General features: G+C 48.9%; 3 protein-coding genes and 1 pseudogene across 4 annotated transcripts; 1 reads left to right on the top strand and 3 right to left on the bottom strand.

Annotated features, from left to right (window-relative positions):
• Window positions 1–21,542: 21,542 nt before the first annotated feature.
• Window positions 21,543–23,048, bottom strand: BLOC1S4 (biogenesis of lysosomal organelles complex 1 subunit 4). The gene has a single exon (XM_055402271.2). The coding sequence runs from the start codon at window positions 22,994–22,996 to the stop codon at window positions 22,343–22,345; it is 654 nt and encodes a 217-aa protein (XP_055258246.2). The 5' UTR covers window positions 22,997–23,048; the 3' UTR covers window positions 21,543–22,342.
• A 40,630-nt stretch (window positions 23,049–63,678) lies between these two features.
• LOC148777946 (MORF4 family-associated protein 1) lies at window positions 63,679–65,881 on the bottom strand. Of its 2 annotated transcripts, XM_088836549.1 has the most exons (3): window positions 65,748–65,881; window positions 65,195–65,628; window positions 63,679–64,707 (listed from the first exon to the last, which is right to left on the bottom strand). In XM_088836549.1, the coding sequence occupies exon 2, from the start codon at window positions 65,589–65,591 to the stop codon at window positions 65,208–65,210; it is 384 nt and encodes a 127-aa protein (XP_088692675.1). In that variant the 5' UTR covers window positions 65,592–65,628; window positions 65,748–65,881; the 3' UTR covers window positions 63,679–64,707; window positions 65,195–65,207. The 2 variants fall into 2 exon arrangements, with proteins under 2 accessions (XP_088692675.1, XP_088692674.1); XM_088836548.1 differs by lacking the exon at window positions 65,748–65,881 and having other exon boundaries at window positions 65,195–65,741.
• On the top strand, window positions 65,770–137,012 carry LOC148777944 (epididymis-specific alpha-mannosidase-like). Its single transcript, XM_088836135.1, has 21 exons — window positions 65,770–65,972; window positions 66,064–66,221; window positions 85,106–85,323; window positions 86,738–86,884; window positions 89,343–89,448; window positions 93,998–94,170; window positions 94,562–94,650; window positions 95,433–95,610; window positions 104,134–104,332; window positions 108,133–108,323; window positions 120,841–120,979; window positions 121,846–121,979; window positions 123,631–123,914; window positions 129,354–129,545; window positions 130,039–130,291; window positions 131,375–131,485; window positions 131,561–131,753; window positions 132,472–132,615; window positions 134,267–134,379; window positions 134,705–134,825; window positions 136,270–137,012. Exons 1-21 carry the CDS (start codon window positions 65,770–65,772, stop codon window positions 136,365–136,367), a joined length of 3,444 nt encoding a protein of 1,147 aa, XP_088692261.1. The 3' UTR covers window positions 136,368–137,012.
• Window positions 112,763–112,833, bottom strand: LOC148777945 (small nucleolar RNA U3; annotated as a pseudogene).
• Window positions 137,013–142,786: the final 5,774 nt, after the last annotated feature.

Genomic DNA, 142,786 nt, shown 5'->3' with positions numbered 1-142,786 from the left:
GACATTCTTTGCGCTCCTCCTCCCCACCCTGCGGGCAGCTCCGCACAGGGCAGGGGCTGGGAGGAGGCATGGTGATCACAGCCGCTGAGTCACCAAAATGTGGGGTGGGGGTGTGTGTCAAGCCTCCCAGTTCCACCTGTGTGCCCTGTTCCCTGCCTTGACTCAGAATAACAGGAAAAGACAGCTGTCAATTGCAAGCTGTGGTCCCCAGATAAGTGTAGGTCCCAGGCATCAGGCCTTGGGGTGGATGGTGGGACGGTGATAAGGAAAGGGGCTTCATTGGATGCTAGCAATTACGTGCACATGGAGTTTATTGTAACAGTAATGCAGTGAAGCACATCAACGCTTTTAAAATAGGAAAAAAGTCACCTCTAATCTCATCCCCAACAGGGGCACACTGACTTGCATTTTGATGAACTTTCAATTTGCCCAAGAGAAAAACAAGATTTAAGAAAACACCGTGGGGAGTCCCCTGGCAGTCCGGTGGTTAAGAACCTGCCTTGCAATTCAGAGGACATAGGTTCGATCCCTGGTCTGAGAAGATTCCACGTGCCACAGGGCAACTAAGCCCATGCACCACAGCTCCCGAGCCTGCGCTCTAGCGCCAGTGAGCCAAATCAAGAGGAGCCACTGCGACAAGAAGCCCTGGCACTGAAACTGGAGTGTAGGCCGTGCTGGCCTCAATGGGAGAAAGCCCAGGGGCAGCAATGAAGACCCAGCACAGCCAAAAAGAATACATTAATCAATTAATAAAAAAAAAAGTTGGGGGCTTCCCTGGTGGCTCAGCGCTAAAGACTCCCCCTACCTATGCAGGGTTCGTGGGTTCGATCCTTGATCTGGGAAGATCTTGGCGGAGCAGCGAAGTCCAAGCACCACAACTGCTGAGTCTGTGCTCTAGAGACTGGGAGCCACAACTACTGAAGGCCACACGCCTAGAGCCTGTGCTCTGCCACAAGGGAGGCCACTGCGACGAGAAGCCGCTGCACAGCCGCAAGCATCACCCCGTTCTCCACAACTAAAGAAAAGCCCCGGAAGCAACGACAATCCAGCACAGCCAAAAACAAATACAATTGTTATTTTTTTAAAGTTAAAAAATTAACACAGGCTGTACAGGCTGTACAGGCTGATGCTGTGTCGCCATCACCGTTATTTATTTCTGAAGCTTTTTTCATCGTCCCAAACACAAACTCTGACCCGTTGAATAACAATCCCCCACTCCTCTCTGCCCCCCACCCCACGTAACCTCTATTCTACTTTCCATCTCTGTGGTTTTCTCTATTACAGGTACCGTGTATAAGTAGGACCATGCAGTATTTATTCTTTTGTATCTGGTTTATTTCACACGGCATGATGTTTTCAAGATGTGTCCATGTTGCAGCACATGTCAGCAGCTCATTCCTTTTTATGGATAGATAATATTCCATCATACACCTTTCCCAATTTGGAACCAGTCCTGAATATTCATTGGAAGAACTGATGCTGAAGCTGAAACTCCAATACTTTGGCCACCTGATGCGAAGAACTGACTCTTTTGAAAAGACCCTGATGCTGGGAAAGATTGAAGGCGGGAGGAGAATGGGATGACAGGTTGAGATGGCTGGATGGCATCACTGACTCAATGGACATGGGTTTGAGCAACCTCTGGGAGTTGGTGATGGACAGGGAGGCCTGGTGTGCTGCAGTCCATGGGGTCGCAAAGAGTTGGACACGACTGAGCGACTGAACTGGATATTCCACCATATGGGTAGATCTTGTTTCATTTACCTACTCATCTGTGGATGCAGAGTTGGGCTGCTTCCATCTTTTTGACTGTTGTGATTAATGCTGAACACTGATATACAAGTATCTGAGTCCTACTTTCAGTTTTCTGGGTACGTACCTAGGAGGGGAATTGCTGGGTCACCTGGCAATTCTATGTTTCACCTTCTGAGGAACTGCCAAACTGTTTTCCACAGCAGATGCATGATTAAAGACTATTTAAAAATTTTTATCTTTAATATTGTTAAGATGTCAATACTGAAAAAAAAAAAAGATAATGTTGGACTTGCCTGATGGTCCAGTGGTTGAGAATCCTCCTGCTGATGCAGGGGACGTGGGTTCAATCCCCTGTTCTGGGATGACTCCACATGCTGTGGAGTGAGGGCTGTGTGCCTAGAGCCTGTAACAAGAGAAGCCCGTGTGTGGCAACCAGAGAGGAGCCCCCACTTGCCACAGCAGGAGAAAGCCTACATGCAGCAATGGAGACCCAGTGCAGGCAAAAGTAACTAGCCAACTAAATAAACATTTTCAGAAGTCAGTACTACCTAAAGTGATTTACAGGTTCAGTGGGATCCCCATAAAAATCCCAATGACGTTTATTGTAGAAATAGAAAAAAATCCTCAAATTCATATAGAATCTCAAGGGACCCTGAATAGTGAAAACAATCTTGAAAGAGAACAAAGGAGTCTCACACTTCCTGATTTCAAGACTTTCATAAGGCTACAGTTATCAAAACAGTGGGGCAATGGCTTGGAGACTGGCATGTAGGCCAGTGGAAGAGAATAGAGAGCCTAGAAATAAAACCTCTCACACACGGGCAAATATTTTCAATAAGTGTCAGGATCACTTAAAGGGGAAAGGACAGTCATTTTAACAAATGGTGTTGGGGAAACTGACTATCCACACACAAATGAATTAAGTTGGACCCTTACTAACACCATATACAAAATCTGACTAAAAATGGATCTCAACACACAGCCTAAATGTGTAAAACGCTTAGAAGAAAGCTTGGGAAAAGCTCTATGACATTGGATTTGGCAATCACTTCTTAGATATGACACCAAAAGCACAGGAGACATAAAGAAAAAAACAGATACACTGGACTTTATGAAGATTAAGAACTTTTATGCATCAAAGAACACCGTCAACAGAGGGAAAAAGCAGCCCATGGAATGGCAGAAAATGCTTGGAGAGCACACATCCAGTAAGAGGTTGAGGTCCAGACCATGTAAACAGCTCCTACAACTCAACAACCGAATGTCCCCAAACAACAAGATCTAAAAATAGACAGAGGGCTTGAATTGACATTGGTAGGTCTGGTCTTCTGGTCCCACCTGGCTCTGCACACTCTGGATTTTCCAGTGATGGAGGTTTCCTCCAAGGAGGGAGAAGCTGGCAAGAAGCAGGCCTGAGCACATCTTGCCCCCTTGGTGATGGGCTGGAAGCTTTGAACGAAAAGCAAGAACCTGGAGAGAGCTAGTGGGCTCCTCTGCCTGCCTCTCCTTGATGGGCTTGGCACCAGATGCCCCTGGAGAACTCTGCCCAGCCCCAGCTGCGAGAATGGCTCATCCGCTGGGGGCACACCCCAGTAGCAGTCACCCTGCTGGGGGAACCAGCCCTGGGATCTGAGCAGGGTGCAGGAGACCCCGCTGGGTGGCCACCCCAGCCTCACTCCACATGGGGTGTCGGCTCCCTGGGAAGCCACTTCCTCAAGAGCAGGGACACCAAGTCAGGGCGAACGAGGAGCTTATGAAGGTGAGAGAGATGCGGGGTCCTTCCTGAGGTCCCTTCTGGTCACCAGCACTTCAGGTTTAAGCCAACAGCAGAGCTTGTCTGTTGGATTTGAGGTCAAGAAAGTGGCAGGCGGCTTTGGAGAGGAGCCTTGGGATGGTGGTCCTCGGGGTGGTCGGAGAGAAGCTGCAGTAGGAGCTGGAGTGATGATGAGAAATAATAGCGCTGATGCTCACTGGCCTGCAAGCACTGCGCCTTCGACACCATCTGTTGCTAGTCTCCTTCCCAGACTTCTGCAGGGTACTGTTGCCAAAATCTTGGCTACCTGACCACTGGTGCCAAATTAAATTGGGAGACAGCTTGGAGGAAATATCTTTATTTCCTTTGCTTTATCTTTGCTTGGCAAAGGGGAATACACAGCAGACTAGTGCCTTAAGAACTGTGCCCCCTCCCCAGGGGAACGGTGGTGGTGGTTTAGTCAGTCAGTCATGTCTGGCTTTATGACCCCATGAACTTCAGCATGCCAGGCTTCCCTGTCCTTCACCATCTCCTGGAGTCTGCTCAAACTCATGACCATTGAGTCATGATGCCATCCAACCATCTCATCCTCTGTCATCCGCTTCTCCTCCTGCCTTCAGTTTTTCCCAGCATCAGGGTCTTTTCCAATGAGTTGGCTCTTCACATCAGGTAACCAAAGTATTGGAGCTTCAGCATCAGTCTTTCCAATGAATATTCAGGGTTGATTCCCTTTAGCATTGACTGGTTTGATCTCCTTGCAGTCCAAGGGACTCTCAATATGGATTTTGGGGAACACTATTCAGCCCTTGGCACTGCCCCTAACCTGACCCTCGAATTCCCCATATAATGCCCCCAACAAGGGGTTTCCCTGTCTTGGCTTCACGCATACAGTGTCAAGGAGTTGTGTACCTTCCTGGTGATAAATGGTGGTGATGATTTCTAGTGGGTGGCCACTGTTCTTCTGAGCAGCCCTGCGTGGAGGCTGATTCCCTTTGGTCATGGAGAAATGGAGAGGACCATCGCACAGTCTTGAGCAATTCAAAAACAAGCTTGTTTCTCCCCAGCAGTGAGAGAGCTTGCTTGTTCTGGAAGACAAATTCAAAGGCAGATTCCTGTCAGTGGAGTTAGTTATCTGTGTTTTGTTATCTTCCTTGAGCAGAAGTGCTTGGGAACACCCAAAGAGCCTGGACGCCTTGTTTGCACAGATAAATGTCAAGTATGCACCCAAAGGAGGTTATGGAAAAGCCACCCCGAGAGGAGGGGATGGCTTTAGGGCTGGCCACCGCAAAACTGAAATTTATTTCTTTTCCCACCCTGCAGAGTTGGACTGTTCCTGTGGCATCCTAGCCAGATGGCAAAAGGCTGCCACTGGGGACTTTCTGATAGTCTTACATGATTCAGTTTGGCTTTAAAAATCCATTCTCAGAGTTCAGCAAATCAAGCTCCCTCCCTCCCTCTCTTTCTTTTTTAACCTGATGTCATTCTATTTTTTCTTAAAAAATTTTCACATTCTAAGAATAATACATTTTTTAAATGGATAGTACAACAAAGAAGAAAATAAACCTTACCTTTAATTCCATCTCCCAGAAACAGTCACTGTTAACATTGATTTATCTCTTGCATTTCTCTAGACTCTCCCCATTCTTGTTATTTAAAAAAAAATGTGCCCTGTATCTGGTTTACCCACTAGATCTGACTGATCGAGCAGTGAAGCGGATAGACAAGGGCCTACCCTCTTGGAGCTCAACTTACAGGGAGCCAGAAGATAAACATGTAAATGAACTTCCAGGCCATCTCCAATTTTTCTCTGTTACAAATAACACTGCATTGAGCATTCTTACAGCTGAGGGAGAGATATCAACAATCGCAGACAGGCAGATTACTGCTGTTCTTCTGTCGCTATATGTCCAACTCTTTGCAACCCCATGAACTACGGCACGCCAGGCCTCCCTGTCCGTCACTGTCTCCCAGAGTTTGCTTGAACTCATGTCCATTGAGTCGGTGATGCCATCCAACCATCTCATCCTTTGTCGCCCCCTATCCTCCTGCCTTTCATCTTTCCCAGCATCAGGGTCTTTTCCAATGAGTCAGCTCTTCGCTTCACGTGGCCAAAGTAGTGGAGCTTCAGCTTCAGCATCCGTCCTTCCAATGAATATTCAGGGTGGATTTCCTTTAAGATTGACTGGTTTGATCTCCTTGTAGTCTAAGGGACACTCGAGAGCTTCCTCCTGCACCACATTTCAGTTCAGTTCAGTTCAGTCGCTCAGTCGTGTCTGACTCTTCGCGAACCCATGAATCACAGCACGCCAGGCCTCCCTGTCCATCACCAACTCCCGGAGTTCACTCAAACTCATGTCCATAGAGTTGGTGATGCCATCCATCCATCTCATTCTCTGTCGTCCCCTTCTCCTCCTGCCCCCAATCCCTCCCAGCATCAGACTCTTTTCCAGTGAGTCAACTCGTCGCATGAGGTGGCCAAAGTATTGGAGTTTCAGCTTCAACACCAGTCCTTCCAATGAACACCCAGGATTGATCTCCTCTAGAATGGACTGGTTGGATCTCCTTGCAGTTAGAAAGCATCAATTCTTTGGCCCTTAGCCTTCTTTATGGAGGGAATCCCTGATAGCTCAGTTGCTAAAGAATCCACCTGCCAATGCAGGAGATATGGATTCATTCCATCCCTGGGCCGGAAAATCCACTGGAGAAGGAAATGGCAACCTGCTCCAGTACTCTTGCCTGGGAAATTCCATGGACAGAGGAGCCTGGCGGGCTACAGTCCATGGGGTCACAAAGAGTCAGACATGACCTAGCGACTAAACAACACCAATGATGCTTTTCATTATTAAAAAAACAAAACAAAACACTGTGATGATCATCTGTATGCATATTTATATTAGTAGTGTATGGATATTACCTGATAAATACTTTCTCTGCCTGTATAGACAATTTTCTCTAATAGAGCTGTAGGTTCTCTGGATTGAAGAGATTTTGCTGCTTTCAAGTCTCATTAACCCCTCGTTCCTCTCCTTATGTAACTTACACACCTTCATGGACAGGGAGCTCATTTCTTCCTCGGGTGGTTCATTCTGATGCCAAGCAGGGCCCTGTGGGGCTCAGGGCACAGAGGCCTTTCGGTTCCCCATTCCTTGTAGGCAAGACTCCAGCCTCCTTGTCCTTCTGTGAGTTCCAAAGAGCAGAGCAGTTGCTAATCAGAGGAGAAAGTGCGTGTTAGTCGCTCAGTCGTGTCCGGCTCTTTGTGAGCCCCTGGGCAGTAGCCCGCCAGGCTCCTCTGTCCATGGGGATTCTCCTGGCAAGAATACTGGAGGGGGTTGCCAGTCCCTTCTCCAGGGGATCTTCCCAACCCAGAGATCAAACCCCGGTCTCCTGAATTGCAGCCATTCTTTACCAACTGAGCCACCAGGGAAGCCCAATCAGAGGAGAAGCAGTCATGAAACCACCAGGGCAGGGGCTCTTCAGGAGCAGGAGACAAACCGCCTAGGACCCTGCACACACCCTCATCTCATCAGCAACCCTGCCCTTTTCAAACTGCAGAGGAAGGAATGCAAGACTGTTTACTGCCTTGATCTTTATCACATACCCCTGCCTGACTATATGCGACTGCTTAGTCGCTCAGTGGTGTCTGACTCTTTGCAACCCCATGAACTGTAGCCCGCCAAGCTCCTCTGTCCATGGGATTCTCCAGGCAAGAATACTGGAGTGGGTTGCCATTCCCTTCTCCAGGGGATATTCCCGACCCAGGGATCGAACCCAGGTTTCCTACATTGCAGGTAGCTTCTTTATAGTCTGAGCCACCAGGGGAGCCCGCCTGACTTCTCCCTAATCACCAGGCAAGGGCTCACAGTTCCTGAAGCACTGCACAATAAGTCGCTTCAATTGTGTCCGACCTTTTGCCACCCCACAGACTGCAGCCCGCCAGGCCCCTCTGCCCACAGGATCAGGAATACTGGAGTGGGCTGCCATCTTGAGGCACTAGCCTACTGTGTCCCCCTTTGTGTGGCAAAGTAATAAAGCCTCTCCTTCCTTCTTCTCCATGACTCTGTCTCTGTATCTCTGTTTGGCATTGGTGCACAGAGAGCCATGACATTGCCAACAATCCCATCTTTGCATGGCTCTGCCCTGGCACACGTTCTCCTGAACTGAAATGAAATCGATCCTCCTGGTCTTCCACCCCGACCCTGCCTCTCGAGATTGTGCAGAGGAAACCCAGTTCTTATTCTTGCAGCAATCCTCGGAGCCCCAGGCTAGCCTCACGCCCCCTCAGAGGGCTGCTCACGCACCTTCCACTCCCTGTAGCCTGGCAGCTCCTTTTTGGGGACTCCACCCAGGTGTGGAGTCTCACCACCCCCAGGAAGCCTTCCCTGACCAGTTCTGCCCAGGAGACCCTGTCCCAGCCCCCTCCCCATGGGAGCACTGGCCTCTTTCCTGTCTGTCTCCTTCACTCTGGGCTTTAGCTCCATCTCTGCATCTCCTTGCCCCACCACTGCCCTGGAAGGGCTTAGAGGCGAGTGGGGGAAGATCAGATGATTAAAGATAGACATATTAGGTAAGGATTCCTGCCTGTGCACCCGCACTTATCTCATGAACCCAGTAATTGATCCATTGACTCATGGACTCCCTGACTCACAGGTAGATTTCTCAATAGGGCGGTTGGTTTATTCATTGGTTCATCTAGCAAATCTTGATTGTGGCCTTCTTTTTTAAAATTTTATTGAAGTATAGTTTGGAAAGACTGGTGAAGCTGAAGCTTCGATACTTTGGCCACCTGATGCAAAAAGCTGACTTATTGAAAAAGACTCTGATGCTGGGAAAGACCAAGGGCAGGAAGAGAATTGGGATGACAGAGGATGAGACGGTTGGATGGCATCACTGACTCAATGGATGTGAGTTTGACCAAGCTCCAGGAGATGATGAAGGACAGGGAAGTCTGGTGTGCTGCAGTCTGTGGGGTCGCAAAGAGTTGAACGTGATTAGTGGCTGAACAACAACAATAGTTGATGCCAGTGTTGTGTTAATTTCTGCTGCACTGCAGAGTGATTCAGTTACACGAATATATATATGCATTCGTTTCCATCATGGTTTATACAGGGTAGTGATCAAGTTCCCTACACTATACAGCAGGCCGTCTTGGTTATCCATTCTGTACGCGCCAGTCTGTGCCTGCTAACCGCAGCTCCCACTCCATTCCTCCCCACCCCCTCCCCCTTGGTGGCCACAAGTCTGCTCTACGTCTGTGAGTGTGCCTCTGCTTCACGAAAAGTGAAAGCATCAGTCGCTCAGTCGCGTCTGACTCTTTACAACCCCATGGACTGCAGCCTGCCAGGCTCCTCTGTCGACAGAATCCTCCAGGCAAGAATACTGGAGTGGGTTGCCATTCCCTTCTCCAGGGGATCTTCCTGACCCTGGGATCGAACCTGGGTCTCCTGCATTGCAGGCAGATTCTTTACAGTCTGAGTCACCAGGGAAGCACTCTGTTTCGTAGATAAGTTCATTCGTGTCATATTTTCACTGTGCTGGGCTTTGGGGACCAGGCATGAAAAAGACAGCTCTTTGATCCATGAAGCTTACCCTCTCAAGGGACAAGATAGATGCTAAATACACATGGAAAATCAAACAGGGCTGAAAGATAGTGGTCAGTGACTGCAGATCCCAGCTCCAGGAGGAATAGCTTAAGCTCAGGCTTCCAGGTGAGGAGGAGGAGCCCCAAGAAGATCAGAGAGAAGCAGCCCACACAAGGGCCCAGCACCGGAGTGGACTCAGCACGCTCCAGGCTCAGAGGGGAAGCCTGCTCTCAAGCGAGCGGACAGCAGCTCTGCCTGATGAACACGGGCTTTGCCCTTAACAAATCACTCCTAATTCTAAGGACTGCCAGCGAGGAGGTGCCCCTGTCCCCTGCCACACACAACGCACATGTCTTCCTGGAAACCAGTGAAGGCAGCCTCCCCGCAGCTGGCACCGACTCCTCCCAGGGCGGCTGGCGGAGGGGAGAACAGGGCCGCATTGTGAGCATCCCACAGGAGGGCGTGGGGCAAACAGAAGGCCCGAGTGTGTCCAGGGCGGGCAGGCAGGAGCTCAGAATTGCCCACTGAGCCCTCAGTCTCCAGGCCAAGCGTGCGGCCAGGAAGAAACAGGTCTTTATTTCGGGAGGCCCGGCACGGCCTGAACCGGAGCATGCTCTGGGCCATCCATCTGCAGGCTTCCAGAGGCTTCCAGGGGCTGGGAACTGGACACAGAGTCATGGGCATGTGCAGACAAGGGGGGTCTAATCTGTGGTCCGTGGGGGGCTGACACACACACACACACACACACACACACACACGAGACTCTCTCTTTCTCTTTCCCATGGGTGCCCGGCCCCCTTTCCTTCTCCCCTCTCCCCTAGCACAGAGACATTTTAAACAATTCTTACATGATGGTGCTGGCTGGTGCCCCTTGAGGGCCTGTGTGCCCCGGTTTCAGGGATTCTCAACAGTCCAGTGGAGCAGGTGCCTTAGTGATCCCCATGCCACAGCTGAGGAAGCAGAGGGTCAGACGTTGTCGGGGACTCAGCCAGGTTGGACAGATGGACATGGATGGAGCCAAGGCTTGTCTGAGCAGGAGGGGGAGGGAAGGGGGAGGGGAGGGGGAGGAAGGGAGGAGGGGGACAGGAGGGGGGAAGCGGGAGAGGGGAGGATGGGGGAGGGGAGGAGGCGGAGGGAGGGAGTCTTCAGAACCTCCCACCCTAAGGCAGGCCCACCTGCTTGGGAAGGGGGATTCGATGCTTTGGGGGATGCAACCTCCTCGTGGTACACTGGCCTCTGAACCTCCCCCATTCGCACCTCACCCCTCCCAAACCCTGTCCTCAGAGTCCTCAGAGAGTCAGTCAAATCCACCTGCCCTTCCCCCAATGCAGGTTCAGAGCAGTCTGAGGACAGATTCCAAGGCCACTGGGCCTGCCCTTTTGCTCCCCCGCCTCCTGCCTCTCCTGACTTCGGACTCATTTACATTCAAGGCGCTCTCCACGAACACACGGGCCCAGCCTCCCTGCCCGTGCTCCTGGGGTGCTCTGCCAGCATCCTCACCCTGACAGCCCTCCCCAGCAGGGCAAGGCCTCTCCCCTCCTCCAAGGCTCCTGCAGACTCTGCCCTGGCTCCCAGGCCCTTGCACTTCCCCTGCCCAGCTCTGGTCACTGTGGAGATGAGTGACCACCCCCGAGCTGCTCCCCTCTCAAGGGTAGGGGTTGGGGGGGGCATTACTCTAGCAAGTTATAGCCACGTGTTGAGCTCACAGATTTCATGAGCTGGGAGTCTGGGCTCTTTTGGGGCCTCAGCCAGAGCCAGAGTCCCCTGAAAGTTTGATCAGGTTGAGAGGTCGGGGCTGGCTGTCTAGTGGGGGCTCCATTCCTGTCCAAGCAGGCATTTGGTGTGGTCAGCAGGGGGGCCAGCTTCCCAGGAATGAGCACCCCAAAGATGGAGGCAGGTGGAGGGGTGCTCCCACGGGAGGGGGCTCCCCACCGCTTGGTGGGAGCTGTGTAGGGAGGGTCCTTTGGGAAGACACAGGGCCATCCAGCCGGTTCTCTGCATGTGTTTGTCACTCTGTTGAGCCCACATACTGGGAATGACCCTGATGCTGGGAAGGATTGAGGGCAGGAGAAGGGGAGGGCGGAGGATGAGATGGTTGGATGGCATCACCAACTCAATGGACATGAGTTTGAACAAACTCCAGGAGATAGTGAGGACAGGGAAGCCTGGTGTGCTGCAGTCCAGGGGGTCGGAGTCGGACACGACTGAGTGACTGAATGACAAACCCACGTAGTTCCACTGCAGCTTCCAGAAAAGGGAACTGCGGCCCAGGGAACCTGCTGAAGGCCCTCGGCTCTGAGGACACTGGTTCAGCTGCAGGACACCGCCCTCTAGTGACGGTGGCGTGTCCCTTAGCCGAGGCCTGAGAACCTGTGTGGATGGCGGGGCGCTGGCCCTGCCCTTCCTGGACGAGTGGGCAGACTCTTGGATCTTGGCTGCTTCTGCACAGACTGGGGTCAGTGCACATTTATGTCATCAGGCTCGGGCCAATGAGTGACCCAAACTCCCACCAGTGACACCCTTAGAGGTCTCCACTAGAGGGCAGTGTGGCACAGACTGGATCTGCGGCCTGCTGAGTGGCCGCCAAAGAGCCACGGGCTTAAAGTCCACTCTTAACTTATCTGGTGAAAGTAAAAGTGTTAGTCACTCAGTCCTGGCCGACTCTTTGCAACTTCACGGACTGTAGCCCACGAGGTTCCTCCATCCGTGGGATTTCCCAGGCAAGAGTACCGGAGTGGGTTGCCATTTCCTTCTCCAGGGGATCTTCCTGACCCATGGAGGGAACCCAGGTCTCTTGCATTGCAGGCAGATTCTTTACCATCTGGGCCACTAGGGAGAAACCATCAGTGACTCCCATGGTCCCCAGGGTAAAGGTTACAGTCTTTGAAATGTCTTAGGAGGCCGCACCCAGTCCCTGCCCCGCCCCCCACCACAGACTCAAACTGTCAGCCCTCAGAGGTTCCCACAAAGTAAGTCCACTGTCAGCAGAGGCCCAAGCTCTGTAGGCCTGTGGAAGTCAGACCAACAGCCCAGCTGCGGGTTCCTTGCTCCCATCGCATGCTTAGCCAATTCTTTTTCTTTAAAAAAAATGTAAGAATTGTTTGCCAAGGTGAATTTTCCGTAAGTGATTTGCACAGTGATGACCCCACTTTATTTTATGCTCTCTGTCTGTGTGTTTGCACATACTGTTCCTTTTGCCGGGAGTGCCCTTCCCCTCAAATCTCTCTCTGGCAAACTTCAACTCATCCTGCAAGGTTCAGCTCAGTCATCACCTCCTCCAGGGAGTCATCCCTGACTGCCCACTCCAATCCTGGACCTCATGCAGAAGGTCAAGGTTTTTTCTCGTGACCACTAGATGACTCTTTAGCAGTCTCTGGCCCCTGCTGCTCCTTGAGGTCAGGAACTGGGTCTTATTCACCTTGTATCCTCCATGTCCAGACTGGTACCCAACATGTTATTATGAACTCAAAACAGTGTTGGGTGAATGAATCAGGAATTTCATGTATAAATGAGGCCATCTAGGGGTGTGGCCAGGGCTCAGATGCTGGAACCAGCCTGCCTGGGTCCAACTTCCATTTTCCACCACTTATAGGCTGTGTGACTTTAGGTTTCCTTAGCTTCTCTGGATCTCAGTCATCTCAAAGACTAGGAGAGTTGGAAAGGGGTTGGCCAGGTTCTATACAGGCATTTTCATCAAGCAGTGAATATATATATATATTTTTAATTCAAGCTGATTCTAAGACTGAATTTGGCAATAAGGAGTTCATGATCTGAACCATAGTCAGCTATCGGTCTTGTTTTTGCTGACTGTATAGAGATTCTCCATCTTTGGCTGCAAAGAATATAATCAATCTGATTTTGGTGTTGACCATTTGGTGATGTCCATGTGTAGAGTTTTCTCTTGTGTTGTTGGAAGAGGGTGTTTGCTATGACGAGTGCATTCTCTTTGCAAAACTCTATTAGCCTTTGCCCTGCTTCATTTCGTGCTCCAAGGCCAAATTTGCCTGTTACTCCAGGTGTTTCTTGACTTCCTACTTTTGCATTCCAGTCCCCTATAATGAAAAGGACATCTTTTTTGGGTGTTAGTTCTAGAAGGTCTTGTAGGTCTTCATAGAACTGTTCAACTTCAGATCTCTTCAAGATAATTAGAGATACCAAGGGAACATTTCATGCAAAGATGGGCTCGATAAAGGACAGAAATGGTATGGACCTAACAGAAGCAGAAGATATTAAGAAGAGGTGGCAAGAATACACAGGAGAACTGTACAAAAACGATCTTCACGACCCAGATAATCACAATGGTGTGATCACTCACCTAGAGCCAGACATCCTGGAATGTGAAGTCAAGTAGGCCTTAGGAAGCATCACTACAAACAAAACTAGTGGAGGTGATGGAATTCCAGTGGAGCTATTTCAAATCCTGAAAGTGATGCTGTGCTGCACTCAATATGTCAGCAAATTTGGAAAACTCAGCAGTGGCCACAGGACTGGAAAAGGTCAGTCTTCATTCCAATCCCAAAGAAAGGCAATGCCAAAGAATGCTCAAACTATCCCACAATTGCACTCATCTCACACGCTAGTAGAGTCATGCTCAAAATTCTCCAAGCCAGGCTTCAGCAATACGTGAACCGTGAACTTCCAGATGTTCAAGCTGGTTTTAGAAAAGGCAGAGGAACCAGAGATCAAATGGCCAACATCCACTGGATCATGGAAAAAGCAAGAGAGTTCCAGAAAAAACATCTATTTCTGCTTTATTGACTATGCCAAAGCCTTTGACTGTGTGGATCACAATAAACTGTGGAAAATTCTGAAAGAGATGGGAATACCAGACCACATGACCTGCCTCTTGAGAAACCTGTATGCAGGTCAGGAAGCAACAGTTAGAACTGGACATGGAACAACAGACTGGTTCCAAATTGGGAAAGAAGTACGTCAAGGTTGTATATTGTCACCGTGTTTATTTAACTTATATGCAGAGTACATCATGAGAAATGCTGGGCTGGAGGAAGTACAAGCTGGAATCAAGATTGCCGGGAGAAATATCAGTAACCTCAGACATGCAGATGACACCACCCTTATGGCAGAAAATGAAGAAGAACTAAAGAGCCTCTTGATGAAGGTGAAAGAGGAGAGTGAAAAAGTTGACTTAAAGCTCAACATTCAGAAAAGTAAGATCATGGCATCTGGTCCCATCATTTCATGGCAAATATATGGGGAAACAGTGGAAAGAGTGGCTGACTATATTTTTCTGGGCTCCAAAACCACTGCAGATGCTGATTGCAGCCATGAAATTAAAAGACGCTTACTCCTTGGAAGGAAAGTTATGACCAACCTAGACAGCATATTAAAAAGCAGAGACATTACTTTGTCAACAAAGGTCTGTCTAGTCAAGGCTATGGTTTTTCCGGTGGTCATGTATGGATGTGAGAGTTGGACTGTGAAGAAAGCTGATCGCCGAAGAATTGATGCTTTTGAACTGTGGTGCTGGAGAAGACTCTTGAGAGTCCCTTGGACTGCAAGGAGATCCAACCAGTCCATCCTAAAGGAGATCAGTCCTGGGTGTTCACTGGAAGGACTGATGTTGAAGCTGAAATGCCAATACTTTGGCCACTTCATGCGAAGAGCTGACTCATTTGAAAAGACCCTGATGTTGGGAAAGATTGAGGGCAGGAGGAGAAGGGGACGACAGAGGATGAGATGGTTGGATGGCATCACCGACTGGTGTCCTGGTGATGGACAGGGAGGCCTGGAATGCTGCAGGCCATGAGGTCACAAAGAGTTGTACATGACTGAGCGACTGAACTGTACTGAAGCATAGATGACCAATAGGCACGTAAAAAGACACTGAACATCGCCAATCACCAGGGAAACGCAAGTCAAACCTACAACGAGAACTTGTCTCACTCTGGTCAGAATGCCCGTAATTCAGTACCTCCACCCGACGGAGAAATGAACCAGAGGCACCCCAGTCTTGCACTCAGCACCAGATAAATGAGTCCTCCTGCTGGGTGGTGGTGGGAGAGTGGACTGGGCGAGAGGGGGTGGAGTGCCAGCTTCGGGTTTTGCTATTCCTGTTGGCGTTTCCCCATCATCACCATCATCATCAGCCCTGAAATACCTCTATCTCCTCACCACCTCACGCTGTCCGGGTTCAGTTCAGTCGCTCAGTCGTGTCTGACTCTTTGCGACCCCATGAACCTCAGCACGCCAGACTTCCCTGTCCATTACAAACTCCCGGAGTCCACCCAAACCCATGTCCATCCAACCATCTCCTCCTCTGTCGTCCCCTTCTCCTCCCACCTTCAATCTTTCCCAGCATCAGGGTCTTTTCAAATGAGTCAGCTCTTCACATCAGGTGGTCAAAGTATTGGAGTTTCAGCTTCAACATCAGTCCTTCCAATGAATATTCAGGACTGATTTCCTTTAGAATGGACTGGTTGGACCTCTTTGCAGTCCAAGGGACTCTCAAGAGCCTTCTCCAACACCACAGTTCAAAAGCATCAGTTCTTCAGTGCTCAGCTTTCTTTATGGTCTAACTCTCACATCCATACATGACCACTGGAAAAACCATAGCCTTGACTAGACAGACCTTTGTTGACAAAGTAATGTCTCTGCTTTTTAATATGCTGTCTAGGTTTGTCATAACTTTCCTTCCAAGGAGTAAGCATCTTTTAATTTCATGGCTTCAATCACCATCTGCAGTGATTTTGGAGTCCCCAAAAATAAAGTCAGCCACTGTTTCCCCATCTATTTGCCTTGAAATGATGGGACCGATGCCATGATCTTAGTCTTCTGAATGGTCACCATCACGGTGGCCATTGTCAAAAAAACTCTGAAAATAGAAGTGTTGGTGAGGATGTGAAGGAACTGGGACCCTCACTCACTGCTGGTGGGGATGACAATGGTGTGACTGCGTGGAAAACAGTGTGGCGTGTCCTCGAAAAAGACTGAAAATGTAGCCACCACATGATCTGGCAGTTCCACTTTGGAGAATAAGAAAGTGGAAAGTGAAAGTCTCTCAGTCGTGTCCAACTCTTTGCGACCCCATGGACTATATAGTCCATGGGATTCTCCAGGCCAGAATACTGGAGTGGGTAGCCTTTCCCTTCTCCAGGGGATCTTCCCAACCCAGGGATGGAACCCAGGTCTCCTGCATTGCAGGCGGATTCTTTACCAGCTGAGCCACCAGGGAAGCCCAAGAACTCTTCTGAGTATATCACCTCTGAACTGACAACTTGAGCCCTCACGTTCATAGCAGTGTTATTCATAAGCCAAAGCTGGGAGCAACCTAAGTGCCCATCAACAGATGGATGGACAATGGGAGTTCCCTGCCTGTCCAGTGGTTAGGACAGGGTGCTTTCACTATGTGGACCCAGGTTTGATCCCTGGTTGGGGAACTAAGATTGCAAAAGCCATGTGGCATTGCCAAAAAACAAACAAACAACCCCCCCAGGTGGATGGATAAACAAAGTGTGGCTTATCCATACAAGGGAATATGATTCCGCCTTTATTAAAAAGGAAGGGACCCTGTCACACTATGGCAGGGAGGAAACTTGAAGACTTTACGCTCAGTGACATAAGTGAAAGCGTTAGTCGCTCAGTCGTGTCTGACTCTTTGTGACCCCATGGAGCCCACAGGGCTCCTTTGTCCCTGGATTTCTCCTGCCAAAGATACTGGAGTGGGCTGCCATTCCCTTCTCCAGGGACATAAGCCAGTCACAAAAAGACAGATACTATGTGATTGCGCTCATATGGGGCTTCCCAGGTGGCTCAGTGGGAAAGAGTCTGCTTGCCAACGCAAGAGACATGGTTTCCATCTCTGAGTCTGGAAGAACCCCTGGAGAAGGAAATGGCAACCCACTCCAGAATTCTTGCCTGGAAAGTCTCATGGACAGAGGAGCCTGGCGGGCTACAGTTAATGGGGTCACAAAGAGTCGGACACAACTGAGCACAAGCATGCCTGCGTGTACTTGGATGAAGTGCTCAGAACTGTCAAACTCAAGGAGACGAAACGGCAATGGTGGCCACCAGGGTCTGGGAGGGAGTGAGTGGGGAGTTGTTTCATGTGGGCAGAGTTCCGGTTTTGGAAGAAGAGCTGTGGGCATGCGTGCTGCCGATGGCTGCACAGTAGTGTGAACCGACTTGATGCCCCTGAGCCGCACACTGAAAAACGGGTACCGTGGTCAGTTTGTGTTATGTGCGTTTTACCATTCTTTTTTTTTTTTTGGAAAAAAACAAAAACAATGATTGAACTAAAAATTTGGTTAAAAAATTTTAATCCTTACATTTACAACTTAGATGTGCTCAGCACTGTGCCAGGTGCCACGGATCTGGGGCTGCACAAAATGGACAGAGGCCACTCCCCGCGCCCTAGTAGGGGAGACAAAAACACACAAAGAAGATCCCCACATGCCGCAAGGCAGCTTGAAGATCCAGTGCCCCGCGACAAGACCCAGCGCAGCAAGAGGAACACATTTTCCTTTTTTTTTTTTTGAAAGTTAAAGAAAGAAAAGACAAGCATATAAATAAACACGCTTCCTTCCCACAGAGAGAAGGGCAGCGAGGACAGCAAACAGGGTGAGGGGCACTGCCGTTGGCTGCCATCCCGCCACACCCCCCGCTTGACTCCCCGGGCAAGAAGAGCAGCCAGCTCTGCGTTGGAGCACAGCTGTGGTCCTCACACCGTGAGCCCCCGGGTTGGACAGCAGCTGGTGGCTCTGCCTGCCAGGTGCGGCCGTGTTCATTTTCTGAAGGCTGGGCTTGCTCCCACAGCGCCGCCTGCTGGACAGAAACTGTTCCTGCTACTTAGGGCACTCCCACAGTTACCCCGGCAACAGGTGGACGATAGGGACTGTAGCCTGACAGCCTCCTCTGTCCATGGGCTACTCCAGGCAGGAATACTGGAGTAGGTTGACATTTCCCACTCCAGGGGGTCTTCCTGACCCAGGGATCGAACCTGCGTCTTTTTCATCTCCTGCATTGTTCAGTCCCTCAGTTGTGGCTGATTCTTTGTTACCCCATGGACTGCAGCACAAAAGGCCTCCCTGTCCTTCATCATCTCCCAGAGCTTGGTCAAACTCACATCCATTGAGTTGGTGATGCCATCCACCCATCCCATCCTCTGTCGTCCCCTTATCCTCCTGCCTTCAGTCTTTCCCAGCATCAGGGTCTTTTCCAATGAGTCAGCCTTCGCATCAGGTGGCTGAAGTATTGGAGCTTCCGCTTCAGCATCAGCCCTTCCAATTCAGGGTTGGTTTCTTTCAGGATTGACTGGATTGGTCTCCTTGCACTGGCAGGCAAATTCTTTACCACTGTGCTACTTGGGCAACAGTACCTGGTTACTCCCTTCCTCCCATCCCAGGGTCTCAGGTGACCACAGACTGATCCCTCCCCTTTGAGGGTGAAAATCATAAAAGAAAAGTCTCTCATTCTAAAAGAAATGCGTTTCCTTCTTTATTACTGGGATCTAGGTCACTTTGGAAAATGCTTTTTTTAAAAACAAATAATTTTTAATATTGTGATGTGTGAAGTGAAGTTGCTCAGTCGTGTCCGACTCTTTGCGACCCCATGGTCTGTAGCCTACCAGGCTCCTCTGTCCATGGGATTTTCCAGGCAAGAGTACTGAAGTGGATTGCCATTGCCTTCTCCAGGGGATCTTCCTGACCCAGGGATCGAACCCGGGTCTCCCGCATTGTAGACAGACGCTTTACCATCTGGGCCAGCAGGGAAGCCGTCTCCTTGGAAAGACAGACCTAAAGTTCTGTACCTGCATCTCTGGGGCACAGTTAAGCATTCCATCTTCTTGGACCCATAGGATTGCTCGCGCGGATACGACAAGCTCAGCCCATGAGACGGGCTGGCCTAGGTTGCCGTCTGACCTTCTCTCCCACTGGCCTGCTGAGCTCCTGGAAGTCTTGTTTTCGCTGGGGTCCTCAGTCCTCCTGTGGGGACTGACTTGACTTCCCAGCGAACATGTGGTTGAGTTACTGTATCGGCCTGCCTCCCATTCCTCAAGGAGGGGCTGGTCTCCATCTAGCTGTTCGCTCTTTCCGCCATCTGAGTCATTCGTTCAACAGGTATCTGAGTGCTGGGCACTGGGAGAGTACAGCTCAGGAGTGGGGCCGGCTCAGTGGTTGTGGGGCATGGGCTTAGCTGCTCCGAAGCATGTGGGATCTTCCCGGCTCTGGGATTGAACCTGTCTCCTGCAGTGCTAGGCCGATTCTTTACCACTGAGCCACCAGGCAAGCCCAAGAAATACCTGTCTTTATAAGTAGTTTTATTTACTTATGTATTTATTACACACAGCTTGTATGTTTGCTTCCATGTTGTCCATGACTGTTTTTGCACAAGGATGGAGTGAGTAGCTGTGAGACCACGTGGCTTGTAATTCTCTTCACTGGCCCTTTAAGGACTCTGTGGACCCCTGTTCTAGCTCAGTCAGCAGCTCCACACCAAGCTGACTCCAGGACCCACACTCTCATGATGGACCTCCCTCTCCTCCCACATGGGCCAAGGCTCATATTCCTGGAAGTTCTGGCTTGGAGGATTAGCGACAAGGTGCTTACTGCCTCATTTCTCACGTGAGAACTTGGTATGTGTGAATTATTGGCACCCGATTCTGTGAGTGCATCCAGGGTGACTCCTGGATGATGCCCGAGGCTGTCCTGGGGTGGATGAGATGACATCCCAGGCGCTCCGGACATGCCGAGTGGTTCCTGTGCTCTCGAGTGTGGGAATGAAGAACAAGTTAATTGACTCCAGGGTGACTGGTGGGGTGCTCCCTTCAACCTTTATTAGACCCCATCCCAAACCCTGATTATTCTTGTAGAAAGTAAGGGAGCTCTAGACCCCAGCAGCAGACATAGTCTGCAGGGGTCACACAGGAGTGACAGTGGGGCCTCTCTCCCAACGTGTTACTGACTTAGGAAGAGGGAGAAAGATCAGATTTACAAGATTCAGGAGGGCCCTGGTAACTCTCCAGATGGTCGGGGTGACGGGAGTGGGGAGAGGAGGGAACCAGGAGGTTTGAAGATGACAGTGCCCAACAGGGCAGGGCGTGTCCGGCTCCCCAACCTCCATTCTGAAGACGCAAAAGCTTGGTCTAATAGCTGTCTTGCTCTCTGCAAACCGGCTTCAAGTCCCCATTCCAAATGTATCCTCTACGCAGAAACCTCAGAACCACCACCAAATGACTAAGAGGATTTCAGAACCCTTTAGGGATAAGGTCCACAGATGATGATGTAAATTATCTCCCAAACCAGGACTTTTTGAGAATTCCTGGTGGTCCAGGGGTTAGGATACCACCCTTTCCACTGTGGAGGGCTTAACTTCAATCCCTGGTCAGGGAACTAGGAACCTGAAACCTGCGAGGTGTGGCCAAAGAGACACAAAATTATTATAAGTTGTCATAATTTGTCTTAATTACTAACTACTCTTAAAATATTAAGCACAAACCAAAAATATTTTAGTAATAGGTATGTAAGGAAGCTTATTCAGTGAATTTGCCACATGTGCAGTGCTAAGTCGCTTCAGGCACGTCCAACTCTGCATGACCTCCTGGACTGTAGCCCACCAGGCTCCTCTGTCCATGGGATTCTCCAGGGAAGAATACTGGAGTGGGTTGCCATTTTCCTCCGACCCAGGGATTCAACCCGTATCTCCTAACATCTCCTGCATGGGCAGGTGAGTTCTATACCACTAGCGCCACCTGGGAAGCCTACACTACTTAACTTAAGGAGGCACCCGAGTCACCAATCACTATATGTCGGTTACTTGTTCTTTTCCACTTCTAAATTCAGTTTGTAATTCGTGAACTACCTGAATAAAAAATGTAAATATGTGACAGAGAAGGTCCATGAAAGCCGCAGTTAAAGATTACACGGTCAATTTCTCATAATACACAGCCGAGAATATATCTACTTTACAAACCTTAAACATCTATGATAAACCACACAAAAGCAACCAAGGTGTATGCTTATTTGAGGACTATTGCCTAGGAGGACTGGGTCTCCCAGGTGGCTCAGTGGTAAAGAACCCGCCTGCCAATGCAGGAGACACAGGTTAGACCCCTGGGCAGGAAGATCCCTAGAGAAGGAAAAGGCAACCCACTCCAGTATTCCTGCCAGGGAAATCCCATGGACAGAGGAGCCTGGCAGCCTAGTCCATGGGGTCGCAAAAAGAGTCGCACACAAGTTAGAGACTGAACAAGCAGCTAGGAGGACCACCCTATAAAACAGATTAGCCTACTGTCCCTTCAAGGGATGTTTAAGATTCCAGGTCCTCAGGGCTAAAGAACAAAATCCTAGTACCAGTCGTACCATCACACAAATGATTTAAATATTCATTTTGAGGAGAAAGAAATATCTAAAGCTGTGAACTTTATCCCACTCCTAAAATTACATATATAACATGTCTACCTTCGAACACACAGCAAACATGTAAAGTCCTTTTCAGACAGAAAGCTTTTCCAACAAAATTTAAACTTTTTATTAATTTTAAAATTACAAACCAAACGTCGGTAATCATATATGGACATGTTAGCTATGGACAAATTAAGTCTGGAGTTACACTTTCAAACACAACTTCAGAATGAGTTGCAATAAAAACATTTTCTCAAAAATTGTATAATTTCCTTTGGTTTACAATCCATCATGTGGAAAGTTTGATATAATTTAAAATAATTTACCATCTACCCTAAAGTATGTTATAGAAATCTAAATCACTATCAGCACTTTATTGATTGGGAGATGTTTGCAGAAAGTAACAGCTGTGGCCGTTGATTTGTTCTATAAGAGAATATCGAAATGTCTCCAGGCAATAGTTTGGGTAAAAAAGACGTATGAATACGTCTCTGGTCAATAAGTTGTTAGGCTCCAATCAACAAGGCTTTAAGGGCTCAGTAGTTTGCCTAAGAGTATTGCAAGTATACAAATATTGACAAGGTAATACTGTTAGTTGAGCTGTAAAATGCCTAAAAATAACAGTTCTGCCACAGTGTGCAGGTAAGTTCATACATTTTGCTTCCGGGATTCCCCCACCAAGCAGCTTTCTTGTTTCAAGTCTGAACTGGAAGACATAGAAAACCATACATTCCACGTGAAATGATGAGGAGAGTGAGCAATCAAGTGTGCAAAAAACAAAGTTTACAATTCCATACTCCCAACATCAGAGGTGTCCGGTAACAGGAATTTCAACTGATCCGATTAACAGTCGAGATAATTTCAGACCTGTCCTCCTGCAGCGCTGTCCGGCAGTCTCAGACCTGAGGTCTTTCGCTGCAACAGGGAAAGTGGTCTTCCGTCCGAAAGACGACGGGGGGTTCGTAGCGGGTCAGCTGGGGCCTGCCGGAGGGCGCCTTGTGGAAAAAGGAGGGCACGTTAATCGTGTGCAGCAATTTCCTGAACGTACTGGGGAACGCCCCCAGTTCGGCCTCCGCCCTGGCGACCTGCTCCTCCAGCCTGGCTACACTGGCGCTGACCATGCCCACGAAGGCCTCCAGCCGGTCGATCTTGCTGTAGACCCGCCGCATCTCGGAGGCCTTGGCGTAGATGAGCGGCACGCCCTCGCCGACAACGTGCGAGGAGTCGCCGCGCAGCATGTCCAGCATGCCCACAAACTCGTCCACCCTGGTGAGCAGGTCCTCCAGGCTCGCGTCCAGCGCCTCGATCTCGGGCCGCGGCCGCGCGCCGGGCAGCAGGCAGGAGGCGTAGCCCGCGGCGGCGCGGCGCAGCAGCGGCGGGTCCCGGCTCGGCGCGCCCGCCTCCGCGCCCTCGTCCTCCCACGGCCCCGAGGCGCTGCTGTGGCTCTGCGACACATTGCCGCTGTCCCCGCTCCAGGCCGCCAGCTGGGCCTCGGCCTCCTCGGCCGGCTCCTCACCAACCGGCCCGCAACCCGGCGGCAAACCCTCCATAGCCCGCAGCTGCCGGGCTAGACAGTCCCACTTCCGGGCTTTGCGCGCGCTTGCACCTGCGCACGCGCGGCACTACTTCCGGCCTCGGCGCGAGCACGTACCCTCACGTACACCGGCCCTTTCTGGGGGACCCGCCACTGGCCCGCGCATGCGCACACAACTCGGCTTCCAGCGGTAGAAGGGGCGTGCACGCGCACTGCGGTCTCTGCTCGCAGGTGCTGACGCTCAGAAATCTTAAAAAAAAAAAAAGACTCTCCACCGAAGAGCCGTATGGGTAGAGCATCAGTTAGCTTCACTCCCCTTTGGCCTCCAATTAAAAAAGATTTTTTAAATCTCTAAAAATTTTTAAAAAAAATCTTAAAAATATTAAAAGAATCTTTAAAGATATACACATTTAAAAAGATGTGTAACAGGAGTACAATAAAGTTTGTACATCTTATTAAGTGTACACACTGACTAGTTTTTACATATCCGTATAGCCATGTAACCTCCATCCAGGTCAAGATACAGAACATGTCCAGGAACCATGACAGTCTTCCCCATTATTTACCTAGCTTCTTCTTGCAGTTTATAGTAAAATGAAAGAGAAGTCAGATAAGCAAAATGAAGGTCTGTTCAACCTTGCATTTTATTTTTTTGGCTGTGAGACTGGCGGGATTTTAGTCCCCTGACCAGGGATCGAACTGATGCCTCCTGCAATGGAATGGCAGAGACCTAACCACTGGACTGCCAGGAAAGTCCCAAACCTTGCTATTTTGGTGTCTTTGAAAATTTTCAGCATTTCCAAACGGCTAAAATAAAGAAAAGTGAAAGTCGCTGTCCGATGCTTTGCGACCCCATGGACTACACAGTCTATGGAATTCTCCAGGCCAGAATACTGGAGTGGGTAGCCTTTCCCTTCTCCAGGGGATCTGCCCAACCTGGGGATCAAACCCAGGTCTCCTGCATTGTAGGTGGATTCTTTACCAGCTGAGCTATCAGGGAAGCCAAAATAAAGAAGCAAAGTTTAAGAATGGCTTTATTAAAAAAGATCACATCCAGGGTGATCTTGGGTGGCCTCAGCGTGCAACGTCTTGAATCAGGACTTGGGTGAGAGCCCCAGATCCTAGCCACTAGACCAGTGTCAGTGATGAGGGCCCTGGCCCTTCGGCTTTGCAGACAAGAATTCATACAAAGATGAAAAGTAGTGCAACAAGTATTTATGAGGATGAGAGAGAATGTATGTGTGGATAGACAGGAGTGCACTCAGAGAGAGAGTTGCTGAGTCGAGCCCTCATGGAAGTTTGAATTAGTTTCATGGGGTATTTCCTCTGGGTTTCCTTTGGCCAGTCATTTTGATTTGCCTGGTTCACAGTCCATATTTGGTGTATCTCAGGATCCTCCCACGTGTGCACACGCATCTCTTAGCCAAGATGTATTCCACCGAAGAGCTGTATGGGTGGAGCCTCAGCTAGCATCACTCCCTTTTGGCCTCCAAGGAACCTTTCTGCTCGTGTGTGGCTGAAGAGGTCTCCTGACTTTGGGAATGAGAACTATGTGGTTTAGATAGGGCCCAGCCTTCTCCTGTCTCATCCCTTCTCATGCTATTCTTGTCTTGGAGTTTCGATCAACACGGACTGAATCTCCAGTCGCTTTACTCTGGGGGGACCATCTACTTCCTGCCTCAAGGGTAGTGCCAGGGGAAAAAAAAGGGAGTTGAGACTGTAAAATAGCTCTTAATCCATAGTTAACCAAAGAAAGAAATGGGAAATTTTATTCAAGCCAACCCAAGGATTATATTATAACCTGGGAGACAGTCTTTCAGAAAGCTCTGAGGACTGTTCCCCTCGTAAGAGATAGAAGCGCAATGACTTAGTTTTGAGACAAAGGATTACACACCAGAGTAACCTGCTTACAGTTTACATGGTCCAGATCTGCGCGTGCAAGGCAAGCTGTGGGTTATCCTGACCCCTCACAGTATTGAGAAAGAATGTCTTTTCCTAAAGAGTCACCTTGCTTGTGACAGGAAAAAAATACTTTTTTTTTTTTCTTGCAAGCAGCACTCCTGTGTCTTCTGAGGGAATCTGGTTAATACGCAATGCAGAGGCACGGTGCACACTAAAGAGGGTAGTGGCCCAAATAGACATAGTGGCCCAAATGATATTTAAATGTTTTTTTCTGTCCTGACCTGAAAGTAATTGTATTTGATCAAACACCCTCCCCTTTTGTTGCCCAATTTATTGTTAAATAAGAAAACATCATCTTTCTCTAAAAAAAATTTCCCCCATTTTCCAGTTGCTCAATCATCATGTGTTGAATGGAGAAAACTTAGAAAACAGAGAGGCAAATGATATAAAATCTTAAAAAAAAAATCTCAGAAAAATAAAAGATGGCCACTCAATGTACTGTTCAGCCAGAAAAACACTGTTTTAAAGAGGTTCATTGTGTGCCTCTCAGAGCCTCGATATCAGACAATAGGGTCTTTAGAAGGTTGTTGGGCCAGGGGGTGGCTTAGGTAGTTTGCCCACCCCCTTAGTGGTGCTGTGTGCCGGGGGCATGCCCTGCTTTTGCTCTTGACACCCTGTGTTTGCTACCAGTTCTTCAAAAGTGGAGTTGGGTTTTGAGTCTTTTTGTATCTTGTTGTGCATCATGTGCTCCAGCTGCTCATGTACACAGTTATTTTTAGTTCTTTATAGAAAGGGACAAATGGGTGGGAGAGGATGAGATGGAGATCACCAATTCAATGGACATGAATTTGAGCAAACTCTGGGAGGAGGTGAAGGACACGAAAGTCTGGCGTTCAGCAGTCTATGGGGTCACAAAGTGTTGGACATGACTTGGCAACTAAACAATAGCAACAAATGGTTTTTTCATATTTTGTTGCTGGAGGAGACCATTTGTCCAGGTGCAAACTCTGCAGCAAATGGTCTCGGGCCCCAGCTTGTCTCATTATCTCTTACTCTCAAATCACTTGCTCTTACTTCTTGTGGATATCTGTGAAGAAATCTACATAGCAAGAAACAGGTCTTTTACCAACAGTCAGCAAAAAACAGCCTCCTTCCAATAACAGCAGGAGTCAGCCATCTTGGAAGTGGATCCTCCAGTCCCATTCAAGCCCAGCGATGGCTTCAGACCTAACTGACACCTTGACTGCAGCCTAATTAAATGTCCTGAGCTGAAACTATGTGAGATAATAAATATCTGTTGTTTTCAGCTGCTAGCTTTGGGGGTAATCTGTTACAGCAATAGATGGTTAACCTACCATTGAAGGAGTATACTACAATTTGTTTTATTTATTTATTCTCTTACCTATGAACATTTATGTTGTTTTAGCTTTAGGGAAATTATCATAAAGCAGCTATGAATATTCTTCTATATATCCTTTTGTGGACGCATGCGCTCAAAATCTCTTGAATGTTAACCAAAGCGTCAAATCTGCTAGGTCACAGGCTTGGCATATGTTTCGACTTAGTTGTTGTTGCTTAGTTGCTAAGTCATCTGTGACTCTTTTGTGATCCCACGAACTGTAGCCCACCAGGCTTCTCTGTCCATGGGATTTCTCAGGCAAGAATACTTGAGTGGGTTGCCATTTCCTTCTCCAGGGGATCTTCCTGACCCAGGGATTGGACCCTCAGCTCCAGCATTGGCAGGCAGCTTCTTTAGCCGATCTGTTCAGTTCAGTTCAGTTCAGTCGCTCAGTAGTGTCCGACTCTCCGCGACCCCATGAATCACAGCATGCCGGGCCTCCCTGTCCATCACCAACTCCCGGAGTTCACTCAAACTCATGTCCATCGAGTCGGTGATGCCATCCAGCCATCTCATTCTCTGTTGTCCCCGTTTCCTCCCGCCCCCAATCCCTCCTAGCATCAGACTCTTTTCCAGTGAGTCAACTTGTCGCATGAGGTGGCCAAAGTATTGGAGTTTCAGCTTTAGCATCAGTCCTTCCAATGAACACCCAGGATTGATCTCCTTTAGAATGGACTAGTTGGATCTCCTTGCAGTCCAAGGGACTCTCAAGAGTCTTCTCCAGCACCACAGTTCAAAAGCATCAATTCTTCGGTGATTAGCTTTCTTCACAGTCCAACTCTTACATCCATACATGACCACGGAAAAAACCATAGCCTTGACTAGATGGACCTTTGTTGGCAAAGTAATGTCTCTGCTTTTCAATATGCTGTCTAGGTTGGTCATAACTTTCCTTCCAAGTAATAAGCGTCTTTTAATTTCCTGGCTGCAATCAGCATCTGCAGTGATTTTGGAGCCCAAAGAAATAAAGTCTGACACTGTTTCCGCCGATCTGTAGTCACTGCCAAATAATTTTCCAAAGTTGTAGCAATTTACATTCATATTTATGGACTGGACTGAATATGCATTTCCCCCAAATCATATGTCGAAGCCCTAGCACTCAGTGTGGCTGTATTTGGAGTAAGGAAGTGATTAAGGTTAAATGAGGTCGTAAGAATGGAGTGCTGATCTGATAGGATTAGTGGACAGGGACCAAGACCATCCCCATGGAAAAGAAATGCAAAAGAGCGAAATGGCTGTCTGAGGAGGCCTTACAAATAGCTGTAAAAAGAAGAGAGGCGAAAAGCAAAGGAGAAAAGGAAAGATATAAGCATCTGAATGCAGAGTTCCAAAGAATAGCAAGGAGAGATAAGAAAGCCTTCCTCAGTGATCAATGCAAAGAAATAGAGGAAAACAACAGAATAGGAAAAACAAGAGAGCTCTTCAAGAAAATTAGAGATTCCAAGGGAACTTTTCATGCAAAGATGGGCTCGATAAAGGACAGAAATGGTATGGACCTAACAGAAGCAGAAGATATTAAGAAGAGGTGGCAGGAATACACAGAAGAACTGTACAAAAAAGATCTTCACGACCAAGATAGTCACGATAATGTGATCACTGACCTAGAGCCAGACATCTTGGAATGTGAAGTCAAGTGGGGCTTAGAAAGCATCACAACGAACAAAGCTAGTGGAGGTGATGGAATTCCAGTTGAGCTATTTCAAGTCTTGAAAGATGATGCTGTGAAAGTGCTGCACTCAATATGCCAGCAGATTTGGAAAACTCAGCAGTGGCCACAGGACTGGAAGAGGTCAGTCTTCATTCCAATCCCAAAGAAAGGCAATGCCAAAGAATGCTCAAACTACCGCACAATTGCACTCATCTCACACGCTAGTAAAGTCATGCTCAAAATTCTCCAAGCCAGGCTTCAGCACTATGTAAACCGTGAACTCCCAGATGTTCAAGCAGGTTTTAGAAAAGGCAGAGGCACCAGAGATCAAATTGCCAACATCCGCTGGATCATGGAGAAAGCAAGAGAGTTTCAGAAAAACATCTATTTCTGCTTCATTGACTATGCCAAAGCCTTTGACTGTGTGGATCACAATAAACTGTGGAACATTCTGAAAGAGATGGGAATCCCAGACCACCTGACCTGCCTCTTGAGAAACCTGTATGCAGGTCAGGAAGCAACAGTTAGAACCGGTCATGGCACAACAGACTGGTTCCAAATAGGAAAAGGTGTACGTCAAGGTTGTATATTGTCACCTTGCTTATTTAACTTATATGCAGAGTACATCATGAGGAACGCTGGGCTGGAAGAAGCACAAGCTGGAATCAAGATTGCTGGGAGAAATATCAATAACCTCAGATATGCAGATGACACTACCCTTATGGCAGAAAGTGAAGAGGAACTCAAAAGCCTCTTGATGAAAGTGAAAGAGGAGAGTGAAAAGGTTGGCTTGAAGCTCAACATTCAGAAAACAAAGATCATGGCATCTGGTCCCATCACTTCATGGGAAATAGATGGAAAAACAGTGGAAACAGTATCAGACTTTGTTTTTTTGGGCTCCAAAATCACTGCAGATGCTGATTGCAGCCATGAAATTAAAAGACGCTTGCTCCTTGGAAAGAAAGTTATGACCAACCTAGATAGTATATTAAAAAGCAGAGACATTACTTTGCCGACCAAGGTCCGTCTAGTCAAGGCAATGGTTTTTCCCGTGGTCATGTATGGATGTGAGAGTTGGACTGTGAAGAAAGCTGATCGCCGAAGAATCGATGCTTTTGAACTGTGGTGTTGGAGAAGACTCTTGAGAGTCCCTTATACTGCAAGGAGATCCAACCAGTCCATTCTAAAGGAGATCAATCCTGGATGTTCATTGGAGGGACTGATGCTAAAGCTGAAACTCCAATACTTTGGCCACCTCATGAGACGAGTTGACTCACTGGAAAAGACTCTGATGCTGGGAAAGGTTGGGGGCGGGAGGAGAAGGGGACGACAGAGAATGAGATGGCTGGATGGCATCACCAACTCTGTGGACATGAGTTTGAGTGTACTCCGGGAGTTGGTGATGGACAGGGAGGCCTGGCGTGCTGTGATTCATGGGGTCGCGGAGAGTCGGACACGACTGAGCGACTGAACTGAACTGAAGAAGAGTCACCTGAGCTCACTGCTCTCTCTCTTCCCATCCCATCCCCGCCTGGGCATGCACAAAAGGTCATGTGAGCAAGAGTGTGGCCGTCTGCAAGCCAGGAAGAGAGAACTCGCCAGAAGCTGAATATGCTGGCACGTAGATCATGGACGTCTAGCTCCAGAACTGTGAAGGGGGAAAGCCTGTGATTTAGGCTGTGGTGTTTTGTAGTCTGAGCAGACTAAGACACCCATCAAGAGTGCATGAGCATTCCTGGGTACTTGCCTGGTGGTCCAGTGGTTAAAACTCCGTGCTTCCAAGGCAGGGGGCACGGGTTTAATCCCTGGTTGGGGAACTAGATCCCACATGCTGTGTGGCAAAGTGTGAGTGTCTCAGATGCTCCACATCTTCCCCAGTGTGGAATCCTCACCAAGACCACAGGTGCGAGGCCCAGAACCAAGGACTCCTCCAAAATGGACTGTAACCATTGCCAAAAGCACCCTGCCCACCCTCCACACCATGATCATCACCAACAGACCTCCTGACCCCAAACTAGGCAAAAATGCCCACCCTGGTACTTACCCTATAGTGCCCTAACCAATCACCTAATGCCAACTTTCCAGCAGGATTTTTTTTGTTTTGTTTTGTTTTCAGGCTAAAAATTGTCTCAGTTCAGTTCAGTTCTACTGATCTACAAAAAGCATTGACTCTTCCTGGCCTGTCAGGAGGTGTTCGCCCACAATGCCTGCAGTGCCCACGGTATCTCTGCTCTTTAGTCTTAATGAAATCATTCCTTTCTGCAATACTCTGTGTCTGGAAATTCTTATCCAACCCACGTCCACTTCCATGACTGACTTGGAATTGTCAACATTTTACATTTATCCATTCTAGTGGACACATTGCACTATCTCATTGTGATTTTAATTTGCATTTCCCTGTTGAATCATGACGTTGAGCACCTTTTTACATTCATGCCTGTGTGCTAAGTTGCTTCAGTCATGTCCAGCTCTTTGCTACCTTAGGGACTGTAGCCTGCCAGGCTCTTCTGTCCATGGAATTCTCTAGGCAAGAATACTTGAGTGGGTTGCCATGCCCTCCTCCAGGGGATCTTCGTGACCCTGGGATCAAACCTGCATCTTTTATGCCTCCTTCATTGGCACGTATGTTCTTTACTACTAGGGCTACCTGGGAAGCCCACCTTTTAAAACACTTATTGGCTATTTGGATATTCCCTTTCGTGAAGTGCCAGTTCAAGTCTTCCCACCTTTTAAAAATTGATTTTTCTTTTTCTCATTGATCTGTAGAAATTCTCAATACAGCTTGAATATATGGTTTTCCTGGTGGCTCAGTGGTAAAGAATCTTCCTGTCGATGCAGGAGACGTGGGTTTGATCCCTGGGTCGGGAAGGATCCCTGGGTCGGGAATATTCCCTGGAGAACGAAATGGCAACCCATTCCAATATCCTTACCTGGGAAATGCCATGGACAGAGGAGTCTGGCGGGCTACAGTCCGTGGGGTGGCAAAGAGTAAGACATGACCTAGCGACTAAACAACAGCAACGACATTTGCGGAAATAGATCTGTTGAAGATATCGTCTCCTGCTCTGCAACATGACTTTTCTCTCTCTTAGACTATTAACAATCACATCAAGACAGGTGGTGTAAAATCTTGAATAAATTATGCCATACGATTGTTACGAACCATGCGGATCATTCTATGATTACTAAGGATCATGTGCCTCATGCCCACCTTCGGGTAATAGGTGGACATTCAGATCCAGAGAGGTGTGTTCAGGTTAACCACTTGTCCAAGTAATTGGTCAACCGAGCAAGTAATTGGAGGAACTAGGAACCAGTTCTGGATTTGTCCAACTCCAAAACATTTGGCATCAAATATCTCCATGAACTGCCTTGTAACAATTATAATTAGCTGTTTCTGGGTGAGGAAGCTGTGAAGGAGAGCAATGCCTTAGACTTCCTCCAACTCAGTTGTTTTGCCAAAAGTTTTACTTTCATTTTAGATTTGAAACAACAGAGAGAAGTGATAGTGTATATACAGCCCTAAATTGGGCCAGTTCCTATATTCAGACTTGAATAGTGCTAGGAAGTCCCAAGTAACAGCAATTTGGAGTCCCAGTGGGGAGAAGGGTCCTGGGCTGTGCATCTACCCCACTGGTGAGATTACAAATTGCAGGTTTGGAGGCTTCCATTTATAATTCCAGGTTGTTATCATCATCTGTTTGTGCTCAGATAATTTCCCAGAAATGAATTCCATTTTTAACCTTAGACTACTGGGTCAAAGGAAAATTTTTTATTGTGATAAAAAAAAATTTACCATCTTAACCATTTCGAAGAGTACATGCAGTTCAGTATTGTTACATGTATTCATATCATCATGCAATCAATCTCCAAAACTTTTCATCTTGCAAAACGGATGCATCAAACCCATTAGACAACATCACTCCCGCCCCTGGCCCCTACCACCCTACTTTATGTCTCTGTGGATTTGATGACTCTAGGGACCTCATGTAAGTGGAATTACACAGAATTTGTCTTTTTCATGACTGGCTTGTTTCACTTAGAATAATGTCTTCAGGCTTCATTCAGTTTGCTGCATGTTTTAGGATTTCTTCCTTCTGAAGGCTGAGTAACAGTCCATCATGTGAGCAGACCATTTTGCTTATTTATTTATCTGTAGATGGACATTTGGGTTTCTAACAGATTAAAAAAATATTTAACCCAAATCAGATATTTCTCCACCATCGAGCTTAGGAAAACAAGCAGCCACCATTCATTTCCTAGATTAACCCACTGCTTGGGATGTGGGTTTGATTCCTTGCTGGGAAACTAAAATCACACATGCTTCAGGGCAACTAAGCCCACAGCGCAACTACTGAGTCTGCACACACCTCAACCAAAGATCCTGTATGCTGCAACTAAGACCTGATACAGCCAGGGTAAATAAATAGGTAACAACAACAGGGGCCATCCATTCCCGATCGAGGGATCAACCGAAGCCTCAGATTTAACCAGTTCACCACCAAGTCCAGGATCTCTTGGTGATGATCAGCTCTGCTATGGTGAATATGTCTTCAAACATTAAGAATAGACTTCAACTGCTGGGTATTTAAAAGAAAAAAAAAAAAGGAATCTCAAAACCAGGGTAAATTATTGACCCCAAAGCTCACTTGCATCATGGGTTACTTTCTAAAGACAGTTTCATAAAATTGTAAAGGCAACTATCTGGGCAGTTTTTCGCTGGTGATTCTGATCCTCATTTTTTATTCATTTCTTCATTTCTTTGTTACTGTGGAAGCTCCCCTGGAGGAGGAAATGGCAACCCACTCTGGTATTCTTGCCTGGGGAATTCCATAGACAGAGGAGCCTGGTGGGCTACAGTCTGTGGGGTCACAAAGATGCAGACACGACTGAGCACACACATACATATTGTGTTTTATGGTTTTGGTGGCAAAAAAAATATTGTACCAAGAATCAGGTCAGGTCAGGTCAGTCGCTCAGTAGTGTCCGACTCTCCGCGACCCCATGAATCACAGCACGCCAGGCCTTCCTGTCCATCACCAACTCCCGGAGTTCACTCAAACTCATGTCCACAGAGTCGGTGATGCCATCCAGCCATCTCATTCTCTGTCGTCCCCTTCTCCTCCTGCCCCCAACCTTTCCCAGCATCAGAGTCTTTTCCAGTGAGTCAACTCTTCGCATGAGGTGGCCAAAGTATTGCAGCTTCAGCTTTAGCATCAGTCCTTCCAATGAACATCCAGGATTGATCTCCTTTAGAATGGACTGGTTGGATCTCCTTACAGTCCAAGGGACTCTCAAGAGTCTTCTCCAACACCACAGTTCAAAAGCATCAATTCTTCGGCGATCAGCTTTCTTCACAGTCCAACTCTCACATCCATACATGACCACGGGAAAAACCATAGCCTTGACTAGACGGACCTTGGTTGGCAAAGTAATGTCTCTGCTTTTTAATATACTACCAAGGTTGGTCATAACTTTCCTTCCAAGGAGTAAGCGTCTTTTAATTTCATGGCTGCAATCACCATCTGCAGTGATTTTGGAGCCCCCAAAAATAAAGTCTGACACTGTTTCCACTGTTTTTCCATCTATTTTCCATGAAGTGATGGGACCAGATGCCATGATCTTTGTTTTCTGAATGTTGGGCTTCAAGCCAAACTTTTCACTCTCCTCTTTCACTTTCATCAAGAGGCTTTTGAGTTCCTCTTCACTTTCTGCCATAAGGGTAGTGTCATCTGCATAAGATCAAATTGCCAACATCCGCTGGATCATGGAGAAAGCAAGAGAGTTTCAGAAAAATATCTATTTTTGCTTCATTGACTATGCCAAAGCCTTTGACTGTGTGGATCACAAGAAACTGTGGAAAATTCTGAAAGAGATGGGAATACCAGACCACATGACCTGCCTCTTGAGAAACCTGTATGCAGGTCAGGAAGCAACAGTCAGAACTGTACATGGAACAACAGACTGGTTCCAAATAGGAAAAGGAGTACGTCAAGGTTGTATATTGTCACCCTGATTATTTAACTTATATGCAGAGTACATCATGAGGAACGCTGGGCTGGAAGAAGCACAAGCTGGAATCAAGATTGCCGGGAGAAATATCAATTGTACCAAGAATATGTTACTTGAAAAAAACGTGTTTGGAGAGATGCAGGGGTCAGGGTTTGATGACTGGCTACCTGACTGACTGACTACATGGATGCACTCAGGTTCCATGCGCTTCCCTTGGGTCCAGTACAGGGCGGTGGGCATTCTGTGCCGATGAATCAGCAAAAGCAGGGACTGTACCTACGTCATCAGGCTGGCACATGGTGGGCGCTCGGGAAATGACCTGTGAGTGGATTCTGTGTTGTTTGTATCTCTGTCTCTCTGCTGGGCAGGCAGGGAGCATTATGTGACAAATCAGAGGATTCTTTGCTGTGTGTATGTGTTGGGGGTGGTGCTGATGTTGCAGGAAGGGGGACCCCTTCCAGGGCCCGAATCTGGGCTTTTGTGTAACACTCGGAAATGAATTGTCTAAGGAGACACATGTGCTGACAAAGCAAGAGACTTTATTGGGAAGGGGCACCCGGGTGGAGAGCAGCAGGGTAAGGGAACCCAGGAGAACAGGTCTGCCACGTGGCTCGAGGTCTCAGGGTTTATAGTGATGGGATTAGGTTCCGGGTTGTCTTTAGCCAATCATTCTGACTCAGAGGACTTCCTGGTGGTGCACGACTTGTTCAGCCAAGATGGATGCCAGAGAGGAGGATTCTGGGAGGTGGCTGAACACGTGATGTCTCCTTTTGACCTTTCCCCGAACTCTCCTGGTTGATGGCGGCTTATTAGTTCCCTGTTCCTTACCAGGAGCTCCTGTTGTAAAACAACTCATGCAAATGGTTACTACGGTGCCTGGCCAGGGTGGGCGGTTTCAGTCAGTGTGCTTTCCGTAACACTGAGGTTTAAGGAAACCATCAGTTTCTCTGAGACCAGTGCCATTTCATGAGGATTTTATTAATCAGAGAGCCATCATAGGGCTCAGCCCAGGGAAATAATAATTAACAAGGGCTTTCCGGTAGCCGGGGCCCACTGCTTGATCCTGCCTGGTCACCCTTCAGGAATCTGGATCTGCAGGGCATCTTTTGAATTCTCCCTATTCAAAGTGCCTGGGACCAGCCGTCCGAAGCACAGCTGCCAACGCTGTGAACTGGTCAGAGTCCACCTCGCGGCCTCCATCCGCACGTCCGGGTCCTTGGGCCGGTTGTCCACAGCATCCCTATACCTTCCGGTCCAGAGGAGATGGGCCTGGCGTCAGCGATGAGCATGCCTAGGTTTGCGCTACCTTTGCCGTCACGTGGACTTGGAGCCAGGACCCTAAAAGAACACTGGGACTCCGAGAAACTGTGAGTGGCTCTGATGTCTGTGATATCACAGGAAGCAATCTATAGGGTTTTTTGTTTGTTTGCTTGTTTTTAGGCCAAACTTAAAATGTGTTTTGCAGTGCAGGATGCAATATTTACCTTAACTTTCATGTTTCGAGGGGGTTGCCTTTGGGTTGTACGACGTGCTTTAACATGAGTACTCCCTGGAAATGCGCCCCCTCAGTCCTCTGTCGTTGCTGTACCACTTGCTCTGAGATGTTACTTCATTCAAATTCTCTGCATTACGTTTATTGAGCACCCATCTCCTGCCGGCACCAAGCTAGCTCTATTCCTCACAACAACCCGGCAAGGAACAGGCATCGCCCCAGGTTACAGATGAAGTAAATAAGGCCCCGAGCTGCTCTCTCCCTGCTCAGGCGCCCAGCTCGTGGGCCTCCGGGTCTTTGGGAGGCCAGGTGGTGGTGGGGCCTCTGATAGCCTGCTCCTGCGACGTCAGTGGGCAACAAGGACCAAGCACCACCACGGTGCAGACCCGAAAAGCAGCAGCGGGGGCCGCTGCTGACTGAGTCCTGCAGCCACAGATTCCACGGTACGTTGAGCGGTGTCCCCACGTGGCAGGACGCCTGGGAAGGGGGGTTCTGGAGATTTGTAGCTTGGCAACCGGGAGCGCGCGCGAAGCTCTGACTGTGCCAGCTGCTGGGCTGCACACAAGACTCTGGGCACTGCTGAGCCAGGAGCTCCTCCGGCTGTCCTGGGCTTCCGCACGAGCTGCAGGCCGGGCATATTGAAGGGCTTCCCAGGTGACTCAGACAATCAAGACTCTGCCTGCAGCGCAGGAGACTGGGGTTTAATCTCTGGGTCGGGAAGATCCCCTGGAGAAGGGAATGGCTGCCCACTCCAGTATTCTTGCCTGGAGAATCCCATGGACAGAGGAGCCTGGTGGATCACAGTTCGTGGGGTCTTGAAGAGTCTGACACAACTCAGTGATTTTTCACTGAGCCCCTTACTTTTTTTTTTTTTTTATGAAGTTACCTGGTTATCCTTTTTTTTGGCCACACCCCCAGTGGCAGGCAGGAGCTTAGTTCCCCCACCAGGGATTAAGCCCAAGCCCCCTGCATCAGAAGCTCAGAGTCTTAGGACCGCCAGGGAAGTCCCCCTGGTGCTTCTGATGTTATCCGAGTTTGAGAATACTTAATCATCCACAGGTTTTCAAAATGTGTTCCTGGGATTGCTCCGTATGGCACGGGGTGTTCAGTGAGCACCAGAGCTTGAGAATGCAGGTGATAACACTGAGTTCAGAAAGAAATTAAATTGCATATAAATCAGAAGTTCAGTTGCATCAACTTTTGCAGGGGGCAAAGACGGAAGGGAGAGGGAGAGTCTGTCCTGGGGGCATTTCTTCCCTCCACGTGGCTGTATATTTGTTTATTTATTTTTGGCTGCACTGGGTCTTTGCTGCTGCACAGAGGCTTTTCTCTAGTTGCGGTGCGTGGGCTTCTCACTGCAGGGCTTCTTGCAGAGCGCAGGCTCTAGGGCACGTGGGCTCAGTATTTGTGGTGTTCGGGCTTAGTCACCCGCAGCACGTGCGCCTGGGATTGAACCGGTGTCCTCTGCATTGCAAGGCGGATTCTTACACTGGACTGCCAGGGAAGCCTGGTGCTCAGTCTCTGAAGTGACACTTTAGGCTGAAAATCTCAGGCTTCCATTTGCAAGATTCAGCTTAGCCCCCTTAGAGGGCGGGTAGGTGGAGTGTGGTGGGGCAGGAGGTGGGGTGAAGAAGGGGCCCGGAGCGGGAAGAGCGGAGAGGAGGAGGGAGGTGGGGAGAGGGCACGGGCGGGGAGGCGGAGGAGGGCGGCCCTCTGTTCCGAGGCCCCTGCGGCGGGCCTGTAGGCTCCAGGCTGGAGGGCTGTGGGCAGACAAGTGCCAGGACAGGGCCTCCTCCCATCACTGCTCCTTTCAGTCCCACCAGCACCAGGCAGCCTGGGAACCAGGGAGCGAGGCGGCAGGCAGATGGTGGGGCGGGGAGCCCCGGAGAGGGACGGTTCTGAGGGGGCCTTGGAGAGCTTCCTGGCTTTGGTCCCTGTGTCCCCAGGCCTCCTGCTCTGGGGTTCCCACCCCTCTCCCCGCCATGGGCCCCCTGCAGAGGAAGAATCCCGGTTACGGGTAAACTGGGTCTCCAACCCCATGTTACCAGGGTCAGCCTGGCCGCAGCCCCTCCCTGTTCGGAAGCCCCTGGTCCCCAGCCCCTGGCAGCAGGTCCAGTCCTGGGCTCGCTGGCCTTCCTTCCCAGGGCTGGCTCTCTCAGAGCAGCAGGGTCTTGACCCTTTCTGTCCCTTCTGCCTTCTAGACCCTCCTATTTTTCTTGCCCCTACCATCTTCCCTAACCCTCTCCATGTTCCCCCAACAAGCCTGTCCTGCCCGGGATGGAGCCCCCCAGCTTGTCCCCTGGGTGATGCTCCCTAAACCCACAGTACTTGCAGGGGTCAGACAAGCAAGCCTCCTCTGGGGCTGTGTGTGTGTCAGGAGTACTTCTTTTCTTTTTTTAATTTTAATTTTATTTTTTAACATCAAACCATTCTGTAATGCGGTATAGTCGATGAACAATGTTGTGGTAGCTTCAGGTGAACGTTGAAGGGACTCAGCCATACGTACACATGGATCCGTTCTCCCCCAAACCCCTCCCAGCCAGGCTGGCACGTAACCCTGAGCAGAGTTCCATGTGCTATACCGTAGGTCCTTGTTGGTTATCCATTTGAAATACGGCAGTTTATGACCTTCCCGAAGTCCCTCACTATCCCCTCCCCCCAGCAACCATAGGTTCCTTTTCTAAGTCTGTGAGTCTCCTTCAGTTTTGTAAGCTAATCTGTATCATTTCTTTTTAGACTCCACATACAAGAGATTCCACATATATTTCTCCTTCTCTGTCTGACTCACTTCCCTCCGTATGACACTCTCCAGGTCCATCCGTGTCACTGCAAATGGCATGATTTCACTCTTTTTAGCGGCTGAGTGATATTCCATTGTATACATGCACCGCGTCTTCTCTATCCATCCCTCTGTCAACGGACATCGAGGTTGCCTCCACGTCTTGGCTACTGTAAACAGTGCCGCCATGAACACTGAGGTGCATGGATCTATTCAGGCCATGTTTTCCTCTGGACACATGCCCAGGATTGGGATTGCAGGGTCACACAGTAGCTCCATTTTTAGTTTTTTGAGGAAACTTCATACTGTTCTCCATAGTGGCTGCACCAAATTACACTCCCACCTATAGTGCAGGAGCATTCCCAGGAATGCTCCTGATCACAGGGCCAGGTTTGCACGCTTCCTCCCCTCCCCAGTGGCGGAGGCGTTTGTTCCTGGGAAAGCCTGCAGGGCCCCAGCTGCCCAACGCTGGATGTGAAGGGAGAGCCTGGATGGGACCTGGAAGTCAGGGTGATGGGGAGATGAACTCAGGCGACCTACTCAGCACCTACTCAGCAGGGTGATGGGGAGATGAACTGAGGCGACCTACTCAGCACCAGCCTGGTGCTTCCCAGGGTTCTCCTTTGGATGAACTGCCTTTTTTCAGGTCTCCTGCAAGGGAGGCTTGGTATGGCCCTGCTGGTGATCATTTGGGGAGCAGGGAAAGGTCAGCCTCACTCACATGCTGGACGATTGATTCCCTCATAGGATGAGATCTGGGGAGGACAAACCTTTGGAAGGAACACGTTAACTGGGGACCTGATCAGCAACACAAAAGGAAGGCGCTCGCTCCACAGCCAAGCCCCACCATTGACGCTCCATCACTCACTTTAAGCTCCCTGACTGTGGGAGGAGGGCCAGGACATCAGGTGGGAGCCGTCCTCCCCACCTCTGAAGTGTCAGCAGCCACTAGGGTGGCCCCTGCTGGAGTAACTCACCAGCAAGCCCGAAAAGAATGGGTGCCGGCCCCCCAGGGCCCCTCCACAGAGGACGGGCCTGCACTCCCAAGAAAGGGTTACAGACGACCCTTCTTGTCAGAAGGCCCATTGAAGAGAAGCTTCTGATGCTTGTTAAAATGGAAGGAAGACTATTCAGGTCTGTTGCAACTGGGGAGAGAGACCGGCTCAACTCTGAAAATCAAAACAGAGTTGGTATACATATATCCCCTTCCTTTTGTATACCTATGGCTGATTCATGTTGAGGTCTGACGGAAAACAACAAAATTCTGTAAAGCAATTATCCTTCAGTTAAAAAATGAATAATTTTTTAAAAAACTTGGTGTTCCTCTGAGACTCTAATACAGAGCAGGGAGGCCGCTGACGAAGTGTGACATATGCATCTCAGCCTGGGTGAATCTGACCTTCTGAGCACTTATTTTCCTAAGGAAGCCATCCAGAACACCTGTCAGGAACTCAAGATACTTATCTGAAACTTACACTAAAATAACTCGTAAAATAGCTCCTGACAGTCTATCTACTTATTGGACCTTATCCAAAAACAACTTGTGATTCCTTTAAGGACAAATGTTCCATGACTTCTATCAGAATCCATCAACATCCTCACCAAGCAACTTTAGCCACCTGTGGCCTTGCCTGTATAAGCCCCTGGAACACTCTTGGTTTTATTAATACCTGAATATATCTCCTGAATTGTAATTCTTAAGACTCCCAATACATTTTTTTCTCGTTTGCAGCCTTTCTAAGTTTTTTGGTTGCTACTTGCTACAGTTGGGTTAGGCAGGTCGAAGGATGGAACCTGAGGCCATAGCTTTAAAGAGGGCTCAGAGAACACTGGGGCTTCCCTAGTGGTGTAGTGGTAAAGAATCCACCTGCCAATGCAGGAGACACGGGTTTGATCCCTGGGTCATGAAGATCCACTGGAGAAGGAAATAGCAACCCACTCCAGTATTCTTGCCTGGAAAATTCCATGGACAGAAGGAGCCTGGTGGGCTGCAGTCCATTGTTATTGTTCAGTTGCTAAGTCTTGTCTGACTCTTCGCGACCTCATGGACTGAAGCACTTTCCTATCCTTCATCATCTCCCAGAGTTTACTCAAACACAATTCCATTGAGTCGACGATGCCATCCAGCCATCTCATCTTCTGTTGCCCGCTTCTCCTGTCCTGAATCTTTACCAGCATCAGTGTCCTTTCCAAAGAGTCGGTGCTTCGTGTCAGGTGGCCAAAGTATTAGAGTTGCAAAAGAGTCAGATGTGAATTAGCAAATAAACAACAACAGAGGATGTTGACTGAAGTTTGTTCAGGGAAAGAGTCTGCCAGACCCAGAGGACAGCTCTCAGACCTGCTGGGTCAAGACATGGGACAGAAAGGGGTGAGTCTGGGGCCTTCATGGAGACAGGAAAGCCTGTGGCAGCCAGGGCCAGGGCAGTGCCTGCACAGGGCTGATCCACAGCAGCACAGTCACAACCTCCGTTTCCACCTCTTTGCTAAGAAAAAAAGCTTTTCCCGTGAACTTGGTTATGAATATATGTTCTTCCCAAAGTTTGAAGTTTTGTTCTCAAATTTATGAAAACCAAAGGGGTCCCACAAGAAGACCTATCTTGCTGGAGATCTTTCCAGGGATTAGAAATGGAAGTGGTTAGATTCCCATTGTTAGTGTGAACACAAGTAGAAAAGATCATTAAGTGTCTGACCTCCGTCAGCCAACCGTCTCTCTGTGGGTGGATAACTAATTTCTGAGACCAAATCTAAACTCTATTAAAAATTTAGCAGAAACCGCTTTTATCTGGAAAGTGAATTCCTTCCCAAAAGTGGATTGTGAATCACGTCATGCAGAAGGAACCTTCTGTCCCTGACCAGGCCACGGGCATTTTCCTTTCCACCCTCCAGGCTTGGGCACCCAAGGTCTTCTTTGCAGCAGCGAGACTGTGTGGGGTGCTGGGCAACAGCAGTGAAGAAGCAGACAGGAGTTGAGAGTGGAGCTGGGAAGGGATGTTTCTCCCTCGCGCCAGCACGGACCTTCTGAGCAGGCTGATCTAGAAAAGAAAGGTGCTCCTGCCTTAGCAAAATGCCCCCCAACCCTGCTCACCCCAGTTCATGCTCTGCCATAACCGTCTAACACTGGTGTTATGTGATCAGGAGGCGTGGAAGAAACAAGAGAACTTTACCCTTACCCAGGGCCATGCCCCTTCAGCCCTCCCCCGGGAGCTCTTGGCTTTCGGTCACCCAGTGCCCACTAGCATTGCCTACCTGGCCGACTTAGGCATTTGGGCACTGGGCCTGACCTCAGGTGACTTTGGCCTGCTGCAGCTTGAAGCAGAGTTTTGATTTCCTGGCCAGAGACTGAACTCAGTCTGCGGCAGTGAGAATGCTGAATCCTGCTGACCAGTGACAGTGGCCAGCGATGAGACCCTGACCTGTCAGCTGTGTAGAAATGAATCCCCACGAGATGGAAAGTAGTGAAACAAGTGAGGTGTTTATTAGGGAAAAACAGTATATGCTAATAGAGTCTTGCCCTTGTAGTTTGAGTCACTTCTTTTTTTTAGTATTTATTTATTTGGCTGCATCAGGTCTGAGTTGTGGCATGCAGGATCCTGGTTGGCATGTGGGATCTTTCATTGTGGTGCATGGATTCTCCAGTTGTGGTGTGAAGACTCAGTAGTTGAGGTGTGAAGGCTCAGTTCTTGCTTCCCCATCTGCAGCCAAGTAGTGCCTTTTTTCTTATAGAACTCTGGCCTCAAGTCTCTTTCTTGGGTCCCAGATTCTGGGAAGCAACTTTAATGCTTAATAACATAATGTAAGAATATACTTTCTTTTCAAAATTTTTTAATTTTTAATTAAAAAATATTTTATTTATTTGGCTGCATTGTCTTCATTACCTCATGCAGGCTCTGGAGTACGTGGACTTAGCTGCTCCATGGCTTGTGGGGTCTTAGTTCCCTGACCAGGGATTGAACTCATGTCCCTTCCATTGTAAAGTGGATTCTCAACCAATGGACCACCAGGGAAGTTGCAAGAATATATGTTTAAGCTTTAAAAATACAATAAAATCACAAAAACAGAAATAGGACCTCACAGCAGCTTACAGTCTAGGCCCTGTTCCTTTATGTAACATCAGTTACAAGTGGTCTTTCCCAAGGTAAATGTACTTCATAGTCAAATCTCTCATATGACAACGTAATACTGAAACCATCTACTATACCAGTACTGGAGATTTAGTGTTTAATGGGTGAATACACAGACAGAGTCTTTTCCAGTGGGTCAACTAGTCGCATGAGGTGGCCAAAGTATTGCAGTTTCAGCTTTAGCATCAGTCCTTCCAATGACCACCCAGGATTGATCTCCTTTAGAATGGACTGGTTGGATCTCCTTGCAGTACAAGGGACTCTCAAGAGTCTTCTCCAACACCACAGTTCAAAAGCATCAATTCTTCGGCGATCAGCTTTCTTCACAGTCCAACTCTCACATCCATACATGACCATGGGAAGGTTGGGGGCGGGAGGAGAAGGGGACGACAGAGAATGAGATGGCTGGATGGCATCACAGACTCTGTGGACATGAGTTTGAGTGAACTCCGGGAGTTGGTGATGGACAGGGAGGCCTGGCGTGCTGTGGTTCATGGGGTCACGGAGAGTCGGACACGACTGAGCGACTGAACACAGACAGAAATGTGGAGAGAGAAAGTGAAGAGACTCCTGGTTCAGTCTCTCCAAGCAGTCAGTCCCTAGCAGCTGAACAGGGTCGACCAGCGGTAACCTAGACTGGGGCAGGTTCATCGATACAACATAAACTTTAGAGTCTCTTTTCAAAGAGGCAGGCAGGCAACCCCAAGCACTCATGGGAATGCTACCGCTTGCTCTGAGGACATATGAGAAGCTGCAGGCTCATGCAGCCGGCCTGTAACACTCCCCCTTCCACTTTTTTGGCCCTATGACCAGGGTTCTTCACTCTAGTTTCTAAGCCAGTCCATGCTCAGTCACTTCAGCCATATCCGACTCTTTGTGACCCTATGGACTGTAGCCCACCAGGCTCCTCTGTCCATGGGATTCTCCAGGAAAGAGCACTGGCGTGGGTAGTCATTACCTTCTCCAGGGGATTGAACTCGTGTTCAATCACGAGTAGTCATTACCTCCCAACCCAGGGATTGAACTCGTGTCTCCTGTATTGCAGGCAGATTTTGTACTGCTGAGCCACTGGGGAAGCCTGAGCCATTCCCCATTTTGCAAATATTTTACTAGATGTGGTCTTCATGTTTCACAACACATGAAATTATTTTCTTTTGACTGCTGAGAAATGAGATGGTTCCTGCAATGGATTATCAGTAAACACATGTTGTCAGAGTCATCAGAGATTGCAGCCACTGCGGATAGTGAGCTGGTCAGCCTGGGAGAACTCAGGGAGGAAAGAAGAGCGGCCATCTGCAACCACTCCCCACAGAGAGCCCTGAGGAAACTCAGGATGCGAACACAGCACACTGGCCCCAGACAGGTGAGGTGTGTAACACACACATGAGTTCAGTCAGCCGACTCTTGTATCTTCCCCAGTACAGAAAAGCACTACATTCCTTAACTTGGGGTATCTGGTTTTCTTTAGTTCGCAATAATCTTCTGACGTTCAGACGACCTGCCCTTCGTTGCAAAACTTCCATGTAACTTGGCTCCCTCCCCTCGCTACCTTGGAGCAGTTCTCTCAGGGTCACTTGAGATGCTGTCTCTCGGGCTTGAAATTCTAAAACTTTCCACTGATTAAAACACAACTCTCAACTTTTGGACTGTGAATATTTTTTAAGTCCACATGGCCAAGGCTGAAAAATGGAAACCGATATGTACGAGACCCGCTCAGCAAGGTCTCGTCCTGGCTCGCCCACCGCCCCGTGTGGACAAATCCACGCGGGGCAAACCAGCCCCCCGATCCACCCGCCCCAGGGCCTCAGTCACACCTGCGCCCACGCATCCGCCGGTCAGCGGGGCCTCCACCGCCGCCTCCGCCCTCTGCTCCCACAGCCTCGTCACCCTCTCCCCCGCGAGGCACACAGCGCGGGCGGGTGCGCGCCGCCGGGGCCCCCATCCCGCCCCGCGCTCCGGCGGCCCCTCGCCCTCCCGCGGCCGCCGTCCCGGCCTCCGACGCGCGGGCTCGCGGCGGCGACCTCCCGGTGGGCGGCGGGGCGCGCAGGTCAGCCACGCTCTCCCCGGCGTCTCCCGGCGCTCGCCGCGGGTCCGCGCCCACGGGCTGCACCGCCCCGCCACGGCCCGCGGTCCCGTCGCCGTGCCCGGGCGGCGCGGCGCGGCGCTGAGCTCGCGGCGCCCACTGTGACGGGGCAACAGGTTCTTCAGTTTTGTTCGCTTTTGGATAAAGCTCTGCCTTCCGCCTTAAAGCAGTGAGAGCCACACCCAAAGTGGCCCCCGCCCTGGCCCGGCGCGGTGTGGCTTTGCGGCCCCTTTCGCGACACCCCGGGTCCCCTTTACGGCCACGCCCCGGGTGGAAACGCTGAGCCACCCCTATCCGAGTACCGGCTGCAGTGAGGCAAATACCCATCTGTGCTCGCTCATTCCGCTTCCTCGTCGTGGCCTTTCCTTTGGGTTGGGTCTTGAGGACGTGGGTTTTAACTCGGAGTTGCAAAAGTGATGTTTCCACAGCAGAAACTGAGTTACACCAAGCCCTGTAAGCCAGGGCTGCGAAGCCCATGGCTGCCTTCCCTTCCCATCTCTCTAAACTCTCCAAAGCAAAGGCTGGTCTGGTGCCTCAGCCCAAACCTGGCATAGAGTGGGTCCTCAGGGAGACTTTATTAAAATGAAATCTTTACCAAACTAAAGTCTGTGAGGGGAGCGCTAACTAACTACTGGGAAGGAATAAGTGGATAAGTTTATGTTCTAGTCCCGTTGTCCCCAGACGTGGGGTGGAGGATCCTGTTTGCACAAATGCTGTGGACTTGGGCCTCAGTTTTCCAGTAAATTATGTGAAAATGTTAGTCACTCAGTCGTGTCCGACTCTTTGTGACGTTGTGGACTGTAGCCGCCAGGCTCTGTTCTCCAGGGGATTTTGCAGGCAAGAATACTGGAGTGGGTTGGCATGCCCTCCTCCAGGGGAGGAACCCAGGGATGGAACCCATGTGTCTTATGTCTCCTGCATTAGCACGTAAGGTTTCTTTACCACTAGTGTCACCTGGGAAGCCCTAGTAAATCATGTAAAGGAAATGAATGTTGCCTCTCATTCCAGTTCTGCAAACGCCTTTGGTTTCGGTCTCACCTCACTGTGGTGTGCCCTGAGAGGAATTCAGGATGGAAAAATGGGAAGCATTTTATGCTTTGGATATACTAAACCCTGGATTTTTTTAAAAAAAATTAATTTGTTTTACTTTTGGTTGCACTCAGGCTTTTGTTGCTGCGTGCCAGCTTTCTCGAGCTCTTCTCCAGCTGTGGGCAGCAGGGGCTGCTCACTGCCATGGCTTCTCTTGTTGCAGAGCACGGGCTCTAGATACATGGGCTCAGTAGTTGTGGCGTACCGGCTTACTTGCTCCGAGATATGTGGCCTCTTCCTGCACCAGGGATTGGACCTGTGTCCCCTGCACTGGCAGGCAGATTCTTAACCACTGTACCACCAGGGAAGTCCCAACTCCCAGATTGTTAAGATACATATCGAAGGAAAAATTTCATTAACTTGATATGTCTCTTCTTTGTGATTAGGAGTATCTTTTGATATTTGAAACATGATTCCCCCTGCCCCCCCACCCCCAGCAAAAAATTCATATATAGCCTTATCTCTTCCATTGCCTCACTGGACCAATTCTTCAGCCATCTGCGGGGCTGGTTCCTGGGCTGTAGTCCTCAGTAAGGGCCTGAATAAAACTGAGCTCACAACTGTTACACTGAGGACTTTTATTCCAGTTAACAACCAAGTGGAGCTGGTAGTCCCACTTCAGAATGCCCATCAGGGCTATTGACGGGATTAAGTGAGAACATGGGTGCAAAAGTGCATCATAAACTTGCTACAGTATGAGGTAGATAAGTGGCATTATTTCAGACTGCACAATGTGGTGGTTGAGGGCAAAGTGTTGGCTTTAGACAGATCTGAGGCTTGGTTCCTAACCCCAGTACTTGCTGGCTGGGAGTATCTGGGCAACTTAGGTAATAGCTAGAAGATAGCTCTCTGGGCTTCACTGTCTCCTCCCATACCTAGTGGTGTTGGGAACCAAGACCTCTCGGGAAGTGTAGGGGGCACAGTGGCCCCCAAAGATGTCCATATTCCTGATCCCTGGAACCTGAGAGTATATTATGAATTACATAACATATTTGGTAATTATGAATATATTACATGGAAAAAAGGACTTTGTGGCTGTAATTAAAGATCATAAAATAAAGAGACTGCCCTGGATCATCCGAGTGGACTTAGTCTCTGCCCTTTGAAGCAAAGAATGTTTTGGGGCTGGATTTATTATTATTTTTTAAAAACTTAATTAACTTATTTTACTTTACAATATTGTATTGGTTTTGCCATATGTTGACTTGAATCCACCATGAGTGTACCTGTGTTCCCCATCCTGAAACCCCCTCCCTCCTCCCTCCCCATCCCATCCCTCTGGGTTATCCCAGTGCACCAGTTGGGGCTGGATTTAAAGAAGTGAGGTAGAAAAGGAAAGCAGGAAGAATCAGAGATATCCCAAGCATGAGATGATCAGATGTGCTGATGCTGGCTCTAGTCAGCCTCACAACTTGTTGTCTGGGAGACTTTGGACAAATTGAAAGCATGGAATGATTTGAGGTGTTTGGATCTGAGAAGTGAGCAGCCACAGGCAGGGCGTCAACCAAAATAAACAGTACAAAAGGCTGCAAATAAGAAAAGACTTCATTTGGGATCTTAAGAATTGTAGTTTGGGACACACAGGTTCAGGGTAACCATGAAGGTGTGTTCTGAGGAAGAGAAAGAGTCAGAGGCTTAAAAGGACAAAAAGGTTTACGCTTGTTGTTAAAAATTGCCTTTCAAGAATTGATTGGCTCTGACGTGAAAATATTTATCCTTAAGGAATCACAAGCTGTTTCAGGGTAAGGGTCCAATAAGTAGATGGACTGTCACGAGTTACTTTAAGATAAGGTTCTGATAAGTATCTTGAGCTTCTGACAGGTGTTCTGGAAGACTTCATCAGGTCAAATGTCGGATCCCATCCTTAGGAAGTGCGCATGAAGTCACACGTCCTTAACGGCCTCCAGCTTCATTTTAGAGCTCTCTGAGCAATAACGACTCCATTTTGACTTTTTCCTCTCACATTTCTCCCTTTTGGTCAAGATCTTTCTTTAGAAAGCATTGGTGAGCAATCTACTGGGTGTTTGGTGTTGGTACTGTCTCCCTTTGGTGCTGGGAAGGCTTGGTCCCAGAGAGTCATGTCTCACAGAGGAGAGAGCAGTGCTGTGCAAGAGGTGTGCCCTTAGAGAGCTATGGCCACGTCTGAATGACAGCAGCCATGTTAGGAGTATTACTTGATCATTAGAAAGAGTGAAATAAAGCCATCTGCAGCAATACGGATGGACCTAGACAGTGTCATACTGAGTGAAGTAAGCCAGAAAGAGAAACACCAATACAGTATGCTGCTGCTGCTGCTGCTAAGTCGCGTCAGTCGTGTCCGACTCTTTGCAACCCCACAGACGGCAGCCCACCAGGCTCCTCCGTCCCTGGGATTCTCCAGGCAAGAACACTGGAGTGGGTTGCCGTTTCCTTCTCCAAAGCGTGAAAGTGAAAAGTGAAAGTGAAGTTGCTCAGTTGTGTTCGACTCTTTGCGACCCCATAGACATCAGTCCACCAGGCTCCCCCGTCCCTGGGATTCTCCAGGCAAGAACAGTGAAGCGGGTTCCTGTTTCCTTCTCCAGTGATATAATATGAACACCCCTTATATGTGGAATCTAAAAAGAAATTATATAAGTAAACTTGCTTATAAAACAGAGACTTAATACTTAGAAAATGAACTTATGGTTGGGGAATGGATGGTTAGGGATTTTGGGAGGGTCATGTACACACTGAAACATTTAGAATGGATAACCAACAAGGGCCTGTTGTATGGCACAGGGAATTCGGCTCAATGTTAGGTGGCAGCCTGGATGGGAGGGGGGCTTGGGGAGAATGGATGCATATATATGTATGGCTGAGTCCCTTTGCTGTTCACCTGAAACTACCTTGACTTTGTTAATCTGCTATACCCCAATACGAAATGTTCTTGGTGTTAAAAAATTAAAACTGAATTGTAAAAACAAAAACAAGGAGTCATTTTAGGAAGTGAGTCATAGGCAGTCTTCAAAACAGACATGGATCCTCATCAGGAGGAATCTTGCAGGAGTGATTAATCATCTCCAGATGGTAAACTATCACTATGCCCAGTTCAATGGTAAGACCCAAAAGCTTATCAGAATCTAATAATATTTTACAGGAAGTGTCAGAATCCTTTCCGTGAATCTCTCGTAAGAGGAAGCATATTTGTAAAAGAATCAGAGTGAAACAGTAACTGCCTACAAATGGTCTAAAAATGCCCATTATTGAAAACCTGAGAGCTTAAAAAGGACAAGAGAGAGTCATCTAGGAACTGAAGGTGGCCCCAACCAACAGCCAGCAAGAATGTGGGGACCTCAGCCCTACATCCCCAAGGAACTGGATTCTGCCAACAACCTGAATGAACCTGAATGAGCCTACATCCCCGAGCCTCCTGATAAGAGGCCTGTCAGCTAACACCTTGCTTTTTATATTTTTGTTCATTTATTTTTGGCTGTGGAGGATCTTCATTGCTACATGGGCTTTTATCTATTTGCCATGCACAGGCTTCTTATTGTGGCGGCTTCTCTTGTTGGAGAGCATGGGTTCTAGGCTGTGCGGGCTTCAGTAGTTTAGATCTTGGCTCTAGAGTACAGGCTCAATAGCTGTGGTGCACCTGCTTAGCTGTTCCATGACACATGGAATCTTCCCAGATCGGGGATCAAACCCGTTTCTCCTGCATTGGCAGGTGGATTCTTTTATCACTGAGCCATCAGCCAAGCCCCTAACACCTTGCCTTTGACCTTGTCAGAACCAAAGCAGAGAAAATTGCTAAAGTGACTTGGACTTTGGGTTTTCAGAACTGTTACAATAAATTGTGTTGTTTTGAGCTGCTCAATTTGTAATTTGTTACAGCAGCAATAGAAAACCAGTGCAGGAGGGGCTGTTGGAAGTGGGGCTTGAAGTTTAGCCTGCAGAACATTTGTATAAGGTTAGAAGAAAGTTGGTCATGAGCCTAAGGATACAGGAAAGTGAATAAAGACCCCCCATGACTTCTCACAGCTTTATTTTTCTCTGACCTCTCTTTTCACTCATTTTTGACTCCCTCCCTCCTCTCTCTCTCTTTTGCTAGGATGTGTGTGGCAAATATCTTCTCCCAATTAAGACTTGACTAGTTTTTAAAATAGCCTTTATAAAACACTTTTTGGTTTACAGAAAAGTTGAGAAGATAGTAGAGAGTATGTGGTTCAACTTTTCACTTTAAGTTTTCTTTGATAAATGCAAGATTATAGTTAAAATTAAAAAAAATTATGGTTGAGTATGCATAACATAAAATCTGCCATTTAAACCATTTAAAAGTGAGCAGATCAGTGGCATTAAGTATATTCACGTTGTTACACAACCATTTGTTGTTCAATCACTAAGTTGTTTCTGACTCTTTGTGACTTCATGGATTGTAGTATGCCTGGCTCCTCTGTCATCCACTATCTCCTGGAATTTGTTCAAATTCATCTCCACTGAGTAAGTGATGTTATCCAACCATCTCATCCTCTGCTGCCCCCTTCTCCTCTTGCTCTCAATTTTTCCCAGCATGAGGATCTTTCCCAATGAATCAGTTCTTCCCATCAGGTGGCCAAAGTATTACTACCATCCATCTCCAGAACTTTTTCATCTTTCCAAATTAAAACCGAATTGGACCTATCAACCAATAACTCCTAATTTCCTTCCCCCAATCACTGGTAGCCGCCATTCTACTTTCCGTGTCTGTGAATTTGTGTGCTCTAGCTTAAAAAAAAAATTGAGGTGACATTCATGTCACATGCAATTAATCAGTTTAAAGTGTAGAGTTCAGTGACGTTTAGTGTATCCACGATGTTACGTGACTGCCAGCTCTTTAGTTTTTTGTTTTTGTTTTGTTTTTAAATTTTTAGCTCTCTACTTTTCATCACCCCAGAAAAACACTCATTACCCATTAAGTAATAACCCCATGTTCCCCTCTGCCTCATCCCCCGCAGCCGCTAGTTTACTTTCTGTTTCTATGCGTTTACCTCTTCTGCATATGGGCTTCCCAGTTGGCGCCAGTGGTAAAGAACCCAGCTGCCAATGCAAGAGACATAGAGATGGGGGTTTGATCTCTGGGTTGGGAAGATCACCTGGCGGAGGGCAAGACAACCTACTCCAGTATTCTTGCCTGGAGAATCCCATGAACAGAGGATCCTGGCGGGCTACAGTCCCTGAGGTCACAGAGTCGGATGTGACTGAAGTGACTTAGCACGCACACTTTCTGGATATGTTGTATGTACTAGTCAGCTAGGGCTGCCACGGTAGAACAGCACAGGTGGTTTAAACGACAGAAATTTATGCCCTCACAGTGCTGGCGGATGGAGGTCCAGGATCAAGGTGAGGGCAGGCGGGTCTCTCTGGAGTCTGTCTCCTTGGCGTGTAGATGGCCCTGTTTCCTCACATGGCTTTCCTCCGTGCATGAGCGTCCTCGGGATCTCTTCTTCTTCTGAGAACACCAGTCATATCAGATTAGGATTCCGCCCTTATGACCTCACTTAACCTCAACTACCTCTTTAAAGGCTACCTGGTTACCATGGTCTGGCTGTTTGTGTCTCTCCCAAAATTCATATGTTGAAATGTTAACTCCTGGGACTTCCCTGGTGGTTCAGTGGCTAACACTCCACGCTCCCAGTGCAGGTGGTCCGGGTTCAGTCTCTGGTCAGGGCAATAGATCCCACATGCTGCAACTAAGAATTCACACGCCACAGTGAAGATCAGGATTTCGTGTGCTGCAGCTAAGACCCAATGTAGCCAAATAAACAAATATTAAAAAAGAGATCTTGACTCCCAATGTGAAAGAATTGGGAGGGAGGTAATGAGGGTTGTGAAATTAATTAAAGAAAGAATCCTGAGCTGAAACTGGAGTCAGGACAGACCATGCATTGTCAACAACTCCAAACAGGAAGAGACCCATGGCTACTTCTCAGACAGGAAGGCGTCACCTACTTTACTATCCAGCAGGAAGAAGAAAACTTCTCCCCACCAGATGACAGTCCAGCCAGCCAGAGACTGTAGCGCTCCAACCGGTAAGAACTGCACATTGGACTCTGGTTATTATAGCCTTTCCCCAAAATCCCTTTTCCTCTATAAAAGCAAGCTCCTCTTCCTTGTTCTCTGGATTTGCCTGTGGTACACCATAGTTTCTATATTCCAAATGCAATTCCCCTGGCTTTTCCTAAATAAGCTCAGTTCTGCTGGTAAAATAACTGACTATTATATTGTTAAAGTTGGCAGGGTAGAGTCCCCGTAAATGGGATTAAAGCTGTTATCAGTGAGACCACTCAGTACGTTTTTACCTTTCCCACCATGGGAGGATTCAGTGAGAAGGCCCTAGCTATAAACTAGGAAAAGAGACTCAGCAAAACTCAACCATGCTGGTGTCTTGATCTTAGACTTCCAGACAATTTTGTTTCTAGAAACCTAGATAAACTCTGCTACTAATGCTGAAGCTTACCCTGGTGGTTCAGACAGTAAAGTGTCTGCCTGCAATGCGGGAGACCTGAGTTCGATCTCTGGGTGGGGAAGATCCCTTGGAGAAGGAAATGGCAACCCACTCCATTAGTCTTGTCTGGACTGGATTGTAATACCAAGTGGCTGTAATAACCAAAGAGTCCAGTGGAGGATTTAACTAATGCTGAGGATTTAGCTTTCACTGTTGTTGTTTAGTCGCTAAGTCGTGTCCGACCCTTTGTGACCTTTGAACTGTGAGAAATAAATTTCTGTGGCTTATAAACTACCCAGTCTGTGATATTTTGTTGTAATAGCCCAAATGTTAGACAAAGTCTTAGTCAGACTAATATTCTTTTTCAGATTATTTTCCATTATAATTTATTACAAGACATTGAATACCATTCCCTGTGCTATATATTTATCTGTTTCATATATAGGAGTTTGTATTTGATATTCCCAAACTCCTAATTTAGCCCGCCCTCCCTTTTGCCTTTGGCAGCCATAAGTTGGTTTCCTATGTGAGGTTGTTTCTGTTTTGTAAATAAGTTCATTTGTATCATTTTTTTTAGATTCCACATATGAGTAATATAATGTGATATTTGCCTTTGTCTGACTTACTTCACTTAGTATGATAATCTCTAGGTCCATCCATATTGCTGCAAATGGCAATACTTCATTCTTTTTATGGCTGAGTAGTATTCCATTGGGGCTTCCCTGGTGGCTCAGAGGTTAAAGCGTCTGCCTCCAATCCGGGAGACCCGGGTTTGATCCCTGGGTCGGGAGATCCCCTGGAGAAGGAAATGGTAACTCACTCCAGTATTCTTGCCTGGAGAATCCCATGGACGGAGAAGCCTGGTAGGCTACAGTCCACGGGGTCGCAAAGAGTCGGACACGGCTGAGCGACTGAACGGAACGGAACAGAATATTCCATTGTATGTGTGTATTTATATAAGGAGTGGTTGGCAAAGGATGAGATGGTTGGATGGCATCACCAACTCAATGGACATAAATTTGAGCAAACTCTGGGCGATAGTGAAGGACAGAGGAGTCTGGCGTGCTGCAGTCCATGGGGTTGCAAAGAATTGGACACAGTTTAGCGACTAAATACTGAACAACAGTATGTATATCATGTCATCTTTGTCCATTCATCTGTCGATGGACGCTTAGGTTGTTGCCAGGTCTCGGCTATTGTAAATAGTGCTGCTATGAACATGGGGCGCATGTGTCTTTTCAAATTAGAGTTTTCTCCTTATATATGCCCAGGAATGGGATTGCTGGGTCATATGGTAACTCTATTTTTAGTTTTTTAAAGAAACTCCACACCGTTTTCCATAGTGGCTGCACCAATTTACATCCCCACTAACAGTGTTGGAGGGTTCCTTTTTCTCCACGCACTGTCCAGCTTTTATTATTTGTAGACTTATTTTTAATGATGACGACTAAATTTGCTTCATGGTCATTGTTGATATCTGGTTAGTATGGCCAGTTCCCTTACTGGTTCTTCCTTAGAAATGTCCTGACTTTTAAAAGGTTAATTATTTTCTGGCTGCAACAGGTGTTCATAGCTGCATGGGCTTTTCTCTAGTTGCAGTGAGCGGGGGTTACTCTTTACTTGCAACAACAACAATGCATTTTAATAGAATTTTATAATTTTATACATGAAGATTTTACATACGTTTGGTTAAAATTTCCTAGTTTTCCTATTTGTGCTGGATTGAATAGTGACTTTTCCCCAAATTCATATCCTCTCTGACCCTCAGAATGTGACCGAATTGAAAACAGGTCTTTGCAGATGTAATGAGGAGAGATGAAATCGTACCGGCCTAGGGTGGGCCCTCAGTCCACCATGTGTGTCCCCTGTGAAGGCCAAGCAAAGACACAGAAACACTGGGAAGGTGGCCACGTGACCACAGAGGAGAGACGGGGCTGAGGCAGCCACAAGTCAAGGAAGGCCTCCGAGTGCCAGCCGTCGCCAGAAGCTGAGGGGGCACGGAGAGATTGTCTCCTAGATCCTTCGGAGGCAGCATGGCCCTGCCAGCACCTTTACTTCTGATTTCCACCTTGCAGAACTGTGAGAGAACCGGTGTCTACTATTATTGCTGTTTTAAATTAATCAGTTAGTTTTTGGCTGCGCTGAGTCTTCACTGCTGCACGTGAGCTGTTTCCCTAGTCGCGGTGCACAGGCTTCCCACTGCGGTGGCTGCTCTTGTGGCCGAGCACGGGCTCTAGGGTGCTCAGGCTTCAGCAATTGGGTCATGTGGGCTCAGCAGTTACGCCTCCCAGGCTCTAGAGCACAGGCTCAAACCCGTGGTGCACTGGCTTGTTGCTTCAAGGCATGTGGGATCTTCCCGGATCACAGGTAGAACCTGAGTCTCCTGCATTGGCAGGCAGATTCTTCACCACTGAGCCACCAGGGAAGCCCCCGTTTGTATTATTTCAAGCCATTCAGTTTGTGGCAATTATGGTATCCAAAGGAAAATAATATATTGTTAAAAATGTTTTAAAATAAGCAGAATGGACCTTATCATATTTAAAAGGTTTTTCATAGCAAAGGTAACCATAAGCAAAATGAAAAGGCAACTTACAGACTGGAAGAAAATATTCGCAAATGAAGTGGCTGTCAGGGATTGATTTCCAAAATATACGAATAGCTCATGCAGCTCAATATCAAAAAACCAAACAACCCAATCAAAACATGGGTAGAAGACACAGACATATCTGCAAAGGAGACATACAGGTGGCCAACAGGTACATGAAAAGATGCGCAACACCCCTAATTGCTGGAGAAATGCAAACCAGAACTACAATGAGGTCACTTTATGCCAGTCAGAATGGCCATCATCTAAAGATCTGCTAAGCTGCTAAGTCGCTACAGTCGTGTCCGACTCTGTGCGACCCCATAGACGGCAGCCCACCAGGCTCTGCCATGCCTGGGATTCTCCAGGAAAGAACACTGGAGTGGGTTGCCATTTCCTTCTCCAATCTAAAGATCTACAAACAATAAATGCTGGAGAGGGGGGTAGAGATAAAGGAAAACTCCTACATTGTTAGTGGGAATGTAAATTGGTGCAGCCACTATGGAAAACAGTATGGAGCTTCCTTAAAAAACTATAAATAGAGTTAACCTATAGTCCAGCAATCCCTTTCCTGGCGTACATAAATAGACAACTCTAATTACAAAAGATACATGTACCCCAGTGTTCATGGAAGCACTATTTATAATAGCCAGGACATGGAAGCAACCTAAATGTCCAACATCAGATGAAGGGATAAAAAAGATGTGGTATAATATGTAAAATAGACAGCCAATGGGAATTTGCTGTGTGGCTCAGGAAACTCAAACAGGGGCTCTGGATCAACCTAGAGGGGTGGGGTGGGGAGGGAGATGGGAGGGGGCTTAAAAGGGAGGGGATGTATGTACACCTATGGCTGATTCATGCTGAGGTTTGACAGAAAACAACAAAGTTCTATAAAGCAATTATCCTTCAATCAAAAAATAAAAAAAGAGTAGAGAAAAACAAAAGGTGTGGTATACATACATATGACGAAATATGACTCAGCTATAAAAAAGAAAGGAGTAATGCCATTTGCAGCAACATGGATGCAACTAGAGATTATCATACTGAGTGAAGCAAATCCGACAGAGAAAGACAAACATCAAGTGATATCACTTGCATGTGGAATCTAAAAAATACTGTACCTGCATTTATTCATGAAACGGAAACAGACTCGTAGACATAGAAACCCAAGGGGAAAATGTGGGGAGAGGGGAGGGATAAATTAAGAGTATGGGGTTAACGGATACATACCACTACATATAAAATATATAAACAGTGAGGATATACTGTCAGTATAAGGAACTATTTTTAATAACTTATAATGGAAAAGAATCTGAAAAAATTATATATAACTGAATCATTTTGCTGTACATCTGAAGCTGACACAGTATTATAAATCAATTATACTTGAATAAAAAATTTTAAAAAGTGTTTTTTGGGTTGTTTTTTTTTAACAAACAATATCTTTCAGGAAATATATTTCTTTGGGGAATTCCCTAGCTGCCCAGTAGTTATGGCTCCACAGTTTTCACTGCTGAGGGCCTGCATTCAAGATCCCACAAGCCATGCAGTGTGGCCAAAAAAAAAGGAAAGAAAGTATATTTTCTCTTTGTTCCTGGTGAATAGAAACACTACTTACTTTTAGGTATTGATTTTGTTTCTAGAAAACTTGAAAACTTGCTACTTGCTAAGTACTAAACTCTACTACTAATGCTGATAATTTATCTTTCAGTTCAGTTCAGTTCAGTCGCTCAGTCGTGTCCGACTCTCCGCGACCCCATGAATCACAGCACGCCAGGCCTCCCTATCCATCACCAACTCCCGAAGTACACCCAAACCCATGTCCACAGAGTAGGTGATGCCATCCAGCCATCTCATTCTCTGTCGTCCCCTTCTCCTCCCGCCCCCAACCTTTCCCAGCATCAGAGTCTTTTCCAGTGAGTCAACTCGTCGCATGAGGTGGCCAAAGTATTGCAGTTTCAGCTTTAGCATCAGTCCTTCCAATGAACACCCAGGATTGATCTCCTTTAGAATGGACTGGTTGGATCTCCTTGCAGTATAAGGGACTCTCAAGAGTCTTCTCCAACACCACAGTTCAAAAGCATCGATTCTTCGGCGATCAGCTTTCTTCACAGTCCAACTCTCACATCCATACATGACCACGGGAAAAACCATTGCCTTGACTAGACGGACCTTGGTTGGCAAAGTAATGTCTCTGCTTTTTAATATACTATTAAGGTTGGTCATAACTTTCCTTCCAAGGAGCAAGCGTCTTTTAATTTCATGGCTGCAATCAGCATCTGCAGACTCTTTCAAATCTATGATGTCTTAAAAACATTTCATCAGATTGTAATGATAATAGCTGTGGTGGTTTTAATGTGTCCACAAATTCCTTGCTATTTCCCTTGTTGAGTGGTGGAACTTTTTTTTTCTGGCCATGCCATGCAGCTTGTGGGATCTTAATTCCCTGACCAGGGATTGAACCCCGGCCCATAGTAATTGGAAGCACTGAGTCCTAACCACTGGACCACAAGGGAATTCCCCAGAGGTGAAACTTGATTCCCTTTTCCTTGGAATGTGGTTCTGGCCTGTTGCTGATAGAGCAAAGCAGAACCGATGGTATATTTCACTTGTGACATTGAGTTGTCAGAAGACTGCAGCTTTTGGGAATTTCCTGGCAATCCAGGGGTTAGGATTCTGTGCTCTGACTGCTCAGGTGGTGGTGTTGTTTTTCTGTCACTAAGACCTGTTCGATTCTTTGCGACCCCACGGACGGCAGCACGCCAGGCTTCCCTGTCCTCCACCATCTCCCGGAGTTTACTCACACTCATGTTCATTGAGTCGGTGATGCCATCCAGCCATGCCATCCTCTGTCGCCCCCTTCTCCTCCTGCCTTCAATCTTTCCCAGCATCAGGGTCTTTTCCAATGAATCGGCTCTTTGTATCAGGTGGACAAAGTATTGAAGTTTCAGCTTCAGCATCAGTCCTTCCAATGAATATTCAGGGTTGATTTCCTTTAGGGTTGACTGGTTTGATCTCCTTGGGTTCCATCCCTGGTTGGGGAGCTAAGATCCCAGGAGTTCCCGAGGTGCTGTTACAAAAAAATAAAAGATTGCAACTTTCACCTGTGCTTTCTCTGTGTCTCTTGGATCACTCCTTTGGGGGAAACCTGCTGCCTCAGAGTTGGTAAAAGACCACTGATTACAAGTTCCATTCAGGAAAGGGTCCACAGGCGGAGGGCAAAGCCCCAGCTCAGCCATCGAGCGCTTCCTGCTTTGCTGTGTAAGAGGACCTAGGCAGGGAGGCTCTTTCCTGTCTTTCGCCTTCTCAGGCCACGGAGGAAATATGCCCGGGGCGTGCACCCTTTTGGCGGTAATGTCGCTTTGGAAGCCTGCTTCTTGCTGCTGCCAGCGCCAGACTCAGGAGTTCCTCCAGGGTTTAGCACACCTGGTCTGGAATTTCCTTGGTGATGTCATTTCTTCAATACCCAAGGATGCTTCCTGTTTACTTCTGGTCAGGTCAATTCTAATGGGAAGATGATCACAGACAAAAATCTCACTAAGACACTTGGGTTTTGTTCAGTGGTCTCTATGCCCTGTCCCTCCCGACCCTTTCAGCCCCGAGATGTCTGTGTGAAGCAGTGGCTCTGATAGGAAGGTGACAGTTATCCTTTGGTAAAGACCAAAGGGGATAACTTCACCATCTGGGGAAGCACCTTTAAAGGAGACACTTGAAAAAAATCTTGGGGCCTCGGTCTCATCTTATCTGAAAGACAACTTCTTCTGGAGCCATCTCTTACAGCTGCTTCAGGTTGGGGTGCAGAAACCATTGCCATTGTCCACCCCAAATGACAGTGGTGGCCTCCTAGACCTCCTTCAAGGAAGCTACTCAGGAAGCACAGTTGGGTAATAAGCTTCAGTCACAGCTTCTTTGGCTCCACCATACTGTTCATGGGACTTCCCCGGTGGTTCAGTGGTAAAGAATCCACCTGCCAAGTGGGAGACTCAAGTTCTATCCCTGGGTGGGGCAGGCGGGGAAGATTCCCTGGAGGAGGAAATGGCAACCCATTCCATTATTTTTTGTTTAACTTAAAAATGTTTTTATTTATTTTTAATTGGAGGATAATTGGGGCTTCCATGGTGGCTCAGATGGTAAGGAATCTGCTTACAGTACAGGAGACTGGGGTTCCATCCTTGGGTTGGAAAGATCCCCTGGAGTAGGGAATGGCTACCCACTCCAGTATTCCTGCCTGGAGAATCCCGTGGACAGAGGAACCTGGCTACAGTCCATGAGGTCACAGAGTCAGACATGACTGAGCGACTAACACTTGCACTCTCTGCTTTACCACAATGTGTTGGCTTCTGCTGTACATCAACATGATCAACATGAATCAGCCACAGGTAGACATGTGTCCCCTCCCTCTTGAACCTGCCTTCCACTTCCCACGCCAACCCACGCCAGCGTTCTTGCCTGGGAAATCCCACGGGCAGAGGAGCCTGGCAGGCTACAGTCCATGGGGTCCCAAAGAGTTGGGCATGACTTAGTGACTAAACAACAACAATAGCATTCACACCAAGGGCATACGCTCCTCCCTGAGGGGGCCGGAGTTCAGGACTGCCTGTCACCCCTGGTTCTCCCGTGGGTGGTGCAAGCAGGTGTCAGCCTCGGGTGCTATTCTTCTGACAAATTTCCCATGAAGCTCTCCTCCCCCAAACCCTCTCTTGGCCTTGTCGGAGCTGGTGAGCCACAGCTCACCATGCCTGGCTCACCCACCCGGCTGGACTGTCCACGGAGAATTGTGCCTGCTCTGTACTCGGGCCCGTGGAGGGAAAGCTGCTCAGGTCCCTGTGTTCCTCATGTGTGCTCCTCCCCTGGCTGTGGCCACACTGCCGCTATCTTCCCCTGTGTCTAACGGGACAGACGTGCCTTTGGAGTGCTTGATGCTCATCTGACAGTCCTCGTCCTTTGTCATCCTCCAAGCCCCCTTCCCCTGCACTGGATCCCCACTCACTGCAGGTTTCCCACCCGGCTCCTGGCCTTCTTCCCCACCCCATACCCTGCCACCATCATCTTAGCTGAGTTCCATGCTCACACGGCCACCATCCCACACCTGGGGCCCCAGATCCTCAGTCTCTTCATATCCAATGAGCAGTTCCCATAGCTCAGGGCATTGTCCAAAAAAAAAAAAAAAATTATCTTTCTCTCCACAACTAGAGTCCATACACCACAACGAAAGATCCTGCATGAGGCAACCAGGATCCCAAGTGTCCCAACTAAGATCCAACACAGTCAAATAAATAAAGTAAAATGGTGTTAGTGACTATAGTGAAAATGGTGGGAAGGATGGGGTTGTGATCAGAAAAGAGAACTGAGCAGGTACTAAGCAGGTTTGGGGGCAGTAACAAGCCTTAAGTCATTCTTAGGAGTGAGTGACAGAAGAAGCCCTGTTTGGACTTAGATTTTTCTGGCCACAGCATTAAGCAGGTAACAAATCCCCACTTGTTTCTGGAAGGTGGTGAAAACTCATGTTTATCTGCTGCCTGGAAGGGGGAGATTTTCCTTGGTGTCATTAGAGAGCAGAGGAGAGAAAACAGCTACAAAGGAAAGAAAGAATTTTTTTTTTTTTTTTTGGACAATGCCCTGAGCTAGTGGGAGATGAGAGGATAAGCGAATATACAGGCCTCAGAGAGAAGGACAAGGCTTTCATCAAAACACAGGACAGGAAAAGAATGAAAGTATCGCTCATCTCAGTCTACACTGTGTCATCCTGCTGCTGCTGCTGCTGTTGCTGAGTCACTTCAGTCGTGTCCAACTCTGTGTGACCCCTTAGACGGAAGCCCACCAGGCTCCCCCATCCCTGGGATTCTCCAGGCAAGAACACTGGAGTGGGTTGCCATTTCCTTCTCCAATGTGTGAAAGTGAAAAGTGAAAGTGAAGTCGCTCAGTCGTGTCTGACCCTTAGCGATCCCACGGACTGCAGCCTACCAGGCTCCTCCATCCATGGGATTTTCTAGGCAATAGTACTGGAGTGGCTTGCCATTGCCTTCTCCGACACTGTGTCATCCTAGCAATTTCCAAATCTCAGTGGCTTAAAACAAGCAAAGTTTTCCCTTGTTTGTGCGACATGTTCATCATTGGCCTGCAAGGAACACAGGCTGACAGCCAACCACCATCTGGAAAGTTGTGTCCCTGAGCCAGAAGGAGGAGCTCTGGAGGGTCTCATGTTGGAGAATGTGGCTTGGATGTTTCCCTCACAACTCACACACACACACACACACACACACACATACACACAGAGACAGCACGACCATAACTGCTGGGGCCAGATGCTTGCAAAGTGAAGAACTGGAATTTATTTGAACAATACTCAGGAGAAGGCAATGGCAAGCCACTTCAGTACTCTTGCCTGGAAAATCCCATGGATGGAGGAGCCTGGTAGGCTGCAGTCCGTGGGTCGCTAAGGGTCGGACACGACTGAGGGACTTCACTTTCACTTTTCACTTTCACACATTGGAGAAGGAAATGGCAACCCACTCCAGTGTTCTTGCCTGGAGAATCCCAGGGACGGGGGAGCCTGGTGGGCTTCCACCTATGGGGTCACACAGAGTCGGACACGACTGAAGCGACTTAGCAGCAGCAGCAGCAGCAGCAGGACCTCTATGGTATTTTTATCTCAGATGAGCTTTCTGCCAAAGAATTGATGTTTTCTAACTGTGGTGCTGGAGAAGGCTCTTGAGAGTCCCCTGGACAACAAGGAGATCAAAACAGTCCATCCTAAAGGAAATCAACCCTGAATATTCATTGGAAAGACTGATGCTGAAGCTGAAACTCCAATACTTTGGCCACCTGATGCAAGGAGCCAACTCACTGGAAAAGACCCTGCTGTTGGGAAGGGGTAAAAGGAGAAGAAGGCAGCAGAGGATGAGATTGCATCACTGACTCAAAGAACATGAATCAGAACAAACTCTGGGAGACAGTGGAGGACAGGGGAGTTTGGCGTGCTGCTGTCCCTGGGGTCGCAGAGTTGGACATGACTGAGCAACTGAACAACAAAAAGGAGTCACACAGAAACCCAGGGCTGGAAGCCTCAGAGACAAGTCAATACTCGCCCAAGATCACAGAGCGGCAGTGCGCTGATTGGGAGCCAGGTCTCCTGCCCTCCAGCCCCTGGATTCCGAGCTTTTATCTCTGGCAAGGTTAGAAACACTTGACTCACCTCCCTTCACTTTCACTCATGCTCCCCACACACCCTGCCTGAGTTGAATGTGTCCTTGGCTATTGCCAGTACTTCTGTAGTGTCCACTAGAATTGAATTTTCTTTCTTCCCTGGAGCCATCTCAGCTGATGAAACCAGATAGCAAAGCCTTTGTAGCATGACTTTTTGATCTCCGCAGCCTGAGTGTGATCAAGTAGGACCAGCAGACTTTGAACATTCTGCACCCCTCATCAGATGTTCTGCTACAAAATACCATGTTTATCTCCTCCTGAATGCCTCTCCAGACCCCATGCTCCCGCAGCCCTCATGCTTCTTTCTGTAATAGCGCTTTGATAAAAAAGATCACTTGTCACATATGAGCAAAGATAGATCCAAGCTTCAGTGGGCCTCTGCTAGCAGGAACCTGTCCAAGGACCCCAACAAGCCTTTTCGCACAGCTGTCCGTGACCTACCTCTGAACAGCCTGGGACCCAGGAGGGACCTATGGATCCTTGGTAAAAATTCTGGCAACCATAGTTAGACTAAATCTAACATTATACAGCCCTATCAGACTGCCTGTCAGGATGGCTTCTTACCATTCTTTGCTTAGAAAAAGCAAGATTGAATTGCTCCTGATTTCAGCAAATGGAGAAATCAGGAATTATTGGCTGCACTCTGTTAGTAAAATCACAAGAAAGATATGAATTAAGGAGTAAAAATAATCTAGGACAATTCTCAAACTTCTGGCTATGTAAGAAACCACCTCTGGCTTCATAGTTCAGTGAACAAAATTCAGTCTTTAAAAAAAAAAAAGCAGGCCTGGACATTTGGCTAGGGCTAACTGTCAAACTATAGTTTAACATGGAAAAAAAAGTCAAAGGACAGTCATAGATTAGTGTGTTCCTATTTATGCAAAATAAAAAGGTTGGGGAGAGCTATATACGTATATGTTCAGACACACACATTTGGAAGGCTGTTCAAGACACTGATGCTGGGAGACTGAAGGCAGAAGGGGACGACAGAGGATGAGATGGTCGGATGGCATCACTGACTCGGTGGATGAGTTTGAGCAGGCTCTGGGAGTTGGTATGGACAGGGTAGCCTGGTGGGCTGCAGTCAGACATGACGGAGCGACGGAACTGACTGATAAAGGACACTGGTGAATGGTCATCTTCGAGGGGAACTGGGAAGCCAAGGAGACGGTCACTTTTCTTTTGAATTCTGGGCCCTTTATATTACTTTTAAAAACAAATCACCAAATGCGATACCCTGACAGAAAAAGTGTTAGAAACCAGTCAAATTAGAATAAAGTGTAGTCTAGTTAGTTAGTAGCACTGTACAGCATTAATGTCCTAGATTTGGCAAATGTACCAAATGCAGCTGTTTTGGTGACTCTTTCCTGGTTCTTTATTCGTCATGCCACGCTTCCCCACTCCTAGAACTCTGGTTTTCTCATGCTATTCTCTGTGTATGGGATGTTCTCTTTCTCTCCTCCTCGGAAGCTGCACCCATCCTTCAAGGCCAAGTTCACCAGTTACTTGCTCTGAAGTGCTTTCCTCACCTTCTTTCCTTCAGTGCTCTAAGGCACCGTATCTGGCTGTGACACTTGGTTTACTATTGTTTCATACTTGCCATCAACTGGATTCCCCAGGAATGAGACTTTAAGGTGAAGACTGGAGTGCAGCTAAGTTCTGCAGGATGCAGGATCGTGGATACTGAGGGTTGGAGCGCTGACTTGCTGTCATCTAACATGGACCTTGAGTGGCCCTGGATGTGGACCTGTGGGAAGGTGGGGGTCCTAAAACCAACCCCTCCACCCCCTAGTGACAAGTGCACTCTTTTCTCAGTCACATGCAGCGCCGAACCTTCCCTATGAGCCAGGCTTACTGAGAGCCTCAGAAACCGTAAGCAATAATAACGTTACATTTCATTCTTAAAGAAACACAATTTCTTAGTCAATAATCTTTCGGGTCTTTTGTCTTTCCAAGCAAATGAATACTTTTATTAACATGGTAAATTTTTTTTAAACACACGGTAGGGTTTTGACCTCAAATGCTTGTCAGGTTTGCTACTGAAATGAACTTACAGCTAGACAATTTACAAATCTTGAAGATACCTAGTCCCTGTCCAGTTTAGGGTCCAAAACAGCCCTTGCTTTTCTTCCCCAGACCCTTAAGGGCCTTTGCAAATATCGCTTTCATGTCCAGAACCCCCTGAAATATATCAGGGTATCACAACCATTACATAGAATACGGAGACCTAGCTTGTGTCCTATTCTAGGTTCCGTGTCACATAAAGCTGAGTTACCTTTTCCAAATGAGCTGACCAGACAGGTTACATCAGACAGTGTGCCGCATAAAACTTTGAACAAAATACATTTCTCCTCCTTTGGTCTCACACAGAAATCAAAGTCCCCAAACATAGTATCATCCTCCAGCCCTTCTTCTGGCTCATCAGTCCCAGCCAGATCAGCTCCAGTCACATTCCCAGTTGAAGTCTGGTCCCTTCTTCAGCTTCTTTAGCGATCGCTGCATGGAGTCATCTTCCAGAAATAACGTAGTTCCTTCAGGACTTTCAGAGCCGGAGAACCCCAACTCTGAGTCTCATCTGTCACACACAGACCCAAAATTCCAGGGAGCTATCAGGTCACACAAGAAAGAGCAAAGCACCTCAAAACTCAGGAACAACGAAAGCCCAGTAACAAATGTGGCTGCTGCAAGAGCTTACAATCTAGGCCCTAACTCTTGTGAGTGCAATTTATTTTCCAAATAAAAGTTACCTCCCCAAACAAAAACATTTAACAGTCAAAACTGAAATTGAGGTCATTAACCACAGACCATAGCAGAAACGTAGTGTAAGTGAGAACAGAGTGTAGACAGAAAGGGGGGGCGGGGTGTGGGGAGAAAGAAAGAGAAAAGAGAAAACAAAAGGCTCTCTGGTTTCAGCTTCTCCAGGGTGTCAGCCAATCTCCATCAGTTGACCAGAATTCATTGGCTGTAAACCTAAAGTGAAAGTCGGAGAAACGCATCATTAACAGGTTAATCCGGGGTGGGAAAAAAACAACCCAATATTACGAATTCAGCCTCGCAGGAAACCATCTCTTCTGGAGGCCATTTGATTCCTTCCAGCAAAATCTGGGACCGTCCAACAATGGCCTTCTCTCTGCTAATTCTGTTATTTCTCTCCCCCTCTGCTTAATGGCCTATACTGTGATTTTTATTACCCTAGTAGTTATCCTAATGACCGGGATTTTAGCTCTCAACCACTTACTAAATCAAAACCAACCAACCGGCTTTCCCCCTAATTGCCAGTTTAAAAGTAAACAAACGGTGCGCCCTAACACCTCCTAACGTAAAAACTTGAGTAGGATTCTATTCTCTTCTGCCAACTCCCACCCGCCGGGCATCCCCTGTAAACAAACGTCCCCGAGGCCAAAGCAAGCGTCGGGCAACCGCGGGGCCCCCCGTGCCGTCCCCCGCCCCGCCTTACCGCCGGCCCTCCTTCAGGACGACTCGCTCTTCTCTATCCGCCGCACCAGCTCCACCAGCATCTCTGCCATCTTCGCTATCTCCTTGGCCTTCTCCTCCGCCTTCTCGCACCGTCTGGTCCCCCGGCCCTCGACTCCGTCGTCCGGATTCTGCAGATGGTTGAGCGCGCTCTCCTCCGAGGCCTCCACCTGCGTCTTTATCTGGATGAGCATATTGTCCATCTCCCACAGCTTGCTCCGGTTCCGCAGGTAGGCCCGCCCGTGCTCGCGGGAGAGCGCCGCGATGTCCTCGCGCATCTCGTTGATGACCGGCAGCAGGAACTGCTCGAAGTCCTCCTCGGGCTCCAGCACCTCCACCTCCTCCGGCTCCGCCAGCTCCACGATGTCCAAGGGCCGCATCTTCCCCGCTTTTCCCGAACCACAGGATGCGAGGCGGCTGCAGAGAGAAAATGGAGACCCGCGGGGCTTACCAACACACTTCCAGAATATTCTTTAAAACTTTCACCCCTTTTAAACTTTTCGCCTCACAGAAGCAACGGAAGACGAGCGACTTACGAGCAGAGAAGCGGAGGACAAAATGGAGGCTCAGCCGTCAACCCGCGCCCTGCGTGTTGCGGCCCCTTTCACGACACCGCCGGGCCTCTTTACGGTCACGCCGCTGGTGGAACTCGCTGCGGGCTCGCGCACGTCAGTAGAGGGCGACGCAATCCGCCTCACCGCGGCCGCACGCGCGCACGCCCAGGCTCGCTCTCCCGCTTCGCCTCGGGGCTGCGTCCTTCGGTGACGCACGCACGCGCAGACGCGCACGCCCGAGCTCCCTTCTCTCCCTCCCCCGTCACCCCGTGCCCGGCGCCGCTGCTAACCCACGCAGTGTTCACGTGCGCTGTCGTCGTCTCCCCACCGTTGTCCTCGTGCTGCGCTCGCCTCAGCAGCCCACGCAGGGGCAGGCAGCACTCCCTCTTGTGTCGCTCCGTTTTAATCCGCAAACCTCCATCTGGCTGCTACGCTGGCTTTGGGCCTGGGTCCAAAGTGTGTCTCCTGAAGGATTTTTTTTTTGTGTGTGTGTGGTTGTTATTGTTTAGTCCCTAAGTCGTGTCCAACTCTTTGTGACCCCCGCCTTGGACTGTAGCCCGCCAGGCTCCTCTGTTCATGGGATTCTCCAGGAAAGAATACTGGAGTGGGTTGCCAGTCCCTTCTCCAGGGTATTCTGACCCAGGGGTTGAAAGCCGGTCTCCTGCATTGCAGGCCGATTCTTTGCTGTCTGAGCCACCAGGAATCCCCTTTTATTCATAATTGCTAAAATTTGAAAGCGACCAAGATAACCTTCAAAAGGTGGATGGAAAAGTGCGGTATATCCAGAGAATGGCATATCAGTTCAGTCGGTCAGTCGTGTCCGACTCTTTGCGACCCCATGAACCGCAGCTCGCCAGGCCTCCCTCTGTCCATCACCAACTCCTGGAGTTCACCCAAACCCATGTCCATTGAGTCGCTGAACCATCTCGTCCTCTGTCGTCCCTTTCTCCTCCTGCCCTCAATCTTTCCCAGCATCAGTTCAGTTCAGTCGCTCAGTCGTGCCCGACTCTTTGCAACCCCATGAATCACAGCATGCCAGGCCTCCCTGTCCATCACCAACTCCCAGAGTTCACTCAAACTCATGTCTGTTGAGTCGGTGATGCCATCCAGCCATCTCATTCTCTGTCATCCCCTTCTCCTCCTGCCCCCAATCCCTCCCAGCATCAGTCTTTTCCAATGAGTCAACTCGTCGCATGAGGTGGCCAAAGTATTGGAGCTTCAACTTTAGCATCAGTCCTTCCAATGAACACCCAGGACTGATCTCCTTTAGAATGGACTGGTTGGATCTCCTTGCAGTCCAAGGGACTCTCAAGAGTCTTCTCCAACACCACAGTTCAAAAGCATCAATTCTAGGGCACTCAGCTTTCTTCACAGTCCAACTCTCACATCCATACATGACCACTGGAAAAACCATAGCCTTGACTAGACGGACCTTTGTTGGCAAAGTCATGTCTCTGCTTTTTAATATGCTTTCCTTCCAAGGAGTAAGCGACTTTTAATTTCAATCACCATCTGCAGTGATTTTGGAACCCAGAAAAAAAAGTCTGACGCTGTTTCCACTGTTTCCTCATCTATTTCCCATGAAGTGATGGGACCAGATGCCGTGAACTTAGTTTTCTGAATGTTGAGCTGTAAGCCTTTTTCACTCTCCTTTTTCACTTTCATCAAGAGTCTCTTTAGTTCTTCTTCACTTTCTGCCATAAGGGTGGTGTCATCTGCATATCTGAGGTTATTGATATTTCTCCCAGCAATCTTGATTCCAGCCTGTGCTTCTAGCACAGCATTTCTCATGATGTACTCTGCATGTAAGTTAAATAAACAGGGTGGCAATATACAGCCTTGTCATACTCCTTTTCCTATTTGGAACCAGTCTGTTGTTCCATGTCCAGTTCTAACTGTTGCTTCCTGACCTGCATACAGGTTTCTCAAGAGGCAGGTCAGGTGATCTGGGATTCCCATCTCTTTCAGAATGTTCCACAGTTTCTTGTGATCCACACAGTCAAAGGCTTTGGCATAGTCAATAAAGCAGAAATAGATGTTTTTCTGGAACTCTCTTGCTTTTTGCATGATCCAGCAGGTGTTGGCCATTTGATCTCTGGTTCCTCTGCCTTTTCTAAAACCAGCTTGAACATCTGGAAGTTCACGGTTCACGTATTGCTGAAGCCTGGCTTGGAGAATTTTGAGCATTACTTTACTATCGTGTAAGATGAGTGAAACCGTGCGGTAGTTTGAACATTCTTTTGCACTGCCTTTCTTTGGGATTGGAATGAAAACTGACCTTTTCCAGTCCTGTAGCCACTGCTGAGTTTTCCAAATTTGCTGGCGTATTGAGTGCAGCACTTTCACAGCATCATCTTTCAGGATTTGAAATAGCTCAACTGGAATTCCATCACCTCCACTAGCTTTGTTCATAGTGATGATTCCTAAGGCCCATTTGACTTCACATTCCAGGATGTCTGGCTCTAGGTGAGTGATCACACCATTGTGATTATCTCATTCAACACTAAATGGAAATGAACTATCCATGGAGGAAATGCAATTACATATCACAAAGTGAAAGAAGTCCATCTGAAAAGGCTACATATTGTGTGATTCCAACTATATGACAATCTGGAAAAAAAGGAATGGAGAGAGTAAAAAGTATTAGCTGTCAGCGGTTTGGAGTCTGAGGTAAGGAATAGGTGCAGCACAGAGGATTTTTTTATGGCAGTGACACTTATTCTGTGGGAAAAGGAAAAATGATAAAGTAAAATATAAATAGAAGAGAGAAGAAGTAAAGTCCAATCAGTGAGCATGCTGACTTTCCTTAAAAGGTAGAATTTGGCATTTGGAGTCAAACTTAAAGTCCAGGTGTGTGTTATTTAGGAGAATCACACCAATGATGAAATGCAATGAAAGTATAAAAATGAAGGAATAAAGTAGAATTGAAGCTCCAAAATGTGAAAGAGAAAAAAAGGACATTGTGCACTGATAAAAGATGTCTTGTGGCTCAGATGGTAAAGAATCTGCCTGCAATGCAGGAGACCTGGGTTTGATCGCTGGATCGGGAAGATACCCTGAACAAGGGAATGGCTACCCACTCCAGTATTCTTGCCTGGAGAATTCCATGGACAGAGGAGCCTGGCCGGCTATAGTCCATGGGGTCGCAAAGAGTTGGACATCACTGAGATACTAACATTTTCACTTTTGCTATATGTTTCAGTCATCTATTGCTGTGTTCTAAAAACTCCAAAACACAATAGCCTAGAACCCTAAGGATCACTTGTCAAAATTCTGGGATTCAGAAATCTGGGCAGGGCTCGCTGGTTGCTTCCTCTGTTTCTTGTAGTGTTGTCTGGAGCCACTTCCTCAGCTTCACTGTCGTGCTGGCTGTACCAGCCGGGAGGCCACCAAAGGTCTCACTGGTTTCTCTGATTACAGAGGTGAGGTTAGAAGCTGGGAAACGTCTCTGGCTGTGGAGTGTGGAGGGAAAGAATGTATTTTGGTAGAGAGCTGACCATCTTTGCCATAACAAAAGCATCTCCATCTTGTTTAATATTGGAGTGTGTTGCCATGCCCTCTTCCAGGGGATCTTCCCAACCCAGGGATTGAACCCAGGTCTCCTGCATTGCAGGCAGATTCTTTAATGTCTGAGACACTAGGGAAGCCCAAGAATACTGTACTGGGTAGTATATCCCTTCTCCAGGGGATCTTCCTGACCCAGAGATTGAACCAGGGTCTCCTTCATTGCAGGTGGATTCTTTACTGCTGAGCTACCGGGGAAGCCCAGTTCACACCGTGGAGGGTAAGAATGGATTTTGGTAGAGAGCTGACCATCTTTGCTGCAACCAAAGCATCTCCATCTTGTTTAGGTCGGTTTGTGTTAGGCCTGTGTGGTCTGGGTTACGTAAAAATCCTGTTAGAGGTGAAGTGTGATTTGAACAAATTTTCTTCCTTTTCCACTTTGACATTGATTATTTTTCACATATTTGTACTTTGAAACATTTTAAATAGTTTTATGTGACAATGACATGTACATAAATAGTATATATGTAATGTATGTCATGTATTTATATAAGGACTATTTTATTACATATATTTGCATATTTACTAAAATATGAAGTTTTAAAGGACATGCGGATGTAACCATCAACCAGGTCAGGAAATGAAGTCATGCCAACAGTCCCAGACATTCTGGGATGTCTCTTCTGTTGATTTCATTTATTTACTTTTTGGATGAGCGGGGCCTTTGTTTCTGTTCACGGGCTTTCCCTAGTTGTGGCGAGTGAGGGTCACTCTTTTCCTTTATTCCTTTTAATTGGAGGCTAATCACTTTACAATGGTTTTTGCCATACATGACATGAATCAGCCATGGGTGTACATGTGCTCCCCATCCCGAGCCCCTCTCCCCGTCCCTTGCCTCAGGGTCATCCCAGTGCATCAGCCCTGAGCACCCTGTCTCCTGCGTCGAACCTGGACTGGCGATCCATTTCACATGTGATAACATACATGCTTCAGTGCCGTTCTCCCAGACCATCCCGCCCTCCCCTCTCCCACAGAGTCCAGAGACTGTTCCACACGCCTGCGTCTCTTCCGCCGCCTCGCATACGGGGTCATCCTTCTGTGTCCGTGCTGTGCTCAGTCGGGTCCGACTCTTTGCGACCCCATCTTTCTAAATTCCATATATATATGCGTTAGTGTACTGTATTGTGTTTTTCTTTCTGGCTTACTTCACTCTGTAGAATAGGATCCAGTTTCACCCACCTCATTAGAACTGATTCAGATGTATTCTTTTTAATGGCTGAGCAATATTCCATTGTGCCTATGTACCACAGCTTTCTTATCCATTCGTCTGCAGATGGACATCTAGGTTGATTCCATGTCCTCACTATTATAAACAGTGCTGCGGTGAACATTGGGGTACACGTGTCTCTTTTAATTCTGGTTTCCTTGGTGTGTATGCCCAGCAGTGGGATTGCTGTGTCGTATGGCAGTTCTTGGAGAAGGCAATGGCAAGCCACTCCAGTACTCTTGCCTAGAAAATCCCATGGATGGAGGAGCCTGGTAGGCTGCAGTCCGTGGGGTCGCTGGGGGTCGGACATGACTGAGCGACTTCACTTTCACTTTTCACTTTCACACATTGGAGAAGGAAATGGCAACCCACTCCAGTGTTCTTGCCTGGAGAATCCCAGGGACGGGGGAGCCTGGTGGGCTTCTGTCTATGGGGTCACACAGAGTTGGACACGACTGAAGTGACTTAGCAGCAGCAGCAGCATGGCTGTTCTATTTCCAGTTTTTTAAGGAATCTCCATACTGTTCTCCATAGTGGCTGTACTAGTTTGCACTCCCACCAACAGTGTAAGAGGGTTCCCTTTTCTCCACACCCTCTCCAGCATTTGTTGTTTGGAGACTTTTGAATAGCAGCAATTCTGACTGGTGTGAGATGGTACCTCATTTTGGTTTTGATTTGCATTTCTCTTAATGAGTGATGTTGAGCATGTTTCATGTGTTTGTTAGCCATCTGTATGTCTTCTTTGGAGAAATGTCTGTTTAATTCTTTGGCCCATTTCTTGATTGGGTCGTTTATTTTCCTAGAATTGAGCTTCAGGAATTGCTTGTGTATTTTTGAGTTTAATTCTTTGTCAGTTGCTTCATTTGCTATTATTTTCTCCCATTCTGAAAGCTGTCTTTTCACCTTGCTTATAGTTTCCTTAGGTGTGCAAAAGCTTTTAAGGTTAATTAGGTCCCATATCTTTATTTTTGCTTTTATTTCCATTTCTCTGGGAGGTGGGTCATAGAGGATCTTGCTGTGATTTATGTTTTGCCTATGTTCTCCTCTAGGACTGTTATAGTTTCTGGTCTTACGTTTAGATCTTTAATCCATTTTGAGTTTATTTTTGTGTATGGTGTTAGAAAGTGTTCTAGTTTCATTCTTTTACAAGTGGTTGACCAGTTTTCCCAGCACCACTTGGTAAAGAGATTGTCATTTCTCCATTGAATATTCTTGCCACCTTTGTCAGGGATAAGGTGTCCATCAGTTTAGTTCAGTCACTCAGTCGTGTCCGACTCTTTGAGATTCCATGAATCACAGCACGCCAGGCCTCCCTGTCCATCACCAACTCCCGGAGTTCACTCAAACTCATGTCTATCGAGTCCGTGATACCATCCAGCCATCTCATCCTCTGTTGTCCCCTTCTCCTCCTGCCCCCAATCCCTCCCAGCATCAGGGTCTTTTCCAATGAGTCAACTCTTTGCATGAGTTGGCCAAAGTATTGGAGTTTCAGCTTTAGCATCAGTCCTTCCAATGGACACCCAGGACTGATCTCCTTTAGGATGGACTGGTTGGATCTCCTTGCAGTCCAAGGGACTCTCAAGAGTCTTCTCCAACACCACAGTTCAAAAGCATCAATTCTAGGGCACTCAGCTTTCATCACAGTCCAAGTCTCACATCCATACATGGCCACTGGAAAAACCATAGCCTTGACTAGATGGACCTTTGTTGGCAAAGTAATTTCTCTGCTTTTCAATATACTGTCTAGGTTGGTCATAACTTTCCTTCCAAGGAGTAAGTGTCTTTTAGTTTCATGGCTGCAATCACCATATGCAGTGATTTTGGAGCCCCCCAAAAATAAAGTCTGACGCTGTTTCCACTGTTTCCCCATCTATTTGCCATGAAGTGATGGGACCAGATGCCATGATCTTAGTTTTCTGAATGTTGAGCTTTAAGCCAACCTTTTCACTCTCCTCTTTAACTTTCATCAACAGGCTCTTTAGTTCTTCACTTTCTGCCATAAGGGTGGTGTCATCTGCATATCTGAGGTTATTGATATTTCTCCCTGCAATCTCGATTCCAGCTTGTGCTTCCTCCAGCCCGGCGTTTCTCATGATGTACTCTGCATATAAGTTATATAAACACGGTGATAATATACAGCCTTGACATACTCCTTTTCCTATTTGGAACCAGTCTGTTGTTCCGTGTCCAGTTCTAACTGTTGCTTCCTGACCTGCATACAGGTTTCTCAAGAGACCCATCAGGTGATCTGGAATTCCCATCTCTTTCAGAATTTCCCACAGTTTATTGTGATCCACACAGTCAAAGGCTTTGGCATAGTCAATAAAGCAGAAATAGATGTTTTTCTGGAACTCTCTTGCTTTTTTGATGATCCAGAGAATGTTGACAATTTGATCTCTGATTCCTCTGCCTTTTCTAAAACCAGCTTGAACATCTGGAAGTTCACGGTTCATGTATTGCTGAAGCCTGGCTTGGAGAATTTTGAGGATGACTTTACTAGCGTGTGAGATGACTGCAAGTATGTGGTGAAGTGAAGTGAAGTTGCTCAGTCATGTCCGTCTCTTTGCGACCCCGTGAACTGTAGCTGACCAGGTTCCTCCATCCATGGGATTTTCCAGGCAAGAATACTGGAGTGGGTTGCCATTTCCTTCTTCAGGAGATCTTCCTGACCCAGGGATTGAACCCAGGTCTCCCATAATGTAGGCAGACACTTTACCGTCTGAGCCGCCAGGGAAGCTCAAGTGTGCAGTAGTTTGAGCATTCTTTGGCGTTGCCTTTCTTTGGAATTGGAATGAAAACTGACCTTTTCCAGTCCTGTGGCCACTGCTGAGTTTTCCAAATTTGATGATATATTGAGTGCAGCACTTTCACAGCATCATCTTTTAGGATTTGAAATGGCTCAACAGGAATTCCATGATCTCCACTAGCTTTGTTCGTAGTCATACTCCCTAAGGCTCACTTGACTTCACATTCCAGGATGTCTGGCTCTAGGTGAGTGATCACACCATCGTGATTATCTGGGTCGTGAAGATCTTTTTTTGTATAGTTCTTCTGTGTATTCTTGCCACGTCTTCTCAATATTTTCTGCTTCTATTAGGTCCATACCATTTCTGTCCTTTATTGATCCCACCTTTGCATGAAATGTTCCCTTGGTATTTCTCATTTTCTTGAAGAGATCCCTGCTGCTGCTGCTGCTGCTAAGTCACTTCAGTCGTGTCCGACTCTGTGCGACCCCATAGACGGCAGCCCACCAGGCTCCCCCGTCCCTGGGATTCTCCAGGCAAGAACACTGGAGTGGGTTGCCATTTCCTTCTCCAATGCGTGAAAGTGAAAAGTGAAAGTGAAGTCACTCGGTCATGTCTGACTCCTAGCGACCCCATGGACTGCAGCCTACCAGGCTCCTCTGTCCATGGGATTTTCTAGGCAAGAGTACTGGAGTGGCTTGCCATTGCCTTCTCCGGAAGAGATCCCTAGTCTTTCCTATTCTATTGTTTTCCTCTATTTGTTAGCATTGATTGCTGAGGAAGGCTCTCTTATCTCCTTGCTATTCTTTGGAACTCTGCATTCAAATGTGTATATCTTTCCTTTTCTCCTTTGCTTTTGGCTGCTTTTCTTTTCACAGCTTTGTAAGGCCGCCTCAGACAGCCATTTGATTTGCATTTGCATTTCCCTAATGATTAGTGATTTTGAGCATCTTTTTCATGTTGTTTTAAACCACCTGTGTGTCATCTTTGGAGAAATGTCTATTTAGGTCTTCCACCCAGGTTTTGACTGGGGCTTTTTTTAAAAAATTGATACTGAGATGCATGAGCTATTTATGTATTTTGGAGATTAAACCCTTGTTTGTTGCATGCTTTGGAAATATTTTCTCCCATTCTGAGGGTTGTCTTTTCATTTTTCTTATGGTTTCCTTTGCTGTGCAAAAACTTTTAAGTTTGATTAAGCCTCATTTGTTTATTTTTATTATTCTAGGAGGTGGACCAAAAAAGATCTTGCTGTGATTTATGTCAGTGAGTGTTCTGCTTATGTTTTCCTCTAAGAGTTTTATAATATTTGGCTTTACATCCAGGTCTTCAATCCATTTTGAGTTTATTTTTGTGTAGGGTGCTAGGGTGTGTTCTCATTTCTTTGATTTACATATAGCTGTCCAATTTTCCCAGCACCACGTACTAAAGAGACTGCTGCTAAGCTGCTGCTAAGTCATTTCAGTCGTGTCCGACTCTGTGTGACCCCATAGACGGAAGCCCACCAGGCTCCCCCGTCCCTGGGATTCTCCAGGCAAGAACACTGGAGTGGGTTGCCATTTCCTTCTCCAATGTGTGAAAGTGAAAAGTGAAAGTGAAGTCGCTCAGTTGTGTCCGACCCTGAGCAACCCCACAGACTGCAGTCTACCAGGCTCCTCTATCCATGGGATTTTCTAGGCAATAGTACTGGAGTGGCTTGCCATTGCTTTCTCCGACTAAAGAGACTGCTTTTTCTCTATTGAATATTCTTGTCTTTTTTTGTCATAGATTAGGTGACTATGGGTGCAAGGGTTTATCTCTGGACTGTCTAACCTCTTCCATTGATCTATATATATATATATATATTTGTGCTCATACCATACTTTCCTGATTACTGTAGCTTTGAAGTATAGTCTGAAGCTGGAGAGCTTGATTTCTCCAGCTCCATTTTTCTTTCTCAAGATTGCTCATGCTATTTGGTATTTTTTTTTTTTGTCTCCATACAAATTGTGAAGTGTTTTATTCTAATTCTGTGCAAAATATTATTGGTTTTGATAGGGAATGCGTTGGGTGTATAGTCTTTTTGACAATATTGTTTCTTCCAATCTCAGAACATGAGATATCTCCCATTCTGTTTGTGCCATCTTTGATTTTTTTCATCAATTATTCCTGGGATAAATCTCCCTTGTGCATGGTATATGATCCTTGTAATGTGTTGTTGGATTCAGTTTGTTAGCATTTTGTTGAGGATATTTGCACCTATTTTCACCGGTGATATTGGCCTAGATTTTTGTGTGTGTGGTCTTTGGGTCTGGTTTTTGTATCAGGGTGATTGTAGCCTCACACAATGAGAGGAGTGTTCCTTTTGCAAGTTTTCAGAATAGTTTGAGAAAGATAGATGCTAACTCTTCTTTAATTGTTTGATAGAATTCACTTATGAAGCCATCTAGTCCTGGACTCTTATTTGTTGTGTGAAATGAAATATTTCCTGCCGTATCAGTGGGCAAGACATGTCACAGCCATTGGCAATTTTGGGCCTCCAAATGTGAGTGAGCGCTCTCCAAGAGGAAAACAATGCGTGCGAACCAACAGATGCTGCCATCGCCACCCCCACGGTGGTTGCTGAGAAATTCAGGGGAATACCAGAAGCAGCCGTCCACCACATGTGTCACTCCTTTCAGTGAACAAGGTATTAAGGTGGGAACAATCAAGCAACAATCAAGGATTTGGCCCTGGAGGTGCATATGAAAGGAATGAATTCAGTGAGTCTGGAGGCTTGCATTTCCCCATACATTGAAGAAAGATACGTATCTTAGCTTGGTGTCTGGCTTTCCTTCCTCAACAATAATCTTTGATGTTCATACTGCCTTCCCCCTTTGTTGCAAACTTGTATATAGCCTGAATCCCTCTCCTGACTCCTTGTAACAGTTTTATCAGGGCTTCTAAGATGCTGCCTTCCTGGATCAGAGTCCTTAACATTCCCACCAAATAAAATAACTCTCTATTTTCAGATTGTGGCTAATTTTTTAGTCAACAGTTGGGAATTTTTTTAGTCACAGTTTCAATTTCAGTACTTGTGATTGGTCTATTCATATTTTCATGTTTTTCTGGCTCCATCTTGGACAGTTGTCCTTTTCTAAGAATTTATCCGTCTCTTCTAGGCTGCCCGTTTTCCTTCCACATAGGTGCCCCTAGTAGTCTCATGATCCTTGGTATTCCTGTGGTATCAGTTGTAACTCCCCCTTTCTCATTTCTAATTTTATAGATTTGGACCCTTCCCTTTTGCTTCCTAATGAGTCTGGCTGTAGGTTTATCAATTTGGTTCCTCTTCTGCAAGAATCAGTTTTTGGCCTCATTGATCTTTGCTGTTGTTTTCTTCATCTCTATCTCATTTATTCTTGCTCTGTGCTTTATGATTTCTTTCTCTCTACTAACTCCAGTTTTGTTTCTTCTTCTTTCTCGAGTTGCTTTAAGTGTAAGGTTAGGTTGTTTATTTTCATTTTTGTTGTTGTTGTTTGTTTCCTGAGGTAAGGTTGTGTTACTGTAAACTTTCCTCTCAGAATTACTTTTGCTGTGTCCCATAGGTTTTGAATCATTTTGTTTTCACTGTTATTTGTCTCTAGGTACTTTTTTTTATTCCTCTGATTTCTCCATTGATCTGTTGGTTGTCTAGTAACACATCGTTTAGCCTCCAAGTGTTCATGTGTTTTTACAGTTTTTCCCTCCCTATAATTGATTTCTCATAGTGACGTGGTCAGAAAAGATGCTTGATATGATTTCAATATTCTTAAATTTGCCGAGTCATAACTCGTGGCCCAAGGTGTGATCTAGCCTGGAGAATGTTCCATGTGCACTTCAGAAGAAAGTATATTTCTGCTGCCTTTGGATGGACTGTCCTGTAGATATAAAATCAATCTGATCTCATTTAAGGCCTGTGTTTCCTTATTAATTTTCGGTCTGGGTGATCTGTCCATTAGTGTGAGTAGGGTGTTATAGTATCCCAGTTGTGTTGTGTTACTGTTGATTTCTCCTTTGATAGCAGTTAGTATTTACCTTATTTATTGAGGTGCCTCTATATTGAGGGTCCATATATATTTACAATTGTTACATTTTCTTCCTGGATTGGTCCTTTGATCCTCGTGTAGTATCCTTTCTTGTCTCTTGTAATCATCTTTAAAGTCTATTTTTTTCTGATGTGAGTGTTACTGTTCCAGCTTTCTTTGATTTCCTTTTGCATGGACTCTCACCTGCAGTCTCACTTTTCCTCTGAGCCCCCTCCCAGCTGTTGCTCTTGACCACATCACCTCTTTCCCCTCTCCTTCTCAATTATATGTGTATCTTATGTGTGTATCTTTCTTATAGGCTTGATTATATAGGAATTCTTCCGTCAGTTTCCAGTTAAGTTTCTAGTGAGAATTGTTCCATATGTGCATGTATTTTTGATATGTTCAGGGAAGTAGGTGAGTATCACATGCTTTAACTCCACCATCTTGATCTTCTCCCTTACCACCAATAAGAAAGCCACAAAAATATAATCTAAGGAAGTTTTAGCATGACTTATTTGACAATCTCCCCTATATAACTTAACATGTGAAATAAGGCTAATTCATGTAATATCTTTCTTTACATACAGAGAGCAAAAATCTTCTGAGATGTTTCAGGGGACCTCTGAAAAGTCCCCAAATAAACTTGAGGTCAAAGGACTTCACAGATAATTTGATATGGGATAGCCTGTCAAAAAGAAAAATCACAAGGTTTGGATATTTGATTAACTAGGATGACAGATCATTATGAAGCAATATTTAACCACCTATTTCACCAAAGTGACAATAAAAAAATTTCAAAGGAAAATACAAAAGGTTACACAGTTGTGAGCAAAACTTAGCTCTCTTAATATTAGGAAGACTTAGTTTTATGAAACTGTCAAAGACCTGATAAAGGCAAAATTATTTTGATGAAACACAACATCTTTGCTTTCTAAGTGGATTACTTGAAAGGGGGAAAAAATCTTTCAGGATCTTTTCAGGAGCAGTCCAACAGTCCATAAAACTTTGTCCTTTTAATAGATGAAAGTAAAAAAGAAAGTTTCATTTTTACCTAAGTATACTATTAATATTAAAGCTGAATTTCATAAACTTTATAGTAAAGCCACTTAATTTTAGCCAGCTTGACCACTCATAGTGAGTTTCTTACCCCCTGCTCTGCATGCTGTGATCTCTCCTTCTCTGTTTCATCCTGAGACAAATACTTGCAGGGGGAGGAGGGATTTTGTTTGTTTTTATTTTCAGCAAAAGCACATCCCCATATCTCATAACTTTTCTTAGCCAAGGACACATCCTTCTTTCCTTGCAGAGTTGTTTCTCCTGTTATTTCCAGTAGTCCTAATTAAATACATTAGTTAGAATTCTGAACTTTTAGAAACCTTAATTTCTAACAAAAACTAAGAAGTAGGCATATGAACTGTCTGTCATGCCAGAATTAATTAGATTAACAAATTTATGAATACATTTTACAATATCTAGAAACATGTGGCCTTCAACTACATCATTCTCAACCTCCATTTTTTTTCCTTCTAGATATATAGTTCTATTTTAATCTATGCGAGGTGGCCTAAAACAACTTCTGCCAGGTTCTGAATGTCAGCTGCGACCGTGAGTTTGGTCAGGTCAGTTGCCTTTCATCTTATTTTCTGCTTTTTAAATGTGTTTAGTCACTAATCTGAGGAAGTTGTCCGTTTACAGAAACTTGAGGATCCTGGTTTTAAGAAATTCTTTAACTACAGCCTGTAGTTTGGTCTTTGAGCAAGGAGTTGAAGATGTCTGAAAAGGATCATCTGTAGCCTCAGTTCAGTTCAGTTCAGTCGCTCAGTCGTGACTGACTCTTTGCGACCCCATGAATCACAGCACGCCAGGCCTCCCTGTCCATCACCAAATCCCGGAGTTCACTCAAACCCATGTCCATCGAGTCGGTGATGCCATCCAGCCATCTCATTCTCTGTCGTCCCCTTCTCCTCCCGCCCCCAAATCCTTCCCAGCATCAGAGTCTTTTCCAGTGAGTGAGCTTGTCGCATGAGGTGGCCAAAGTATTGGAGTTTCAGCTTTAGCATCAGTCCTTCCAATGAACACCCAGGATTGATCTCCTTTAGAATGGATTGGTTGGATCTCCACAAGGGACTCTCAAGAGTCTTCTCCAGCACCACAGTTCAAAAGCATCAATTCTTCGGCGATCAGCTTTCTTCACAGTCCAACTCCCACATCCATACACGACCACAGGAAAAACCATAGCCTTGACTAGACGGACCTTGGTTGGCAAAGTATTGTCTCTGTAGCCTCAGGTGGTCTTATTTTAAAAGTTAACTGTAAAGAAACAAATGTTGACTGCTATGTCAGTACCTCAAGGATCAAGCTATCCACCAATGATGTGCCTGAGGAGAACTCAGGATGGAAACAGGGAAGCCTTCTGTGCCCTGGATCTTCTATAATTGGTGACAATGCTAAGTTTCACTTGGCAGTGGATAAACTAACTTTGAGGAGTAGATTTTCCTCGGATTTAACTTCAAGAAAAGATCCCTGGGTTACTCTGGAATTTACAGGGATTAAAATGCAATTAAAATGTAAATTAAAATTTACAAGGATTAAAGTTACAGGGATTTTTGCTCAGTTGAGAGACACCGGGGTAGTTTGGATTCGGGGATTAAACAGGAGGCTGAGATGATGCCTTTCCTATATTCAGCTACTTTAATAGAATTTGTTGGAAAAAATGATAGATACCAAATAAGAGCTCCCAGCTTCGAAGAAATGAAGCAAATCTCCAACTAGTGACAGCTTTCTCAGGCAGCCAAGAAACTTGTGGGAGTGTTGGAGGCAAGTCCACATACTGGGTAGTGGTCCCATAGAGAAACTCACTTATTAATTTAAAATTTGCTTGTGCAGATAATAGCTTACCGTGAACGGTACCGCCAGTTTTGTGGTCTCCGAAGGCGAAGATTTAAGTCTGGAACCAAAGATAGTCTCAGTCACTCAGAGCTTGGTGTGCAAAGTTTTCCTTAAAGTGACAGGGCAGAGAAAGCTTCTGACATAGACACCATAAGTGGGTAGGAAGAGTACCTGCCTCACTAGTTTAAGCAGGACCTTGTATACTTCTCGACTTGCTGCTGAGAATTGATAAAAAGAATACCTCAAGGTTGTAAGAGTTCCACCAGAGCCTTTCCCAAGGCATACATCCTGAGATAACTTTGGCACAAGATTGGCCAGGGAGAATGGGCTCTGGGCAATGTCTCTGGGCAAGATATACTGTTGCTGTGTAATCAGGGGTACAAGTCTTGAGAAACAGGTTCCCAGGCAAAATTATTATTATAATTATTAACATAGAGCCTAAGAAAAGCATTTAAGACATTGTGCTCTGTGATCATTAGTTCTGGACCTAAAGAAAGGCCAGTTCTCAGGCAAGATACATTATTGAACAAGGATTAAGGAAAGCATGAGAGAGAATGTTCATCTCCACCTTAAAAGAACTGCCTGCCTAAGCTTTAGCTCTTTCACAGGGACACACAGAAAAAGTTGGACACCCAATACTCTCAACACTCACGGTGGTTTTAGACTGCAGGAGGGAGAAACTGAGACATGTCAAAGAGTTGAACAACTCTAGGGTGACACCGAGAGGAGTTATGCTCACAGATAGCACCTTGGCCCATCACTCAGCTGTCAGTATGATTCTATCCTGACTAGCCAACTTTAAAATGGGAAACAACCTTTCAATCAAAAGGAAGAGGGATGACAGGTTGCCAGCCTTCACTTACACCCCAACCCAGGGTTTACACATGTACAGAACTTATACTTGCTAGTACTCACTTAAGTGAGAACTCACCCAAGATGGAGCTCTGTTGATACCCCAAGGCACGTTTTGAATTTTGTGTATGCAGTTGGAGAAAGTTGTCTTGATAAAATATCTTCTCAGAATTCTGACCTTAAAGGAACAAAAGCCCTTCTAAGAGGAACTTGAATTTATCTCCCTGTGCTTTTGAGATGTATATGTTCTACTTGAACTGTTAGGCGTCCTGTTTCTATTTTGAGAGGTTGGTCTCTGCAGTCCAGAATATACACATAATACGGGGTACAGCTTCCAGCCAGCCAGACAAACTGGGTTTCCAAGTAGTCTCTTGGCTGTATCAATTCTCAGGGAAATTTTTCATAGGGGGTCCCATTCTATAAAGGCCTGTGTCATCTCAACCTTCACTGCATCTGCTAAGCAATGAAGGCCTTGACTTTCTTAGGCTCTTTTCTAGAGCTTGTGAAGGCAATATATTTTGCACTCCTTTGTAGGGACACCTCTTGCCTCTTATTGGATTGAATTGCTATTGAGATAGTAATTGTCAATGGCAGGTGATGGATCCTTAAATGGAATAAATTTCTAAATTGGTACATTTTTAGAACACTCTCATTGTAAACAGGCCAGAAAGGCAGGGGGGATGAGTCCTAGAGGGTCTGAGGTGCAGGCTGAGGGTCAGGTTCCCAGAAGGCAGACACAGGAGCTGTGGAAGGGTAGAAGCAAGAGGATGCTGGGTCCCTGCTGCTATGGGGAGGTACTTGGCACTAGGTGCAGCTCCAGGCAGTCTGCCCATCAAGACAAGTTTGAACTCCCCAAGACAGTTCACTTAGCGAAGAGGACAGAGAACGCTAATGCCACAAAGAATACATGAGAGTGGTGCTCGTGTGTCCACTTCACAAGCTCCCATGCAGCACAAAGTAGGATTGGGCTGTTCTTTGTCTAGAACACCCAGCACAAGTTATGCTTCACAAGCTGCTATGGCCCAGTCAAGAGGAGCTCACAGCCCACAGGCCCACAGGGGGGAACAAGTTGACTTTGCTGCAGGGAAGTATCGCTCCCTGCGTTCTTCTCACCAGGTTGGATTCAATATGGAGTTCCTGGTGCATCTCACTGGAGCGACCAAAACACATGTGGAATCATCCCGTTTGCTTGACGGTTTGCCTCCAGGGAACAAGGTCATGAATCACAGAACATCAAGTCGCCTGTTCACGCTGGGCATGGCAGAGCCTGTTCCAGAAAGACTTGCTCTTGTGCTGCAGCCTGTCCCTGCAGGGAAATGCCACCTCTTGGTGAAGGACAGGGAGCCCCTGAGGCTGTCATCGAAGCTGCCCTGACTCCTAGCCTCCCAAGGAGGGCCTTGCAATCTCCAGGTCAGTGAGACAATACACGTCTGCTGTTCATGTCCTTCCTCTGGTATCCTGTTATGGCAGATTAGACAGCAGTCACAAAGGATTTAGCGGCAGGAGGCACATTGCCAGACTACAGAGCACACTGAAGGCAGACAGGGTCGGTCTACACTGAGGACAAAGAGACGCCAACTAGGCCGTGACGGGGGAGGAGGGAGGAGTAAAGACGCAGGATGTAGGCATGGGCTGCATGGTGCTGGCTGGTGAGGTCAGAGGGCCTTCCATACACCGAGCGCCAGGATCACCAACAAGCCCAGACACGGGGCTGGGCTGTAGACCGGAGCTGATGGGACGCACATGGTTACAGAAGTGGCCCCACAGTGGCACTCGAGGTGATACGGTGTGAGAATCAGAAGTGAGGGGTCTGAGAGTAGTCGTCAGAGGGAAAGTCAGTGAAATTACTGTGGCATTTCAAGACAAAAGGGGCAGCAAACCCACTCTGGGCTGTGGAGATGGTTACAAGGGCCCAGGACTCTTAGGGGCAAAGTAGACGAACGGATGACGTGGGCGACCCTCACGATGGCCTCTGAGAAGGAATCAAGGATGAATGGGTTAGGAGGTAAAGGCAGCCAGTGGTGTGGATTTCAGTAAGGGGGTGCAGCAGTGGGTACACACCCATGCGGGCTGCTGCTCCGACTGTGAGCCGCCAGCCTGAGAGAGGGATGGAGCAGCCAGCTGGAGGTCCTGTTGAGCAGGAGATTAGAGATGGCACCTGTGACACTGGGGCACCGCCCTCTATGAGGCATGTACACCCCAAACCAATGACCGGAGCCTGGTGTTCCCAGGGGGTAGAACATGTGGGAAGGAAACAGGTGGGGTCCATTTGTCTTCACTCCCAGGGACCTGCTTGGGAATTGGAATCTCATATACACGGCTCTGGACACTGCCGGTTCAGAGGTCTGGGCATTCAAAGTGGGGGTGATTCCACCACGGGGGAACTTCCTGCTGGCCTGGTCACCATCGGTTACTCCTGCCAAGAGGCCAGCAGACAAGAGTCAGCAGTGTAGCGGGGAAAACTGACCCAGACCATGTGAGGAGGTAGGTCAGGTCGGCTGAGCACAAGGAGGCCAAGAAGACTCGGTTTGGAGCTCACATGGGCATCTCTGGTCTTCTCTGCCTCATCGGGATGCTGAATGGACAGGAAGGGGCTGTGGCTCAGGAAGGCATGCTGACCAAGGGTCAGGCCCTCAGGAAAGAGGCTCTGGGTACCACCAGGTCAGAATCATACCAGCACAGGTGCACGCTGGAGGTGAAAGGAGATGGATGGCACGTAGGGACATCTTCCACATCCTGCATGATCTACGACAAGAACAGTGAAGGACAGGCCTGGTGGAAGGGACGCGAGTAGGCACCTGTGGGACATAGATGGCATCTCCACGTGGGCGGAGGTACGCGGGGCGGGGGCTGGGACAGCGGGGCTGGCCTGCCATTCTCTCTGAGGGGCTCCTAGGGCTGCTCCACGTTTCCTTCCCACAGGGCCTGGTTAGGGCTCCCCACAGCCGGGCGCGCCGGGATCCACACACGAGCGCACCAGGGACCAAGGCAAACTGTGTCTTGCCACTTCTGACAACCTCCGTCACATAGGCCATCTTTTCTATATTCTATTGGTTCTGAGACAGTCACAAGTTGACCAGCTACAAAGGGAGGTCCTGTACTCAATAGGAGGAAGTCAAGATCAAGTCAGGTCAGGTGGGTACCAGGGACGGATGGGAGAGAGGATGGAGACCTGCTTGGAGGCCGTGCTCTCCAGATGCATTTGCTGGGGGAGAGGACAAGGTGGCCAGAAGGGAGAGTGAGTCTCAGGTCTGGTAGCAATTGAAAGAGCCACTCAGGCATTTGGAGGTCAGAGAGAGGAGCCCAAGCCCAGACCCCTGCTCCTGAGTCAGGGTTAAGATCCCCAGACAACACCCTGACCCCTGCAGGCTGCAGCCCGTGCCGGCCATCCTCCAGGAAGGAGACAGTGCTGTTGTCATCTCCTGTGCATTCCCTCTCTGGTCCCCAGCACATCTATGGGCGTCCCATTTTACAGATGGACTGCTGAGATGCAGACTGCTTAGGCATCTTGCCAAGGTCACTATCGCCGATCCAGACCTAATTCTGAAAATTGCAGGTCTTCTTCTCCTACACTAGCTGTGCAACCTCGGCTTGTCAGGTCCTATTTGTGAAAGCCAAATTTCCTCCTTAAAAGAGAAATTACAATTCCTATTGCAAGGCTCAGACTGGGGGTTTCATGTGAAGGAGAGTATATCAGGGCAGGCTTCCTGGTGGTGGCAGACCCCACACTAAGAATTACGACTTGCAGGGCAGTGTCAAGGAGTCAGTCCAGTGGGTTGGGAGCAGGGATAGGCAAGATGCCCAGTGGGAAATGCTGGGAGAGGCCTAAGGGAGGGATATGAGGGCTGGGGTGAGGAGAGCCAGGCCTGGCCAGCGGGAAGCTGGCAGTCTTCCCAGGGAGACGGTATTTGGGGTTTGGCTAAAGGCAGATAGTCAGGAAACCACAGATGGAGCAGAGTGCTGCAGGGCAGTGAGCGAGGGCCACCCGCCTGCCCTGATCAGGTGACAGCATCTGTGTGGGTGTCACTCCTGGTTTCCTTCCCACTGCACCCACCAAAGGGTGGTGGCCCAGTCAGCTGGCAGGAGGCTGGGCCCTGAAGGCAGGCAGACATCCTCTAGCCCCTGTGCTGGCCGAGGAGATGGAGCCGCGGGGCTGGCTGCCTCTGCTCCTGCAGTTGGGCCTGATGTGGGCCCTGGGGGCTCTTTCTGAGCCCCGACTGAGGGTATTCGTGGTTCCCCACAGCCACATGGACGTGGGCTGGCTGCACACCGTACAGGTAGGTGCCCCGAGTGACCCCTGCACACCTCTTGAAGCTGTGGTTCTTTTACCATCTGGACTCCAGAGTGGGTTTGTGTCCCGGGTCTCTGCCATCAGGGAACTCAGCCTTGGGCCCACCTGTACTTGGCTACGGACTAGATGTTGGCTTCCCTGGTGGCTGATAGTAAAGAATCTGCCTACAATGCAGGAGACCCGGGTCGATCTCTGGGTCAGGAAGATCCCCTGGAGAAGGAAATGGTAACCCACTCCAGTATTCTTGCCTGGAGAATTCCAAGGACAGAGGAGCCTGATGGGCTGAAGTCCGTGAGATCACAAAGAGTGGGACACGGCTGAGCAACTTACACGGGCTGGCTGTGGGCAGGGGTGAGAGTGTGCCCCTGCTGCAGTGTGTGGAAGGTGATTCTCAGTTATTCCTGAGTGAATGCACACACCAGGGTAGAGGAAAAGAGGGACAGGCTGATTTCCATCAGTTTCTGGTGCAGGAAACTGAAATGATCACCCAGGCCTGCACAAGTGCTTTCTGGAAGGTGGAAGGAAATAAGTGAATAGGACCACTCTGTGATTGTGGATACAATACTTTCCATGAGATGTTAATAAGTGAGTCTCTCATTTTAAAGGGAGTCGGGCAGCAAGAGGCCCTGAGGCCAAGTGTTGAGTCTGGTCCCGGCTCACCCACCTGCGTGTGGAACTGCTGATGTGTGGGAAGCATGCTCGTCACCCCCAGTTTACAGAAGGGACACTGAGGCCCGGGGTGGGGTGCTGCGCAGTCAGCAGACATCGCCGCCCTGTCCACTAGCTCCCTCCCAGGGCTCCTTGCATTCCTTTATCAGCATCTCTGGGCACCACGGTGAGCCAGCCTGACCCAGATGGGAGCAGACAGAGTTCCATCCTGGGGGCTCCCAGCCTCTGGGGAGGAGATAGGTCCAGAGAGACGATTCGCGGGGTCAGCTTCCCTCAGCCTTAGCCCTTGACACATGCTTCCTCATCATTTCATCCCAGGTAGGCCCATCAGAGTCCCTGGACCTCACTCCTTGGGCCCCATTGTCAACTGGTGTGTCCTGCAAGGCAGGCGTGGTCAGCACGCCCCTCGGGACTGGGCTGGCACGACCCTCCGTCATGTAGAGTGTCTGTCTCCTCATGACTGTCCTCAGGGGCCGGCTCCCATCTAAGGGGGTCCGCCCGGGTCCTTCTCTCAGTGCAGGGCTCACCCCCCGTCCAGCACAGAGTGGACACCGGGCTCCCTTGTTTGAGGAGCAGGGGGAGCTGATTGCAGGGTCTGGACAGGCTTGGTGTGAGCACCAGGGGCCCCCAGACAGCGTGTCTCCCTGGACGTTCCTCCTCGGCCCCTGGTCCACGCCCTCTGGCTTCCCCCGCGGGTCTGGACTGATGGTCTCTCTCCCTCCCCACCCCAGGAGAACATGCAGGCTTATGTCACCAACGTCTACAACTCCGTGGTGGAGGCGCTGACCCTTGAGGAGAATCGCAGGTTCATCGCCGTGGAGCAGGAGTATTTCCGGCTGTGGTGGGATGGCGTCGCCTCGGACAGGCAGAAAGGCCAGGTAGCGCTGCCCTCAGGGAGTCCTCACCAGGCAGATGAGAGCGGATGCCTGGGGGTCCCGGGGACGACCCTTCAGGAAGCTCCTGGGTTGTGGTCCGTGTGGCCAGGGTGGGGCTGCATAAACCAGGAGGCCTCAACCCGGCGGCGCTGTGCCCAGGGTTCGTTTAGTACAGGTTTGTGGTCAGCTCCATGCCCAGGGGACAGGTTTGTGTTTGATCCTGCCTTTCTTGTTCCTCCTGAATAATTGCAGCTCTGGCAGCCCAACCAGGCACTCAGCTGGTGTGAATGGGGTCACCTCTGACACTACGCACTCAGGGATGACCTGTGTTCACACCTTCTGACTTCATTCGTGGATCTGCGTGGCCCCCATGGGCACCAGAGCCCAGGATCAGGCAGGGGTGCTGGGGTCCCTGTGGATTAACCTCCGGGGATGATTAACTCCATGTCACATGGGGTCAGAGGCCCTGGTCCAGGGAGGGGCAGCTTGAGGCCAGGTCCTCCCCCCGATCCCCATGTGATCACAGGTGGGGCTGGCTCTTCAGTTACAGGTCCCACACCTGGAAGCAGGAGTGACCTCCCTTCTCAGAGAGGCTGTGCCCAGAATGTGCCCATGATGTAAGCACCTAGGTGGTCCCCTCCAGGCATCACCTGCCCTCAGAACAGTGGCTGATGGTGAAACAGAGGCTCAGCCACCTGCTCAAGGCAGAGAGTTCAGACGGTGAAGCAGGGTGTCCACCAGGTCCCCAGAGGGGATGTGACCCTGCAGCTTGTGGAGCCGAGAGGACAACTCCCATCTGATGGGCTCTGCCGTGTGCCAGATGCTGGGCTCAGGTCTGACTCCTCCCCACAGCCAGCACGCTGAGGACCCTTATCCTACTGCACAGAGCTGGTCCAGGTTCAGAGAGGGCAGGCATCTCTCTCAAGGTCACACAGCTTATACCTGACAGGTGGGTTCTGGGTCAGTTTGGTGAATCAAGGCATATCCCTCTGGTGTCCACTGGGCAGTTCTGCCCTCTTTACATGGATGCGCCCAGACGCAAGTCCATGATCCTACTCCCACAGCTAGGTGTGCTGGCTGAGACCCAGACAGGAAATTCCATCATATGTCCCTGGAAACTAGCGCTGTTCCCTGAGCTGTGTGGGCTGAATCCCAGTGCCCGGATGGGCCCAGCATGAAGCAGGTGCACATTTTAAACAGCACACGGCAGGTGTCATTCCACATTTCTCGAGTGAATGATCTGCAAAGACAGTGCTTTCAGATCACATCAAAACCACGGTCTCCCCAGAGCATGGTGTGCTCAGTGTCAGGGTCCTTGACTGCACTTATGCTTCCACTCTTCCCTTCTCTCATGGATATCTTTTATTGTTTGCACCATGAGGTCTGTGGGTTGTTAGCTCCCTAGTTAAAGTAAAAAGGAAAGTAACTCAGTCATTTCCAATTCCTTGCAATCCCATGGACTGTATCCTGCCTGTCTTCTCTGTACGTGGGATTCTCCAGGTAAGAATACTGGAGTGGATAGCTGTTTCCTTCTCCAGGGCATCTCCTGACCCAGGGATCAAACCCGAGTCTCCTGCATTGTAGGCAGATTCCCCACCATCTGAGACATGAGGGAAGCCCAAGAAGGGATGAGTCACATCCTCAGCCCTGAAAGTGCATCCTACACACTGAAGTCCCAGGAAATTTCCTTCATTCGTGTATTCTAAAGTATTTGTTAGGTAGGCATGTGTCAGATGCAATCTGAAGAGCATTCTACAAACGTACTAGCCTGAAACCATAAAAATTATGAAACAGAAATGCTTAGGAAGTGTTGGAAATTAGAGGATACACTCCAGTATTCTTGCCTGGAGAATCCCACGGACAGAGGAGCCAGTGGGCACAGTCCATGGGGTCGCAAAGAGTTGGACATTGCTGAGAAACTGAGCAGGAACACATGCACTCATTACTAATGTGAAATAGCCTAAGTTTTGATCATCATATAGCAGTTGTAATGACCTTTTTTTTTCCAAAAATGACCTGAACTATTCAGATAAAGGCTACAGTTGCTAACTTGTAGTTTCAAATGGTTTAGAAAAAACATAAGGTGTGTAATGACATGGGGGAGTGTTAAGAGAAATAGGTAAAAAATATTAGCAATGAAATATTCTGGAGAAGGATTTATGGGATTTTTTTGGTACAGTTCCTGCAAGTTTTCCATAGTCTTGGCATCATTCAAAAGCAAAAGTTGTGAACATATGTGCCTGTGTATACGCCTGACGAAGCAGCAGGCATGGGCAGGAGCTGTTCTCGGAGCTGGACACAGCGCTGACCAGGACAGACAGTGTCCCGCTTTTGCAGAGTAAATGAGGCTGAGGAGTTTGAAGGAAGGACCGGGAGATGCAGTAGACCTGAGACCAGCAAACATAAACGGCTCAGCCTGGGAGGTGTAACCTGGCCTTTTGTCTCTGCCCACCATGCCAAGGTCCGCCAGCTCGTGGCCGAAGGTCGCCTGGAGTTTGTCCTTGGAGGCCAGGTCATGCACGACGAGGCCGTGACCCACCTTGATGACCAGATCCTCCAGCTCACAGGTTTGATTGCCCTTCCCCAGAGCAGGGTCCCTGTGGCCTCCTGCGGGGCTGGGACTGGGTGTCTGAGCCCTCGTCCTGGGTACCATCTTCCGACCTCAGCAGGAGACGGTGACGGTCAACACTGTGACTGCTGGCGCCGTGTCCACGTGAGCCTGAGTGCAGGGGGTAAGGGTGTGGATTCTAGACGAGCCCGCCTGGCTGTCTCCTGACTCTGCTAACTCCCAACCCTGTGACCCTGGGCAAGTGGTGCAGCCTCATTAGGGCTCAGTTCCCTCCTCTGTAAAAGCGCTTGATAGTCATGGAAGATCCACCTCAAAGATCATCCTGTTGTCAGGGTTAAATTGGGATAATTCCAGCAGAGCACACAGTGTGCAGTGTGTGGGTCCCTAGTCAATGCTCAGTGAAGGTCAGAGGCCATAACTGCCGGCACCTCACCCACCAGCAGCACCAACAGCTCAGCACGTCATTGCCCCACTGCTGACAACAGCAGCTCCAGCACCATCAGATCCCAGCCATCAGCACCACCGTCGCCATCTGCACACGACCGCCAACACCAATGCCACTGCGACCATCAGCACCACCGCTGTCGCCACCATCCCCTCCATCACCACGCACACCAGCAGCGTACAGGCACACTCCCCTCCATTTAACAAGCGATCTCTACACGTCACCTCACTCACCGCTAAAGGCAGGGTATACCGGGGGCATCTTGGCTCACAGGCTCCTTTGCAGAAGAGACACGAGACTGAGGCTACAAGCAGGACAGAGTCAGTGGATGAGCCAGGGCTGAATGCAGCGTGGGCTGCGCTCTACCCATTCTGGCTCCACTAAAGAGGGCCTGTGTGTCGGACATCACAATGGCATTGGTCTTTCCTTCCCTCCAAGCGCTCCTTCTTATGGCCAAGTAATATTCTGTGGTATGTATGTCTCCCAAGTTCTCTATCCGTGTCGACAGATATCCAGGCTGCTTCCATACCCTAGCTAATGCAAACAGTGCTGCAGTGAATGTAAGGTCCATGTGTCTTTCATTATTCGGGTAGAGGAGTCAAGGGATTTCAGTTCATTAATTTATATCCCGTAACTTTACTATGGAGAAGGCAATGGCAAGCCACTCCAGTACTCTTGCCTGGAAAATCCCATGGATGGAGGAGCCTGGTAGGCTACAGTCTGTGGGGTCGCTAAGGCTTGGACATGACTGAGCGACTTCACTTTCACTTTTCACTTTCACACATTGGAGAAGGAAATGGCAACCCACTCCAGTGTTCTTGCCTGGAGAATCCCAGGGATGGGGGAGCCTGGTGGGCTTCCGTCAATGGGGTCACACAGAGTCGGACACGACTCAAGTGACTTAGCAGCAGCAGCAGCAGCAACTTTACTATATTCATTGATCCCCTCTAGTAATTTTCTGGTGGCGTCGTTAGAGTTTTCTCTGTATATTGCGTTATGAGCAAACTGTGAGAATTTTCCTTCTTCTCCTCTCTGGATTGCTTTTTTTGTCTCCTTCTCGGATTGCCGTGGCTAAGACTTCCCAAACTGTGTTGAGTGATAGCGGCAAGAGTGGGCGCCCGTGTCTCCCTCCTCGTCTTGGAGGACGTAATCTCGGTTTCTCACTGTTGGGAGCAGTGCTCGCTGTGGCTTTGTTGTGTGAGTGCTTCATCATGTTAGCTGTGCTCCCTCTGTGCCTGCTGCCTGCAGAGCTTTGGTCATAAACGGGGGTAGAATTTTGTCAAAAACCATCTACTGAGATGACTGTGTGGCTTTTATTATTCAGTTTGTTAAGATGGTGTGTCATCTTGATTAATTTGTCTCTCCTGTGATGGTGATACTTTGCATATTGGAGAATCCTCGCACCCCTGGCATAAAGTCTACTCTGTCATGATGTGTGATCTTTTTAATGTGTTGTTGGATTCAGCTGGCTAGAATTTTGTTGAGCATTTTTGCACCTATGTTCACCAGAGATACTGGCGTGTAGTTTCCTTTTCTGTGGCATCTTTGATAGCCGGGTGATGCTGGCCACATAGAGTGAACTGGGAGGATGTTTTCCTCTGCAATTTTCTGGAAGAGTCTGAACAGGATAGGTATCAGCTGTTCTCAAAACTTTGACAGAATTCGCCTGTGAAATTCACTTGCCCTGGGTATTTGTCTGTTGGAAGATTTTGTGAATACAGTTTTGGGAATCTGTGCTTGTGACTGGCCTGTTCATATTTTCTGTTTCTTTCTGGTTCAGTTTTGGAAAGCAATAGTTTTCTAAGAAAGTGTCCATTTCTTCCAGGTTGTCCATTTGATTGGCATATATTTCCTCAGAGTAGTCTCTTATGAGCTTTTGTATTTCTGTATTGTCTGATACAACTTCTTTTTCATTTTCCATTTTATTGATTTGAATCTTTCTATTGTTTTGATGAGTCTGGCTAACGATTTATCAATTTTGTTTAGCTTCTCCAAGAACCAGATTTTTGTTGTATTGATTTTTGCTATTGTCTATTTCATTTCTTTTTCGTTTATTTCTGTTCTGGTGTTTATGACGTCTTTCCTTCTACTAACTTTGGGGGGTTTTGTTCTTCTTTCCCGTTGCTTTAAGTGCAAAGTTAGATGGTTTATTTGATGGTTCTCTTGTTTCTTGAGGTAGGCTTGTATTGGTATAAATTTACCTCTTAGCACTGCTTTTACTGCATCCCATAGGTTTACTGCATCACTGTATTCTCATTCTCCTAGGTCTTGATAAACACTTGAGACTTAGTTTTAGATAGAATATCTCTATGGGGGATGGCGGTTTTCCCAGCAGCTCAGAGGACAGGACGAGCAGAGTGTGGGCAGCAGGCCCTGGGGAGGCGAGCTTATCATCTCCCTGAGGTGACACTTTCCAGCTGGGATTCTCAGCAGAGGCCTGGAAGAGAGGCAGGACACAAAGGGGTGTCCCCAGCCACCCCATGCTCTGGGAGGGAGCCCAGCTCAGGTCACATGGGGGCTGGGGCCCCCCTAACTGCAGTGACAGAAGCAAATGTCCCCGAGAGGGAAGGACACACAAGGGACACTCCTGCGAGGACCCTACTGTCCTGGTTATTCCTGCCCAGCTCTCGGCCTGTGCCCACCCCCTCCCCCTCCCAATACCAGTAATCCCCGTGTTCTGGGTGCCCCTCTGTTCCACCTCCCTGCTTCTCTCTGACTCCTCCTCAGCAGAGTTAAAGACCGCTTAACATTCTCCTGAGGAGGAAGAAAGCAGGTCTCTCCAGCTGAGGAGGAGACCACAGTTCCAGTGTCCCCTTGGCCTCTTGGGCACCTTGGCCCCTGCACTCTGGCCCCGCCCTCCATTACTGGGCAGGGAGGTCGTGGCCTGGTCCTTGTGCTCGTTAGGATGCTGGTTCAGCTGCGTGAAGGTGACTGAGTGGCAGTGACTCAAGCAAGAGGGAAGGCTACTTCTCTCAGGGCGGGGGTGGGGCGTGGAGTCTACTCTGCGGGCTGTTCCGGCCATCAGGGGTCACTGCTCCACAGAGTAATGAGGCTTCCAGTAGCCGGTGTGTTTTGCTCTGCCACCCCATAGGTTGTCCCTGCCTTCCTTGCAAGGCTGAAGGTGCCTCACCCCACTGAAACATCATCTCGGTTGGGAAGAGGAGGGGAATGAAGGGAAGGGGGTAGGGCATCCTCGAGAAGGGAGCCCTGAACCACCCTCATCACTTCTGGGCACATCCACTGCTCAGAACCTCGCCACGTGGTCTGTCATCCACAGGAGGCAGGGGAGTGCAGGCTCCTGCCAGGAGTCTATTACCCTGCCCTAATTAGGAGGGGCTGTGTGGTTCTGTTACTAAAAGGCAGAGGGGAGAGTATATGTTGGGCGAAGATTAATTGTTTTATGCATTAATCACCTGTTCATCTGGACCTCAGGAAGATTTTCTAACAGTGTTGAGAAAACCTGAGGTACACTGAGTTGTCATTAAGATATTTACTGCTTCCTTACAAAGAAGAGGGACTCTGTAGCCCACTGATGTTTCTCATATTCTCATATCCTCTCCCACATGATCACAGAATGGCTGCTACAGCTCCAGTCATCAGGAAAGGAAAGGGGTACAAGGGGACGTTTCTTGCTGAATCTTTTAAAAATAGAAACTGTGAATTCCTGCCCTGAAACTCAAGCCAGCTAAGCCCATACATCTTTTTGGCTATAACTATTTGCATTCCCACTTCTAGTTCCCACAGAGGTGGAGAAAACAAGAATCAGGCAGAGGTGGATGATCTTTCCATGACCTGTGGGACCAGTGATAAGTCATCCCTTGGGTCTGGGTCAGTGTCCCCTGATTGAAGTGAGGATTCTGAGTGTGGAATTAGGGGCCACCAAATCAGCAGCCATCAGACCTGCCCCCCTCAGGCAGATCATATGGGGACAGGGTGTGCCTTCCACAGATTACTGAACCCCCATCTCAGAGCCACCATCCCCAGGTCTTCCCCGTCTTCTCCAGCTGCTCCTCCTTGGTCTCCTCTGCTTCCTGAGCCTCCCATTGGTCCCTGAGTTCTCAGAGCCCACCCCAAGTCCAACCGCCTGGCTATCTCTTTGCAGAAGGACACGGCTTTCTCTATGAAACATTTGGGGTCCGGCCGCAGTTCTCCTGGCAGGTGGACCCGTTTGGTGCATCTGCCACGACTCCCACCCTCTTTGCCCTGGCGGGTTTCAATGCCCACGTCATCTCCAGGATCGACTACAACCTGAAGGAGGCCATGCAGGATAACCGGGTGAGTGGTGAGCTGCATCTGCTCATCCATGTTCTCACCATCAGAACTGAAAAAAGCTGCTGCACCTTTAGGATGGTGATGAGCTCCCCGTGTCTGGGGGCATTCAAGCCGAGTTAGAGACAGCCTGGCTGGCAGGTCCTGGCAGAGAATCCTGCCCTAAGGAAGGTCAGATGAAAGTATAGGCAAGCACCATCTGGAGGGCCAATACCTCCACCTCCTGTGGCTTTGGGAGGTCAGGGGGAACCTTGAGGAGGGGGCAGCAGAGGGAGATCTTGACCCTGAACCACCGAGAGGAGGAGGCGCGGGCAGCTAGAAGACTCAGGTGGGGTCTGGGGAGGGGAGCGGCAGCCATGTCACCCCTGCGCCCTCACTGTTCCCTCCGGGTTTGCAGGAGCTGCAGTTCGTGTGGCGAGGGTCCAGATCCCTGTCGGCGCAGCAGGAAATCTTCACACACGTCCTGGACCAATACGGCTACTGCTCGTGAGCACCTGCCCTGGTTCAGTCCCCGTCCCAGCACCCTCCCTGGACCACCTCAGCCACGCCCCTCATGGCCAGCCCTGAGGGCACGCACTGAGCACCCATCTTACAGAAAGAACAACTGAGGCCTGGACACCTAGGCCTGGTCCCGCTGTAGCAGCCATGGGGCAGCTGCACTCGGCTCAGGAGGCAGCGCCAAGGCCTCCGTGTCCTCAGTCTCCCTGGGTCTGAGGATTTTGTAATACTGTTCTGTCTTTATATAGAATTTTGTGATTCTGTTCATCACGATGTTTTTTGCATTTTTTTTTGTATTTGAAAAGTGTGAAAATCTCATTATATTGTTACTGAGCTTTTTACAAGCGCAGAGTTTTGTGTAAAGGCAAGTATCTCACTTGCCTCATTCTGGTCCCAGCCCTGCTCGGGGTCCTTGGGGTGAGAATTGAAGGGCACAGAGATGACCTAAAGAATGAGTGATTGCATGAATTGCTCTTTTTCCACGTGGAGGAAGTGGGGCCCAGAGGTTGTGGGCTCCACGGAACAGCTGAAAAAGTATGGGCTTGTAGGGTCACGTGCCCAAGGTCCTGCGGGGCTGAAAGGTGACGCCATCTGTCCACACCGCTCTCATCTGCCCACCACCGCCCTGTCCACCCTCTGATGGGAGACAGAGGCTCTGAGCAGGGTCTGCAGGCACCGTTGCTCTGGCCTCGATGAGTCCTCCTGGCCTCCTCGACCTCCGGCTGCGCCCTTCTCAGGGCTGGTCCCTAACACTCGTCTCTCTCTCTCAGTGAGGGATTTTACTGGGATGGCGAACCGGTCTTCCCAGGTCCACCCACGGATGGCCTGTACCCCAGCATGGAAATGCCTGTCACTGAGGACAACATCCTAAGCTTTACCAGTCTCCTGGTGAACAATGTGTTGGCTCGAGCCACCTGGTTCCAGACACCACACATCCTCTGGCCCTGGGTAAGTGGTGATCCCAGGCCCTGATTGCTCAGCTCTGCGCAAGGGCTGCACTCATGTGTCCGACCCCAGCAGCTGGGTCCAGCCCAGGACTGTATGTCCTGTTCTAACCAGGCCAGTGTCCATGCAGGCAGTGTCCTCCTTCCCGAGTCCTCACCCAGCCTACCAGCTCCTCCCCCAACCCTGGATCACCCCCACAACCTCCGCCTCCGCTGTGTCCCCTCCCCAAAGCAGGCTCCAGCCTCTCCCCAGCTCTCCCGTCCTTTCCCCTTCTCAGTGCTGGGAGCAGAGGCCTGGGCCTGAATCCTGGCTCCCTACTCAGGGGCCGTGAGACTGGGAACACTCCGAGCCTCCTTTTCCTCATGTGTCAATAGGGACGAGGAAGGACCTGCTCCATAGGCTGGATCTGACGTCAAGAGGGAAAGACACCGCCAGGGGGCAGCGCCGGATGCTGTGTCATCATAGTTGTCACAGCTAAACTGTATGGAGCACCCCCTGTTCTACGGGATGTATGTATCTCCCCATTTTCTCTGTCCCACTGGGCACAGGGGCAGGCCCTATGGTGTCCTGTCTACTCATAAGGGACTGAGAGCCAGGGAGGTTAAGGAATCTTCCTGAGGCCACACAGCTATTTAGCAGGGCAGCTGAGAAAGTGGAATTTGCGCTCAGAGCCGTCTGAAAAGCCCCCGATCGAGAAAGCACGCGTGCATGCAGCCAGAGTCAGCGTGCTGCACACTGCGTCCTCACGACTCGTTTCTCGGATGGAAACATAACTTCTGACCTCTGCCAAGCATTCGGCCTGCCCTGCAGCCCGTCCTTGGATCTACCGATGTGTTCTCTCCGTATGTGGGGTTATTTCCCGCATACTTTCTGTTTTCCTTTAGTTCACATACGCCTGAGACCGTATAGCATTTCATCTTCCTCTGTGACTTGTTTCCTGAGCTTAATGCCCTCAAGTTCCATCCATGCCGTTGCAAACGGCAGGATTTCTCTTTTTATGGTGAATAACACTGTGTACGTGTATGACGTTTTCTTGATCTCATCATCCACTGATGCCCACGTAGGTTGATTCCATATTTCTTGCCGATGATAAATACAGCTGTGATGAACCTAGGCTTGCGTTAAGTCTTTCCAAGTTAGTGTTTTTGTTTTCTTTGAATAAATACAAAGAAGTAGGATGACTGAATCACAGGGTAGCTCTATCATTAGTTTTTTGAGGAACCTTCAAACTGGTTTCCATAATTGCTGGAACAATTTACTTTTAAATCAACAGTGCATGAATATTTCCATTTCTCCTTATCGTGATGTACATTTGTTGTTTCTTTTCACTTAGATGATAGCCGTTCTAATAGGTGTGAGGTGGTACCTCCGTATCGTTTCGATTTGTTCAGCATCTTTTCCTGTGTCTGTTGGCATCCTCATGTCTTCTTGCACAAATGTCTATTCAGGACCTCTGCCTATTTTTTACCTGGATTGTTTTCATTATTACTACTGATCTATATGTGTTCTTTTTATATTTTGTGTATTATGCTGCTGCTAAGTCACTTCAGTCGTGTCCGACTCTGTGTGACCCCATAGACGGCAGCCCATCAGGCTCCCCCGTCCCTGGGATTCTCCAGGCAAGAACACTGGAGTGGGTTGCCATTTCCTTCTCCAATGTGTGAAAGTGAAAAGGGAAAGTGAAGTCGCTCAGTCATGTCTGACTCGTAGCGACCGCATGGACTGCAGCCTACCAGGCTCCTCCGTCCATGGGATTTTCTAGGCAAGAGTACTGGAGTGGCTTACCGTTGCCTTCTCCGTTAAGGTAGGTTAGGCTAAGCTATGTTGATAGGTAGTTTAGGTGTATTAAATGCATTTTTGACTTAGGATATTTGCAATTTATGATGGGTTTATCAGGACCACCACTGTAAACTGAAGAAAATCTGCAAAGATCACTTTCTACTTTGTTTTCTGTATTTTCTTTTTTCCCTGCAATCTTTAGACTAATCCCCAGAATTAAAAATTTCTTGGATGAATCTGAATAATTCCCCTCTGAACAAATTATTTTCATAGAAAATCATGTGTAAACTGCCTCACAGACATTTCTCTCTACAAAGTTGCTCCTTGACTTTAAACACCAGCTAGTCATCTGTCTGACAGAAGCAGTCAGAGCTAACCCAATGCCACCTTCCTGCCTCTCACTCCACATAGTGATTGCTTGTATCTCACTTCCTAGAACTGTTCATTATGCTTCGCTTTACATCTTTGAATATATTTGCATGTTTTCTCTTGTTACGTCTTTCTCATTAAATTAGAAATGTCTCAATATTAGACACAATATTTTCCAATCAGGGATGGACTATTGTTTGCCTGCAGAGCTATGAGTTTAAATGTAATGAGTAGTGAAAGTCGCTCAGTCCTGTCTGAGTCTTTGCGACACCATGGACTAGAGCCAACCAGGTTCCTCTGTCCATGGGATTCTCCAGGCAAGAATACTGGAGTGGGCTGCAACGCCCCTCCCCAAAAGATCTTCCTGACCCAGGGTCTCCTTCATTGCAGGCAGATCCTTTCAAATCCCTTCCTTCCAATTCTCAGAATCTGATTCTAGTTCAGGCACTCAATCTCTCACTTGGCTACTATAATCATCTTCTAATGATTTACCTGGCCTCTGGTCTCTGACCTGTGGCAATTCACCATTGATTTCCTTCCTAGTCCTCTTTCTAAGCACAGTTCTAATGGTGTTAGTGGCCAAGCTTAAAGGCCTTTGATGGTCCTGCACTGCTTACAAGGGCTTCCCAGGTGGTGCTAGTGGTAAAGAACTTGCCTCCCAATGCAGGAGATGTAAAAGACACGGATTTGATTCCTGGGTCAGGAAGATCCTCTGGAGGAAGGCATGGCAACCCACTCCAGTATTCTTACCAGAGAATCCCATGGACAGAAGAGTCCGGCGGGCTTCAGCCCATAGTGTCACCAACAGTCGGACACGACTGAAGCAACTTAGCATGTATGCACTGCTTGCAAAATAAAATCCCCAGCCTTTACAATCTGGTCCTATCTTCCCTTTCTAACCCCATTCCAGTCATCTACCCTTCCTACTCTGTATTCTATGAGCTATTAACTGTTTACCGAATATGTCTTTGCACATTTCCATCTGTCTTTATTAATTTTCTCTTTTCCAAAGATGGGCTTCTCCAACTATTCATATCTCACTTTTCAATTATGATCTAGCTTAATATGATCACCTCAACAACTTTTTTGCTGTTCCTAATCAACTTGTTTCTTCTCTTTTCCAGAACATGTTGTTTATGACTCAGTTTTAGCACTTACCATCTGCTCTATACTCCAGAGGGGGATCTATCTCTGTTTCCTATTTATCTTGTAAGCAACTTGAGGGCACGGATGATGGTTTATTCATCTTTCTATGGTCATAGCCTGGCAAGTGGAATGGGAGGAGGAGAATCATTCTCCCTGGGAAAGAAGAAAATACAATATTTCTAATGACATAAAGGAGGGGAATTTTCCAGCCTGTTTCTTGGAAGAAGTTTCAAAATGTTAAATTTAGACATTCATCATACCTGAAATAACTTCCACCTTTTCAGATTTATGACGTGCAAATGTTTCATTTCATAGACTGTCTTTATTTATGAAGTTTCTTTGCTGTGCAGAAGCTTTTAGTTTGATGTAGTCTTCAGTTCAGTTCAGTCGCTCAGTCGTGTCCGACTCTTTGCGATTCCATGAATCGCAGCACGCCAGGCCTCCCTGTCCATCACCAACTCCCAGAATTCATTCAAACTCATGTCCATCGAGTCGGTGATGCCATCCAGCCATCTCATCCTCTGTCATCCCCTTCTCCTCCTGCCCACAACCCCTCCCAGCATCAGAGTCTTTTCCAGTGAGTCAACTCGTCACATGAGGTGGCCAAAGTATTGGAGTTTCAGCTTTAGCATCAGTCCTTCCAATGAATACCCAGGATTGATCTCCTTTAGAATGGACTGGTTGGATCTCCTTGCAGTATAAGGGACTCTCAAGAGTCTTCTCCAACATCACAGTTTAAAAGCATCAATTCTTCGGCGATCAGCTTTCTTCACAGTCCAACTCTCACATCCATACATGACCACAGGAAAAACCATAGCCTTGACTAGACGGACCTTTGTTGGCAAAGTAATGTCTCTGCTTTTTAATATACTATCTAGGTTGGTCATAACTTTCCTTCCAAGTCTTACTTGTTTATTATTCTTTGTGTTCCCTTTCCATGTGATGTCAAATCCAAAAACTCATTATCAAGATTGATGATGAGAAGAGACACAGATGTATAGAACAGTCTTTGGGACTCTGTGGGAGAGGGTGAGGGTGGGATGATTTGGGAGAATGGCATTGAAACACGTATGTTGTCATATGTGAAACGAATCACTAGTTCAGGGTTGATGCATGTTATAGGATACTTGGGGCTGGCGTGCGGGGATGACCCAGAGGGAGGATAAAGGGAGGAGGGATGTGGGAGGGGGGTTCAGAAGGGGGAACTTATGTAAACCCGGGGCGAATTCATGTCAATGTATGGCAAAACCAACCAATATAATATTGTAAAATAATTTGCCTCCAATAAAAAATAAATTAATTACTTAAAAAAAAAAGATTGATGATGAGGAATTTACAGTGTACGTTTTCTTCTGGAAGCCCTTATAGTTCCAGGAGTTACAATCAAGTCTCTAGTTAGCTTGACTTACTGTTTGAGTACAGTGTCAGGCAGTGGTCCAACGTCTTTCTACACCTGAGGATGTTCAGCTTTCACAAGACCATTTCTGGTAGATGTCCTTTCCCCAGTTTATATTCTTGCCCCTTTGCTGTAATGTAATTACCATACACACATGGCTTTGCTCCTGAGCTCTCTATTCTATCCCATGGATCTATCTGTATCTTTTATTGTCGGCACCAGACTATTTGGCTTGCTGTGACTGTGCAGTGAAGTCTGAAATCAGGGTGCACGATGCTGCTAGTTTTGCTCTTCCCACTAAAGATCGCTCTGACCATTCATGGTCTTTGCGGTTCCCATAAATTTTAGGATTGGTTATTCTATTTCTGTGAAAAACGTCCTTGGAATTTTCAAAGGTGTTGCACTGAATCTGTAGACTGCTTTGGAAAATGCAGCCCTGCTCTTTCAGTCATGAGCACAGAGTATTTTGCCACTTAACTTGGGTCTTCCTCCATTTCGATCATCACAGCGCCGGCCAGTATTCAGTGTGCAGGGCTGTCACCTGCTCTGTGAAATGTATTCCTAGGCATTTTACCTTTTTGATGTAACTATCAGTAGGCTTGTTTCCTTCATTTCTCTGTCTGATGGTTTGTTGTTAGTATGTGGAAACGCTAATCAGCAGGTGACTGTGTCCGTCGATATTTTATCCTGCAACTTTAGTGCTGTTATTCACTGAAGATTAGTACAGCCATTATGGAGAACAGTGTGGAGATTCCTTAAAAAGCTGGAAATAGAACTGCCATACGACCCAGCAATCCCGCTCCTGGGCATACACACTGAGGAAACCAGAATTGAAACAGACACGTGTACCCCAGTGTTCACTGCAGCACAGTTTACAACAGCCAGGACATGGAAGCAACCTAGATGTCCATCTGCAGACGAATGGATAAGAAAGCTGTGGTACATAGACACGATGAGTATCACTCAGCCATTGAAAAGAATACATCTGAATCGGTTCTAATGAGGTGGGTGAAACTGGAGCCTATTCTACACAGTGAAGAAAGCCAGAAAGAAAAACACCAATACAGTGTACTAACGCATATATATGGAGTTTAGAAAGATGGTAACGATAACCCTGTATATGAGACAGCCAAAGAGACACAGATGTATAGAACAGTCTTTGGGACTCTGTGGGAGAGGGCGAGGGTGGGATGATTTGGGAGAATGGCACTGAAACATGTATATTATCACATGTGAAATGAATCGCCAGTCCAGGTTCGATGCATGAGACAGGGTGCTTGGGCTGGTGCACGGGGATGACCCAGAGGGATGGATGGGGAGGGAGCCGGGAGGGGGGCTCAGGATGGGGACACATGTACACCCGGGGCAGATTCATGTCAATGTATGGCAAAGCCAATACAATATTGTAAAGTAATTAGCCTCCAATTCAAATAAATAAATTTATATTAAAAAATTTTAAGATTTGTCTCTGGGGTTTTCTATAGTCACTATTTTTATGACATCATTACAGCAGCCATTAGTGAGAACTTTATTTCATATTCTGTTCTGATTTCCATGCTTTTTCATTGCTAATTGGTGCAACTCTGATTTATAATACCACATTAAATAAGTGGTGAGTGGGATCATCCTTGTCTTTTTCCTGATCTCCCAGGAATAGTTTTACCTTTTCTTCCTTGAGTTGGTGTTAGCAGTCAGCTTGTCATATATGGCCTCTGGACAGGGAGGCCTGGCGTGCTGTGATTCATGGGGTCGCGGAGAGTCGGACACGACTGAGCGACTGAACTGAACTGAACTGAACTGATGTTGAGGTGATTTTCATCCACACCCACTTTGAGGAGAGATTTTATCACAAATGGAATTTGAATTTTGTCTTATGCCTTTTCTGCATCTGTTGAGATGATCATATAACTTTTATCTCACATTTTCTTGCTGATTGATTTGAGGATGTTGATTGATCCTTGCATTCCTAGAATAAATTCCTTGCGTTCTGCTTTATGATGATGCAATATTGTCTTCCAGTATTGTTGATTTTGTCTGTTATTAGATTGTTGAGGATTTTTGCATCTATGTTCCTAGGATATATTGAGCTATAATTTTCTTTTCTTGAGGCTTCTTTGCCGGGTTTGGTGTCAGGGTAATCTTGGCCTTGTAAAATTGTATTGAAACCTTTCAGTCCCCTTCTAGTTTGTAAAGGATTTGTATTCCCTAATCCTTGATGGCAATACCAGACCAGCTTACCTACCTCCTGAGAAATTTGTATGCAGGTCAAGAGCAACAGTTAGACCCAGACATGGAACAATGAACTGGTTCCAAATTGGGAAAGGAGTAAATCAAGGCTGTATATTGTCACCCTGCTCATTTGATTTATATGAAGAGTACATCATGCAGAATGCCAGACTGGATGAAGCACAAGCTGGAATCAAGATTACTGGGAGAAATATCATTTACTTCAGATATACAGATGGCACCACCCTTATGGAAGAAGCGAAGAGGAATTGAGGAGCCTCTTGATGAAACTGAAAGAGGAGAATGAAAAAGCTGGCTTAAAACTCAACATTCAAAACACTAAGATCACGGCAGCTGGTCCCATCACTTCATGGCAAAGAGATTGGAAACAATGGAAATATTGAAGGATTTTATTTTCTTGGGCTCCAAAATCACTGCAGATGGTGACTGCAGCCGTGAAAATAAAAGATGCTTGATTCTTGGAAGAAAAGTTATCACCAACTTAGAAAGCATATTAAAAAGCAGAGACATTCCTTTGCCAACAAAGGTTCATCTAGTCAAACTATGGTTTTTCCAGTAGTCATGTATGGATGTGAGAATTGTACCATAAAGAAGGCTGAGCGCCGAAGAATTGATGCTTTTGAACTGTGGTGTTGGAGAAGACTCTTGAGAGTCCCTTGGACTGCAAGGAGATCCAACCAGTCAATCGTAAAGGAAATCAGTCCTGAATATTCATTGGAAGGGCTGATCCTGAAGCTAAAGCTCCAATACTTTGGCTACCTGATGCGAAGACCTGACTCATTGGAAAAGACGTTTATGCTGGGAAAACTTGAAGACATGAGGAGAAGGGGATGACAGAGGAGGAGATGGTTGAATGGCATTACCAACTCGATGGCATGAGTTTGAGTAAGTTCTGGGAGTTGGTGATGGGCAGGGAAGCCTAGTGTGCTGTACTAGGCTTAAATTCACTATAAATTCTCTTCAACATTTGATAGACATCGCCACTGAATGTTGATCTTTGCTTCTTGAGAAGTATTTGGATCCTGGTTCAGTTTGCTTTTAGTACCCATTTGTTCAGGCTTTCTATTTACACATAATTCAGACTGATCAGGTTATATATTTCCAGGAGTTTATCAGCTTTTCTACTTTGACATCTTTCAGGGGATGTAATTAAGGTCGGTAAATTCAAGCAAGCCATTCTGCTTTTTATTCCTGTTTCGTATCTTATCATAATTAAGGTTATTGATATCCAATAATGTGCTGGGGTTTAAGAAACAGTCAAGAAGTGAAGTCAATCAGACACAGAAAAACCAAACCTGAATCACCTCACATGTGGAATTTCACAAAACCAGTCTCATAGAGAAGGAGATCAGATTTTTGGCGGTCAAAGTTGGCCCTGGAGAGTGTGGAGACCAGGGGGATGTAGTGAAAGGGTGCAAACCCGCGGCTGTGGGGCAAAGCAGCGCTGGGGACACAAGCTGAACATGGCAGACAGAGGAAGACACAGACACAGGGGAGCGGGGCGTGGCCACGGGGTGAGGGGGGCTCTCCCTGCGCGGGCCGGGCTCTGCACCAAGGGCAGGGCGTTGCTTCTGTCCCCGGGCCTGCAGGGATGTGACAGGCAGTTCTTCAACGCCTCGCTGCAATTCTCCAACATGGACCGTGTAATGAAGGAGGTCAACAAGTTCACACCCCAGCACGGCATCGTGATGCAGTACGCCACGCTGGGCAACTACTTCCGGGCTGTTCACGCTCACCGGCTCTCCTGGAAGGTCCGGGACCACCGAGACTTCCTGCCTTATTCCTCAGGTAGGAGCCTCTGGTGGGGAAGCAGGGAGGAAAGGGGCCCCCAGACTCAGTGCCTGCTCAGGCCTCTGCTTGGAGCCTGCAGGGGCCCTGGGGGAGGTACAGGCCCTGACCCTCCTGCCTGCCCCCTCCACACTCCGCCCGCTTCCTCGCTCCCGGAGCCTCTCGCGCTGTCCGCAGGCAACAGGTCCTGGCTCTGCCTTTCACTGCAGTGCTGCCGGAAGGACTGCCCCGTGCCTGCCTCCTCTTTCTGCAAAGTCCCAACTGGCCTGTAGTGTCACCTCTGACCCCCAGGTGGTGCTTGTGGTAAAGAAGCCCCTGCCAATGCAGGAGACACAGGGGATGTGGGTAGGGAAGATCCCTCGGTGGAGGAAATGGCAACCCACTCCGGGATTCTCGCCTGGGAAATCCCATGGACAGAGGAGCCTGGCGGGCTACAGTCCGCGGGGTTGCAGAGTCAGACATGACTGAGCATGCATGCATGCGTGTCACCTCCTCCAGGAAGCCTTTCCTGCCCTTAAGTCTAGATCGGTTGTCTCCTCTTCCCCTCAGGGTCCCACTTTTCACCTATTACTACAATCATTATTGGGGGGCCTGTCTCACACAAGCCTGTGTCCTGGAGGCCAGGACGGTTTTGACTGTGACTGGCGCAGCCTCAGGGTGAAAGGTCGTGGAGTGAGCCTTGTGCCGGGTGGTGAAAACGTGTGGAACCGTTCCGTGTCAGGAAAGCGGGGACATTCGTCTAGGTTAGCGCATCCAGTGTGAAAATGAAGTGAGATGAGGAGAGCCCTCAGCCTAGTGCCTGGGCCAGAGCCAGGGCTCAGCAGAGGCAGATGTTAACACTTAGAGCAGCATCTCCATCCTGGGAGGCCAGGTGCCATCCTGGACATGCTGTGGGGACTCCATCCTGAGGAAGCTAGCCTGGGGCCTGATTGTCCTGAAGGAAGCCCAGCATCAGAGCCTCTTCCAGGTCCAACCCCACCCACCTCCAAGCGGACCCCCCAGAAGGTCCAGCTCCCCTATCTGCAAGCCAGACAGGAATTATGCACACACAGCCTCCCACTGGCAGCTGGGGAGGCAGGAACGCCCTCCACACCGGGTCCAGCCCTTGCTCAGGGCATCTTTGGGGGATGGTGTTGGCCAAATTATTGAACATCTGAAACCCTTACTGCATACAATGCCAGGATCCTTCAAGGATCCTTGTTGTCCTGCTCCCCCTTTCCAAAAAAGAGAGGAGCTAAGGGTAATGGTCATGTATGGATGTGAGAGTTGGACTGTGAAGAAAGCTGATCGCCGAAGAATCGATGCTTTTGAACTGTGGTGTTGGAGAAGACTCTTGAGAGTCCCTTATACTGCAAGGAGATCCAACCAGTCCATTCTAAAGGAGATCAATCCTGGGTGTTCATTGGAGGGACTGATGCTAAAGCTGAAACTGCAATACTTTGGCCACCTCATGCGACGAGTTGACTCACTGGAAAAGACTCTGATGCTGGGAAAGGTTGGGGGCGGGAGGAGAAGGGGACGACGGAGAATGAGATGGCTGGATGGCATCACCGACTCTGTGGACATGAGTTTGAGTGTACTCCGGGAATTGGTGATGGACAGGGAGGCCTGGCGTGCTGTGATTCATGGGGTCGCGGAGAGTCGGACACGACTGAGCGACTGAACTGAACTGAACTGAAGGGTAATGGGTGTGTGGGGAGACTGTGGCCAGGACCCCATGAGCCAGGGCAGCCCAGGGACCCTGATCAGGCCCTACCTCCCAGCCAGGTTTGGCCAGCCCTAGGTTCATGGTGGGATCACTCAGCAGGACAGGTCGTTTTAGAAGGGAGAGGTGAGCTGAGTGTCTGTCCCTGGACAGTTAGGAGACCCAGGCTCACAACAGCATCCACTGGCTGAACGTCACCCAGGGGATCAGGGTGCCTGAGCTACGCCTCTCCAGGGCCTGTCCCCTACCCGCCCTCACCATTCAGCAGGCACAGTGTCTCAGCAGGGCTGGCCCCAGGCGGTGACTCAGATGCTCACCTGGGTTGAGATCGCAGCCCCTGCCCCCACGGGTTGGGTGGCTTTGGGTAAGTGACGTCACCGCTCTGAGGCTTGGTTTTGTCATCTGTGACATGGGTTCTTGGAGGACTGGAGGGACTCCCACATGGGAGTTCAAATACAACCACTTCCCTTCTCATTTCCTTCCCTTTTGAAGAGACAGCAGGATGGGCCCCAGCTGCAGGGCTGGTTCTGGTCTGGGTGCCACCCTGACTGCCCCTGACTGGGGTTTGCAGTTCCTCTCCGGCCTTGGTATTCTGCCTGAGTGGTGAGAAAGGGGGGCTACATACCTCTCAGGACACTTCCCTTGGGACCTCATCAGACTGGGGGAGGGCTGGCTCATGGAGTAGGTAAGAGTGGCTACAGGAGGGGCGGGGTTCCAACTGAGGTTGGTGTGACAATGCCGGGTGGGCGTGGCCACACTTGAGGTGGGCGGGGATAGAGCATGTGGGCGGGATTACAGTTGGCATAGGTGTGGGCACTGCCGGGTAGGCGTGGTCACACTTGAGATGGGCGGGGATAGAGGATGTGGGCGTGGTTACCAAGAGGCAGGAAAGAGTGTTTGCGTCTGGGTGGGAGGGTATGCTGAAAGGTCCAGTGAAAAGCGAGGTGGGTGTGTCCACTTAGCCTCCCTCTAGAGAGGCACCATTTAATCAGAGACTGGTGGCTCAGAGGTTAAAGCATCTGCCTCCAAAGCAGAAGACCCGGGTTCGATCCCTGGGTCGGGAAGATCCACCGGAGAAGGAAACGGTAACCCACTCCAGTATTCTTGCCTGGAGAATCCCATGGACGGAGAAGCCTGGTAGGCTACAGTCCACGGGGTCGCAAAGAGTCGGACACGACTGAGCGACGGAACGGAAAGTTCAAGGAGGAGGCTTGGTCCTGATCTGAGCACGGGGTTATCTTAGTAGCTTTGTCTAGTTGGGTCCCTGCTTAGAGCTGAGGCTGTGGTGAGCTGGTGCCTGACCTGTGTGCTCAGCTTCCGGGAGGAGCTGTGGAGGGCCCCTGTGTCTGGCCCCTCAGCCTGTAGCCTTTCCCCAGTCCTCCTGGCTTCCCTTCCTTGTCGAGCCAAGGTCCTCTGAGGGAAGAACAGAGAATGGAGGCACAACCCAGCCTGGGGAGGAGGCCGGAGGAGGGAACGGTCGGGAACCCTGACCCACCTGCTGAGCACATCCCAGTCCCAGGGTGCTCAGATTCTTGCCCCTTCCACCAGCCTCACATTCTTAGTCCAGAGTCAGGACAGTGGCTGCAGGGCTCTCACAGCTCCCACCCCGCTGCCATCCTTCCCTGCTGAGCATCCAGAGAGAACTGCTGAAATGCATGCCTTCCAGAACCCACTTTTTCTCCAGAGGCACACAGGGGCTGCCAGCACTCCAGCCCTTCCCCTCTGGGTCCCTCATTCCTCGCGCTCATCCCTCTCCTTCCTCCCCTGTGGTACTCAGGGCCTTTCCCCACGGGCCGGACCAAGGGTTCAGGGGCACACTGAATTCCTGTTGTCATCACAGTCCTTCAGTGCTCAGGCCTCTCCAGGCCTGCCCCAGCCCAGCCTGACCCTGCCAGTTGCCCAGCCATCCAGGGATCTTGTGCCGTTGCTGATCTGGCTGGGACAGGAGCCCTGAGATCACCCCCTGACCTAGGCTGTGTCCCTGGGGGCCCAGGCAGATCTGTCTCTGACCTCATCTTCCTCAGCATTTCCCAGATGAGGCTCAGGGGCCTCCGTGGGCAGGACCTCACACCCACTCCTGGTCTTTTGCTTCTAGAAATATTTCACGCTTGGACTGGATTCTATGCCTCCCGAAGTGGTCTCAAGGGGCTGGTGAGGCGAGCCAGCGCTTTGCTGTATGCTGGGGAGTCCATGTTCACACGCTATGTGTTGTTGGCTCCCCACCGGTTCCTGGACCCGGCCTGGGGCCTGCAGCAGCTCCAGCAGCTCCGCTGGGCGGTCTCCGAGGTAACACAATGCCTCCCAGAGACAGGGCAGGATTGGACCCTCCTGGGCTGTGTGCTTCCCCCTCCCTAGGTCAGCACAGCTCCCTGTCCCTGGTCACTACAGGTCCCCTTTCAGATGAGAATACTGAGGTCGCCTTGGTCACAAGACCTGTGCATGTTGAAACTGCCCCAAGGATAGGACCGTGGCCTGCCAAGGTTCAGCTTGTGGTTCAGTAAGATTCAGAGCCAGATTGACCCAGAGGGAAAAGGGCAAAGTGATGTCCAACAATCCTGGCTGGGTTCAAATCTCAGCTTAGTTCTGTGACCTCAGGCTACTGAGTTTCCCTCTCTGAGCTTTATTGCAGAAACCAGTACTTGAGAAACAAAGTACCACATTCACAGAGTTGGAGAAGTCAGGTTTATTACTCTGGGAGAACTAGAGGAGTTAGCACTCTAAGCTGTGATCACCAAACAAAGGGGTTACAGAGTTTTTAAACACAGATAGGAATAATTCTGCAGGTTTTCAGGGGCTGGGAGATTGCAAAGAGCAGGACAAGGATGAGTGAGATAAGCTCCAGTTCCTAGTATTGTGAGTCCCCACTTTCAGAGACTACGTGACCTGCGTGATCCAGACTTTGCAAGGAGCAAGCTGAGTTACAGAGGCAGGAGCAGGAGGTTATGTAAAATTTTAACTTTTCCTCTGCATTCCCCTCTCTTGATGCTTCTATCATTCATTGTAGAAAGCATCATCTCGTGTTTCGGTAGGATATTCAAAGCTCCCCTTTGTTTAGGGGGTATATTGAGCTATTACCATTTGTAACTTTATGGATTCAGTCCGAGAGGTTATGAACTGGGTAACAGCTCTGAGAATACAAAAGACAAACAAGAGTGCCGCAAAGAGAATGAAGAGAGCCCAGTTAAAGGGAGAAGCCGTGATGCCAGCTCCATATGTGGTTCCAGTGACCCCAGGAATTTGCTAGTTCCTCTCTCTTTTTCATCATTCATTCCCTTAGATATTGGGCCGTGTCCCTGACTATTCCTGATTGGTTTACATAAAAGCGGCAGTCTTTGTTCAAGAAGACGTAGAGTCCTCGCTTTTCAGCTGTCAGTAAGTCTAGTCCTCTCCTGTTCTGTAAAGCCACCTTAGCCAGGGAATCTGTTTGGTCCTGTAAAGTCACTAAAGATTTGGCTGCTCTCTCAATGTTGTCTGTGAAGTCCTTGGATAGTGTGTGGTAGGAGGTGGTTGATGAAACAATTCCTCCTAGTCTCATACCTATCCCAGGAGTAATTTCCAGACCAACTAGTAGAGGTATAAACTGGATGGCTCTTTTTGACCATGTCTTTGCTGCCAGAGGTAAGGTGAGTCTGGTTGTTAGGGGCAATATTCATCGGTGGAGTGAGGAAAGCTAAGATCCAGATACCCTTCCAGTTGACTGGTAGGCATAAGTAAGCATCTGTCCCACAAAGAAAAGGCCTTGATGGGGGCGGCACCATATTGTGCTTGTGGGAGGATGAGTAGGCCACTCACATTTTAAAGTTTGATTACATTGGTCCCTGGCTAAATTGTCTACGGGTTCAGTTCTTCCATTATTTATAAAGCATTCTGGAGCCTTTTGAGTTAACTCAGTTGTCCTTAAGAGTGGCCCTTGTAAGGGTGGACCTATAGGAGGTCCCATGGCTGTTGCCTTATTCAGTGGTACTGGTGTAGCTAAGTACCGTGGCGCTCCTTAGGATAAGCAAAGCCAGCAATCCCTGGCCAGCTGGGGGATGGTGTCTTTAAGAAGGTGATGGGTTGCTCTGAGAACCTGGTACAGATGAAGGTCTAAGGGGAAGTTAACTCTGTAACCTGAGTCATACTGCCAGTAGTCAGAGCCTGATTTTTGAGGGCAAAGTTGGTCCGTGATTTTGTCTGTCTGCATTATTGTTCCTGTCCAGTAGGGTTTTCCATTTGTTTGGCAGACAGACACCTGTTCTCTTTTATTACATCTGTGTGGTGTTTGGGGGTAAGCAGAGGCACAGGGGCATGATGGCAATGGCATGGTATCAGGATGCCACCTGGGGTTTGGACCACTTGGTGGGAGAAAGGCAGCAGCAGCGGGGGGCATAAGTGGAAAACATTTTTGGCTTCCAGGCCTCTGGATACACGTCACATGGTTAAGAAGGCAGTAGGTGACCAGCCTACAGGATTGGCTATCCACACACTGTTCAAGCTGATGATTAAGAAAGCAGTTTTCCAAGGGTTGACTGTAATGTTGACCGGTGTGTGATGGGTAAGGAACGGTACCATCTGTTACAGCAAGGGGCACCAAAGCAGCCTGCACATAACAGATAACTGAACACTAGCAAAAGGTTTCCTCCCCACCTTTGGGTTGTCATGGCTATAGCAACTGAGCCTATCGTGAAGGGGGGTCAGTTATACTGTGAGCGATTTAGTTAGTAGGGAGAATTGATCATAAGAGACATGATCTCCGAGGTTTCCCACTACAGTGAGATAACAGACAGCTAACTGCAGCTTCTGACCCAAATCCGAGTCCTGGAGTGCGACTGAAGCTAGTCTTGGAGCGAAGAGCACAGCAATAACTCCAATCAGTGATAAAGATCAAGGTTGACAATGAAAATCCATTGATATTTTGATAGCCAGATCCTCAAGCTTCCATGGGGGGATGACCAGTCAGCTGTCAGAGTGTGGCTGGAGCAATCCTCAAGCTTCTGCTGTGCATTGACTAGTCGGCTTCTGAAGTGACTAGAGCAGAGCTCAGCGCCCTTTGTGGGTGAGGGCCATTGTATTTGGAACCAGACCTTGAGGGGATTTTCAGAGTCCTGAACTGCTTTCCAGAAGTCCTCATCACAGGAAGCCACTGCCTTCTTGACTCTGATGTGGTGGATCCAAGGGATGACGCCTGTAACTTTAACAGCGGTAGGGGTTGCCAGGACGACAGTGTGAGGGCCTGCCCGAACTTGTGGAAGTGGTTCTTTTTCCGTTCTTTAACCCATAGCTCATCTTCGGTCTGATAGGGATGAATCCAATTGCCCAAAGGAATGGGTGTCCTTTCTAAGGTTTCTTGGGAGATATGGTGGAAGACTTTTCCCAGAGCCTGTAAGTGTCAATACATCTCCAGGTCAGCTGGTTGTTGGGAGTTTCCCTTCAGTTTTCCTATCACTGGGGGCGTTTTCCTATATAAGATCTCAAGGAGAGAATTGCCTGAGGACCGCAAGATACATCTGGCTCGGACTAAGGCTAGCGGTAGCATGTCGACCCAAGATAAATGAGTCTCCTGACAGTGTTTAGCTAATATAGTCTTTTCTTTTTATTTCCTTAGATGACTATCTTCATTATTAAAAGCAAAATAATGTAGCTATTCTCAAAAAAATCTAAAAATAAGGATCAATGTACAAGCACTCAATTTTGATATAACATCTCAGATATCTTTCCTACCTATGTTATGCCATATCATCAAAATGATATAGTTTTTACATAATACATTTTCCTTAACACATTATACCTTGTTTTACTGTTCTGTTGATTGTTTCTTTTTTTTAATTTAATTTTTTTATTTTATTGGACGCAAATTACCTTACATTAATATATTGGTTGGTTTTGCCATACATTGACACGAATCCGCCTCAGGTGTACATGCGTTCCTTTTCTTGAAGCCCCCTTCCACCTCCCTCTTCCCCCTATCCTCCCTCTAGGTCATCCCCGTGCACCAGCCCCAAGCATCCTGTATCATGCGTCGAACCTGGACTGGTGATTCATTTCACATATGATAATATACATGCTACAATGCCGTTCTCCCCAATCATCCCACCTTCACCCTCTCCCACAGAGTCCCAAAGACTGTTCTATACACCTATGTCTCTTTTGCAGTCTCATATACAAGGTTAAGGTTACCATCTTTCTAAATTCCATATATATGCGTTAGTATACTGTATTGATGTTTTTCTTTCTGGCTTACTTCACTCTGTATAATAGGCTCCAATTTCATCCACCTCATTAAAACTGATTCAAATGCATTCTTTTTGATGGCTGAAAAATACTCCATTGTGTATATGTACCAAAGCTTTCTTATCCATTTGTCTGCAGATGGACATCTAGGTTGCTTCCATGTCCTGGCTCTTGTAAACAGTGCTGCAATGAACATTGGAGTACATGTGTCTCTTTCAATTCTGGTTTCCTCGGTGTGTTTGCCCAGGAGTGCGATTGCTGGATCATATGGCAGTTCTATTTCCAGTTTTTTGAGGAATCTCCACACTGTTCTCCATAGTGGCTGTACTAGTTTGCATTCCCACCAACAGTGTAAGAGGGTTCCCTTTTCTCCACACCCTCTCCAGCGTTTATTGCATGTAGAGTTTTGGATAGCAGCCATTCTGACTGGTGTGAAATGGTATCTCATTGTGGTTTTGATTTGCATTCCTCTGATTATGAGGGATGTTGAGCATTTTTTCATGTGTTTGTTAGCCATCTTTATGTCTTCTTTGGAGAAATGTCTGTAGTAACAAACTATAGAAATGATCCCTGAAAGTATAGTCTTTAGCTAATATAGTCTTAAGGGTCTGATTCATGCGTTCAACTTTCCCTGAGCTCTGTGGCCTGTAAGTGGTGTGACCCTTCCATCCAATTCCCAGTGTCCTGGATAAAGTTTGGATTATCTCAGACACAAAAGCTGGCCCATTGTCAGAGCCTATGGACCGAGGCAGCCTGTATCTCAGGATTATGTCTCTTAGTAGGGCCTTGGACACTTTTTGTGTTGGTCCAGTGCGTGTGGGGTAGGCTTCAGCCCATCCGAGTAGGTGCAGACTACCGCAAGTAAATACTAACGGCCCCTGTACCTCTTGACTTCAGTAAAGTCCACGTCTAGATCTTCAAAGGGCAGGGTCCCAACTGTCTGCACCTCTGGGTTAGGTCTTGGTCCTTGGCTGGCGCTGTTTTGTGTACAAGTCACACCTCTAGTACTGATCTGGGCACACAGGCTTGGGAGCTTGAAAACGCAACAGTAGCAGCTCAGTAAGCGCTCCAGCGCAGTTTTTCCTAAATGAGTTGTCTCATGATGTTGTTTTACCAGCTGGACTGCTTGATTGCTGAGGACAACGAGTCTTTGGTCTGGGAGCTTCCACCAGCCCTCCTTTTGTTTTTATTCCTCCCTCATTTAGAGCCCATTGGTCTTCTTCCTTGGTGTATCTCGGGGACGGAGGCAATTCTGGTGCCAAGAGGACCTTAAAGGTTGCCTCAGGGCCGACTCTGGGGATCGGTTGGGTCGCCGCCTCCTTGGCTGCCTGGTCAGTCGACCAATTTCCTTTGCTGATTGGATCGCTGATGGCCTTTACAATGAGGGACTGCCGCTTGGAAAGGCTTCCAGACTGCATCTAACAACTAAAGGATTTCTTTTTCGTTTTTAATCTTCTTTCCCCCTGCTGTCAATAGTCCCCTTTCTTTATAAGTGGCTTCATGTACACGTAGAATATCCAGGGCACACCTTGCATCAGTGTAGAGGCGGCCTCGTCTCCCTTTGGTGTGCCTTAGCGCCTGGGCGAATGCCCGGAGCTCAGCGCGTTGTGCGGACCGCCCTTGTGGCGAGGCCTCGGCCTTCACTCTCTCGTCAGCTGCTGCGGCGGCAGAGCCTGCTTTGTCCCGGAGCTCAGCGCGTTGTGCGGACCGCCCCTGTGGCGAGGCCTCGGCCTTCACTTTCTCGTCAGCTGCTGTTGCGGCAGAGCCTGCTTTGTGCTGCCCGCCTTATTCGCCCGGAGCTCAGCGCGTTGTGCGGACCGCCCTTGTGGCCAGGCCTCGGCCTTCACTCTCTCGTCAGCTGCTGCGGCGGCAGAGCCTGCTTTGTGCTGCCCGTCTTGGATGAGACTGCTTCTGTCAGTGAGCGGCTCCAGTTCTGGGTTCTGGAGGGGATGTTCATCAGGTCCGGCCTGCTCAAGTGAATTTCACCTATGCCCTCCTCATAGTTACGGTCGGGAGTTCCCACTTACACAGGTAACGTGGTGGCGGAGTTCAACATCAGCATCTCGAGCTGGACCTGTTTGCTTTCCCGGAGCAGTCCCTTATGGTGAATCATCCTGGAGCTGGCCAGTCACTTACGCCCCTGGCTGTTCATCAGGGCAGTAACAACATGGGGAACCTTTCCTTTTATATTTTGCCCTAGAGTAAGCTTATCTGCTTCTCTGGCCAAATCACAGTGGCAGCTAATGCCCGGAGGCATGGCGGCCATCCCGCGGCCACTGGATCCAGTCGCTTTGACAGGTATGTGGCCGGGTACTGCCATGGCCCAGCGGTGTGTGTGAGGAGCCCCGCTGCAGTGTGATTTTTCTCATGTACAAAGAGGTTAAAGTCCTGTGTCACATTTGGCAGCCCTAATGCAGAAACAGTGGTCTAGAGTCTCTTTATCTCCTTGAAGGCCCTTTCCTGTTAAGGTTGCAACTGCAGGAGGCCCTTACCACTCTGTTGTGGCTTTCAGCAAAGGCTTGGCAATTTCAGAGAAATCCCGTATCCAGATCCAGCAGAATCCGTCAGTCCCAGGGATCTCACGGACTTCTTTCTTGGTGTTTGGCCGAGGTATTGAACAGATGGCTTGCTTCCTCTCCTGTCTCAGGGTCCGATGCCCTTTTCAGATGACAAACCCCAGGTATTTGACCTCCTATGTACAGATCTGAGCCTTTTCCATGACCCTTGTACCCTGTGGTGGAGAGAAAAGCCAACAGGGCTTTGGTGCCTCTCCAGCAATCCCCTGGGTGGGATTGGCTAGCAACAGGACATCCACATACTGGAGTAGGGTGCAGTTGAAAGTTTCTCTGCGAAAGGCAGCAAGGTCTTCAGCCAGGGCTTTACCAAACAGGGTAGGTGAGTTTTTGAAGCCTTGTGGCAGTTGGGTCCAAGTCAGCTGTGTCTTCCTCCCAGTGTGTGGGTCTTCCCTTTCAAAGGCAAAGAAGGGCTGGCTGGCAGGATGGTGAGAGCCAGAGCCAGAAGAATGTATACTTGTGATCGAAGCAGGTGAACCAGCTTGCGTGAGCAGGTAAGAGACTCAGGAGAATGTAGGGATTTGGGACCACTGGGTGGATGGTGATCACTGCACTGTTGATGTTGCAGAGGTCCTGGACAGGGCGGTAGTCATTCCTTCCAGACTTTTTGACTGGTAAGGGTGGGGTGTTCCAGGGACACTGACATTCCAGTAGGATCTCGGCATCTTGTAGGCTCTGGATGTGGTCCCGAATTCCCAGGCATGCCTCCTGTAGGTACTGGGTAGTTTTTCTATCTAACAGAAGTGGCTCCTGGCCTCAGGTCCACTACAATGGTGGCATGGTTTGTGGCCAAACCTGGGGGCTCCTTCTGTGCCCAGATATCAGAGAATTCTATTAGCAGGCTGGGGGATTTATTTTTTCCCTCCGTGAGTAGCAGAGGCACCATTCATCTTCCCTGGGCATAGTCACAGCCTTCATCAGAGCTGATTGGCTCCCCAGAGTGAGGCTCGCAGGCTTTCCAGGGGCAAAGGTGATTTGTGCCCCCAGGTTTGTCAGTAAGTCTCTACCCAGCCCGGGGAATGGGGCATTCAGGTAAGTAGAGAAATTCATGAGTCACCAGATGGCCCCCTAGCTGACATGAATGGGCCTTGCAAAATGAGCAGGCTGCCATGCCTCTGTGGCCCCAACAGTAGTTGCTGTTAGGCCTGTGAGGGGAGCCAGAGATGTGGTTACCATGGAGTGTTCAGCTCCAGTATCCACCATGAACGTCATTGATTGGTTTCCTACTTTCATCGTGACCAGGGGCCCCTGGGCCCCAGGATTAGCAGGCCCAGTCTTCCTTAGTCTGATTCTGCTCCGGCCAGGCCAGTAAGGCTTTGGACGGCCAGCTCAGGCTGGTACCTTTCTTTCTGGGTTGACCGAACGTCTTGGACTCTTTAGATGTCCTTCTGTGCTGTGGCACTCAATCCTCCAGTGTACGGTCTCTTTGCACCAGGTGCAGTGGCCATGGTGTAGAGGTGGTCTCTTCTTAGTTTCCCCTTTCCAGAGGGAGCATTCCGTTTCCCTTGATCTGAGCTCCTCAGTGGCGCTGCTGGCAGGGCTGCTTTCGGTTTGTTAATTTATCTGATTCTCGTTGGGCTTCATGGTCTCGATTCACAAAGACATTATTTGCTGCCTCCAGTAGGTGTGAGGGATTCATCCCAGTGAAGCCATCCAGCGTTTGGAGCTTTCGTTGGATGTCTGCACAGGATTGGGCCTCAAAGGCAGCGTTCATCATCGGTTGATTCTCTGTTGTCTCAGGGACGAACAGGTTGCATGTCCGGAATGCTTCACACAGTTTTTCTCAGAAATTGGTGGGAATTTCATCTGCTTTTCTTGACCGTTGTTGTAACTTTGGACATATTGGTGGGCTTTTTGGCTCCTGCTTGAAATCCATGTAGAAGGGCATCACAGTAGCGACCCAGGGTTTCTTATCCTTCTCTGGAACTGGAATCCCAATTAGGCCTCGTCTCTGGCATCACATCTCGTGCCCATCCTTCTACAGCTAAGACCTCTGTGGGTACTTGTCCTCGGAGCCATTTCTGGGCATCTGTCGAGATGCCTCACTTTTCTTCAGTGGGCAAGAGAGACATAAGGGGCTGGTGACAGTCGTCCCATGTGGGCCGATGGGTGTGGAAAATGGACCCTAGGAGGTCAATCATAGCCGGTGGTTTATCAGAGTATGCCAGGTTATACTGTTTCCGGTTTAGGAGATCAGTAGGGCTGAAGGGCTGGTAATAGAGGAGGGAGCGACCAGGCTGGACTGAACCTCATCCACTTGTTGAGGACCTTGAGTTTCTCGCAGTGGTGTCTTGTGGGCCGTGGTCAGCTGTTAGATTGTTTGGCCAAGTGGAGCAATTCCCTACTGGCTCAGGGCTTGTATCTTGCTCATGAGGTGGTATAGGGGACATGGAGGGAGGTGGACTATCTGGCAATGGGTCTGGCGCTGACTGTGCCAGGGTGTCTGGAGTCAGGGGAATGTATGGTGGGGGCAGCCATGGTTCTTCCACTGGATCTCCCTAGAATATATGTTTTTTCTCTTCTTCTTTCTTTTTCTGAGTTCTGCTTAGGGAACAAATACCCTACTCTGTCCCTATCCGTTCATGCAAAATCTTACTCATGGGGGCAGGATCTGTGCTATTAGAAACCAGGTGTCTGTGTATGGAAACTGATCTGGATGTCCTGGAGTCCCAGCGACTACCTGGTTCCCTGTTTGGACAGTGGGAATGTCAGGATTGCCCTCTGGCAGCCATCTAACATCAAAGGATGGCCAATTGAGCTCACATAAGTTAAGTTTCCTGGGGGCATCTTGACTCTGTAATCTCTGGCACAGCCCTTCTTAAAGTGCTTTATCACACAATCTAACACTGTTGCTTTAGGGGAGCTGCCACCCAGTTGACAAGTGTAATCTACCTGGCAGGGTTTTGAGGAAAACCTAATCTCTTACATGTCAGCTCAAGGAGTCAGTCGACAGAAGAAAAACCAGTAACCAATAATTTCTCCCTCTGTATATCCAGCCCTGAGTCAGTGGTGCAGAGACAAGCAAGGGTGGGTGGCCTGTCAAAAGAGAATACCTTTCAGGTGACTGCTTGACTGCGTCCCTGGGGGGAACTTAGGTGCCTCGTAGCACTGGCAGATCAGTATATACCCCTGATCCAGTTCTGTCTCACAGTGAGGGACTGGCTCCCTCAGAGCAGACACTGCCTTGAGCCACATGAGGTCACCACGGAACCGCAAGTTAGGGCCCACTTGGACTTCGTAGCCATGAAGGCCGTGAAGCCACACAGTCGAGCCTGAAGCACAAGCGAATCAGGCTGCACACTGGTTCACGTTCATCTCTCATCCTCCTGGCTGCTCTCCTGAGGGAGAGTTAAGATGCCTCTGAACACTGACAGGTCAATATAAACTGCCGACCCAGACCAGCCTCGCAGGGAGGGATCAAATCCCCCACAGACTGGCACTGCCTTTCGGCCTTATGAGGTCGTCACAGAACTGCAGGTTTTGGACCCTCTCGGGCTCTGTAGTCCGAGGACTGAGTTGCTCACTTTCAGTTCCTTCAGTCAGCAATCGTGCCCACACAGTGATTCAAGGGGTTATCACAATACCTCCCTTTTCCTGAGCCCCCAGGTCTCCCTGTCTGATGCTCCCTTCCTGGGATCTCCAAGGAGGTGATCAGTCTCCTTTTCTACCCATTAGGGTAGGACCTGACTGGGGACTGGCCATGGGGCCTTACTTGATCCTGTGGCTGTTCCTGGTGAGTTGGTCCATTCCTCCAATGAGTCCGGTCAGGGCTCGGCCACCTGGAGAGTCAGAACGCCGTTCCGAAAGAGAATCCAGAATACCAGCAGGTGGTGTGCCACCTCGTTCATTTCAGGGCTCCTCCACTCCAACCCGGCCGAGCAACCAGTCTGGTGGCTCAAGGGATGGCATGGTTGCAATCTTGCTGGGTCCTCCAGAAATGTTGCAGAAACCAGTACTTGAGAATCCAAGCACCACACTCGGAGAGTTGGAGAACTCAGGTTTTCCAGAGGAGTTGACACTCCAAGCTCTGAGCCCCAAACACAGGGCTTACAGAGTTTTTATACACAGACAGTGATGATTAAGTGCATTTGCAGGGGGCTGAGCGATTACAAAGAGCAGGACAAGGGTGAGTGAAATATGATCCAGTTCCTAGTATTGTGAGTCCCCATTTTCTGAGACTACATGACCTACATGATCCAGATGTTGGAAGGAGCACGCGCAGTTACAGAGGCAGAAGGAGCAGGAGGTTATGTAAAATTTTAACTTTTTCTCTTCATCTAGGTCAGCACATCTCCCAGTCCCTGGTCACTACATATTCACTTTATAGATAAGAATACAAAGGTCGCTTTTGGTCACAAGACACATGCATGATGAAGCTGCCCCAAGGCGAGGATCATGGCTTGCCTGGGTCAAGCTTGTGGTTAAGAAAGATTGCCCCAGAGAGAAAAGGGAAAAGTGGACTAGCATTGATGTCCAAGAATCCAATGCTGGGCTCAAATCTCAGCTCAGTTCTGTGAGCTCAGGCTATTGACTTGCCCTCTCTGAGCTCCAATTTCCTCCTTGGAAAATGAGAACCCTATATCCAAATTAATAATACACATAAGTTGTTGGGCGCTTTGCTGCCACAAAGGAAGTTGTTCGTAACTCTGCATCTTACTTGTTCCCACTGTACAGATGGGAAAACTGAGGCTGAAGATCTCCTACAACTTGTCTCTTCACTAGTCAGAAATGGGCCACACTGCCCATGACATTCATAGTCACTAAAAAGAATTGCTGGCAGGACTAGTCATTGTGCTGGGGGTGAAGGGGATTGACTTTAGCATCCATCAGAGTGGGTGGCCATGTGGCTTCGCCTCACGGGGACTCAAGTTTCCCTTCTGTGAAGAGGAGGTCATCCAACCCTACATGGTACAGACAAGTAATAGGCCATATGTGGGGCTTTTCTGGAGCAGGTTATCAGCACTTATTGACAGGTTGTTGCTGAACCATGAAAAACACCGGATTCTTGGCTTCTGGAGGAGAAGAACTCAATCCAGAGCCAGAGACAAGGCTTGATCCCTCAGAGCTTTTGTGTAATAAAGTTTTATTGAAGTATAAAAGAGATAGAGAAAGCTTCTGACATAGACATCAGAAGGGGGCAGAAAGAGTGTCCCCCTGCCAGTCTTTAGCTGGATGTTATACAGCTACTAGAAATCTGCTAATTAGAGAAAGGAAATGTCTCCAAACTCAGAGAATGGCACCAGGCCCCCTCAGCCACAACATTCATTGAGATAACATTAGCAGCAGGTGAGTCATCCCAGGCCATAAAACGACTGACATGAATCTTGAAGAAAGGCAGATTTTCATACACATATACAGTTTCATTAACATAGATTAGGAGACAATGTATGAGTATAACATACTGGTTTGCCAAGTGGGTTCTGAGTCTTTAGCGGGGGCCAACTTGAAGACAGTCTGGGGTAAATACATAGTACATTAACAAAGCTTAAGACGAATATCTCCATAAGAAAAATGCATTGGTTAGCTCAAGGTTGGAGAAAAGTTCAGGTGGAACCAGGTGTCATTATGGCAACACAGAATTTTAAGATAAACCTCTTTTTAAATTTGCATAGAGAAGGGAAAAAAATATAACACTAGTTTGTTTCCTCCTGCCCCTTAAGAGAGAGATAAAATGTTTGACACTCCTCCGTTGGGAGACCCCTGGTCTTCCTGCTGTTACCCTCTTATTATGGGATGACTGGGTCATGGAAGGAAGCTGGGGAGGGTCCTTTCCGGAAGTCAGTTTTCTGTCCAGAGTCAGGGACACAGTTACGTGTTTTCCCAAGTTCAACAACACCTGGGCAAAATCATCGACCTCTCTGACCTGAAATTCCTCCTCTGTAAAGTGGGAGGAACCCCCAATTCCCCAGCAGCCCCTGCTGAGAGGGAAGCTGAGTCAGGGCCCAGTGGGCATCAGGACAGCAGGTGCTGAGCAGAGGCCGGCCTGACCCCACTCTTGTCCTGCTCCTATGGGGGCCCAGGTCCAGCACCACGACGCCATCACTGGGACTCACGCGCCCAAGGTTGGTGACATGTTTGTGGAGCACCTGAGCACCGGGATGCAAGGGGTGCGCCAGCTGATGGCCTCCATCATCCAGGACAGGTCTCCAGCCCACTCAGGTGAGCGAGGCCCGTGCGGGCACAGTGGGCCATGGCAGGTATCTACCTGGTTGCACTGCCCAGCTCTGCCCTCTGCTTTGTGTCTCTGTACAGTCCCATCCTACCTTCAGAGTCTAGAAGGGCCCTGGGGACCAGGGGTGCAGCATACAGGGACTCTGCCCATGCAGACTGTTGTCAGGAGGGGAAGACTTTCTCAGTAAGGGAGTTAGAACTGGGTTCTTCCAGTTCCTGGTGGGGTTGGCTATTCCCATGAGCTCAGAAGGGTGACTGACTCCCCAAGGTGGAGACCCCAGAAAGGCATCCAGCCATGGGAACTGCGTGGGCAGAGGCCGGGGACTGGACAGTGTATGCAGTGTTCAGGGATCCAGAGGTCATTGGACATGGTCTTATCCTGGGGCACATCTGGTGGAGGATGGAGCGGAAAGAGAATCCAGGTTCATACCAAGGAGACCTCCAGTGCTGACCTTGGTGACTGACCTTGACCCTTCAAGCTCCAGAGAACTTGCTGTACGTTTCCAGTCTCTCAAGCTTTGGAGTCAGGCCTTAAAACATGGGTCACCTTGGACAGCTGACCCTTCTCTCTGCACCTCAGTGTCCGCATCAGTAAAGTGGGCTGTCAGGGAGAGATGAGTGAGGAGCTCATGGACCCTCATCTCTGGGCGGACGCTCTCTCACCCCTCCTGGGAGCCAGGACACAGCTTGAACAGATGAGGAGGGGGCTGCACGTGGGAGCCCATGTGTCTGCCTGTCCTTCCCCCTGGCCTCTGCAGAGCTGGTCTCACCTGCCGCAGTTTCCCTTGTTCCGAGGGACAGCAGGGGTGAGGGATAGGTAAGGTCCAGCAGTAGAGCCTGTTCTCTGTGTGCAGGCCCAGAGCCTGGGGGTCACTTTGCGGTGGTCTACAACCCGCTGGCCTGGACGGTCACCACCATCATCACCCTGACTGTGGACTTCCCCAGTGTCAGCATCACAGATGAGTCAGGCCGCCCCGTGCCTGCACAGGTAAGGGGGACATCCCGTCTATGGTGCATGCCCTGTTGCTGCCCCTGCTCTGTGCTGGGCCCCCAGACATAGGGCATCTAAAGGGAACATGTGACGCGCTGCCCGCTCTGTGAGGACGGTGTCATGGGGTGAGTCACCATCAAGGTCAGTGGATCCACCCCGGGGCCTGACCCTGGGCTTCGGGCATCTGAGTTGACCAGAAGTCTGCTCTGCTTTTCCTGCCCCGGAAGGTCTCATGGTATCTTCAGCTCCATGGGAGGCATCCACGCACTGTCCGGCCCCGCATTGGGAGTATATATATATCCCCATGTAAATTTCTGCTTCTCATGGGGAGGCCAGTAATGGCCCTCATTGTGCCTCTTTATGGAGGTGCTGTGTTAGGGGCAGGCCCCGGCTATGGCACCCAAATCCTGTGTGGTCATTTTTCATCTCCTTCCCAGACCTGGAGCTAGACTTGGTTCTAGAGGTGACGCTACTGTCACCAAGTCAGCCCTTTTTTGAAGAGGTGAGAGAGTCCATCATTCCGGAAACACTGCCAGATGTCTGTTCTGGGCCTGGCCTCAGATGAGTGCTCATCCGTGGACTCTGGAATCGTCCTGGGATTCAAGAAACAGACACAGAAATGGACAGTTACGGCGTGGGGTGATGACCTGGCAGGCAGGGCACTGATCCTTAGCTGAGACAGAGGAGGAAGATTCCTGTCATGGTCGGGAGACACGAGGGTGTTGGGATGAGTAGACCCAACACATAACGTCCCCTCCCCACCCAAAGGCACCATCCACTAAGTCTAAATGCTCTTAAATACTACTGAACACCTAGTATGTGCCAGGCTTTACTCTAGGCACTCAGTTCAGTTCAGTTCAGTCGCTCAGTCGTGTCCGACTCTTTGCGACCCCATGAATCACAGCACGCCAGGCCTCCCTGTCTATCACCAACTCCCAGAGAAACTTTAATAATCATGTAGACAATAATCCTTGCTCTCATGGGGCTCTATTTTAGTGGGGGATGCAGGAAAGAAGAAAATAAGAAAGTGTAGGAGTGACAGATGACAATTGTGGAGGAGATCCTTCAGGACAGGTTTGGGGTGTGAGGTGTCTTCTTTAGCTCAGAGAAAGGCCGTGCTGGAGACTATGAAGCGAAACATGTTTCTTCATAGATCCCCCAAACCCTCCGCACAAGACTCAGAAATGACACTTGTTCCCTAGAGAGTGAAGGACCTTCTGTATGGACCTAGAGTCCTCATCCAACTCCCTTCCCTGAATCAGATGACATGGAGATGGAGAAAGTCCTGCAGGATAATCTGGAAACCTCCCTTCTGGGGGAAATTGGAGGATTAAGAGACAAGGGAGCCCCCTTCAAACAGGTCAAGGGAACAGCATGAGCAACGGCTCAGAGGCAGGAACAGGAGGGAGTGTGGCAAGAGGGCAGGTGGTTTGCAGCCCTGATGGAGAAAGAGGAAGGAGAGAGAAGAGGTTGGACCCAGTTGAGCAGGGAGGATGCAGGAGGGGAACCCAGCTCAGCCCAGTGATGGATGACCCAGCTGTCTCTGTGCAGAGCAAGCACTCCATCCACCAGGTGTATAAGCCCGGGGTTTCCAAGGAGACTAAGGCATCTTCCATACCAGACATCCATCATTCTTCTTGTCCCTCAGGCCTTTCAGGTCCAGAGTTCGAAGGAGATGACCTCTGCCTATGACCTGCACGTGCTGACCATGATCCCAGGACTTAGTTACCGGCACTACAGCATCTGGCCCAGCAGGAGTACCCAGAAGGCCACTCGGGAGACTGCACCCTTTGTGGCCAGCACCCAGCATTTTGGACGCAGACTCAGGAGACGTGGCGGACAAGTGGGCTGCCACCTGGTACCTGTGGAGAATGACTGCTACACCGTGTTCTTGGACACAGACACCAACCTGATGCACAGCGTCTGGGAGAGGTGAGGTGCAGTCATTGCTGCCTCTGAGGCCAGGAGGACCCCGGCCCGGGGCAGGTAATGCCGTTCCTGGGTCTCCATTTCCTCAGCTGCAGGGCGAGAGCCTGATGGTGGTGAAGCTCCCTGCAGCGCAACCAGGTTTATATCTAGTTGTGGGAACCTAAGCCAGGTCCATACAGCCTTTCTTGAACTTGTTCATTCCAAAGATTTTAATCCTCAGAAAATGGGGTATTTACTAACATACCCTGGGAAAATATACTAATCATGAGATCAACTTTTTAAAACTGAAAGCCACATGAAATCCATCTATTCACCCACGGTCCCATCCACTACGCACTCACACGGCCACTTATCTATGCATCTAACCTTCCCGGTTTCTATCCATCATCCATCCATCCAACCATCCGTCCATCCATCCACCCATCCACTGAACTATTCACTCACCACCAGCTATTCGTTGGCAGCAGAGAGGGCAGCTGAGCCCCAGGAAAGGCCCCCAGAGTTTGAAGTCAGCCCTGTCCAAGGTGAGGCCACATGATAGGCAGTTTTGATACCTCTTCAGCTCTTTGTCCAACACACCGACTTCTGTTTCTTGATGTGATCTCCTAACCGGAGCAGAAGTTTGCCAGGGAGAGGGGCAAGGAACCTGGGGTGGGGGGCCGGGCACCAGGCAGAAAGTGAGGTAAGGAAAGAGAAGGAAGAGGCAGCCAGAGAAAGGGAGGAAGACACGTTGGTCTGAGGTGAGAGTCACCTGCAGCTCAGCCCTGTCATCTGTCAGCAGTCTGCAAGCACAGACCTGGACCCCCTCAATGGGGCTCCCTCCTGCAGTCAGCCCACAGGTCCTTCTTGAGAGGGCCTGAGGTGCGTAGTCAGGGCTGACTGCAGAGAGTGTGGTGGAGCAGAAGAAATGGACTGTCACCCTAGCAGGTTGTGAGTGACCCGCTCCCCCGCCCAAGGGGTCATGCTTTGAAAGGTGGAGTCTGCAGGCCAGCTTGAGCTCTGTCATCACTCAGGCCCCATGCCCCTTCTGGAGCACCCCTGAACAGCCAGCTCCATCTGTCCACCCCGTTCTTCCCTCCCTCAGGGACCCCATCCCTAAGCTGGAACCCCACACAGCACTTCCCAGGGGAAGAGCACATGTCCGGCTGCCCACCTTCCTTACCTTCTGTGTCTTCAGCTTTAGGCTCAGGGGAGGACAGCGTGTTCCTTATGGGGCCACCTCACATCCCGGTAGGGGAACCACTAGCGCCTGCTGCAGAGTCGGAGAGGGGAGGCTGTTGGGACTGAGAAAGGGTGGGGCAGCGTGGGCTTGGCGGGGATGAGGCCCTGGAGCCAGGGGTGAGGCCTTGAAGGGCCGGAGGGAGTCTGAGGGTCAGAGGAGGGGGCAGAGGTTCCTGGGAAGGACCCGCATGTGCAAAGGCCTAAGGCAGGCAGCCACCATGTGCACAGACCACCCCAGGGCAGTTTTGCTGGAGGAGGGCCTTTGTTCTATATATGGCAAGGGTGTTGCTGAAATTCACATACTGTCCTAGTCATCACCTTACACTGTACACGTCTGTGCGGTTCCCTGTGATCACAGCGTTGTACAGGCATCTCCACACTCAGGTTAGGACATTCACATCACCCCCAAGAGAATCCTCACATGTCCTTTTTCACCTCCCTCAGGGACCTGGCTTCCCTGCTGGCTCAGATGGTAAAGAATCCAGCTGCAATGCAAGAGACCTGGGTTCAGTCCCTGGATTGGGATGATCGCCTGAAGAAGGACATGGCAACCCACCCCAGTAATCTTGCCTGGAGAATCCCATGGACAAGGGAGCCTGGCAAGCTAGAGTCCATGGGGTTGCAAAGAGTCAGACACCACTGAGCAACTAAGCACACACACAGGGCTACCTGGCTAGTGGAATCTTCTGGACTTGCTTAGTTTAGACATTTAATTCAGTGGAATCACAGCCTGTGCGCCCTTTGAGCCTGGTATCCTTCACCTGGTTGTTGCTGTTCTGTCGCTACAGCGTGTCCGACTTTGTGACCCTGTCACCTGCAGTGCCCCAGGCTCCTCTGTCCTCGACTTCCTCCGGGAGTTCGCTCATATTCATGTCCACTGAGTCAGTGATGCCATCCAACCATCTCATCCTCTGTCATCCCCTTCTCCTCCTGCCCTCAATTTTTCTCAGCATCAGAATCTTTTCCAATGAGTCTGCTCTTCTCATCAGATGGCCAACGTATTGAAGCTTCAACTTTAGCATCAGTCCTTCCAATGCATATTCAGGGTTGATTTCCCTTAGGATTGACTGGTTGGATCTCCTTGCAGTCCAAGGGATTCTCAAGAATCTTCCCAAGCACCACAATTTGAAAGCATCAAGTCTATGGCTTTATGGTCCACTTCTCCCATCTTTACATAACTACTGGAAAAACCATAGCTTTGACTATGCAGACCTTTGTCGGCAAAGTGATATCTCTGTTTTTTTTAGTATGCTGTCTACATTTGTCATAGCTTTCCTTCCAAGGAACAAGTGTATTTAAATTTCTTGGCTGCAGTCACTATCTGCAGTGATTTTGGAGGTAGAAATTAAGTCTGTCTCTGTTCCCATTTTTCTCTCTTTTATTTGCCATGATGTGATGGGAACAGATGCCATAAGCTTAGTTTTTTGAATGTTCAGATTTAAGCCATCTTTTTCACTCTTGCCTTTCACCCTCATCAAAAGTGTCTTTAGTTCCTCTTCATTCTCTATGATTAGAGTGGTATCATCTGCATATGTAGGGCTTTCCTGATAGGTCAGTTTGTAAAGAATCCACCTGCAATGCAGGAGACCCAAGTTCCAATTCCTAGGTCGGGAAGATCCCCTGGGGAAGGAATAGGCTACCCACTCCAGTATTCTTGGGCTTCCCTTGTGGCTCAGCAGGTAAAGAATCCACCTGAAATGCAGAAGACCTGGGTTCAATCCCTGGTGTTGGAAGATCCCCTGGGGAAGGGAAAAACTACCCACTCCAGGATTCTGGCCTGGAGAATTCCATGAACCGTAAAGTACATGGGGTTGCACAGAGTCGGATCCAACTGAGGGATTTTCACTTTCACTTTCATCTGCATATCTCAGATTGCTGTTCTGCTGGCGATCTTGATTCCAGCTTGTGGTCCAGCCTGGCCTTTCGCATGATGTACTCCTCCACGCAGCATCATATTTCCGAGCGTCGCTCACACTGCGGTGTGAGTGAGGCCCAGCTCCTTTGCGGGGTGACTCATATTCCATGGACAGATATTTCTTGGTTCACTTATGCAGTCCTTACCTCATGGACAAGTGGGTGCTTTTCATTCTGGGCCTTTTGTGAATAAGTCCGCTGTGAACTGCATGTACAAGATTTTGTGTTGACAAAAGCTTTCCTTTCTCTTGGGTCATTTCCTAGGGGTGGAATTGTTTGGTCACAGGAAACTCTATGTTTAACACTTTGAGAAATTTTTGGGCTGTGTCCCACCCAGCTGCACCATTTTTCAATCTTATCCAAAACTAGGAAGGTCTGATCTCCCCACATCCCCCCTACATTTGCATGAACTGCCAGTTCCATATAGCTACCCTAGGGTATGTGATGTGCTGTCTCATTGTGGCTTGATTTCCAACGCTATGGACTGTAGATGCTGAGCAGCTACTCATGGGCCTCTTGGCCATTTGTGCATCTTCTCTGGTGAAATGTCTTTTTAGATCCTTTGCCCATCTCACAATTGGGCTGTTCTTTATTGTGGAGTTGTAAGAGTTCTTTCAACTTAGGAAGAATTACTACGAACAAACCTTGTGAAGGTGATGGAATTCCAGCTGATCGACTTAAAATCCTAAAAGAGGATGTTATAGTGCTGCCCTCAGTATGTCAGCAAGTTTGAAAAACTCAGTGGCCCCAGGACTGTGAAAAGGTCAGCTTTCATTCCAGTCCCAAAGAGGGGCAATGCCAGAGAACGTTCCAACTACTGTACAGTTGCTCTCATTTCACATGCTGGCAAGGATGTATTCAAAATCCTTTAAGCTAGGCTTCAGCGGTATGTGAACTGAGAACTTCCAGATGCAGAAGTTGGATTTATAGAGTCAGAGGAACCAGAGGTCAAATTGCCAACATATGTTGGATCAGGGAAAAAGCAAGGGAATTCCAGAAAAAAACATCTATTTTTGCTTCACTAATTATACTAAAGCCTTGGATTTGGATCAAAACAAACTGTGAAGAATTCTTAAAGAAATGGGAACACCAGACCGCCTTACCTATCTCATGAGAAAACTGTATACAACTCAAGAAGCAAGAGTTAGAACTGGACGTGGAATAACCAACTGGTTCAAAATTGGGGAAGGAGTTCCTCATGGCTGTGCAGTGTCACTTTGACTATTTAACTTATGTGCAATGCCAGGCTGAATGAACCACAAGGGGGAATCTAGACTGCTGGGAGAAATATCAACAATTTCAGATTTGCAAGTGATACCGCTATAAAGGCAGAAAGTGAAGGAGGAGCCTAAGAGCCTCTTGATGAAGGTGAAAGAGGAGAGTGAAAAAGTTGGCTTAAAAGTCAACATTCAAAACACTAAGATTATGGTATTGGGTCCTATCACGTCTTGGCAAATAGAAGCAGGAAAAATGGAGAGAGGGACAGATTTTATTTTCTTGGGCTCCAAAAATTACTGCAGCAAGTCGTGATGTAACGTGAAATTAAAGATCCTTGTTCCATGGCAAAAAAACTATGTGAAATCTGCACAGTATATTAAAAAATAGATATATCACTTTGCCAACAAATATCCATATACTTAAAGCTTTGGTCTTTGCAGTAGTCTTGTGAGGGTTTGAGAGTTGGACCATAAAGATGTTTTTGAAGTGTGGTACTGCAGAAGACTCTTGAGTTCATTGGACTGCAAGGAGATGAAACTAGTCAATCCTAAAGGAAATTAACCCTTGATATTCATTGGAAAGACTGATGCTTAAGCTGAAGCTCAAATATTTTGATCATGTGATGGGAAGAGGCCATTAATTGGAAAAGATCTTGATGCTAGGAAAGATGGAAGGCAAAAGGAGAAGGCGGCAGCAGAGGGTGAGATGGTTAAATAGCATCACCAACTCGATGGACATGACTTTGAGCAAACTCCAGGAGATAGTGAAGCACAGGTAAACCTTGTGTGCTTTAGTGTGTGGGGTCAGAAGATTCGGACATGACTTAGCAACCGAACAACAGCAACAACCAGGAAAGGGACAGGATCTGATGTCAAGTGAGCTCTGGTGGGTCCATACTGCTCTTCTCCAAACCAAGTGCATGAGCTTCATTGAGTGAGTTCACAGATGTCACTGGTGCACTTAGGAGGTTGTTTGTGTCCCCCCTGGTTCCAGGCTGGCATCTCCAGAGGCTCTGTGAGCTTGGTTCTAGCATGAGGATGACACATTGTCCATGACGATGACACTCTTCTCTCTTTCCCTTCTGCGCAGGCAGAGTAACCGAACAGTACAGGTGACCCAGAGTTTCATGGAGTATCACGCAAACAGTGACGTCAGGCAAGGCCCCGTTTCAGACAATTATGTGTTCACGCCCAGTGGTAGAGCAGAGCCAGCATGGGAGGCTGTGAGGATGGAGATCGTGGCGGGGCCGCTGGTGACTGAGATCCGGCAGTACTTCTACAGGTGAGGCGGCCCTGCTGGGCTCAGCACATGGAGGTGCTCACAGGCAGGTGAAGGAGGAAATGAGGGCCCGTCCTCGTCTCAGACACCCCGCTCCTGGACCTGGGCGCGGCGCACGGTCCCTCCTCCACGGAAGTTCGATGACGTCGTGAGCTGCTCCGGTCTCTGCAGCCCTGCTGTGCTCGCCTGCGCTGTGTCACCTTGGTGGTACCTAAGTCCGGAGGCGGGACAGGAGCCCACGGTGACAGCGACCAACACACGAGAGCAGTCCTTGTGTTTTCATTAGCAGGACAGACAGAGCCCCCAGGGCTGGCTGGGTAACCAGAGTCTTCAGAGGACAGGGTCCCTCCTGTTATTGCCCAAGCAGGCTCCCCGGCCCCCTGGCTGCAGGAAGGGTGGTGGGAGGGAAACGGAAGGAGAGGAAGGAAGAAAGGAGAAGGGCAGGGCGTCCAGAAGGCTCCCCAGGCTTGCCCTACCTGTCCTGCTTCTCCTCCAGGGAGGTGAACGACAGTGAGCCCATGTTCGCCATCTACTCCCGGCTGGCCCGCGGGCCCCAGAGCTCTGACGGGGAGCTGCTCTGCCATCGCATAGAGCAGGAGTACCGGGTGGGCCCCTTGGAGCTGAACCGCGAGGCCATCCTGAGGACAAGCACTGACCTGAACACGGGGCGGGTCCTCTACTCGGACAACAATGGCTACGAGATGCAGCGCAGGCCCTACCGGCAGCACGTGTGGAACTCCATCGCTCGGGTACGCCCTGAGCTGTCCTGGTGTGGCAGCCGCAGATCCAGTCCTGGTGGCCTTAGGCAGGAGCGACCCCTTAGGTCCAGAGCATCTCCCAGAGCCCCGCTGCCCTGAGTCTGCCACTAGGGGCTGCAGGCCAGGCATGTTCGGACCTGGTCTCAGAGTCTGGGGCCGCGGGTGTGGCATGTCCCTGAGGTCTCCTGTGTGCGCCGCAGGTCCTCCTCGGTCAGCAGGTGACCCACTGGGGGTTGCTTGAGGGTTAAGCATGTGGTACCTGGCTAGGCCTGAATGGGGTGTGACCTTCCTCAGTTGCTCTGAGCTGAGTCACAGCCTGGCTGCCAGGGAGGGCTGAGCAGGGTCTGAACTCCAAAATCAATCAGCTCCCCGGGCCTCTCCCTCCATCAGCGTGGCCTCGGGCGAGTCCTGGGCCTCGGTGCTCTCCTGGGAAGAGAAGTGTGTTGAGCACTGGGATGATCCAGGGGCAGTGCCGTGCTGACCACCTCCTAAGCCTCCGTCCCTGTTGGTTCTCTCTCCTTCCACCGGGGCCCTGAGAAGGGGTGTGTTCCCTCCCTGCTCTGTCTTCCTTGAAATTCTGTCCCTTCATCTCTGTGCCTGGTCCTCACCCACTGTGGCCTGGGCTCCAGAGAGTCCGGGGAAATCAGCCCAGGACATCTTGCTCCAATAGAACAAATAAATAGAACAAAATGTTGTATGAGCGCTTTCCAGCCCAGACACCAGCCCCTTTCTATTTGGGAACCCCTGGCTGGGGGTCATCCCAGGATGGACTGGCACAGATGCCTCATTGTCTCCCTGCACCAGGGGGACCTTTTGGGCACATTTTACAGATGGGGAAATGGAGGCTTGTGCAGGCTGGGTCCCCCAGGGCATAAGGTCAGGAAGCAGTGGAGCTGGATTGGAATCCCAATGTGTCCATCTCACAGTCAGAGCCCCTCCCTCCACTACTGTGCCACCTTGGGCTGCTGCTGTGCCCATGCAGGAGGCCGCCTGGGGCCAGAGGGAGGCCCCAGACCTGCTGGCTGACCTGGCCCCCAGCCCCCACCACCAGCCTGCCCATGTTTCTGTCCACAGAATTACTACCCCATGGTCCAATCGGCCTTCATCCAGGACCGACGAAGCAGGCTGGTGCTGCTGTCCGAGCAGGCGCATGGCGTCTCCAGCCAAGGGGACGGGCAGGTGGAGGTAGGAGGAGGCCCCTCTGGTCACTCCTGGGGACTGCAGGGCCCAGGCAGGCCGCTCAGACAGCTGTCCCTGCAGGTCATGCTCCACCGGCGGCTGTGGAACAATGACAGGGGTGCCCTGGGCAACGGCCTCACACTGAACGACACCTCGGTCATCCGCCCGCTGCTCTGGCTCCTTCTGGGACCCAGGGCCCTCACCAGTGGCCTGCGCCCGAGGAGCGGGCTGGCGCTGCAGCACCGGCCCGTCGTGATGCCCAGAGAGATGAGTGGTGAGGTGGGGGGTCCTCAGTGCATCTGTCATCACCGCCCCGGGTGAGCCGACCTGTCTAGCGCTGGGGTTGAGCTGGTGCCCGCAGGGATCTGGGCTACTATGGGGCAGGAAGTGACCAGGGCCCTCAGATCTAAGCCCCTCCTTGTAAACGTGGGCATCCTGAGGTTAAAGAGGGTTCAATGACTTGTTCAAGGTCATACAGCTAGTGTGAGGAAATGAAACTCCTCTTTCAAGAGCAGAGATCCCAGAGAAAGGTTCTGATTGGCCCTGATCGAATCACGTGACCCAAGCCTGACCAATCCCCATGGCCTGGGAACTGTGAGGGGACGGCGGCTCCGGCTGGAGCCCAGAATTGAACAGACCATCTCCTGGAAGAGGAGGGCTGAGTCCCTCTGGGCAGAGGCAGTGATAGATGACAGCACGGGAGCTGGCTTCTCAAATTGTGCACAAAGCAGGTCTCTGTGTGAACTCGCTGCATTTTCTGGAAGAAATGGCGTCTTCCCTCTGGTCTCAGTCTCCCCGTCTGCAGTTTTGAAAGGGCTGGACTAGAGGTTCGGGGCAGTTTGGGGCATTTGCACCAGCAGGTGCTTCAGGCTGCATGCGGCGTGGTCGAGGGAAAGAGATCAGATTCAATGGGGGCCTTAGTGTGGAAAGCTAAGAATGCTGAGAGGAGAGTTTGGCCCAAAGCCTCTCCTTGTTGTCCATCTGCCTTGCAGAAACTGCCCACAGACGCAGTTGGAATGGTTTTTGGAAGCAAGAGGCTGTGACACTCCCCTCCAGTGTCCACCTGCAGATCCTCAGCATCCCCGGCTGGAAGTACAGCTCGAAGCACACAGAGCACTTGCAGACTCTCCGGAAAGGTGCGGCAGGTGTTCAGGTGTCCAGACTCATTCCCGCCTCCACATGTCAGCCCGGTCCCCAGCCCATCACTGGACAGAGGGGCTCTCCTCAGAGTCGTCCAGGCTCTGTGAGGTCACCTGGTTCCCTTATCTGTCCAGTGAGGGATCTGAGGCCCTCAGGGAGGCAGGTCATTCAGCAAGCAGGAACAAGGTGGGTCTGGATAACATCCGATGCAGTGACTGTGTACAGAGGGAAGTCCCCAGCAGGGGATCAGGGAGGGCTTCCTGGAGGAGGAAACAACTGCCGGGAACCTGTTCCTCAGACTGGGGTTGCTGCACCTTATCTGCTCCCTTAACTCCATGCTTCTCAAAGGATGGACCGACTGTGCCTCAGCCAGCCCCCTGCTCCAAGAGACCCACCGAGGGCTGGCGCACTCCACGTGTCTGTGAAATGAGGAGAAGGTGGAAACAGGCAGAGGCCAAAGGTCATCTTTGCACCTGGTAGAGGGGTGTTGCCAACTGTGGCTCAACCCTGTAGACTCGAGAATTCTAACACTGACCCACAGCATCTCCACTTGTCACAGCAGGTGAGATGGGGGAGCCTCACCTGTGGTGACAGAGCCTCCTCCGCTGTTGTGTGTGTCAGGCTGAGTGCACTGAGAACGCACGTTCTGGGGGCAGCTTGTGCCAAAGAGGAGGCGAAGGGGGCTGGGCTGGGCAGGTCCGTCCTCCTAGAGAGACATCGGTAGAGACTGAATCAGGGGAGCCACAGGCGATGGCGTGAGGCCTGCTGCCTCTCATGATGCTCGAATCCTCAAGGAATCGCCCCCAGCATGAGCATTGCCATCATTGTCTTCACCATCACTGTCATAATCACCACACCATCATCACCATGACCGCCCTCATCACCGTTATCACCATCATCATCACCACCAACATTATCACCAGCATTTCCATCTTCATCACCATTGTCCTGGTCAACTTCATGTTCTACTCTGAGAAGTCCTTCCCTGATTCTAGGGCTCCAGTCCCTAGTCTCAGCACTTGAATGGCGACAAGAGACATTGCAGACCTCGTAGGCTGCAGTAACAAGGAGCCCACATGCCCTCTCTCCTCACACAGCATAGGTCATTATGTCTCTGTGGTCTGTGGGGTGGGCAGCATGGGTCTTCTCATTTGGTCACCAAGGACCCAGCAGGTGGAAGCTGTATTACAACACATTTCCTAGCTCTTGGTGGCAATGACCTGACACATCAACCCTAAAGATGGCACCTCATCTTCAGGGTTATGAGGCCGTGTACCACCCTTCACAGTGGCCAAGCCAGAGAGAATCTTCCAGATAACTGGAAGGTGGAAGGACGAGCCCAGTGAGGACCTCACCAGCGAACAAGAATAAAGACTTTCCAGACTTCAGCGCCGGCCCCAGTGTGGGCGGAGGGAGGCGGTCGCTTTGGCTGCACCTGGGGTGGAATCCTCTCCCTCCTTCTTTATGCACACCAGCTGTGTGTGTCTGGGCACGTGCCCGCCCCTCTCTGAGCCTTGTTTGGCTCATCTGCAAAGTGGGGCTGTGTTCGCCGCTTCCGAGGGAGGTGGAAGATGTGCGGTGGGGCTGAGAGTGGGACGCGCCAGGCACAGACTGCTGTGCTCACGCCGCCTTCCTTCTGTCCCTAAGACCGAAAGCGCAAGGCCAAGGCAGCCCTCCGCCGCGTCCTGCTGCGGCTCCAGCACCTGTACGAGGTGGACCAGGACCCCCTGCTGTCTCGGCCTGTGACGATGAGCCTGCAGGTGACCTGCCCCTCCCGCGTCCCGCTGCGGCCCCAGGAGGAGGCCCCCTCGGGACACAACCCTGGTGACCGGGCATTTCCTGGGGCGGCCCCACCTGCCTGCCACCTGCTGGGAGTGCTGATCCAGCTTGAGCCCGGGCGGCCAGCTCCCCCCAGCCTCAGTCCCTCATCTGCAAAATGGCACCGCCCCTCCTCCCGCAGGGACTTGCACTGCAATGAATGTGGGGATGCTGGGCCCTGGGCCCTGGTGCGGCCGCCCTGCTGTCAGGTTCTCTGCTCAGATCTGGGGTCCGGGTGTCCACCCCTCCCTGTGCTCTGTCCTGCAGTCTGTGCTGCGGGGACTGGGCTCCGTGGTGTCCGTGGAGGAGCGCTCGCTCACAGGGACCTGGGACGTGAGCGACATGCATCGCTGGACCTGGAGCACGTGGGACCCTCACCACCCCAGAGGTTCGGACGCCCTGGTCCTGACCGTGTTCCAGGTCCCCAGCCTGACCCCTAGCCAGACCCCAGCTCTGCCCATAAGGCCTGTGTGACCTGGAGCTTACTGGTCTCAGCCTTCCTGAATCAACCAAAGAAGGTTGTAGACTCTAAGCTTCAGTTCACTTTCCACCTGCCAGGGCTCCACACCGTGTGTGTGTTCATGTGTGTGTGGCTGTGTGAGTGTGTGTGCACCTGTGTGTTCAACACCACACACCCCACCCATGTCTAGATGAACCCAAGACTTGCACGTGAGCTTACACAAACTCATGTCCATTGAGTCGGTGATGACATCCAACCATCCAACCATGACAACCAGGAGATGTCATCCCCTGTCGTCCCCTTCTCCTCCTCCCTTCAGTCTTTCCCAGCATCAGGGTCTTTTCCAATGAGTCAAGTCTTTGCATCAGCTGGCCAAAGTACTAGAGTTTCAACTTCAGCATCAGTCCTTCGAATGAATATTCAGGACTGATTTCCTTTAGGATGGACTGGTTGGATCTCCTTGCAGTCCAAGGGACTCTCAAGAGCCTTCAGCACCACAGTTCAAAAGTATCAATTCTTTGGTGCTCAGTTTTCTTTAAAGTCCAACTCTCACATCACCACTGGAAAACCAAACAGACTTTTATTGGCAAAGTAATGTCTCTGCTTTTTAATATGTTGTCTAGTTTGGTCATAGATTTTCTTCCAAGGAGCGTCTTTTAATTTCATGGTTGCAGTCACCATCTGCACTGATTTTGGTAGGCAAATAATCAATGTATTACAGATTGAAGAAAGGAGGATATTTACTTGGATAAAAAGGATGTAAGGAGGGAAGGAAGTATGTGAACGCAGGAAGATACCTGGTTGCATATGGATGGGTGAAAGATGAATGGAAGGAAGGAACACGGATGGATGATGTATGCATGGGCGGATGGATGAGAGAACGGATGCCTGGAGGTTGGATGGAGTGACAACAATGGACGGGTGGAGGAACTGGATTCAGGGATGGAAGGACGGACGGATGGTAAGGTGGATGGATGAACGGAGAAACCACTTTAATCCCAAGGGGGATGCCTAAGCCCCAGGGTGTGAACGCTCAATGGAGCCCGTTGAGATCAAGGGCAGGGCCCCTCATGGCCTCAGTGAGAAGACTCTTATGCACATATACGGGGCCACAACCCATGGAGATACGAGACGAAGCAGGGCCAGAGCCCCCTGTACATGCCTCGACTGTGCTGTGTCCTCAGGGGAGGTCAGAAACGAAAGAGGCCCCCCAGGAGTGCAGTCCCGTCAAGAGGGGTCAGCTAAGGGCTGTGATCACAGTGGGAGCCACAGACGCAGCAGGAGCTGTGTTACCTGGGGGATGCTGGAAGGAGGGGACCTGGGGAAGCAGATGGTGCAGGCGCCGTGCTGGACAGACCCTCTCTGCCCCCAGGCAACTCCAGTTGTCCCTCACCTCCACCAGGAGGCCCCAACATCACCATCTACCCGAAGGAGATCCGGACGTTCTTCATTCACTTTCAAGAGCAGTGAGCCCTTGGCAGATTCTTGGTCCCAGGACACAGGAAAGCAGCCTAGAAGGATGAGGGGAAAGCTGCCAATCTGCTGGGCTGATGGCAGGAAATGGATGGATGGGGGGTGTTCTGACTTCTTAAATAAAATCGCATTAAGGACCTGTGTCTTCCCTTGCCCACTGGGGCCGGCCCTCTCTCTCCTCTCCTGTCACAGATGGTAGCTTCACACACGCTTACACTCCTGATTCACTTGCAAGAGTCAAAGCCAGGAAGTGTTAGCTGTGACCCTGCTGTGTCCCGGGCACCTTCATGGGCTCATCCCAGGGTGGAGATGCCCCTGCTGTGGAGGGATATGCCTAAGAAATATGGGAGGGACCTACAGCGCTGACCTACTGACCTGGGTATGTGATGCCAAGCTGTGCGTCCAACCTCATACTCTTCCCCTGCCCCCTGGAATCACCTGCCGTACAGGAAGGTCCTACAGCTCGGGCCACCAAGAGATGAAAGAAAACCACACAGCAAGTGAAACACAGGATACCCAATGTAAGAATTATTAATATTAAAGGTGATATTCGTGCCCACGTCTGTTTCCAAATGATTGAAAGTGTTCATCAACATGAAACCCTTTTGTGCTCATTGTTCATTTACTAAGTTGTGTTCAACTCTTTGCTATCCCGTGGATTGTAGCACACAAGGCTCCTTGTCCTCCACTATCTCCTGGAGTTTGCTCAAATTCATGTCCATTGAGTCAGTATTGTTAATCTAACCATTTCATCCTCTGCCACTCCCTTCTCCTGCCCTCAATCTTTCCCAGCATCAGTATTTTCCAATGAGTCATCACTTCGTATCAAGTGGCCAAAGTATTTTAGCTTTAGCTTCAACATTAGTCCTTCCAATGAAGATTCAGGGTTGATTTCTTTAGGATTTACTGGTTAATCTTCTGTAGACCCAAGGTCTCTCAAGAGTTTTCTCTAGCATGACAATTCAAAAACATGAATTGTTTGGTGCTCAGGCTTCTTATGGTTCAACTATCCCATCTGTACATGACTACTGGAAGTACCATAGCTTTGTTGGCAAGTGATGTGTCTGCTTTTAAGTGCATTGTCTAAGTTTGTCATAGGTTTCCTTCCAAGGAGCAAGCATCTTATAACTTCATGGCTTCAGTCGCAATCTGCAGTGAAATTGAAAATAAACTCTGTCACTGTTTCCAAACTTTCTCCTTCTATTTGTCATGCAAGTGACGGGACCAGGTGCCAAGATCTTAGTTTTTTTAAATGTTGAGTTTCAAGCCAGCTTTTTCACTCTCCTATTTCACCCTCATCAAGAAGCTGTTTAGGTCCTCCTCAGTTTCTGCCCTTAAGGTGGTAACATCTGAATATCTGAGATTGTTGATATTTCCACTGGCAATGTGGATTCCAGCTTGTGATTCATCCAGCCTGGCATTTCTCATGATGTCCTGTACATATAAAGTAAATAAAGAGGGTGAAAATATAGTCTTGTTGTACACATTCCCCAATTTGGAACCAGTCCGTTGTTTTATATCCACTTCCAACTGTTACTGCTCGAAACACAGTAGGTTTCTTAGGAGATAGGTAAGGTGTTCTGGTACTTTCATCTCTTTCATGATTTTCCAGAGTTTGTTGTGATCCACACAGTCAAAAACTTTAGCACAGTCAATGAAGCAGAAGTAGATGTTTTTCTGAAACTCCCTTGCTCAGTTCAGTTCAGTCGCTCAGTCGTGTCCGACTTTCCGCGACCCCATGAATCACAGCACGCCAGGCCTCCCTGTCCACCACCAACTCCCGGAGTTCATTCAAACTCATATCCACAGAGTCGGTGATGCCATCCAGCCATCTCATTCTCGGTCGTCCCCTTCTCCTCCCACCCCCAATCTTTCCCAGCATCAGACTCTTTCCCAGTGAGTCAACTCGTCGCATGAGGTGGCCAAAGTATTGGAGTTTCAGCTTTAGCATCAGTCCCTCCAATGAACACCCAGATTTGAATGGATTGGTTGGATCTCCTTGCAGTACAAGGGACTCTCAAGAATCTTCTCCAGCACCACAGTTCAAAAGCATCAATTCTTCGGTGATCAGCTTTCTTCACAGTCCAACTCTCACATCCATACATGACCACAGGAAAAACCATAGCCTTGACTAAATGGACCTTTGTTGGCAAAGTAATGTCTCTGCTTTTTAATATACTATCAAGGTTGGTCATAACTTTCCTTCCAAGGAGTAAGCGTCTTTTAATTTCAAGGCTGCAATCAGCATCTGCAGTGATTTTGGAGCCCCCAAAAATAAAGTCTGACACCGTCTCCACTGTTTCCCCATCTATTTTCCATGACGTGATGGGACCAGATGCCATGATCTTTGTTTTCTGAATGTTGAGCTTCAAGCCAACCTTTTCACTCTCCTCTTTCACTTTCATCAAGAGGCTTTTCAGTTCCTCTTCACTTTCTGCCATAAGGGTGGTGTCATCTGCATATCTGAGGTTATTGATATTTCTCCCAGCAATCTTGATTCCAGCTTGTGCTTCTTCCAGCCCAGCGTTTCTCATGATATACCCTGCATATAAGTTAAATAAGCAGGGTGACAATATACAACCTTGACGTACTCCTTTTCCTATTTGGAAGCAGTCTGTTGTTCCATGTCCAGTTCTGACTGTTGCTTCCTGACTTGCATACAGGTTTCTCAAGAGGCAGGTCATGTGGTCTGGTATTCCCATCTCTTTCAGAATGTTCCACAGTTTATTGTGATCCACACAGTCAAAGTCTTTGGCATAGTCAATGAAGCAGAAATAGATGCTTTTCTGGAACTCTCTTGCTTTCTCCATGATTACTGAACCTAAATACCTATGTCTTCCAAAGGAACAGCTAAAACGGTTGCAGCCACCAAAATTCAGGGAATCTTCACGACCTCCCTGTCGGTGTCATAATTTCAGGACCAAGAACAGCAGCTGCCTCAGGACTCTGTGCTCCCTGGTGGCCATTATCAGAAAGAGCAGGTCATGGGAGGGGCTCTGAACCTGGGGGCCCTTCCTGGAAGAGTTGGTACAAGGAGGCGAGAAGGAGAAATGGGTTCTGGGGATGACCAGACAGAAATGTGTGGATGCCATGCAGCTATGTCCTCTGTGCCCAGGTACCACACTGGGGTCACCGGCTTTAGTAAGAAGCCCATTTTACCCAAGACAAACGGAAGGGGAATGGCTAGACAGGAAGGTTCTCAGACTGGATGTTTGACTCTGCTCTGAGAACCTTTTCCTTCTCCCCAGCCCCCAAACGCCCTCTGCTTGGGGCAGGGATGGCTGCACTCCCCTGCTCCCCAAGGATGCCCTATAGAGCTGGACAAAGCTCTGGAAGCCAGTTCCAAGGAGGACACTAGAGATGCTTCTGGTGAGATCTTGACAAATGAATGGAGGACCTTCTGATTCCAGCTGCCTCACCCAATGTGGGAACAATAACCTCCCTTCTAGACACTAAAGACCCTAAACTGCAGGAGTGGATGGACTTGAATACGCTGCTTGCCCCTCCCAGCCCCAGAGCAAGATTAGAGGGGAGGTGGCCAGGGAAAGGAAACAGGTGGAGTTACAAAGAGAGGAAGCCAGAGCAGAGAGAGAGAAAGAGCCTACAAGACCCAGCCTCGCCCTGACTCTCCTCTCACACCATGGCCCAGGACCAGCCATCTCCCCAGCACCCTGTGCCCTCCACCCCTCCTCCAGGAAGCCCTCCAGGGTCCTCCAAACACATCCAAACCACCAGAGCAGATTCTTCTGTGGGCAGAGCCACCACGGCCAAGTCCTGTCTCTCCAAAAAGACATCCTGTGAACAGCACAACTCCTGTCCCCTCACCTCCAGCACAGAGCCTGGCACAGAGTCAGGGTCCAGTGGCTGTTAAGTGATGAAAACTTGAGACTGGGGTGCAGGGCAGCCTTGTAGCCTGGGGTGGGGTAGACCTGCTGTGTGTGAGGAGAGTTATCTCTGTGGTCAGGCACCGGGGGGGCACGTACATCTCCAACAGCTTAGTATCCAAACCACCGTATGGACTGACCCAAAAGTGCCCACTGTACAGGCCAGGAGCCCGGGGCTCTGAGTCAGGCTTTCAGGAGATGTGCACTGTCCTGCTCCGGGAGTGAGGGACTGGATCACACAGCAGGTAGAGGTGGAGTTGGGAGGAACTGCTGAGCTGAGCTTTATATGCTGTGCTGTGGGTATCACCCATGCCATCCATGGTAGAAGGGGGACAGCCACATACTTGACAGTTACATCCCTGGGTTCTTTCCCCCAAAGCTCCTGCTTTGTTCCTGGAGCTGATCGAGCAGAGAACAGAATGGACCCATGTGAACCAGACATGCAGGTTAATACAGAATAATATTCTTCAATAAGTGCTATGTAAGAGGGATGGCAGGCCCAGAGAAAATCTCTAGGAGATGGGGAGACATAAAGGAGGAATAGCAACCTGCCAGACAGGAAGTGGAGGAAGATGCTTCCCAGCAGAGGGAGCAGCACGTGCAAAGGCCTGGCCTGGGAAAGGGCTCGACCTGTAGGCAGGCCCTGACACTGCAGCTGTGGTGCTGGGAGGCTGGGGCTCCTTCCAGGCCAGGAGCACAGAGGCCAGGACACAGCAGAGGGAAGGGTTGTGAGGACGGGGGGCAGTGTGGACTGGGAGAAGAGTGGGTGGAGGTGAGGGCAGAAAGGCAGGGGGTGACGTGTGCTGGAGGGTCCAGGTGCAGGCTTCGGGTCAGGCTCCCAGAGGGTAGGCATGGGAGCTATGGAAGGATGGAAGCCAGAGGATGCCGGGCCCCTGCTGCTGTGGGGAGGTGCTTGGCACTGGGTGCAGCCCCAGGCAGTCTGCCCATCAGGGCATCCTGAGCCCCCAGGCCAGTCACACGCCCTAGAGGACAGATAGCACTCATGTCACAAAGGACACGTGGAAATGGTGCTGGCGGGACCATCTTACAAACTCCCACGCAGCACAGAGCAGGGTCGGGCTGTTCTTTCTCTGGAACAGCCAGCACAAGTCATGCTTCACGCACTCACGAGCCACTCAACCTGGATCAGGAAGAAGTCACAGGCTGCGTGCCCATGTGTGACCCTGGGCACAAGCTGGCTCTGCTGTGGGGAATTGCCAGCACCCTGTGTTCCTCTCATGGTGCTTGGGTTCAGTGTGGAGTTCACGGTGCATCTCACTGGAGCCGAACACATGTGCACGGGCCCCTTCACTTGACAACACTTTGCTGCCAGGAACCAAGGTCGTGGGTCCCAGAACCTCAAGGATCCTCCTCCACTGGACCACTGGGCATGACAGAGCCTGATCCAGAAAGAACTGCTCCTGTGCTGTAGCCTGTCCCTGCAAGGAAATGCTACCTTCTGTTGAAGGACAAGTGTTTTAGTTAGTCTTGTCTGACTCTTTGTGACCCCGTGGACTGAAGTCCACCAGGCTCCCCTGTCCATGGAATTCTCCAGACAAGAATACTGGAGTGAGTAGCCATTTCCTTCCCAAGGGGATCTTCCCTACCCAGGGATCGAACCCCTGTCTCCTGCATTGCAGGTGGATTCTTTACTGTCTGAGCCACCTACTGGTAAAGAACCTGCCTGCCAATGCCAGAGACTTAAGTGATTCAGGTTTGATCCCTGGGTTGGAAAGATCTCCTGAAGGGGGCGTGGCAACACACTCCAGTATTCTTGCCTGGAGAATCCCATGGACAGAGGACCTGGAGTCCACAGGGTCCCAAAGAGTTGGACACAACTAAAACGATTTGGTAAGAACTAATTAAGGACAGCAAGCCCCTGAGGCTGTCACAGAATCTGCCTAAGCCCTAACTCTCTGGGGGTCTTCTGGTCTCTAGATTTGTGAGATAATACATGTCTGCTGTTTAAGACCCTCAGTGGAAGTAAAGTCCAGGTCAAGTCAGGTCAGGTGGGTACCAGGGAAGGGATGGGAGAGAGAGGATGGAGACCTGCTTGGAGGCCGTGCTCTCCAGATGTATTTGCTGGGGGAGAGGACAAGGTGGCCAGAAGGGAGAGTGAGTCTCAGGTCTGGCAGCCATAGAAAGAGACACTCAGGCATTTGGGTGTCAGACAGAAGATCCCACTCCCAGACCCCTGTTCCAAGTCAAGGTTACAGAGACCCCCAGGCAACACTCTGGCCCCTGCAGGCTGTACCACCGTGCCAGCCGTCCTCCAGGAAGGAGACTCTGCTGTTATCATCTCCTGTGAATTCCCTCTCGGGTCCCCAGCTCCTCTAACGGCATCCCATTTTACAGACTGCTGAGACCTAGAGGGTTTAAGCATCTTGCCAAGGTCACTATCCATGATCCAGACCTAATTCTGAAATTTTCATGCCTTCTTGCTCCTACTTCAGCTGTGCAACCTCGGATAATCAGGTCCTATTTGTGAAGCCAACTTTCTTACTTAAAAGAGAGATGACAACCGTTATTGCA

Source organism: Moschus berezovskii, chromosome 5 (assembly GCF_049115385.1).
Source record: "Moschus berezovskii isolate FMDL1 chromosome 5, NW_MosBer_1.0, whole genome shotgun sequence".
Classification (NCBI taxonomy): Eukaryota; Metazoa; Chordata; class Mammalia; order Artiodactyla; family Moschidae; genus Moschus; species Moschus berezovskii.
Note: the sequence above shows the minus strand (reverse complement) of the source record. Positions and strands in the feature narration are given on the sequence as shown.

Coding starts and splice junctions, on each gene's coding strand:
- LOC148777944 (XM_088836135.1), top strand. CDS start 65,770: ATGGAGGCTCAGCCGTCAACCCGCGCCCTGCGTGTTGCGGCCCCTTTC. Junction 66,222..85,105: donor GCTTTGGGCCTGGGTCCAAA/GTGTGTCTCCTG, acceptor CACCCACCAAAG/GGTGGTGGCCCAGTCAGCTG. Junction 104,333..108,132: donor CTTCCTGCCTTATTCCTCAG/GTAGGAGCCTCT, acceptor TTTTGCTTCTAG/AAATATTTCACGCTTGGACT.
- LOC148777946 (XM_088836549.1), bottom strand. CDS start 65,591: ATGCGGCCCTTGGACATCGTGGAGCTGGCGGAGCCGGAGGAGGTGGAG.
- BLOC1S4 (XM_055402271.2), bottom strand. CDS start 22,996: ATGGAGGGTTTGCCGCCGGGTTGCGGGCCGGTTGGTGAGGAGCCGGCC.